The sequence below is a fragment of the Triturus cristatus genome, chromosome 1_1 (assembly GCF_964204655.1).
Source record: "Triturus cristatus chromosome 1_1, aTriCri1.1, whole genome shotgun sequence".
Lineage (NCBI taxonomy): Eukaryota > Metazoa > Chordata > Amphibia > Caudata > Salamandridae > Triturus > Triturus cristatus.
Window position 1 is genome coordinate 1285666375 of NC_140579.1, and position 144179 is coordinate 1285810553.

At 43.4% G+C, this 144179-nt stretch overlaps 1 protein-coding gene across 4 annotated transcripts; it reads left to right on the plus strand.

Annotated features, from left to right (window-relative positions):
* The first annotated feature begins 10138 nt into the window (after window positions 1–10138).
* On the plus strand, window positions 10139–81026 carry LOC146871971 (translational activator of cytochrome c oxidase 1-like). 4 transcript variants are annotated; one of them, XR_014981281.1, is made up of 7 exons: window positions 10142–10473; window positions 11155–11478; window positions 18723–18829; window positions 68936–69069; window positions 72186–72363; window positions 78336–78419; window positions 80504–80619. XR_014981281.1 is itself a non-coding variant. In XM_085652655.1 (6 exons), exons 2-6 carry the CDS (start codon window positions 11178–11180, stop codon window positions 80702–80704), a joined length of 921 nt encoding a protein of 306 aa, XP_085508781.1. In that variant the 5' UTR covers window positions 10139–10497; window positions 11155–11177; the 3' UTR covers window positions 80705–81026. The 4 variants fall into 4 exon arrangements, 3 of the variants coding, with proteins under 3 accessions (XP_085508781.1, XP_085508770.1, XP_085508760.1); XM_085652655.1 differs by lacking the exon at window positions 78336–78419 and having other exon boundaries at window positions 10139–10497; window positions 80504–81026; XM_085652644.1 differs by lacking the exon at window positions 78336–78419 and having other exon boundaries at window positions 10140–10469; window positions 80504–81025.
* Window positions 81027–144179: the final 63153 nt, after the last annotated feature.

Here is a 144179-nt window from a genome sequence, read left to right on the forward strand (position 1 = left end):
ATCGTGTCAAAAACTGACCCAGCAAGCCTTGGACCAATAAACCCTTCTACTCTGCATAACAAAGCAGCTCAAAACAAACTCCCAACGACAGTAAAAACTCAGCCATGATCCCTACACCACATATGTAAACTACAAAATAATTAATTGACTGGTATAAAGCCAATTGTATAATCCCTATGTCGTAATACATTCGCAAGCACTTAGAAATCCCCAAATTAACACAAGACATAACCATTTTACCTTCCCGCTAGAAAAATTGAAAAGGCTCATCGGTAACAAAACCCCAGAAATAAAGATTAAGTCATCTAAAGACCTTTGAAAAGCATTTCATATTACTTCAAAAATACTTTCACCATTTTAGCACAAAAAGCTTTTAACCACTAGATGGCACCGTTACACTTCTCAACAGTTTACCACCAAATTGAAAACTAAAATAAAACAAGCTCCAAAACGCCATTTATAACACAATTCATTTAAATAAACAGTCTCTGAGGCACAAAAACGGCTGCGCTGCCTCCTACCTTAACCTAGGACCCCCAACTGGCACTAATTAGAACGCGGCGTTTGAAACCGCCGCGTTCTAAAGCAGGCTCGGTCTGGGCACTACCATGCCCGAAGCCGCCCGGGGGTGGACATTCTTCGAATGCCACCCCCAAGCCCCCATAGTGGGATTTCAATTGGTGCTTACGGTATGGGCGATGCTCTTGATAAAGATGATAAAGAGTTTTTTAGCTGATAGGTTTCCTTGTGTGGATACTATTTTATCTTTAACAACTGTAACCATTTCACCAAAAAGAATCAGTCTATTATAATAGCTACATTTATATCATGAGATGTAATGGTAACGTTGAAACTCGCACTGCCTTTTGGGTAGAGGTGCTGGGAGCTCAGGCCACAACTGTTATTGAGTTAAATATCACACATACATGTCCCCCGCCACCGATTGTCAACATTTTCCTAGGAATAGGATTAATTTGGCCCTGGGTTAGATTGTGATTCTGCTCCATTGCCTCTAAATCCTACAGGTCAGGATGTGCCTGGTACTGAGCACGCTATCCGCCAATTTGGATAGTGTGATCTTCCCATAAATATGGCCTATTGCCAAGCACAGAATTAAACTGGCCTTTCTCAAATTGCCTTCCTAACAAGGGAGTCTAACACTCCTGGATATTGTGGCACTCCTGGATAATGCAGACCTGTGGGCATACGCGTAGTGGAGTAGCTGGCATCTGCTGAGACAGGTAAAAACTGAGGAGCTTTGACAGAGCTACATGAATAAACATATACTGAAATGACTGGGGCAGATTTTAGTGACATATCTTTGCTTGGGAGATGATGGAAATATTTGGGGTGCATTGGGAGAGCAGATGGAGGCGTTCCCTTGTGTAAACGGCTGGAATGGGGCGATTGAGTTAATGACTGGAGTGTGCTGAATGAGTCGTTGGATGGACAAGTGGTAAAATAGAAGACCACAGATGAGATGTGTAAGGTCTCAAGTATTTTGAGAGAGCTATAACAGCATAACCTTTCTGCGAAATCTGGCTTTAAGTTGTGGTATGTAAGGACTGAGGTGCACCCAGAGAGCTATAGGCAGGGAGCAGTGGTGAAATATGTGGTTTCAGTATGTGGTATACAAGGACAGAGGTGCATTTGACGAGCCATGCGAGTATACCTTACCGGCTATGCTGATAAGAGATGTAGTAACAAGTTGTTCTCACTTAGCTATTATTAATAGCACCGCTTTTGTTTTTTATGTATCGCAATAACAGGTATTAAGGTTATCTTATCAGAGAGTACTGAAGATATCACCCTTGAAAGATGAAAGTTTGAGATAGCCTTGTTTGGATTCTGATTTGTAACCAGCAGATCACAACACAGATGTATCCGTCCATCTTCCATGATGTCGGACTGTTGACTGGGTTCTGTGAAATTGACCACCTGATTACCAAAATTATATCATTGAGGTCTACGTAAGAGCCCACACTTAATACGGCTGAGATATGGGACAGGATGCCGAAAAACGTCTCAAAGTGAACACCTATTAAAGTTTGAATGCAGAGGTCTGGGGATTATATTTAGGTTGCAGCTTTGGATTGAGGAAGAGCTGTAGGGACAATTGGAGGCTGTCTGCCCAACGAAGACAGGTTTTTGACATTCAAAGAGGCAAAGGAAAGATTTGGGGTACACCCGGGACAGGTCCTGGTGTATGTCCAACTAGTGGGAGTACCACATTCCAATAGTGCGGATTCCCAGGTAGGCCCCCCAAACTAAACACACTAAGAGAGCTCTATATATTGAGTAAAAGTGGGAAGCCTGTCGCAGTATACTACACTTGGGGGTAACTTAAAATTTTGTCTGCTACAGGAATTTTTAAATATGAGAGAATGTTAATTTGCTTTGGCAAGTCATGCATTGTAGACTGCACTTAACCCACATGAAATGACACGTGGGAGGCCTGCTTTGGCAGTGAATTGGATCTGGATTTTCTGAGTTTGAGTTGCATGGTCAATATTTATGTGTCGCTTTCATAGTTATTTAGACTGTGTTCTGCCAATATGTAACCTTGAGCCACAGTTTTGGTTGATTTTGATTGCAGTGTCTCAGTTTATTTGGTGATTCACAATACCAATCATGGGTAAAACCTGGCTTGTTGAACATAGATGAGATGTACTTGCAAATTGTTGGATTGCGTATTGCATTTCAAGTTTTCAATTTGACCAATGTTTTGACTTCTTACCAACAAAATATGAGTGTCTTTGTAGTGCGGGTGTTCTGGGGTTGGAAGCACAGCCCATACACAATTTGATTGCAGGTAAGTATAGGTTTATTCATGTATAACATTAAACATTAGAGGGAGAGTGCCGGGGAACGTCCGACGCGTTCGCGGGCTCGGCGCCTACTATCGGCACCCAAAATGGCCGCCGCGCTCTACTTCATCACGTAGACGTGAAGATTAGAGCGCGACGCCACATATCTCCTTTCTTTACGGATAACATTTTTCTAAAAGATACTTCTACTTGCGTGCATACTTCCTTCCGTCTCCCATCTCAAAGTCTCTAAACTTCGACGGTCTCACCACTGTCCTTCCGGTACGGGTGCGTCTCACCGGGGTGCCTGGAGTGTGCTCGGTACCCTCTTGGGAGCTTCTCGCTTCTCCACCTTCAGTACTTGGGGGAACTCCCCTGTTGGGAGGTCCACTGTAGATTTCCGAGAGTTCCGAGGCACCCACTTCACTACCCCCTTCTGCTTCTGCATCTCTTCCCCCTTCTCCGGGGCTGCCTGTGGTTGCGTCCACCGGGTTGGTTTCAGTCCCTTGAGTCCGGGGAGGTATCACTTGTCCTCTTTCTCTTCCGTTCCATTGCATGATCTTATTGCACTTGTGACCACACCTTCCCATCGCTCAGTAGGGCTGACCGGTTATAAACTTCTTCCACCTGCAAGGGTGCGCTGAATTTGCTGTCCCCTTTCCTCCTAAACTGGGCTAGTTTGACTCGAACCCATTTTCCTCTCTCTAGCTCCGTCTCCTTGACATTTATTTTTTTGTCGTAGTGTTCCGTGTATATTCTCTGTGCTTTTTCTAGATTGTGGTGTACTACGGCGGGGGACCACTTGCTCGTGATGGTGCGCTCCTTCCAGGCTACATTGTCTTTCGTGAAGGGGTCTCTACCCCTTAGGATCTGGAAGGGGCTGTACCCCGTGCTGGTTGGTGTGATCCTATACGCCCACAACATGCTCTTCAATTCCTTCTCCCAGTCCTTTCCAGTCCCAATCGCTGACTGTACGGACCCCATAATGACTCGGTTAAACCTTTCGGCTAGTCCGTTTCCTGCCGGATGGTATATCGATGTGTGTTTAACGTTAATGCCATTCCTTCCCATGTAGGCGTTCCACTTCTCTGATACAAATTGGGGTCCATTGTCACTTAGGAGGGAGCGTGGAATACCTTCTCTAAGGAAAACGGCCGTTAGGAACTTCAATATTTTGTCCGTGTCCATGTCTTCTTGTACGTCCACCTCCGGCCACTTGGAGTACCGATCTACCAGTACTAACACATATTTCTGGACTCCCTGGCCATCCAATATCGGACCCACGATGTCTATTGATAGGTCCTCCCATGGGTTCTCTGGGTTGTCAAACTTCCCTAGGGGTGGTCGCATCAGGCTCTGAGACTTGTCCGCTCTTTGGCATTGGCCACACTCTCGCACGTGCCTTTCTATCTGGTTATCCATCGCCGGCCACCAGTACATCTGCTTCGCCCTCATCTTAGTCTTTACGATGCCCAGGTGGCCCTCGTGGATGAGAGCCAGAAGATGTGGGATCAACTTGTTGGGCGGAACTACTTTCTCTCCTCTCCTCAGGAAGATCCCTTGGTCGCAAACTGACAACTCTTCTCTCACTTCGAAGAATTTCCTGAGCGCTGCCTCCATATGCCTCTTTTCCGGCCATCCCCTTATTATGCATTGCTTGACTGCCTCTATGTCTGTGTTGGTTTCATACGGTTCTTTCCACTCTTGTTCACTGATCACGCGTTCGTGATCTTCCATGAACGCCACTTTAGTATCCTCCTCTTCGGACGTCCTTGGGGCTTCATCCATGGCTGACACTCGACTGAGGTAGTCGGCTACTTTGTTCCTTTGTCCCGGGATGTGTTCCACATCATATCTATAGTCTAATAATTTCAACGTCATCTTCGCGATGCGGGGTGTTGCCGTGGCATGTCCTGACGATGTGAGGACTTTGATCAGGGGCTTGTGGTCTGTTCGCAGCTTGAATCTCGTGCCCCATAGGAACTGGCGGAACTTTTCCATGGCCCAGACTACTGCCAACATTTCCTTTTCTATTACGCTGTACTTCTGTTCCGTGAGTGACACGATCGGGAAGTGAAGCTGAGGGTGGACAGTTCACCTCCTTTCAACTCCTGCATTAGGACTGCTCCCAGGCCCCGCTCGCTGGCGTCTGTCATCAATACCGATCTGGCTTGCGGATCGTATCCACACAGAGGTATGGCCGTGCTGATGTCCGTCTTTATCCTTTGGAACTCCTCTTGTGTTTCCTTAGTCCACTCGAATTTGGTCTTGTCTCTTAGAAGTTGTTGCAAGTGGTGTGTCTTCGTAGCGAAGTGCTGTACGAATTTACTATAGAACTCGGCCATGCCTAGGAATGACCTGACTTCCTCTTTGGACCTTGGCGGTGGTGCTTCACATATCGCCTTGACGTTGGACTGTCTGGGTGTGATGCCTTGGTCGCTGATCACATGCCCTAAGCACGTGACCGACGTCATACCAAACCGGCACTTGTCCCATTTTGCCGTGAGTCCGTTGCGTTCCAGGACTTGTAGAACTTTGGACAACTTGGCATCATGGTCCGCTTTGTCCATGCCCATCACCAGGATGTCGTCTTGAAAGTACTGTACACCTTCTACTTCGTGAAATAATTTATGCATTAGGTTTTGAAATACGGCTGCCGCCGAGGCGAGTCCAAATGGCATCCTGCGAAACTGATAGCACCTGAAGGGAGTTATGAAGGTGCGGTGTAGTGCGATCTGGTGGTAAGCTTTTGTGAGATCGATGGTCGAGAACCACTTCACTCCTTTGGTTTTTGCTAGCATCTAGCCTATTCTGGGCAGGGGAAACCGTTCTACTATGATGTTTTTGTTCAACTCCCTCAGGTCCACACATAGACGTATTTTTCCATTCGGTTTCATGGCGACTACCAATGGAGCCAACCACTCGGCACTCGTTATCGGTTCTATGATGCCGTTTTCTTCCAGTCTGTAAAGTTCTTGTTGCACCTGTTTTCTGATTGCCAGTGGGATGTTCCTCACTTTGTGGCACACTGGTTTGGCATCCGTTTTGAGCTCGATCCTGTGCGTGAATTTTGTTAGTTTGCCAACTTTGCCTCCAAACACGTTGGGAAACTCTACCTTCAGCTTTCCTGCTTCTGGCCGCTGTGCATCGCTAGTCATTAAGACTTGTGTGATACCACCAGAGTTCAACTGTATACCTAGATCTCCTTGGTCTATCCATCCTAGAACCGATGGGCCCTTTTCTGCCACATATAATTTGCACCTGGCATGTCGTTCCTTGAATTCAAATTTCAGACGGCGGTATCCCACCATGGGGATAGGGTCTCCTGTGAAAGTGACTGAGCGAATGTCTGGGGGCTCCAGATGGTCACCCAGGAGGTTCTTGAAGTGTTCATCCCACACATTGCATTGTATTATGGTGTAGGGGGATCCTGAAACAGCTACCATCTGTATTGGAACACCTCCAATCACTCGGTCACATTGTGGTTTCTTTGAGCGGTTGCAATTGATGCCCAGCACGTGTTCGTCTATGCACAGCACACTGTCGTCGTCTTCTTCATTTTCTCTTTCTTCCTCCTCTTCTTGTGCGACATATTTGACGGCTATTCTCTTTTGCTTGTGGCGACATACCTTCTCATAATGCCCCGTTATCCCACAAAACATGAATTTGGCTTTGAAGGCCGGACATCGCTTGTCGTACGCTGGGTGTGACAGACTGCCGCACCTGTAGCACATGTTCTTGCCCTCGGAGCCCGGTTTCCTTGCCGGAGCCGGTCTGGGCGTCCACTTGGTCTGTGTCCTTGTGTCCCCCGTTGCCCCCTTGCCTCTCTCCGGTGGTTCTGCTTCTGTGACTTGATTCACCATGGGCCTAGGGGCGCTTTGATGTTCTCAGTAAGCCGCGCGGCCACTGAGAACATCAAAGCGCCCGCGAAAGTGCAAACATTTGCCACCCCCTCCCTTATCCCACTTCCTGCTTGTTTCACAATGTTTTTTTTCTTTCTCAGTATTTTCTTTGGTTCTCTCTGTAGCGCTCTCTTCTTAGCTCTTAGTCTGCCTCTCCCTGTCTCTTTCTCTCTGCCTGGCTCTGTCTTTGTTTTGCTTTCTCTCTTTGTCTGCCTCCCGTTCTCTCCCTAACTTTCTCTCATCTTTCTCTAGCCATCTGTCACTCTCTCGCTCTCTTCTTGTCTCTCCACCTTTCTTTCTCTGCCACTTCCTGTCTGTCTTCTCTCTCCCTCTCTCTGTATCTCTGTCTATCCTTGTCTCGTGACTTTTTTTATCTTCCTATCTTTCATTTTTCTCTTGCTCTCTCTGTCTGTCTCTATCGTTATCTCTCCCCCCCCCCTTATCTGGATTTCCTAATTTCTGTCCCAGATTTTCTTTCTATCTACCTCTCTCTCTCCCCCATTTATTTCCCTCTCTTCCAGGCATCCAGTTCTGGGTGTTCTTAATGTCTTGGACAAACTAAGAATGTTCGGTAATAAGTATTGTTTTTGGGGTGCACGTGTAGTGAAAAACTTCTGACACAAACTGATGTCAGTGACATGGGCAGTAACTGCAGAGCGTTCAGTGCTTATTTTGTGTGCCTTTCACACTGGAAAGCTTTGCTTGTGAACAGTCACCCGGTTTTGATGTTTGTGTTGCATGCTTCTCAAGCATTCTGCTGGATCTGCAGGACAGGAGTGTTTTTCGGGGTGCCACTGTTTGCTCTCTGCTTGTTGTAGATACCAGCCGATGTGTGGCATTGGCCACTAAATAACATTAATTCAAAACTCTGCACCATCGTATAACGCGTCTGTCCTTCATGTACCAGACTGCTCACATTGGGTCTGAGGCCTTCTCCGTGCACTTGTATCAAATATCATTTTCTATGGGCTTCTAGAGAATGTTTGTCACTGGCTGGAGTTCTTTCCTTACTGACTCTCGGTGGCCATTGGTCAAGCTCTGGGATTAATACACGCAGTCACGTTCTTTATTTCAGGCCAGAAGGTCCCAGCAGCAGGTTCCTTTGAGAAGAGGCGGCATGAGATGGCACCAGCACAGAAGACATTTATTCGGAGCAGTGAACCATGTGCCATCCGCTGGATTAACGGACAGACAAACAATACAATGCATATCTACCCTGACCACAAAAGGGCTACCAAATATTGTGATCCAAGGATGTCCTGTGCAATCATTGCCACCACCTTAGAAGGGGGCGTCCCTGCTGCAGCAGTCTTTGTTTAAGGTGCAGCGTGTGGTCTGAGCACCACTCAGCAGGTCACGAGCCCTTTGCGCCACTAAAGGTTGATACGTATCTATCAGAAGGATGGCATCATATTAATGTCAACATTTCACTCCGTTTGCAGTCGGTTACTTTGGGCCAGACGAGAGCGACCAGTCTGATCCCAGGTACATAGCGCTCAAAGGCTGCTGGAAGGCTGTTAGGAGCTGTAGCTCATCGATGTTTGTCTGCATTTAAACAGCTTCTCTTGTCTCAAATACTTTCTGACCCTTGTTAAACTCAAAACGATGATACTTCGGACAGCAGCGAGGTGCCAAGTTTGCTCTTATCCTAATTTTACAAAGCAGGAGTTGTAGCATAACATTTTTAACTGCAGCTCTGACCGCAGCGCCACATCCTCTGCCTCTAAATATCACAGCACACGAGACCTGAAACACAGTGTGAGGTGAGGATTGTGACATAATGACCCCTCTGCCCCACATTTCTCAGGGCCTTACTTTATTCATTTCGGAAGTGGGAATCACCCCGATATCCCTCCCGCTCTCTCTATCTCTCTCTTCTCTCCCTCTCTCTCTCTTTCCCTTTCTCTCTCTTCCTCCCTCTTTCTTTCTCTTTCTCCCTCTATCTCTTTCTCTCCTCCCCCTCTCTCTCCTCTTTCTCTCTCTCTCTCTCTCTCTCAGTCTCTCCCACCCTCTCTTGCTCTCTCTCTCTCACTCTTTCACTCTCTCCTCTATTTCTCTTTCTATGTCTCTCTCTCCCTCCCTTTTTCTCTCTTTCCCTCCCGCTCTCTTTTTATCTCTCCTCTCTCCCCCCTGTTTCTATCTCTCTCCCTCTCTCTTTCTCTCTTTCTCTCCCCCTCTCTCTCTTTCTCTCTCTTTCACTCTTTCTAACCCTCTCGCTCTCCCTCTTTCTCTCTCTAGCTCTCTTTCTCTCTCCCTCCCTCTCTCTCTTTATCCCTCTTCCCTCTCACTCTCGCACTCCACTCTGTGGCACGTAATAACACGCCACAAAATTACACTCTATTAAATGCAACATACACTCCACATAATACCCCTCAGTGCCACATAATTACATACCACATATTTACACTCTACTCAATGCAACATAAATACACCCCGAAACCACTCAGTGCCACACAATTACAAGCCACATAATTACACTCTACTCAATGCAACATAAATACACTCCACAAAATACCACTCAGTACCACATAATTACACACCACATTACACTCTACTCAATGCAACATAAATACACTCAACATAATACCACTCAGTACCACATAATTACATGTCACATAATTACTGTATTCAATGCAACATACATGCACTCCACATACCACTCAATACTACATAATTCAACGTCACATAATTACTCTCTACTTAATGCAACATAAATACACTCCGCATAATACCACTCTGTGCCACATAATAACATACCACATAATTGCACTGAACTCAATACAACATAAATGCACGCCTTTGGGTCAAGTTGCGCTATACAAAAAAGCAACAAAAAAAACCTTTTCCAATGCAATAGGTCTCGCATTACTGAATGTTTGCGCTACTGGTGTTGCATTATTATTAGCAATGCCAATAGCTCAAACTTTTATAATGCGAGACCTATTGCATTGCAAATGCTTGTTCTCTTATCTGTCTTGTAGCAACTATGGGGTGAAAGAAAGCTTGAATAAGCAGCTACCTATGTTATATGACATCTCTTTATTAATGTAATAACTGCACTTTCACAATTGCTTTATTAACCTTCCTGCTTTCTCAAATTTGCTTGAAAATGCACCATTTGTCCACTCTCTTTTTCAAAAAGGCTGTTCGGGCTCGCACGCTGCGCTCGCTGGCTACGGTGCAGTATGCCAAACATTTAACACCTCACCACTTTCAAAAGTCACCAGCTGCCATTGCCTATAGTAAGAAGGCATGTCTACCGATCCAGCCCATCCGCCCTCCCCCTCGTCGATACACAGCCATGAGGACCTCCACTCATTCGCCCCTCCTGCCCTGGACGGTAACCCCGCCCCGGGGCCCCAAATCATCGTGCCCGTGAGCCCCAACCAACGTCTACCGTCGGGGCTAAAGGGCAGAGTGGACGCCATCTAAGCTTACACACCACACGAAGATCGTCGCATTGATCTTGTGATGTGCGTCGGCGCTAGGGGTGCAGACTGGATTATTCCTCTAATGAGAGTTAGACACTGTTGCACCGGAACATAAACGCCGATACACCGGAAGATAATGTCCTCCGAACTCTCCAGCACTCGGCTCATTTGCAAGACCGGGTGTGCATGTGATGAACGCCAGGATTGCTGTACCTTAGATCCAATTTGTATTTCTGTTGGGAGGAGACAAGGTTATTACAGACGGTGAATCTCCTCGCCTCCCAACTGCTGAGTTCCCACCGAGGATCCCTCTACGAGGGGATTAAAGAGTAGGTGAGGGCTGTATTAGAGGCGAAGGTCAGTTTCGTAGCCTAAGGTCATGAGTGGTCATACTTTGTGGTGCATAGTATTGTCGGAACAGAGAGCCGAGTGTGTGGCAGTCTCCTAAAGAGTAGCAGATTGTATGCGTGGCTGTCAACGAGAAAGTTTGGTTTGTGACTGAAAACCAGATAGCAATGCGTGGTGGCAGTGAAGTAGGCTGTGCGTAACAGCGCAGCCTGCTTCCTACGTGTCGTAGGAAGTCGACTGTTGCCACTTGATCCAATGCCATGTTTGGCTACCAATTTCAGCGTTATCTTTTTTTAACCGGCGTTTATCTACGTGTTGCAAATCGCAGCCCCATGTGTACAAAGGGGGAATGCAAACCTCAAAGTTAGTAATGGAAGTGCGGGAAAACGAGAGACACCTACATCTGTGCGACAGTGAGAGAACTCTAGTCGTGTGTCTGTAGCTGAAGAGAGGCCGGTGTGTGACAGAGGGCTAGCTGTGTGATGTGATTCAAGTGCTTGTTTTAGTCAGTGTATTATTAGACTAGGCAGTCACTGGCAATGCAATTTCTCTGCAAATCATGGCATGGTCTTCAGCTTTTATTAAAATAACTACGAAGTAGTGAAATAAAATGGCATCCTTCGACTTACTGTTGACTGCCTTGAATATTACTTGTTCTTTTCCCAGAAGGAACATAAAATCTGATCAATATGGCTGCTGCTGTTGGCATCGCAATGCTTCGCTCACAATATAGAAGAATATTATTGGCCCGCGTCCTGGGCGTGCAGGAACCTCTCAGTATTTATGGCTCTAAACCCCTGTTCTGCCATGTATCAACTATCATCGTGGGTTCTTCCGAGTTTTCACCTTGTGCTTCCATCCACACAACCCCTGCCTTCCCTGCAGGACACAATAAGTGGTTGAAGGTGAAACATGTCAAGGGGACGAAAGATGAAGCAAGAGCAACCATGTTCGCTAAGCTTTCCATGAAGATTAAGTTTGCAGTGAAAGGTAGGAATACATCACGTGCATGGGTTGAGTCTCGGTGTGGGCCAAGAACCTAGGTTGTGCCCTGGGAGTTTGTGTGCCCTGGGAAATAACAGTAACAGAAGTAAGTGAGGTGGGCTATGTGAGCTGAGATATTGGTTGCCTTTGCACAGCATGTCAATAGTGAAGTTGTATTAAAATTGGTAATTTTCACGAGGTTCTCCTTGGGTTGGGTGGAAAGTGACTTACAACCAATACAATACAATCCCCTATTTAAGGTTTGTCTGAAAGATGTGATTTTAAGGACTGAATCCAAGCAGTTCAATGATTCGAAAAGTCTGAAAAAGACTCGCAACATAGTTTTTTTTTTTTTAGACATTCTTAAAGCACAAGACAACTAATAGATGAGTAGAGTGTGATGAACTAGTGGAGAGAAATTATGTAGAAAATAGGCAAAAACACAAAGATTCTAATAAAGCAGTTTCGTAGATGTCCCATAAGTCGTGAGGCACTGTGTTCCAGAGAAATGTACCTCTTAACTGAACATTTTCGACCACCATTGGAAGAGGATTTGATGGGCAAAGGAGTTTAAGAATGTAATATTTGCTGAGTAAAATTTTCTCATGCTCTTGGGAGTGATGAAATCTGAAATATACACAGAAGCTTGGTGGTGTATTGCTTTTACTCTGCTAATTGGAACTCTTAGCGAGAAATTCCATCCTACTGACAATTAGGCAGAGCATGGTGTTATTTATTCAAAATTGGAATACAAGTCGTAGTTAAGTTCTGAAGCTTTGTTGAACGTTAGGCCAATGTTGCAGTGACCGTTGTGAATGCAGATATGGAAGCCAGCACCTGAGACTTGAAGGCTGTCCTCCAGGATGTTGCGTGTACATAGTAAGAGTGAAGGGGGAGCAGAAGCCTATGCTACAAAGCGTGTTCTTTAGTATAGACTTGTAAAACGTCGGAGACTAGACTTCTTGGATTGAAAAGAATAGATAGGGCACTGTTTTGACTTGTAGGGAAGGTTGATATTTGGGTTTTTGGGGGTATTTTATTTTCTCCATGTTTATTATCAGAGGCTTATCCGTGTGAGGATTAATCTGCCCAGCTAAATAAGTTGCAGATGAGGGAAATTCTTTTACAGCCCTTAAAAAGGATGGAGTAAGATTTCAGGAATGACAAGGGAAGGATTGTGTTTTTGCCTGGTGGATGGCGGATAGTGGCAAAATTGAGGCGAGGTGTTTTTAAGACGTGGTTTCTCAAGACTAGAAGATCTAATCAGCTATGAGTAGTGCCAGTGATGGCGTGGACGTGAATGGGATGATTTGATAAAATACTGCAAGGTCTGATCTAGATTAGTTTGTTCAGAGCAGAGTACAGGTTTAGTTATCATGAGGCGTTCAAGTTGGGGGCCAGAGGCATTAGCAAACACAAGGAGATGATGGATAGAGTGCTGAAACTTTTCAGACACTCACAGAACTGGGTTAAATCCAACATTGTTCTTTAGCTCACTTCGCCACCTCAGTTCGGACCCAACTATATGCAAATCAGTCTTGACCCTGTGCCTCATGGGAACAGTCCACCCCGAACTGCCAAGCCATACCCTGCCAACTTAGGGCAAACAAAGCAACACAAGGAGATGATGAACGGAGCGTTGGAACTGTCAAGTCAGGTCCTCCGGAAACAAACATCCTGGGACCGGTTTCAGGATAACACCGCTCATCAGCCAGGCTAGCTCGAATCCAGTGGCAGAGTGAGCAAGGTAACAGTCACATATCTGGGTTGAATCCATAATCGTTCTTTAGCTCACTTTGCCACCTCAGTTTGGACCCAACTATATGCAAATCAGTCTTGAGGTGGCGAAGTGAGCTAAAGAATGATGATGGATTCAACCCAGATCTGTGACTGGGGGTGAGTGTCTGAAAAGTTTCAGCACTCCGTCCATCATCTCCTTGTGTTGACCAGAGGCATTATCCAACCAGTTGTCAAGTAGGAACACTTCATCAGAGGCCTTTCAAATTATAGATTGTGGATAAGTGGCTTGTGCTTTTAGCTGATCTGTTGCTGAGGTAAGCTAAGGTGAATCGGTTTGTTTTGAACTTAGGGGAAAGGAATAGAGGGAAAGGTAGAATGTTGATGGAGTCCAGGGTGTTGGTCTCCTAAGTTATTGATTATTTGTTGCGGCGTAAATGGAGGTGTAAGATATATCCATATTTTTTGTGGACAAATCCCTGGACAAAGGATTGGTGGGCTGTGCACCAACCCCAGACAGGACCACCACTGCAAACAACATCCATGTCGGAACGCATCAGTAGACTATGTACCCGGCAAATAAGTTTTATTCAGAACATATTTTCCCAGAGCACAAACACAGCAAAGATTCCAAGGTCAAAGCCTTCTACTTCAAGACTACATTAAATTCAACCACCCCGTCCTCACGAAGCCACCATGAGGTGCTAAGCCCACTAGAGGTTCAAAACAAATTGACCACCTTGAGAGGCACTGGACCATACAGAGCCAAAATACTAGTGATATGTGGAGAACCTAAAAGAACAATTCATTGAAGGTCTCTGTATTACAAACATATACATTTGAGATCACCAGTGTTCATACCGCATGATGAAGAGAGTACAAATAACTTCACTACACTGATAGCAAAGTTCCTTGTTCCGTTAAAATCAGAAAAAACTTTTTTAGTTCTTTTCACAGAAACCAATTTATTCAGACCAAGTTTTGACAAAAGATTGTTTGACAGAACATAATGAGATATTAGAACATTGGAACTTTGGAAGCTCCATTGAAAACAATGGAGTGCTTCGGGTTTATAATGGCTGGTATAAGCCCGAAGATCCAACATTCCAATGCTTCTTTGTGGCTGTGAACAAAGGCTTCAGGCAACCTGAGGGGATTTCAATCCCCTCGCGCTCCCTGAAGCCTTTGTTTAATTTTTTAGAACATTCAGCCCTTTAGTGGCAGAATGTTCTAATAGCCTTATAGCCCTTCGTAGCAGGGCTATACCGGCTATTAAAGTCCCGCTGCCTTAACGCTGCAGTGGGCCTTTAATAGCCGGTATAGCCCGCTACGGCGGGGTATAAGGCTATAGTGTGACCTGGACGATAGATAGAATCTAATAGAAGTATGAACAGATTCCATACTAGATGCATTAATGACTGATTATTGACAATTTAACTAGCGAAATGTATAACAGGTGAATGAACCATACTAGTTTATATGCATACTGGATTTCCTTCCATGTTTTTAACGAGCCATTACTCTGATTGCTATAAGTGGACAAATAAAAAGCAGGTCATTTGCCAATTCCATCAGCTAGAAGAAATGCCAGAAGAGTGGGGCAATAGAATAGCTATCCCCAGTATATGAACATCTTCACAAGTGAATCACCTCATTGTTGCCATAAAAAATGAAGAATGCAGGTAAAAACTATGAGCACATATCTAAGCAGATAAACCAGACCCATCCACACCCTCCACAACGGGCTTAGTGTGCCACTTAATTCCACAGAAGTGTATATCTCCGAATATTGTGGGCAAAAATATTGATTTACCTAATTATGAAGTACCAAAATATCATGAACGTCCGAATATGTAGGTAAGTATAGATTTACTATTCTTAACTCCACATACCTCGACGATGTATGTATACGTATCATAGATATACACAATAGATATGTGGAGTTAAGTGAAGTAAACCTATACTACTTATATATACTTACCTTCATAATCTTTTGGAACTCGATATTTAGGTTACTATATTTTTGTATATCAATATTTTGCCTATGAAATTCTGGTAGTATACCTGAACAGAGCCTTCCAGCTCACCCGATTTCAGTATACCCATATTCCACACTAAACTTCTTGGCGACATTCCACTTAGGCCAGTCTGAGGATACGATTAACAACACTGTACATGTAGAAAATAAATATGTAATTAAAATAACCTATTTATTTCAACAAGGATCATCCGAGAAAGTATTGGTAACATTATTTACTGTTTTTCCATTTATTTAAACAAAATCAAACAGTCAGCTGCTAAGGGAACACACCATGTACAATTTAAAAAACAAATTGATCTTTTCAAGTCCTGGAGAGAAGGAGGATGCTCGTGCTTAATGATCTTTCATGGTGGTGATTGAAGGTGTTAAAAGGGAGTATAGGATATCTTTCTAGGAACTCTTTCTTTAAAAAATGTTTTATTACGTCCGTGAATATTGCAGCTGGGAGTAAAAGAAGCAGCAATAAGGGTCATCCCTCACAGTCTTACCTGAAACACTGAGGTCCTGATTGACAAACTGCATTTTGTAGTATGCAAAGTAGTACCACTTACACATACACATTGCAATTCACAAACCTACCACCACTCCTATCTTTTCTATGGAGAGATCCTCACACATGTATGTTTACTACTTAGTAGTAAATGTGGGAGGAACAGGGGGAGTGGTTGGAAAATGGGAAATACTTATTCCCATACACAAAACAGTAAGCCCATTGTAGTTCACAAACTGCACTTCTAAAGTTACTGCAGTCAAAAATGACACAGAGAATTATTTTCATTTAATGTTACATAAGTTATATATAAATAAAGATAAATATTATGATACTTTATCTTTATTTAAAATACATATACTTTATTTTTTTAAAATTATTACATTAACTTCATTACATTGTTCTGAAAAAAAGAAATTGAATGAGTTTGAAATTCCTGTGATATGGTACTAACCAAAAAGGATCGGCCTTGAGTAGTCTTCTATATTTGTAATTGTGCTTAATGGCCTAGATGCACAAATGCAGCGAGTTAAAGAAGACTGCCATTAAAACTGTAATGTCTGTCAAGGTTTATGGAAAAATGTCACTGAAAGCCCCAGGTTGCTTTCAGATCACAACTGGCACGTGGAACAATGATTTTTGTCTACATGTAGGGAAAGGTATTCCAGTTCGTTACTAGGTCTTGTGTGTGATGCATGTGGACTCAGGTTGACCCTCTTATCAACCTCAAGCCAGGGCGCTAAAACCCAAGGCAAAAGAGATGGACTAATGCTGTGGCGTCTATGGAATCAAATAGGCAGCTGCATTCTGTGCCTTTTGCATTCTAACAGCAGTCCCATGTCTAAATTGTACACATATTCAAGTCTTCGTGTCAACCAGTACAGCAAGATTGTTAACGTTAATGTACTGGAAGGCTACATTTTGGGACGTGTTTGAACTGCACCCTTAACTTGAGCTATCGTTCTGACTAAATAGTCAGAATATGTTCATTGTTTCACAATCCGTATCACAGATGGGATCATATCCCTCAATTTACCGTGATACAATTTTTGGCCGATCATAGCTCATCCGACAATCTACAGCCTTGGATGCACAATAGGAACAAGGACATCTGTGAGCCAATCCCCCAGTCATCCCAGCTTTACTATTGATAACTTTGATATAGCACAGGGGTGTGCACATAAGTGAGCTCTAAAATCTGCTCTGCTTACTTGAAACTGAACAAGTCACCATTTTACTTAGCACTGTGAGCGATATTCAGTGCTAAATAAATGTATAAACTGGTACCAAGCCATTATTGGAATGTGATTGTGAGCATGGTTAAGTACCTTTGATGCACGAAACGTAAATCTTTAGAATATACATTTAGTTTGCATCTTCCGAATTAGTTTAGAGCAAACCCAGATATTGCAGCCAGGGCACATTGACTTTCAGAGGCTCAAAGTGATTGATTTTTGGAATTGGATTTATATTATGCGTTATCTACTTCAGATCCCATCACAATTAAGCCATAGTCTAACCTCGGCTCCATTTTTTTTTATATATACCAGGTTTGTTTTTTGTTCACCATAAGAGGGACTGTAGTTTTTTGTAAATTTAATTAGTTGTGTGGAGCTGCCAGTAGTTTCATGGAGATCAGCTCTCCACCGACAGTTTGTATAAGAAAGGCAGTAGTGCCATTGTGACTTGCTAGTCTCCTACAGACCAGACCTTGAAAAATCATATCAATGTTACCAGACCTGCTGGTCGATTTGATCTGAATAATTTACTTGACCTAACGGTAATGCTCTTGACCCATAAACTAATCTCAGATTGTGAGATCCTGGGCAAATATTTAGTTTTATCAAGCCGCCTTTGTCTTCATTATCTCATATGAGAGCACCTTGGAATATGTGAGTTCAGTATGTCTTCTGTACATCAAACTCTTTTGTTTAATAGCCTAATTTATTTCTTCATGTATATTGTGAATCTAATTCACGTATAGGGTAGACATTACCCTTGACATTCTCTTCTTTCACTAACAGCATTGACATCAGGGCGAGGCAGAATGTTTCTCAGTTCTTGTTTAAAAACTCTCCCTTTTAATAAATGTATTACTATAGCATGATGAGGTAGCACACTGTCGTTTGCATTTAGCACATTTCCCATTGAAATGACCACAACATTTAACACTGACATTCAGTTTTACTATTAAAACGAAATAGTGTACAAATGATAATGTTTGGAAATCGGGTTTCTGAAAATATGTATCATTTGCACATCACCAAGTTAACTTCTGATTTGTTTTGATACTATTAAAATCTTTTCTTCCATCAGCCTTCTGAATTACAAAAAATATGCTTTCCTATTTGCTGATATATTTTGAAATATTTGTACTCTTCATTTACAAGCTATTTAACCCCTTCAGCACGGCGCGGATTACCGCGCCGTGCTGAAGGTTCGTTGCGCGGGCGGGGCCGTGACGGAGCGGTTCCGTCAGCCGCACAGCGCGACCGATGAGCGTGACGGAACCGCTCCGTCATGCGCATCGAAAGGGTTAAGCATGCTGTCTGTTAGAGAAACACTGACCTCCTACAGCCTTTCCTTTGGTGATGATTGGAAGACAGTTCCCTTTACAAAATCCTCTAACTTTGCAGTCAGAGTAATAAAAATAAACACCAATCTCCAGGATAAAATAAGCCGCCATTTGTAACAAGACAGAAGCTGATATTTGACCTCTGTCTTTGACTGCATAGCAAATGTGAGAAGATAAAAACAAGATTTAAAGGCATCTTTATTGCTCATTCCCCTTCTGAATGAACAGAACACCTGTTCGTTGCTAGCTCAAGCTCTCTAACCAAAACTGGCCAGTAGGCCCTAAAAATAGCTTACCCTCATAAAACTGACTTGCAAAAGTAAGTGGCCGAGTTGTTTTTTCGAGACCCAACATTGCATTTTTGTAAGAGTGACATTAGTTTGATTGAAGTATACTTTTTCTTGCAGAAGCCGGCTCAAACCCAGAATTTAATGCAAGTTTGTCACAACTTTTGGAACAATGTCGAGGCAAGAATATGCCAAAATCTTCAGTGGAGGCAGCGATTAAAGGAGCGGTGTGTAATGAGAATGATCATTTTCTTTTCTTACTCAGCTGTGATTTACCTATCCCTGAGTTTCTTCTCTTCCCTTTTAAGATTCACTATGTATGTATCCTTGTACTTTTTTATAACCTTGCGCACTGTCAAGTCTCCATAGATATTAAGGTATTTAATAGAAGCTCTTGATCTAATACTAGAGTGACCTATTTTACAGTATCACTTTCTAGTATACTTTACACATGTAGTCTTTTCAATAGCCTTCTTAAGCATATGTGGAAACCACTTTTAGAGTTCTTGGCTTGGTAAGAAGTATTTGGTTAAAAAAATAAAGGTGAAGTTTTGCAAACATTGGACCAGTAACATTAGTCAAACTAGAGCAAATGTAATGATCATTTGACAGTAGGTAGGTGAGAGATATTATCCCTTTTTATTTTTGTAAATTAGTTGCAAATGGCGAAATTCAAAGCACGTTGGATCAGTTGCCTGGGTCTAAAACAGATATGATTCATAATCGACTTTACAAGGGGTAAGATACTGACTCCAGAATGCTTGTTGTTCAATAAATTGTGTTTAGTCTTTTTTTCAGTTGTTAATGCATATCTTTTTATGCTAGTGCGCAGTAACCCTTTTGGTTTTGTTCACCATTTTGGAGTACAGCTCAGAGGGTACCATAGTGCTCTCATGAAAAGGGTTGGAATGGAGTTTGCGGAATGTCCATTCAGTGGCTATTGCTATGCTGATCAGAATAGGGTTATACTGCTTTAATTCTGTATTACTTATTGAACTTGTGGGATTTCTGTGTTGTATTCAGTTTTGGATGTAAAAATTCATCATTGTTTTAATCTGACTGTCAGCTGCGCTTCAATTTTCCCCTGGTATTTTCTGTTATAATAAACACATCTAGAAAGAAGTCATGCTTACTGTTTTGTGTATTTTATTAAACAGTAATTCCCTCAACTTTTCAAGCTTTAGCTGCCTTGCATATTCAATAATTGCCATGTTGGCAAGGTATCTTGTCAGAAAATGGGAAAGTGATAATAAAATCACCTCAAAAACTGGGAAACAGTGTAGTGTTGTCTAATCCAAAAACATCCAGTATGTAGGAGTGAAACGTAGCAACCACTATTATGTTACTGTTTAAGTGTCATATGTATGCACCTGTTCCCTTAGCCGGCATTGTATAGGAAATAAAAAACATAACCTAACTGTAGCCAACTTTTAAGTTAGCCATGGTCAACTGTTTCTCTGCTTGCGATCGCTGCTCTTGCGTATAACTACATTGGTCTTTTCCACTGCCTGTAACAGAGGCTATCTGCGAAGCTGTTGTGATGCCAGCTATCTTCTGCAATGCCTGTGATGCTGTCCATTTACTAACCAGGCCAGACGTCTACTCACCTTACTTGATCAGGGCATAAGTGTGTTCTCCCAAATCCACAAAGTAGATCTGAGTAGCAGTAAATGAAACAGGGGAGTTCTCCTCTTGCTCATGCTGAGTGGAGAAATTAGTGTTTCTGCTCACTATACATCTCCGGTGACATTTCACATCTGGTAGTCTTCTAAACACTTGTATTTCTGTGTGTTGAGCATACTAGAGTAGATGCATAGTTAGTTGGGGTCAGAACCATATTCCATAGTGCGATTGTTTGATACATTAGAAGAATACATAGCTTGCACATACATGTGTGTACTTTCAAGCAAATATTTTGTTAGACATGGATACTATACTACAAAGCATCAGTATCCAGAAGTACACAAAGAAGTGATAATCGGCAACCCACACAAGATAAATGCAAATAAATATCTACACATTAAATAAATGTGACTAAATATCTGCAACAGGTTCACACACACACTCGTTATATCAGTGTTTCTTTGAGAATATACACAAATAATTTGCAAACACAAACGCAACATCATTCCACATACACACACCTGCACACATTTCCGGTACTCCACATACATGCATAATTGTCAATAAACAGGAGCACACCGATCACAAACATAGCAAAAAGGATGAAAGAAGCAAGGCAGTTATAATACATCACTTCTTGCTTCTGTTCTACCAAACGTCCAAAAACAAAATAGATGAAATCCACTTAGGTATCTTCATTGACTCTAGCTGTTTAGGGAGCATGGAGAGTCATCCATACTTCCACCTAATCCACACCATCACTAGTCACAGTAGCAGATGACATCACACACTATGACTCGTTTTACCACTTCGAGTGCAATTGACCCATACAGGTACCACAGATACGTATAGTTAATATATTTTACTAGATCGATAATAAGACACCCTTGTTGTGTACAGTGGCAACGTTTGAAATCTCTGTGCTGGCATCTCTTAAGCATTGTCTGTATGTAAAAATAGAAACGTACTCGCTTCAAGCCACTTTACATAACTGTCTGAGTGGCTGATGTTTATTGGACTTTGAAGGTAAATTTTTACATGCACATCATTTTTTAAACAGCATGGGGAATCTTTGCCACAGCTCCACCCTGTTACTTGTACATAATGATTGGCCAAATTTTCTTAATTCCATACGGATTGTGAAATAATAACTTGTGTTGCATCTAAAAGCATCTCGCTTCATCAGTTTACTCCTTCCCCTCATGTTTCCATCACCCTGACTTCCATAAGTCTCCTCTTACCTCCCCCAGTCTTTCTACTACATCTTTCATAATCAAGAATCCCTCACATAGAACTCTATCTCGAACTCCTTTGACTCTACCTCCTCTCCTCAGCTACTGCAGCAGTCATCCTTGAGATCCTCCTTTCTTTTGAACCATTCCAGATAGCTTTCTCTTTCGTAGTGACGCATATCAAAGTTTTTGACCTATCTAACGAAATAACTGGTTTTGATAATCGCTGCATTTTGGCTACGATGGCTTCATATATTCTTTCTCCTGTTTAATTCACGCAGTATGTCCTGGCAACCACTACCCAATACAATTAGTGCGTTGTTAGACATCTTGATGATATTTCCCCTCTATAAAGGAAAACAAAAAGATCCAAAACTTTCTGTGTTGGCCTCCAAAACTATATTAGGAAAGAAACTCTCCCTTACTTGTTCAGTCAAATACCGAGATGCCATGACTGCGGAACTCAAGTTGAATTTCTAGGCTTTATTGCTGTAAGTGACCTTGATCCATTGGTCGCCTAAAGTAAGTAACCAGATTCCATATAAAATGTAGAATGTAAAGGTTTATTGTATCCTTCGGCGCCCATGACACAGCATAGCTATATACATCTTCTTCTCCTAACGTCCTGGCAGCAACTGACATACTGGTTACTGCTAGAACCTTAGGAACATTCTTGTGGCCCCTTCACATTCTACTTTGTGCACATTCTAACATTCCTATAGCAACATTTTATACGTTCCTTCCCCCTTACAACAAAACAAATAACATTTTTAGTATAATACATAATCTCTAAATTTGCTTGGTACTCTTGTCTCCTGTGAACGAGAAAATGCATTGCTGGAATCCGTATTGGCAGGTGTTACCGGCAGTTGAAGATCAGCACCACGACTATCCATTACTTCTTGTGGTTGCAACTAAGTTTGTCAGTCAGATTCGGTCTCTGCCTGTCTCCTATTTTTGATAATATCAGCCTGTGTGGGAGAAATATTTTTTACCAATTGTCTTCTATTCCACCAACCTTTCCCTTGTAATAAAATTGACCCTTTTGTGACTTTTACAATTTGGACTAGTACAGAAAACTTGGATTGCCTCTCTTGACTTTTCTATCATTTGTAACTAAAGCCCAATCTCCTATATTGAAATCCTTTCATAGGTATGAAGTTTCTGGTCAAAGTACTCTTTCATCTCAGCTTGTTTCAATGCAACTGAACGTGAAATGCTTTCAGTAATCTTTGACCAGTGCCTGCTTTACTATTCAACCAACTCGGAAATAGGCGCGTGTGAACCTTGTGACCTCTCAATAAAGTGAAAGGTACTTCATCTGTAGTGCTGTGAGGAGTAATATTATAATTCCACACATTGTCATTCAAAAAATGTCTCACATCTTTGCCTGAGGTGGGAGCTGTTTGTTTTCCCTCTTTCAGAATTATATTGGCTCTCTCTGCTAAACCATTAGAACTAGGTAAATACAAAGCAAAGTTGTGATGTCCAATGTAATAATATTTAAAAAAATGTTTTTTTACGCTCGGATACAAGGTGAGTCTCCTTATCAGTTACAATTTCTTTCATAGACCTCTCTAACTTAAACACATTTTTCAAGAATGTAATGGCAGCATTAGTACTGAGTGACTCAATAAACGAATGATAAATCCACTTTGGGTGATAATCTGTTATGAAAATGAGATATTTCATGTTGGAAGGAAATAGGTGGACCTGCGAAGTCTAAACCAATTGTATCCCATGCACAAGAAGAAAACAGAACCGGTTGTAAAGGAGCTTCCTCCGTTTTCCAGTGTTTGTCTCAGATAAAACAAGCATTTGCAATGCAATTGGTCTCGCAATTACGCAAGTTTAAGCTATTGGCATTGTAAATGATGCTGCCTTTTATTTATGTTTTAAAAACAAAAATAAAAGGCGTTGCTATTTGCAATGTTAATAGCTCAAACTCGCGTAAATGCGAGACCTATTGCATTGCAAATGCTTGTTAATATTTGTAACCTTAAATTGGAGCTTTATTTTCTTTTCATTTTTTAAATAGGAAGGCATATCACATGCCACGATAGGGCCCGATAAGTTGAGTGACAAAAGTGTGTTAGCAAATGGCATCTTTTTGAAGACATATAACATAAACCTAGATTTACGTGACAAAGGATTGTGCAGTGTTTTCCAAAAAGCTGCTCTCTAGGTTGTCTTCAATTGCCACTAATATGTCACTGCCTTTGAACAAACAACTTATACTGTGTGAAAAAATTATTGAAAGGCCACATTGTTTTCCACTCCGTTTCAGAACTGTGTCCAGGTCAGGGGTTGCTGTAGCACCTGCAACACCTTTAGTTCCAGTGCCCCTTTTGAAGCATGAGGCACAGGAACTCGGGTTGGGTCGATGTTTCTTGAAAAACAGCAAACGTGGTCATCTGTGCCATGCACAAACATATGAAATGGGGTCATACCTAGCTGCGATAGTGTTTTGTAATGTTGTAACAGTACAGCAGTGAGACTAGAGGACTGGTAGTTAGTTATTTAATGCCCGAGAAAAAGTTTTTTTTCTTTACAATATGAAAAGGTATAGTAGAGAACAGGTTCTCTCCAGATATGTCCAACAGCCAAAAACAACACTTTTAAAACCCGGTCAGATTGGGTCTCGGAGATGCAGAAAATTAGGTCACAGCACGTTAATATTATCACATCAAATCTCCTTCTTGACCTTAGGTGTTATTCACTTTCCCCCCTGGAATTTGTAAAGATAATCTGTTGTGACGTAAGTGTAAGTAAAAACCTAGGCCATAGTATAAGGGAAGTGCGTAAAGTATTTATGATAACACTGGGGGGGACCTGGAAGATCACTTCGGTAACTTCATTTTTGAAGCTGCATGAACAACAGTGCCCACGGGAAGCAACAACTCTGGAAACGCACGAGTCCCGATCAAGCCATCAGTCTGCCACAAGTCCCATTTCTGGTTGTGGACTGTATCCCTATACGTACTGTAAGCACAGTGTACCATTAATAACAAAACATGGCTCCTAGGTTGTAGGGTACAATTAATGGTTTCTATTCCATCTACTTGTCCAGAAGCACTCTCATTCAATGAAGTGAAATTTCAAAATAAGCACCAAAGAGCCGTGCAGTGAAGAGAGGCAGGCGAGCAGGGTACAGCCAAAGAGCCGTGCAGTGACGAGGTGCAGGCGGGCGTGCTGCAGCACCAAAGAGCCGTGCAGTGAAGAGTTGAAAGCAGGCATGTTACAGCACGGAAGAGTCCTGCAGTGAAGAGAGGCAGGCGAGCAGAGCCATAGAGCTGAGCAGTGAAATGGCGCATGCGAGCATGTTACAGCGCCAAAAAGCCCTGCAGTGAAGAGGTGCAGGCAAGCATTTCACAGCGCCAAAGAGCCTGACAGTGAAGTGGTGAAGACAAGCCTGTGACAGCGCCTAGGAGCCCCGCAGTGAAGAGTCACAAGGGAGTGTGTTACTGCTGAGAGACCTGTGCAGTGAAGAGGCACAGGCAAGGGTGTCAAAGCGCCAAAGAGCCCAGCAGTTAAGTGGTGAAGGCAAGCATGTTACAGTGCATAAGAGCCCTACAGTCAAGTGGTGAAGGCTGGCATGTTACAGTGCCAGAAAGCCATGCAGTGAAGAGGTGCAGGCGAGTATGTTACAGCACCAAAGAGCTGTGCAGTGAAGACGCGCAGGAGAGTGTGTTACAGCGCTAAAGAGCCCTGCAGTGAAATGGCGAAGTCAAGCGTGTTCCAGCGTTTAAGAACCCTGCAGTGAAGAGGTGAAGGTGAGCTTGAACAATCCCTCGGCATGCTGTGGCGGGGGAGCGCATTCCAGGCGGGGGAGCGGACCCTTTGAAGTATGATACCGAGGCTGTGGCTAAACATGCATGCGCCAGTGGGCTGAAGCGCTTCCCCAAACGGATTGCATGGCGGCACGATGCACGTGATTGTGCGCGTGCTCGCCATGCAATCCACTTTTGGGAGCACTTTGAAATGCCTCTCTTACTAGAGTCTCACATAGCGATTGCGTAAACGCAATAGCTAGGCGAGACCTAGAAATGTGGACATTTGTCAGTCACACACTTCCCATTACTCTCTAAAGATAGCCAGATTGGCCACCAAGAAAATTGTTTAATTCTTTTACGTTTTGGATATTCGTGGGTGTCCTTGATGAGCTAATATTATCAGCTCATGCCTCCAAATCTTCTGGTGGAAGGAATACCGCCCCTCGCATAACCATACTGCTCTTAAAGTATTGCGTGTGTTCACCGTATTGGAGGCAAGGACTAGTAATAATTACGTTTTACTCGCTGGCTTGCAGTGCGCCTGTTAATGTGAAGAACATTGTCTCAATAATAATATCAAATACTGAAGATATTTGTAAAAACATTTCGTGTGCCTGTCACCGGAAGTGCAGGCCGACATAACTTGATGCCTTCGAACGGAAGATTCAACCTGAAAACGAACTTTAAATCGCACGCTCCGACACTTGGGCCTGCTAGGATAGCAAGATGACCGCCGTGTGAAGTGTGGCTCGACTGCAAGAATGTCATGCCATACCTGAGTTTGCCATGGTTACGGAGAAATGCGGCTTGCAAGCAGAAGAGCCTATGACGTCAACGAAGGTACAGCGCAAAGCGTGAGCGTATGCCTAGAGGTAATCGCACGCCGTTAAGGTCGACGCGCGCAGTTAAATAAAAGCGACCCACCTTGTCCTCACTAGCGGTGAAAGAGTACTCACAAACGGCACAGGCACTGGTGCAGTCTCCAGCTCGATGTGTGCAGGCAAATACCAAGCTCAGCATGCCCAAACCTTGATTTGGCTCAGAAAACAGCTGGTCCTCACAATGTTACAAAATGCTTGCCAGGTCGGTGGGCATAACGACTACAGATTTAAATCATCACCAATATGAAGTAAGAAGCCGGACTCCATATACATTTTAGAATGTAAAGGTTTATTGTAACCTTCAGCAGCCACAGCACAGCCATATATGTCCTCCTAACGTCCTTGCAGCAACTGACATACTGGTTACTGCTAGAACCTTAGGAACGTTCCCATCTCCCGTCACATTCTACGTTCTATACTTTATACATTTTAAGTTAACTTTCATAACATCGTACCCCAACGCCTTATGATATTAAATGGCAAAAACATTTATAGGGACCGTAGACAATGATGCGAGGAGAGAGGCACCTGGTGTCTTGATGGTCTCGGCTTATCTCCATTACATCCAACTAAGTTACGAACACAAGGTCTATTTCATTCCGGAAAAGCTCTGGCGAAAGGGCAGGAGACCTGATCTGGGCTGCACTTGTTGTCCTGAGAGGAGGGGAATGTTTCTACATATGGTTTGTGTATGCCCAGTTATTAGTTGCTGCTGGGTACAGGTGGCGGGTGTTCTAAGGGAGACCCATTCAGCTTCACCCCAAGATGGTGCTACTGGGGTTGGTAGAGATAGAGGGAGGGCCTTGAAGCAGCTGCTTGTTTTTGGTATGGGGCTGGCTGCATTATGACTAAGTAGGACATAGCGCGCAAGTGGAGTGCCAGGGAATCCCTGTACCTACAAGAAGGACAGAGAGAATGGATCACTGTGCTCTCTTTGAGCAGACGGTCTACTCGGCCAGGAGGTACCCACACAAGCATGAGAAAGTCTAGGGTTTATGGTAGGCATACTTGAATAGTGCCTTATTTACGGGAGATTGGAGATACAATAATGAAGCTGCTTCAACATAAAGCTTGTTTACTCTACGCCCTATGCACCATCCTAAACGACTACAGCGATCTATGTTTGCTCGTAGGAGATCAAGACTGGATAGAGATTAATTATAAATTAATACAAATTAGTGTTAAAAAGATTCTTTTGCCAGATGTGAAGAATTTAGCAATTTCTTTAAAGAGAAAGTTAAATCCATTGAATGTTTTTGCCTCAGCTTACAAAATACTGAACAGCAACCAGAAATCCAGCAAGGCATTGCTTCAATTTAAATTAATTTCCAGAATGATTCATTGAAAACTATAGCTAAGGCTAGTCTCTCAAAAACGTCACAGGTCCTGCTCTGTATGATTTCACGAAAGATGTGAGTTACTACCGTTCACATCGTTTTACTAATCTTATGAACTCCTGTCTCGTGATCAGTTTTTGTCTGATTGCATTAAAATCGGTCACATCTCTCTCTCCTGTTGAGGAAAACCTTCAGATGATGCTGGAGACGGTAAGACACTTATGGTTTGTTTCATGGCTTCATTTCCTTGTCGAGGTCACTGAAAGTGGTGTAAACTCACTACTACTTAAACAACACATCTGTGAGAATGAATGTTTAGATGATTCCAGAATGGGTTATACTGTCAAGACTATCTTGCTTCCGATTTCTGATATGTTAGACATGCTTGAATGATAACCCACCACATGAAATTTAGATTTTTCACAGCCTGCTGGGCAGAAAATCTGGATTTTATTAAGGACACGGAGGCTAAGATTATGCAAATCTCCTTTATTGCGCAGATCACAGCAGCAACAATGAAGAGACCTAGAACTTAAAACATTCTAACAGAGTATATAGTCCATGTGTACACATCTCCCTTCTTTGTGCAGCGAACAAGATAACTTTAGAATTTCTCTGAAAGCACTTTACTGAGGACGTCCGAAAGATCTCTTGAAATATCTAATCTGAAAGACAAGAAAATAAAAAAAAGTTATATACCCAGGGTGGGATCAGTAGAGGAGGGATAATCTTAGCCTCCGTGTCCTTAATAAAATCCAGATTTTCTGCCCAGCAGGCTGTGAAAAATCAAAATTTTATGGCATGACACGGAGGCCAATATTATGCAAGTTTAAAGTGTGTTCAAAACATTATCAATAACATTTGAAACAGGTTCAAAGTAACATCTTTTGAAAATGCATTCATTTGACCAATCCGCAGTCTTAAGGATATCTTGAAGGCCACCACCCAGAATAAATGCTTTGGAAGCCGAGGCTCCTCTAAGAGAATGAGCACCAAAAACTGAAATATCAATTCCAGCTTCTTTCATAACATCCTTAACCCATCTAGCTAAGGTGGGGGAGGAAACTGCTCTATGGGGAAACCTGTGAGATATTAATAATTGATCGACAAGACCTCTTGACCTTAAGGTTCTCTTTTCGTACTCCAACCAACACTTCACCACACAAACTTTAGTTCTGAGGAAAAAAGGGGTAGAAAACAGAAGTTGACATAGTTTTAGTTAGTCTTTTAAGGAAAAAACAAACTCCCTCAGGTTGATAAGCCCTGGTAGAGATATCTAAGGCTTTAACATCCGACGTACGTCTGAAGGAGACAAGGCACAGTAAAACAGTCAGTTTATAGGACAGTTTCTTAAGTGAGAGAGGGGAGTTCTCACCCCAATCTGCAATTATTCTAAGGACATCCCTTACATCCCATAGTTTAGAATATTTGGGCAAAGGTGGATTTAAAACACGCATACTTCTCATAAGTTTTTAAGTTAATAAGTTCTGACCTACTGAGGTACCATCTACCAAGCAGTGTCCTGCTACGATGGCCGATCTATAGACATTAACGGTTCGGTAAGCCAGACCTGAGGCAAAGATTTCAGCCAAAAAGTTGAGAACTTGAGCTACATCAGTTGAAATGGAATCGTAATTCCGTCGAAGGCACCAACAAACCCATTTACGCCAAGCCAATCTATAGGCTTTCCTTGTTCCAGGTGCCCAGGATTCAGTCATGAGTCGGAAAGCGCTCTCCGAAAGTCCCGGGAGCTACCATTGTCTCCTGAAATCCTCCATGCCATCAATGACATGAGACCCTGAAGAACAAGGGGGTGACACTCTCCCTGAGGATCTGTGATTATTTCCTCGAAGGTAGGTAAGAGAATTGGAAAGTCCACACTCATCTCCAACAGGATGGGGAACCATGCCTGAAATCTCCAGAGGGGGGTTATTACTACCACTATTTCCTTGTTTCTCCGAATTTGAAGGAGAAGACGTGGAAGCATGGCAAAGGGCGGGAATGCATAAGGTCTCAAACCAAGCCAGTTCTGAAAGAACGCGTCTATCCCCAAGGCCAGAGGGTCCGGCCTCCAGCTGAAAAAGTTGGGGAATTGAGTGTTGACTCTGTCTGCAAACAGGTCTATTACAAAGGCACCCCATAGTGACTGGATGGTTAGAAAAACTTCCCTGTTCAGTTTCCAGTTGCTCGAATCTTTGAAATTCTTGAGAACCAGTCTTCTACCCCATTGTTCAATCCCGGAATATGTTCGGCAATGACTGAAATGCCCTTGTTGAGGCAGTACGCCCAGAAATTCTTGGCTAGGTCCGAGAGTCCTTTGGAATGAGGGCCTCCCATTTTGTTCACGTATCTCACAGCGGATACGTTGTCCATGCGAAGCATGACTGAACACTTCATCAAACCCTTGGTAAAGCTCTGGATTGCAAAGGATCCTGCCAGTAGTTCTAGGCAGTTGATGTGTAGTTCCTTCTCCTGGGGCGTCCAAAGTCCCCCTGTTGAAGAGTTGCCACATGTGGCACCCCATCCCTCTCGGCTCGCATCTGAGTCTATTACTAAGTCCGGTTCCTCCCCGAAGATTGCTCTGCCGTTCCAGGTCTCTGCATTTCTCAACCACCAGAGTATTTCTTTCCTGGAGTCTGGATCCAGGCAAACTATCTGAGAGTAGGATGGATTCTTCCTGAGGGCTTTGAGTCTCTGAAGGGCACGATAGTATAAGGGACCCGGATAAATGTCTTGGATAGTTGAGGACAACAGGCCCAGTACCCTTGCTAAAGTCCTTAGAGGAAAAGAGTGAATCTTTAGAATTCTCCTTAACTCCTTCCTGAGTTTTCTGAGTTTTTCCCCTGGCAATTTCAATTCTGCTTGGACTGCATTTACTGTAAAGCCCAGGAACTGTGTGTCTTGGCTTGGAGTTGTTAAGGATTTTGTGGTGTTTATAACGAAACCTAGATGTTCTATTAGTTTTATGGCAAGGTTTGTGTGTTGGGAAGCAACCTCCTTGGACTGAGCCATTATTAAAATGTCGTCCAGATATAGAATTAATCTTACTCCTTTTGCTTCTCAGCCAGCCTGCTACTGGACAAAGGACCTTGGTGAAGCACCAAGGGGCTGATGAAAGGCCGAAGGGGAGGCTGCAAATCTGCCATAGTTTGCCTTCCCAAAAGAATTGGAGAAATTTCTGAAGTGGGGGCCAGATAGGGATGGTTAGATAAGCATCCTTGAGACCTAGTCGAGTAAGCCAATCCCCTTTCCTTAAGACATCTCTGAGAAGGTGGATTCCTTCCTTTTTGAAATGGCCGTAAACCACCCATTGGTTTAAGTCTTTTAGATTTATGACGGGTCTCGTCTTTTAGTCCTTCTTTTCTACTAGAAAGACATTGCTGACAAAGCCAATCTCTTGTCCCTCCCGGATTGCACCTTTGGCAAATAGATCTCTTACTTCCTGAGTCACCAGTGCGGAATCTCTCTCCGAGAATCAAATTTCCCGTGGAAGTCTCTCCTGAATAGATAGGTCTATGAATTCTATCTTGAAGCCTTTGACGGTGTCTAGTACCCAAGGGTCTTGACTCACCATGTTCCAGTTTCCAGAGAAAAGGGCTAGTCTCCCTCCCACCTTTGTAGGGGTATCTGAAAGGTCTTTGGTTGGACTTACCTGTTGAGAAGCCTTTCTGCTTTCTTTCACCTCTGAAGCCTCTTCCGCGGAATCTTTGCCTTTGGGGAAAGAAGGATGACTGAGTTGCAAAGCCAAATTGGGGGAATCTTCCTCCTCGTCCCATGAAGGGTCTTGATGAAAAATGTCCACGGCCGGGGAATCGACCCCGCTTCCTCCCGGCCCGGGTAAAAATTCTGGTGTTAAAGACTTTTTTAATATCTTTTTGAGATTTTTGGATGGAGTTGAAGACTCCTACATATTTGGCCATTTCCTTGATAAATTCTTCTCGGAAAAGAAGGCCCTGTGAGGATGCTCCCCCTTCTTTATTAGCTAGCTCAACTAGCTTGGGATCTATTTTTAAGAGCACACTCTTACGCCTTTCGTTAGAAAGCGCAGTGTTTGCATTGCCCAATAGGTAAATCGCCCTTTGCGCCCATTGACGCAGCTCCTTTGGGTCTATGGGAGTATTATTAAGATAGGCTACTTCGGCTAATTCAAAGATTTTAGTGAGTGGACCCGTAATGTCTAAGAGTCTATCTTGGCAGGACTTCAGTCCTTTGTCAAGTCCTTTTCTCGGGTCTCTTCCGGTTTTGGCAATGAATGCAACTACCTTGCTGTCCAAATCGGGGGTCACAGCTATCTTATCTGGCAGGGAGGGGCGGGGACATTCAGATCTAAGACGAGATCTGACTTCTTTAGGTATTTCTTTGCGGAGCCAGAAGGAGAGAGATTCTCCAATGTGATGAGACGGGACCCATTCCGGAGAGAGGGGGTGTTTAATGAGGAGAGGGTCGAACATATATTCCCCAAAGGGGTCAAGGATTCCCATTTTAGACCCTGAGGCCCCTGATGCCTCACCTGAAGTATCTGTAATTTCGCCTTCCTCTTCAGAATTGAAGTCTGAGGAGTAGGAGAGGTCAATCTCATCCTCTAGTCCATCGTCACTATCGATGGGGATAGGAAGGTTCGGGCCTTTGAACTGCCCATCCATTGTGCCCGAGGCACTGTCATTGTCACCGCCAAAGCGTGAAGTAAGGAGGGTAGGGTTGGAGCTCCTGTGCTTTTTTGTACTTTTAGGAGGGTTGACGTTAAGTTGTCTTTTTCTTTGCGCCGTTATAGCTTTTGCAGGGTCCTCCTGAGGACTTGTGGATGGCCATCCTTTTTTAGATAAGTTTTCAAACTTTTTGTTAATGGTGTCATCCAGTGACCCCATAACCCTATCTATGACTTTATTAATGAGTTCTTCTAATTTATCTTCCATACTGCTCGATAAAGGATCTGAGGACATAGCGAAGGCTGAGGTCAGGGACAGTTGAGAGGTATTAACTGTCAAGCAATAAAATGGATGTTAGGTTGTTAAGGAAACGGTGATATAAAATGGATGTAATTATGTGCTAAGGTGCTTTCCTTTAATTGGTGCAATTGGGGAATATTATGTAAGGTAATCACTATGGAGGTACTGTTCCGAGGTGGATGTGGTCAAAGATCGACCGGTGTCCACCCAAAGGTTAACCTTTGGGTGGACACCGGTCGATCTTTGACCACATCCACCTCGGAACAGTACCTCCATAGTGATTACCTCATTGATTTTTCGGAGCATAGCTACTGGACCATTAATTAGCTCCTGGTCCCCCCCTCTTCCCCCTTTTTTTTTTTTGACGCAGAATATTATGTAAGTCCTCTCTCTATTTGTGTGAAGGATAAGCTGCTTGTCCTTCTTTTCTTTTCGTAACCTTGAGTTAACAGTGAGCTCTTTGTCCTTCCTTTCTGTCTTTTTTTTTTTTTCATTGAAAACTGCTTTCACTGACGGAAATCGGTGAGGGGAGTTAGGGCTATGCGGTAAGGTCGTGTCTTTAAATAAGTATTTTAATCATGCGGAGTCTCCGTGATCTCAAACAGAGACTCCGTCGTGTCCCGTCTCTATGGCAACCCTGCACGGCCTCCCCAAGCTTCGGGTGAGGTCGCAGATTCACCACGGAGACGAGAGCAGCAGCGCAACGCTCGGCACGGGATCGGCGTTTGAAGGACGCCGGTCCCGTGTGAGAAGAGCTTTCCTCGGCATGAAAGTGTAGTGAAGATCGTTATCTACCTATGTACAACGCTAAGTTAGCATAACCGCGTTAAATGTTAGAAAGCCATCTTGCCGCTTTTGCTGCTTTTGCACACGACACTGTAGTCACATGTTATTAAATTGAGAAATGCTTACTTGACTTTGCTTCACATGAGAACTGTCTGTTGTTAACATCCCAAAAAGTGAGCAGCGACCTTGGTCTGTACACAGTGTAAAAGAAACAGTCTGGGTCGGTAGACGGTGCATGTTGTTGAGTTCAGGTTGATCGGCCCACTAGTTTAGCCATAACACGCACGCAGCTGCAAATACCTGAAAGTCGAGTGCTTTTAATATTGCAGTGTTACATGTTTTTCATTACATTCGGAAGAAGAGCGTTCCTAGGAGCAGAGCATTGCTGATCCTGTAATGTGAACTCTCTGAGCTGATCTTTACGGTATGGGGTTCCCCATTCAAGCCTAGAGACCTTTTATTAGTCTAATAATACTATTAGTGTGTTAGAGAAAGGAAGGTGGCCTAGAGCCACTGTCATTTTAGTATGATTACTCCTTTAATTTTCTATGGTATTGTAACTATGCTGATGGTTTTGATTTTAATCGTTTGTCTGCTAATGTTAGCCAAACTGCTGCATCTTAGGACACAAGGTTTATAAAATAAACTCTTTAAACTTTTCCCGTGTCTCTGTTTATTCTGTTGTGGACTGGTACTAGAATAATTCCGAAAAGGTGTTTCTTATTCCCACCATTCCTGAGAAATTTACTAAGTCGCTTGTTCTGGGTTTTCTATACATTGGGACCGCCGAGTTAAACCTCGGATAACGAATGGGACACTGATGCTGGCCGGATGAGGGGTTCTGGGTTCTGAGGTGAGTTTTTGGTACACCGCAATTCACTGAGGGCCTGGGTTTCTGCGCATAGTTCTGCGCATAAGCAGAATCCCTGCAACATGGCGCACCTAACGTTTGGTCTATTGATTTGAGACGCCTTAGTAGTGCTTGTATTAGTCCACAACACCCTCACTCTGGTTTCCGGATAACGGGAGTGACGGTTTAACCTACCTGTGTTTCGACTAAATAGGTTCCTTCAAGCTTGATCATTAAAAAGGTTATTTAATCTGAACCCTAGTGCTACTGATATATTGTATATTTACTGTTAGTGTCCTAATGGCGGTCGATATTCCGGCTCATAGCCGGGCACCCCTGAAACGGCATTTGGCGCAGTATGGGGTGCCAGACGATGGTATGGATGAGATTTTTGTGGTAAGTGCCGATGCGTTGTTTCCGTTTGAGTTGTTCTACTCTTGGGTTACTTTGCCGGCAGTGAGTGAAGACGATGATACGTTCCACACCTATACTGCCACCCAGCTACCAGCCAACTATACGCCATATAGGACTCAGGAAATTCCTATTTCTGCCTGGCAGCATAGCATTTGGTTTAATGGCGCCCTTCCCCATGCGGTTATACCGGCGAGAATGGGCCCTTTGTCGATTGCAGGGGCCAAATGGCCGGTGTTAGCCGGATATACGCCTCATCCCCGCTACCTACAGGTGACGGTGGCTGAGTTGCGTGTACTGCACACTGCCCTTATTACAGTACATAGGGCTTTAGTGCAGTACGTGTCACGCAACGTGCAGGTGGTCGCTACTGCTGTTGCGGGACAACCGACGGACTACCACGCGGTGGTTATTAGTCCTGTTATGGTCAATTCGGTTGTAGGCAAGCGACCCCAAAATAGGGATGATTTCCCTTATTGGCTTGCTGAAAAATTTGACCAGATAGAAGTGGTTTATCCGCGTACGACTCCTGTGGAGAAACACCGGATCCTTACCATCGCTTTGCCTAAAGACTTAGTCCCAGATATGGCCGATTGTGAAAACTGGGGTAAGGTCTTTGCAGCGACATACTCGAAGTGCTGTCGGTACTGCCCTCCGTGATTAAACGTGTTCAAGAGAATCATGGTGCGGAGGCTGCTATTGAATTGGGAATGCGGCTTGTCGGTGTGTTCGATGTGGTTGCTACCATGATAATGGGCAACCTCAAAGGAGATGCTATGCAATTCCAAGTGCTTAATAAATTAGAGACAGTGAACGAAGACGACAAGCCGAGGGAATTCGTGAAAATTATCGCGAACGCCTATAGACAAGTTGGTTGTAGCGCCTTAGGTGTTAAACCAACTGTGAAGAATCCTGATTTGATACAGCAGACGAAGGCAAACTCGTCTGGTAAGGACGAACGCCCTAATTTTCCAAAACAAAGTTGTTGGGCGAAAAAACAGGAGAAGCAGCAACAGAAACAGGGGTCTCGTCCTGCCTCTCCAGTACAGTCAAGTAGTGAACGCACTTATGATCTGCGTGATCGTGCTACTATTAAGTCACCTGATCGATTTCAGGTTTCTGACCAACGTTCTCCTCGTTCTTCACAGGAAACATCGGCTTCACAGTCCGGTGGCGGAGGCGGTGGCAAAAGTCGGGGTGCCCCACAAGCACGTGAGCAATCCCGACAGGCTGACGGCAAAGGCAAGCAAGAAGACTCTGCACGTCAACGACCCCCGTTTCAGAAGAAGAAAGTTGCTGCACTGACTGCGAGGTATGCCTCAGATGGTACGGACGCAGCTTCAGAACCTCACATGGGCGCTAACGCTGCTAGACAGCGCGGCGGAAGTTACAGTAGTGCGACAAGCACTGCGTTCATATCTGGTGGCGACAGCAACTGATATATTTGAGAATATTGAAACTGCTGACACTCGGGTGTCTCCCCCTGATAGACTGTATAATATAGTAATTCAAATTTGAAGGTGACATACAACGTACAATTCAAGGTTTTTTTTGGGGATAATCTGACCACTACCTATGACATTCTGTTGGCGGAGGCAGATTGGCCCCCGGCTTTCGTTTTAGATGGTCCTAGAGGGGAGGAAGTAATCCTCCCGTCCTTTGCGCACACAGTGCCTAAGGTCCTAGCTAAAAAGTACGCCGGGGAATGGGCTCAGGTGCAAGCGCCTGCGTTATATCGAAATCAGGTTGGCTGGGATAAATTGTCTCCCGGCCATGAGATTCCGTTGCGGACTACGCCCCAACCTCAACCCCAATACCCCATGCGTCGTGAAGCTAGACCTCACGTCGCGTCAATCCTTGAACAATTGGAATATAAGGGAGTAATCGAAACGTGTGTCACCTATGAATAATCCCTTGTTTACTGTGACGAAGCCTGACGGGTCGTACCGCCTAGTTTTGGATTACCGGCACCTTAACTCTCATTGCCGGACCTGTGCAGTACAGAACACCCACAGTTCGGCTTGCGTCGATAGTCCCGTGAGAAAAAGGTTTAAAACCACACTTGACGTTTCCAATGGCTTTTATAGCCATAACCTGTCCTCTGTTAGTGGTGAGTGGACGGCGTTCACCTCTGGTGGCAAACAAAAACAATTCAAAAGATTACCAATGGGCTATAAGAACAGCCCAGGAGTCTTTGCCGCTCGCGTGGTCTCCCTCTTGGAGGGTATAGACCCTGATGCGTACTCGTACGTGGATGACATTTATCTCACGGATGACGAGTTAGACCCGCATCTCCGTCGCGTTGATCGCATTATTGTTTTGTTTGCAGACTTCGATTACAAATTCAATTTTGCGAAGTCACATATTGCTGAATATACAGTGTTCTTGGGGTACGAACTCAACAATGAAGGTCGAGGATTGGCACCGCACTTTCTAGAGAAGTGCGCATGCCTCCGTGCTCCTACTTCACTGAAGATATTACAATCCCTGCTGGGTTTTCTGAATTTCGGTCGAACTTACATCCCGGATTATGCCCGGCGTATCAAGCCGCTTTATGCCTTGGTACAACCTACTTTTTCCAAATCTTGTTGGCTGCCAGAGCATTCAGCTATATTGCAGTTATTGCAAGCTGATCTTCTTGCTTCTAAGTACTTACTGACACGTGATAACCACACTAACCTGGTCATAAGAATTGTGCCCGGTGCGGTTGGTTTCACATACTTAACGTTCAATGAGGGCGACACCGTCCCCATTGCTTACAAATCTCACTTGTACACTTCAGCTGAACTGCGCTTTTCTGCTGTCGAGAAGGTTCTGACAGCAGTGCAGATGGCGATTCTGAAAGAACGAGCGCTGTCGCAAGGAAAACGCATGTTGGTGGTAACACCATATCCTGCCTTGAGGCGGTGACAAAAGCAAGTGGACCGAATTCTAAAGCTTTGCATCCAAGGTGGATACAATGGGCCACTTCCTTGACCTCGCCGGACGTCACTTTTATCTTTGACGCGGCACTTCAGACTCAGGAGTTTTTGCAGTATGAATTCGTTCATCCGGCTCCTCTGTCCTTGCGCCCGCTCGAGGATTACCATTGTGTCATATACACTGACGGTTCTGCGCAACCCGCAACTGGATCAAAGCACGCCTATTCAGCGGCTTGCGCAATTGTAGTCGGTACTTTCGTAAATGGTGAATTCCAGTCCGATGTCGTGCATACGCAGTCATTGGGTGATTGTACCGCTCAGTTGGCGGAGCTTCGTGCTCTGGTGCTTGCACTGGAGTTTGCTGATCCCCCGAGTCACTACACTTATAGTGAGTGACTCCTTTTATTGTGTTCAATCTTACAACGACAATCTACATTTTTGGTCTCAGAATGACTACCATGATTCCAAAGGTAGCACAATTAAGCATAAACTGCTTTGGGTTCGAGTGGCAGACCTTAAAGACCGTCTGCCTCTCTTGAATGTAATTCACGCTCTTGGTCACCCACGCGTTGGTGTCCATGCTGTCGGCAACAGCTTGGCTGACGAGGCAGCAAAAACAGCAGTGGCAACATACTTAGTAGCAGCAGTTACAAGATCCAAAAGTAAGATCGATGATGACATCTTGGCAGCTATTGCTGCTACAGAACAGGGAACGAAGCCACCAAGAGGTTTCCCTGCTCGTTACCATTATCGCTTAAGTTCTGATAAAGTCCCATTAGTGAGGATTAATGACGTTGGTGACAGATTGATTCCCAACGCGGACTGCAGACCTTCTTTGATATTAGTGGCCCACGAGGGCATGGCGTCCGCGCATGCCGGCGTTGCAGCTACTGTATCTCTGCTACAACAACGTTACTGGTGGTGCGGTTTGTACAAACAGGCCAGAGCTTATGTTCTTAATTGCGATATCTGCCAGCAGATTAAACCTTCAACTGCGGCGCGCCCACCACAAACTCAGTTGTATATATCTAATAAACCATTGGGTTGTGTTTATTTAGATCACTGCGGTCCTTTTACCTCTGATACTGCGTACAAATACATCTTGGTTGCAGTTGATTCGTGCACACGTTTTCTGTGGGTATGGCCACAAAGGAGTGCTGATTCTCGCACTGTCATAAAAGATTTGCGTGTCTTTGTTGGGAGTTTTGCATGTGGTACCTTTCATTCTGATCAGGGCCCGGCGTTCGCCTCTAAGGCGTACAAAGAGGCCATGAGAAATTTGGGGGTCCAAGTCAAATTTTCGTCTCCATACCGGCCTGAGGGTAATAGTGTAGTGGAGTGAATGAACCGTGACTTAAAGCAATCTTTGACAGCCAGAGTTTTGGGTACTGGCCGGAACTGGCTTGCCCACTTGTATGACGTGCAGCGTGCACTTAATAATCTCCCTTGAAGGTCTCTGGGTGGGCGGACCCCATACATGATGCTCTTTGGTGTTCGAATGTTTGTTCCAGACCTTGATGGTCTAGACATGGTGGCGTCAGCCGCACCCTTTGACGTAGATGAACACTGTGCTGTATTGCAGACTCTTCAAGAAGCCAGAAACAGTCTAGCGAAGGAACACGTACCCTCCTCGTCTGAAGCTGAACTTCAGATTCCGATAGTCGGCTGGCTACCTCGTGTTGGTGATCTGGTCCGTGAGAAGGTGGAGAACAAGAAGGAGTTCGGCCCCTCTTATCGTGCACCGGTTCCAGTGCTTTGAGTGCAGGGTACTAGAACAGTCATTTTACCTCCACTTCCTGGTCGAAAGGATAACAGGTACATTTCGATTGACAATGTCAAACTACAACGAGTGGCCGATTCTTCTTAGTATGACTCCGGCGGTTTCCTGCCCTTCGATGCCGAGAAATTCTGTTGTGGCCCGAGCTTCTGACACAGTGCCTGATGTTGCCGTCGAGATGCATGCCGTTACTGGTCCCTTGTTGCCACAAACGCCTAGTGGTGTGCTTGAAGATGTTGAGTATGCTTATCCTGCGGATGTTACCTTGCCTGTTTTACAATCCACCACAGTTGCCCTCTCACAAGACTCTTTTGATTCTCGTTCAATGACTTCCATGGCCCCTTCCAAGGTTTCGATTTTTGTGGGTTGGTTCAAAAGACATTTTTTAATACCCCCTTGGACTTACATTTGGCTGGTGCTCATATGTTTTTTAGGTCTCGCGAGCCAAAGGCTCGAAGAGACATTTTGTATGTGGGATTTTCAAAGTGCTACCCACAGTTTTGGCTGGCCTAAACCTTGAGTGCACGATCACATGCACGTGCACAGCTGCTCCCACTCCCCCCTCCCTTCTCTATAGCTTTCTTTCACTTTAGCCGCTTTGACCCTTGCATTCCCCCCTCCCTTCTCACCCAGCCCTTTGATGCTCTGCTCGATTACTTTCACTTTCGCCGCTACAAACTTTCCACTCCCTTCTCTATAGCTTTCTTTCACTTTAGCCGCTTTGACCCTTGCATTCCCCCCTCCCTTCTCACCCAGCCCTTTGATGCTCTGCTCGATTACTTTCACTTTTGCCGCTACAAACTTTTCAAGCCTTTTACCGCCTTTGATTTTCTTTTATTTTGCTGAGCCTTGATTCATACGCGCTTGTGATTTCAAGGGAAGTCTTACCCATCTTCAACTAACAGCATGCAGCCAAGCGTGAAGGATTATCGCTTGTACTTTCATTTCATATCATCTACAGCGAGTGTCCTCTAACGCATGTAAATAAATGTAAAGGCACGATCAGACAAACGGTAAGGATAATCACTCGTGCTTCCATTCAACTTTGTCTTCAGCACGTGTGTTTGTCAGCGCGCAGCAGATTTTCATGTTTCCTCGCTCATGACTATACATCGACCCTTGCATCATGTTTCTCTATCTCTCCCTTCCTCCTATGTTGTCCTTAGTTAACTCTACATCACTCTCTGCTCCTTTGCCACACACTCATTTATCCTCAGTGTATCGCCTTCACGCTTTGCTTCCACTGATAGCATAACATAACATAGTATAGCATAACAAAACAAAGCATAGCATAACAAAACATAGCATAGCATCACAAAACATAGCATAGCATAACCAAACAAAGCCTAGCATAGCAAAACACAACAAAACATAGCATAGCATAACAAAAAATAGTATAGCATAAAAAACACAACAAAAAATAGCATAGCATAACAAAAAATATCAAAAAGCATAGCATAACAAAGCATAGCATAACAAAACAAAGCATAGCATAGCATAACAAAACATAGCATATCATAACAAAACAGCATAGCATAAGAAAAAATAGCACAGCATTACAAAACTCAACAACACATAGCATAACAAAACATAGCAAAGCAAAGCATTGCATACCAAAACACAACAAAACGTAGCATAGCATAACAAAACATAGCATAGCATAACAAAACATAGCATAGCAAAACAAAACATAGCATAACAAAAAACAAAACATAGCATAGCATCACAAAACATAGCATAACAAAACATAGCATAACAAAGCATAGCATAACAAAACACAACAAAACAGCATAGCATAAAACATAGCATAGCATAACACAACATAGCATAGCATAACAAAATATAGCATAACAAAACATAGCATAACATAACAAAACACAACAAAACGTAGCATAACTAAACACAGACACAGGGCAAAATGCAAAGTACTGTGGTGGGGGAGGGAGGGGAGCGCGCACAAGCCCAAAGACGTGCAAGCCCGCTCCATTCATCAGCTTTTGGATGTTATAAAATCCACAGTAGTTTAATACACCATAACATAGCATAACATAACAAAACATAGCCTAGCCTAACATAAAATAACAGCATAACATAACAGAACATAGCCTAACATAACAAAACATACCATTACATAACATAATAAAACATAGCCTAGCGTTGCATACTATTGCATAGCATACCATAACTTAACAAAACATAACATAACAAAACATAGCCTCGCCTAACATAACATAACAAATCATAACATAGCATAACAAACCATAACATAGTATAGCATAACATAGTATAGCATAACATAACATAGTATAGCATAACAAAACAAAGCATAGCATAACAAAACATAACAAAACATAGCATAGCATCACAAAACATAGCATAGCATAACAAAACAAAGCCTAGCATAGCAAAACACAACCATTGCATAGCATACCATAACTTAACAAAACATAACATAACATAAAAAACATAGCCTCGCCTAACATAACATAACAAATCATAACATAGCATAACATAGTATAGCATAACATAACATAGTATAACATAGTATAGCATAACATAACCTAGTATAGCATAACAAAACATAACAAAACATAGCATAGCATCACAAAACATAGCATAGCATCACAAAACAAAGCCTAGCATAGCAAAACACAACAATTGCATAGCATACCATAACTTAACAAAACACAACATAACATAAAATACATAGCCTCGCCTAACATAACACTTCATAACATAGCATAACAAAACATAACATAGTATAGCATAACATAACATAGTATAGCATAACATAGTATAGCATAACATAGTATAGCATAACATAACATAGTATAGCATAACAAAACATAACAAAACATAGCATAGCATCACAAAACATAGCATAACAAAACAAAGCCTAGCATAGCAAAACACAACAAAACATAGCATAGCATAACAAAACAGTATGCATAAAAAACACAACAAACAATAGCATAACATAACAAAAGTATCAAAGCAAAACATAGCATAGCATAACAAAGCATAGCATAACAAAACAAAGCATAGCATAGCATAACAACATAGCATAGCATAACAAAACAGCATAGCATAACAAAACAGCATAGCATAAGAAAAAATAGCATAGCATAACAAAACTCAACAACACATAGCATAACAAAACATAGCAAAACAAAGCAAAGCATTGCATAACAAAACACAACAAAACGTAGCGTAGCATAACAAAACATAGCATAGCAAAACAAAACATAGCATAACAAAACACAACAAAACATAGCATAACAAAACAAAGCATAGCATAACAAAACACAACAAAACATAGCATAGCATAACTAAACATAGCATAGCATAAAACATAGCAAAACAAAACATAGCATAACAACGCATAGCACAACAAAACATAGCATAGCATAGCAAAACAAAACATAGCATAACAAAACACAACAAAACATAGCATAGCATCACAAAACATACCATAGCATACCAAAACATAGCAAAACAAAACAAAGCATAGCATAACAAAACACAACAAAACAGCATAGCATAACAAAACATAGCATAGCATAACAAAACACAACATAGCATAGCATAACTAAATATAGTATAGCATAACAAAACATAGCATAGCATAAGAAAAAATAGCACAGTATTACAAAACTCAACAACACATAGCATAACAAAACATAGCAAAACAAAGCAAAGCATTGCATACCAAAACACAACAAAACGTAGCATAGCATAACAAAACATAGCATAGCATAACAAAACATAGCATAGCATAGCAAAACAAAACATAGCATAACAAAAAACAAAACATAGCATAGCATAAAAAAACATAGCATAACAAACAACAAAGCATAGCATAACAAAACACAACAAAACAGCATAGCATAACAAAAAATGGCATAACAAAACAATACATAGCATAGCATAACAAAGCATAGCACAACAAAACACAACAAAACAGCATAGCATAACAAAAAATGGCATAACAAAACAATACATAGCATAGCATAACAAAGCATAACATAACATAGCATAGCATAAAAAACAGCATAACAAACAACAAAGCATAGCATAACAAAACACAACAAAACAGCATAACATAAAACATAGCATAGCATAACACAACATAGCATAGCATAACAAAACAAAACATAACAGCATAACAAAACATAGCATAACAAAATACAACAAAACATAGCATAGCATAACTAAACAAAACATAGCATAGAATAAAACATAGCATAACAAAACATAGCATAACAACGCATAGCATAACAAAACATAGCTTAGTATAGCAAAACAAAACATAGCATCACAAAACACAACATAGCATAGCATCACAAAACATAGCATAGCATACCAAAACATAGCATAACAAAACAAAGCATAGCATAACAAAACACAGCATAGCATAACAAAACACAAAATAGCATAGCATAACAAAAAATAGTATAGCATAAAAAACACAACAAAAAATAGCATAGCATAACAAAAAATATCAAAACAAAACATAGCATAGCATAACAAAGCATAGCATAACAAAACAAAGCATAGCATAGCATAACAAAACATAGCATAACAAAACAAAACGTAGCATAACTAAACACAAAATAGCATAGCGTAACAAAACACAACAAAACAGCACAGCATAACAAAAAATGGCATAACAAAACAATACATAGCATAGCAGAACAAAGCATAGCATAACAAAACATAACATAGCATAACAAAACATAGCATAGCATAACAAAAAACAACAAAACACAACAAAGCATAGCATAAAAACATAGAATAGCATATCAAAACAAAACATAGCATAACAAAGCATAGCATAGCATAACAAAACATAGCATAGCAAAACAAAGCATAGCATAACAAAACACAACAAAACAGCATAGCATAAAACATAGCATAGCATAACACAACATAGCATAACAAAACAAAACATAACATAGCATAACAAAACAGCATAACAAAATACAACAAAACATAGCATAGCATAGCTAAACAAAACATAGCATATCATAAAACATAGCATAACAAAACAAAACATAGCATAACAACGCATAGCATAACAAAACATAGCATAGCAAAACAAAACATAGCATCACAAAACACAACAAAACATAGCATCACAAAACACAACAAAACATAACAAAACAAAGCATAGCATAACAAAACACAACAAAACAGCATAGCATAACAAAACACAACATAGCATAGCATAACAAAAAATAGTATAGCATAAAAACACAACAAAAAATAGCATAGCATAACAAAAAATATCAAAACAAAACATAGCATAGCATAACAAAGCATAGCAAAACAAAGCATAGCATAGCATAACAAAACCTAGCATAACATAACAAAACAAAACAAAACGTAGCATAACTAAACACAAAATAGCATAGCATAACAAAACACAACAAAATAGCATAGCATAACAAAACACAACAAAACAGCATAGCATAACAAAAAATGGCATAACAAAACAATACATAGCATAGCATAACAAAGCATAGCATAACAAAACATAACATGGCATAACAAAACATAGCATAGCATAACAAAAAACAACAAAACACAACAAAACATAGCATAGCATAACTAAACAAAACACAGCATAGCATAAAAAAACAGAATAGCATATCAAAACAAAACATAGCATAACAAAGCATAGCATAACAAAACATAGCATAGCAAAACATAGCATAGCATTACAAAGCATAGCATAGCAAAACACAACAAAGCATAGCATAACACAACACAACAAATCACAGCATAACAAAACATAGCATAGCAAAACAAAACATAGCATAACAAAACAAAGCATAGTATAACAAAACACAACAAAACATAGCATAGCATCGCAAAACATAGCATAGCATAACAAAACAAAGCATAGCATAGCGAAACACAACAAAACATAGCATAACAAAGCATAGTATAACAAAACATAGCATAGCTAAACATAGCATAGCATAACAAAACACAACAAAACATAGCATAGCATAACAAAACACAACAAAACATAGCATAGCTAAACAAAACATAGCTTAGCATAAAAAACATAGAATAGCATAGCATATCAAAACAAAACATAGCATAAAAAAGCATAGCATAGCATAACAAAACATAGCATAGCAAAACATAGCATAGCATAACAAAACATAGCACAGCATAGCAAAACATAGCACAACAAAACACAACAAAACATAGCATAGCATAGTATAACAAAACACAACAAAACATAGCATAGCATAACTAAACAAAACATAGCATAGCATAAAAAACATGGAATAGCATATCAAAACAAAACATAGCATAAAAAAGCATAGCATAGCATAACAAAACATAGCATAGCATAACAAAACATAGCATAGCATAGCAAAACACAACACAACATACTTTCACTTTCGCCGCTACAAACTTTCCACTCCCCCCTCCCTTCTCTATAGCTTTCTTTCACTTTAGCCGCTTTGACCCTTGCATTCCCCCCTCCCTTTTCACCCAGCCCTTTGATGCTCTGCTCGATTACTTTCGCTTTCGCCGCTACAAACTTTTCAAGCCTTTTACCGCCTTTGATTTTCTTTTATTTTGCTGAGCCTTGATTCATACGCGCTTGTTCCGATTTCAAGAGAAGTCTTACCCATCTTCAACTAACAGCATGCAGCCAAGCGTGAAGGATTATCGCTTGTACTTTCATTTCGTATCATCTACAGCGCGTGTCCTCTAACGCATGTAAATAAATGTAAAGGCACGATCAGACAAACGGTAAGGATAATCGCTTGTGCTTCCATTCAACTTTGTCTTCAGCACGTGTGTTTGTCAGCGCGCAGCAGATTTTCATGTTTCCTCGCTCATGACTATACATCGACGCTTGCATCATGTTTCTCCATCTCTCCCTTCCTCCTATGTTGTCCTTAGTTAACTTTACATTACTCTCTGCTCCTTTGCCACACACTCATTTGTCCTCAGTGTATCGCCTTCACGCTTTGCTTCCACTGATAGCATAACATAACATAGTATAGCATAACAAAACAAAGCATAGCATAACAAAACATAGCATAGCATCACAAAACATAGCATAGCACAACAAAACATAGCATAGCATAACAAAAAATAGTATAGCATAAAAAACACAACAAAAAATAGCATAGCATAACAAAAACTATCAAAACATAGCATAGCATAACAAAGCATAGCATAACAAAACAAAGCATAGCATAGCATAACAAAACATAGAATAGCATAGTATATCAAAACAAAACATAGCATAAAAAAGCATAGCATAACAAAGCATAGCATAGCAAAACACAGCATAGCATAAGACAACACAACAAATCACAGCATAGCATAACAAAACATAGCATAGCAAAACAAAACATAGCATAACAAAACAAAGCATAGCATAACAAAAAACAACAAAACATAGCATAGCATCGCAAAACATACCATAGCATAACAAAACATAGCATAGCATAGCAAAACATAGCATAGCAAAACATAGCATAGCATAGCAAAACACAACAAAACATAGCATAGCATAGCATAACAAAACACAACAAAACATAGCATAGCATAACTAAACAAAACATAGCATAGCATAAAAAACATGGAATAGCATAGCATATCAAAACAAAACAGCATAAAAAAGAATAGCATAACAAAACATAGCATAGCATAACAAAACATAGCATAGCATAGCAAAACACAACACAACATAGCATAGCTTAACACAACACAACAAATCACAGCATAGCATAACAAAGCATGGCATAACAAAACACAACAAAACATAGCATAGCAAAACAAAACATAGTAAAACAAAGCATAGCATAACAAAACACAACAAAACATAGCATAGCATCACAAAACATAGCATAGCATAACAAAACATAGCATAGCATAACAAAAAATAACATAACAAAACATAGCATAGCATAACAAAACATAGAATAGCATAGCATATCAAAACAAAACATAGCATAAAAAAGCATAGCATAACAAATCATAGCATAACAAAACACAACAAAACATAGCATAGCAAAACAAAGCATAGTATAACAAAACACAACAAAACATAGCATAGCATCACAAAACATAGCATAGCATACCAAAACACAACATAGCATAGCATAACAAAAAATAACATAACAAAACAAAACAGCGTAACAAAGCATAGCATAACAAAACACAACAAAACGTAGCATAGCATAACTAAACAAAACATAGCATAACAAAACAAAACATAGCATAGCATACCAAAACATAGCATAACGACACATAGCATAACAAAACATAGCATAACAAAACATAGCATAACAAAACACAACAAAACATAGCATAGCATAACAAAGCATAGCATAACAAAACATAGCATAACAAAACATAGCATAACAAAACACAACAAAACAGCATAGCATAACAGAACATAACAAAACATAGCAAAGCATAGCATAGCAAATCAAAACATAGCATAACAAAGCATAGCATAAAAAAACACAACAAAACATAGCATAGCAGACATAACAAAACATAGCAAAGCATAGCAAAACAACACATAGCATAACAAAGCATAACAAAAAACAACAAAACATAGCATAGCATAACATAACAAAACATAGCATAGCCTAACAAAACATAGCATAGCCTAACAAAACATAGCATAGCCTAACAAAACAACACATAGCATAGCAAAACACAACAAAACTTAGCATAACAAAACAAAACATAGCATAACAAAACATAGCATAGCATAACAAAACAAAGCATAGCATAGCATAACAAAACATAGCATAGCATCCACAAAACATAGCATAGCATAACAAAACATAGCATAGCATAGCATAGCATAACATAACATAAGAAAGCATAGCATTAAGTTTGATAAACTCATAGCGGCGGGCTAGCTAGCTTTAACGCGCAGTGAGTGTAAGCAACTCCGTAAACCCAGAAGCAGTCACTCGGTCACCTTTGCTCTTGTATTGCAGTGGCTTCGTTTATTAAACAGTGCCCATATTTATACTGTTAGAACTTTACTTGTGCAAATTTCAGGGCTCACAAAACTTTGATGAATCGAAATTCACAACAGAGGCTGTTAAGTTCGTGCTATATAGAACCCTAAGGATAAATAAAAAACCTTGCCATTTACAATGTGAATAGCTCCAACAAACACAAGACCTTTTTCAAAGTACAAAACATTGCCATTTACAATACCAATAGCTCCAACAAATGCGAGACCTATTGCATTTCCAATGCTTGTTTTTTTGTTTATGTCCATTGGCTTTGTGGTAGTGTTTTTTAGACTTATCAATGGACACTACCTGAATGAACGGTCTACAATTCGACTAATTAATGGAACTTTGGCCCCCCACTCCTCATCACACATTATGAAGAGGGACCAGACTTTTGTGAACATTACTGCCTGGCCTGTACGTGATGGGATCGCTTGGGATGCCGTTAAATTTCAAATTCATGGCCCCACTGAAGAGATTAATGTGCCAAATGTATTTCTATGGGTGATGTCGTTAAGCAGAATATTCACTCAGATGATTGGGATGTTCAAGCCATAGAAGCACTGTTTTCTGATTTGAAATATTATGCTGCATTTGATGCTGAGGATTTGTATTTAGATACTGCTAATTATGATGAGCAATTTTGTTATCAACATTATGGCACGCATTTCCTACACAAAGAAAATACGTTTAGAAACTTTGTAAATTATACACAATGGGAACACTGCCCCGCCCCTAGTATGGGCAGCTCTGCCACGTTAGTGGAAAAGTTCACTTATTTTTCTGATTTTAGTGTGTCCAATCCGGCCTCCTTTTATTTTAAAGTTGCGCCTGAGTCTGCTTCTAAAGTTAGACTGACACACACTAAATTGTTGTATTCCAAGTCCTTTATGGACGAGTTGGCAATTGGCGGGTATGATCTGTGGAAAGCTACAGTCGATCTTAAATCCCTCCATGCCGGGTCTGGGTGCTTATCCCAATTGGGGTAATCATACGGATCTATCCCTTGCTATGTTGCAGACACAGGTTTCCAACATGTCCTTAAATATTTCTGAATTGAATCCAGAAGGGTGGTTGGTGTGGCAAACGAGTTCGGACTCCTGTCAACATAGGTTTCTGGTTTTAAAGCAGGGGTATACACAGGTTCGTGTGGACCCCCGTTTTGAATCTTCTCACACTGTAACTACCTACTCAGTAGGAAAGTTATGCCAGTCTTGGCTGCAACATTCCACTTTAGCGTCTGTTAAACTCCATTTAGCACGATTGAATGACAAAATAGATTTGAATGATTTTGTTAAGGGTCCTGCAGTTGGCAGGCCCAAACGATGGGTGTATGCTGTTTATAACGAAGTTTGAAAGTTGTCACAAATTGAGGCTGCATCCAGATTACGTGCTATTGATCAAGCCAATATGGAAAAAGTGTTGGCTGTAATAGATAATAGTATTAACACCCTATCTTCTAGAATTTATACCGTAGATAATATTGTATCATCTGTGGTAGACATTGTGCAGGATGATTTGTCTGTATTGTATCATGGTCAAAATCAGTTGCGTTCTATTATGTAGTTTGCATGGACGTTGCAAACTTTAAAGGCAGGGAAAGTCCCTTGGGATTATATGAATACTTCATCTTTGTTCCTTCCTTTTAATTTAACTGCGAAACAGCAATTCATGTCCATGAAAGATGCTACATATTCATTGCTACACATTGAAAAATGAGAACCTTTGCCTTTCTCTGTTGCCGAATTGAATTCTGCTGTGTGGCTTGTACATGGGTTGATCACATTACCGTTTCCCCTGTTTAAGTTTAGTTCGTGCATGAAACATTATGCTCTAGGCAGATACGAACAATTGGCTACTGCCTTCCTGCATGAAGTCTGGTCGCTCCCTTTCACATACAGATGTGTGAGGGACGGCAAGGAGGTTTATTTGAAAGGTGAAGAGTGCACTTCCACTCCGGATCAATCTGTTGTGTGTAGGCACATTCAATTGTATGGTGCATGTAATGTGCATGCCCCTAATTTAGCTTGCGCCCTGAAAGGGATTCCTGTGCCAGTTATTACTCCATCTTTTACGCTGCTTGCTAACGGTAGTTATTTGCTGTTAAATAATGAAGCTTGCTGTGGGATGTTAGTGGGAATTCCCTACATAGTGACTGTATCACAGAGAGTAGTTTGCTGTAATAACGTCCTGTTCCCACCCCTGCATGGCCGGCTGGATGTATCCATCTGGCCTTCCATTCCAACCTTGATAGCAGAGTTCAACAAGATGAGCAGAATAAGGGCTCTATTGTCTCAAAAAGAAGTCGCGTTGACTTCGTCCCGGGAAACATTTGTCCTTCACATAGCAAACACGCGCACTGAGGTGCAAGCTCTTTTAAATACTGATCTGCCGCTTCATTTTGGGACTCTGATACAGACTATCTTTAATGCCTCATCCACAAGTGGCATAGCTCATTTTTTTTAAATTGTGGGCTCTGGCCTCGTGACCTCTTTTCAAACTATTTTTGGTGTGATCCCGGTCTTTCATTCTATTTTTTTCAGTGTCTTCGGAGGTCTCCCTTTACTTCTCGCCCTCATAGCTGGAATACTGTTGTTGATCTGCGCCCTGCGCTATGGATGCACAACTTGCGTCACACGACAACATGTCCCTGCTGCTCCATCTTCGTAACCGGATGCTTGAATTCTATGGCGCTTTACCGCTGGCGACTCTGAGCATAGCCTATGGATTGTCCTTCCGGTTTGCCTACTTTACTTGTGTGCATCCAGTCTTTCATTGCCTAGATTGTCCGTTCCAATGGGCTCTGGATTTGTGTCTGTCAAACTCGGTGTCTCCTGATCCGGATTATGATTGGCTTATGAGCCCCTTAGTGGCTCACGAGTTGGACTGTTCTGGTGTCTGGATTATGGCCTGTGCAGCAGCGCATGGAGTTCTTGGGAATTGGGATATCGGAACGGCTGCGATTGACTTCTTAGCGAACAGTTATCTTGAGGAACACCCCAGTTGTCCTCGCCAGGTGCTGGAGGCTCCGGTGGTTGAGGAGCATGCATGTTCCTTCCTCGTTCTGAACTGGATGGCAGATAATTTTGCGGAACGTTCCAATGATTTTCTCTTGGAAGCTGTTGCAACTTATTGTGCCTATACATTGATGGATTGATTTTTTACTTTCATTTCGTCCTACGTCCGTCGATGATGTTTTTTTTTATCCAAATCTACTTGTTTTTTTTTTACTCCGTTTTAACTTTTTTCTTTGTCTTGTTTTTTTTCTCTCTTTTTCGAACTTTTTTCACTTCCCTTATATGGACTTATAGTTCATGCCCTTGGTTCCGTTCTATCAAACTTGAACTCTGCGTTCTTGCAAGTGCGCCCCTACTGGTTAGTGGTCCGATCATGGGGGGGTGTAGTGAAGATCGTTATCTACCTATGTACAACGCTAAGTTAGCATAACCGCGTTAAATGTTAGAAAGCCATCTTGCCGCTTTTGCTGCTTTTGCACACGACACTGTAGTCACATGTTATTAAATTGAGAAATGCTTACTCGACTTTGCTTCACATGAGAACTGTCTGTTGTTAACATCCCAAACAGTGAGCAGCGACCTTGGTCTGTACACAGTGTAAAAGAAACAGTCTGGGTCGCTAGACGGTGCATGTTGTTGAGTTCAGGTTGATCGGCCCACTAGTTTAGCCATAACACGCTCGCAGCTGCAAATACCTGAAAGTCGAGTGCTTTTAATATTGCAGTGTTACATGTTTTTCATTACATTCGGAAGAAGAGCGTTCCTAGGAGCAGAGCATAGCTGATCCTGTGATGTGAACTCTCTGAGCTGATCTTTACGGTATGGGGTTCCCCATTCAAGTCTAGAGACCTTTTATTAGTCTAATAATACTATTAGTGTGTTAGAGAAAGGAAGGTAGCCTAGAGCCACTGTCATTTTAGTATGATTACTCCTTTCATTTTCTATGGTATTGTAACTATGCTGAAGGTTTTGATTTTAATCGTTTGTCTGCTAATGTTAGCCAAACTGCTGCATCTTAGGACACAAGGTTTATAAAATAAACTCTTTAAACTTTTCCCGTGTCTCTGTTTATTCTGTTGTGGACTGGTACTAGAATAATTACGAAAAGGTGTTTCTTATTCCCACCATTCCTGAGAAATATACTAAGTCGCTTGTTCTGGGTTGTCTATACATTGGGACCGCCGAGTTAAACCTCGGATACGAATGGGACACTGATGCTGGCCGGATGAGGGGTTCTGGGTTCTGAGGTGAGTTTTTGGTACACCGCAATTCACTGAGGGCCTGGGTTTCTGCGCATAGCTCTGCGCAGAAGCAGAAACCCTGCAACAAAAGAGCAGAGGAAAGTTGAGAAAAAGGGGGGGGGGAAGGTCGGAGGGAGGTGGGAACGCCTCCGGGTTGCTCAACTGGAAATATCAGGGTCCGCAGACGTAGAGAGAGACGGCGCGAGTGCAATGTGACCAAAAAGGGGTTAAATCGGCAAAACCCCTGAGAGATGAGGGGCAAAATGAACACGAGTCCCCACAGAGGGGGTGGAAGCGCTCGGGGGGGGGGGGACACGAAATGAGCTAAGAACGCAAAGTAAAACAAGAGCATGAGTAAAGAAAATATGAAAAAAACAGGCAAATTCAGTGTCGCATAGAGGGTGGGGAGGGGGAAAGGGGGGGCACATTCAGCCAGTCATTAACCACCCATATCATCAATAAACGCGATCCAAAGAGTATAGATCAAGGACAAATAAAATAAAAGTACTTATCTTGTGAGCAGCAGCAACAAAGAAGGGAGATGTCTACGTGCACATGGACTATATACTCTGTTAGAATGTTTTGAAGTTCTAGATCTCTTCATTGTTGCTGCTGTGAGCTGCGCAATAAAAGAGATTTGCATAATATTGGCCTCCGTGTCATGCCATAAAATTAAACCTACTATAAACTCAAATTGACTATTTTTTTTCTATGCACTCCAACATGCCAAATCATCTTGGATTGCCTCTTGCATCATTGTTGATTGGTGAATGGTAATCGGTGATAGTGCAAAGTGCCAGGCATTGCTAGAAACAATGGCTTTGCCTCCAATCTCAAATTTACAGTATGGCAAATAGTGTCTGTTTCTGGTTGAGAGTACTTTTGAGGATTAGACAATTCATCCCACAACATGACCACAAGAAGTACAATCCATTGTTCGGTCAAGAAGGGACTATGGCCATTCCCCCTTAAATGGCTGACCTAAAGTACACCTCGGAAGACAGTTCTGCATCCGCAGCACGCGTTGTTGCTGGTAGCAAAAGGTTTGATCACATCACCCCTACTCTACAAAGGTTCTGATTGCTTCCCATTGAATGATATGGGTTTCATCATAAATTTCATTAACAACCCTCTTTGCAGGTGTAAAACATGAAAAGATTGGTGGCCAGCAATATCTACAAAGTGCTGAAATACAGCTATTGGAACTTCCAGCATTAAAAAAAAAAAAAAATGAACAATGGCCCAATCTTAGTCTCTCTATACCATTAGAATGTGGATGTCACTCCCTTCTCCCTGTGTAGTACCTCTTTTCAAGAAACATTCACGGAATATCTTAAACTGTATCTTTTCGACAGACATTTCTAAACTTGATCCAATTAATCGCTTCTGAATACTGCCATTGTCTTGTGATTTACAACTACTTTTGCTGCTGCATTTGCCTTTTTTCTGACCGCTTCAGCTTTTCATTTACCTTCTCTCCATTCATTCACCTCCTAATTTGTTTCCACTTTGCTGCTATTCTACTTCCCCCTGTTGTTACTTTAGTAGCTTATCTTGTGTTGGCCCTTCTGTTCGAAAACAGCACTCTTGCTTTTCTGTTTTTCTCTCATGTTGCCCGTATTTACGTCTTGCTCAGATATTGCTGCATTACTTACCTGTTTCTGCTCTTATTTAATTGCTCTCACAGTAACATTTTGACAACCATGCTTTTATCCAGTCTCTCTCCTGTATTTCCTTCTATTAGTATCACCCCTTTTGTTTTTGTTCTTTATATTTGTAAGTAGGATATATTGGGTGCAGTACCCTCATTTAAATATATTGGAATACCTTATCACTGTATACCACAACTGTGTTTTCCATTATACAGCACTGTGACATCTTTGGTCCATGTTCTCCCTGTAGAAAACGCCAAAAATAAATATATCAGTGATGTGTAGCCAGACTCAATACATAGTAAACCACTTTAGCTACAGCTGCGTCTCTCATGTAGCATGTTACTTTTTCTCATCAAATGCTCCGCCCATTGGGACCAGTTGACAAAGAGGCATTTTTGAGTACATTGAGTAGAGCTCCTCTAGTACTCACCAGTGCAGTTCTCAGACGTATAGGTAGAGACCTCTGCCTACGCCCGTCCGATTTCTTATGTGCAAGTTCTTTGCCACAATTAGGGAGAACTCCACACAAGTAGGTATACTTTTTGTGTAAACGTATGAACATCCGGGAGAAGTGACTGGAAAATGGGTAATGTCTACTTAAAAGCGGTAGGAGTTAGGGGAAAATAAAAGGATGCAAGGAGGGACATATACATACAAAACGAGACATACAAAACAGTAAGTCATATGCAGTTCACAATTACCCATGTTTATTCGAGCAGTGCTGCAGCCTATATAATCTAAACCTACTCCAGCCAAGCCTTGGTGTAAGTCACGCTCCACCTAGGACCACTCACAAGTACTGCAGACAAAGTACTTGAAGATTAATATGCGCCAGGGACACTGCCAACACATAAGCAAACGTACAAAAACAATAAATATGAAATGCACCTAGAAATCCTAGAAAAAATTCAACATCGCCCTAAAAAACTGACACAAACATGAACCACAATGTATAAGAAGAAAATTAAACGTATAACATTGAAATCATTCAAACTAAGTAGACTTCCAACATGCACACGTTATGACATACAGGAATAAAAAAATAACGGACCTACAATTTCAAATGCATCCTCAGAATGAAACATCATGTGACATGGGCCATTGCTGAACACGTCAATTCGTACAGCATAACAACACACGTCTTAAGGACATGCTCACAGCCACTCATTGACACTCACTTAGCACACATCACTAGAGCATTTAAAGCCATACTCGTGTATAAACTTACCTTAGTAGGCAACACATCTACAATTACATAGCACATACTGCCCACCTTCATATATCACGCCAATCCCATAGTTAAAGTTTGAAAAACTATACTGTCTACACGTAGAAATACCCCTATGTAAGATAAGTTACATCCACACCATGAAACCGTTACACGTGTAAGTGATGTGGGATTACCAATAGTGTGTCACCCATCACTGCAGGCATGTTTTCTCCTACGGCCTCATCCTTTTTTACAATTTTTCCTGCCCCACTCCATAGAACTATGTGCTGGTGTGAAGTTCTATGGAAGCTACATAACGGAAAAAAATGTATGGCCTTTTCTGAGCTGACCGATGCAACATGCCTGCGGTTCTAGGCACCGTTTGTCAAGCTAGGAAATGCTGGAAGCGGATCTCCTTTTTTATTTAGCTGGAGGCTCCTCAGCTGCAGCATGGTTGTAAGTCAATGCATATACAAAGTCCACATTTTCATCTGTGGATTGCAAGTGTCATGTCTACTGCTCACTGGGTCTTCTCATGTGGTTCTATGGTGTCGTGTGCAAAGTATAATTACGAGGATGTAGTTGTAACCTTTGTCTGAATCTGTCTCTTAACTAAGTACATGCATTAAATATTGTTGTATCATGTTGGTACACAGGAGCTTGATCATGATAGATCATTGTAGATTCCGAGACTGTCCATGTCACTTTCCACGTGTCCAAATGATAGCTTTCTAGCACGTTGTATTGCTAAATACAAGAGACCTAAGGCCATGTCTACTTGACTCATGACAGACACAAATCAGAGACGGTATGAATAGAACATATCAGTTATTGTGACATTGAAATACAAAAGTGCCATTGTTAACGGCTGTCTGCATCGGTCCGTATCTGAAGGACCCTGGGCAGAGGAGCTGGACTGTTGGGCGCTTGTGGTCTGCCCTGTCATTTCCCTCCCGCCGCCGCTGCTGCAATTGCCGATCGCAGCGGTCGCTGAGCGGAGGTTTCTGCCTACAGCACCCAGAATTCCCGGCTGTGGTCCCGCCCCGAAACAAACTCACTTCCGCGCCCGGAGGCGCTAAAAACGGACGAGCTCCCTCGGTGGAGCGGGAGCCTCACTTTCTGACTTACTTTTTGTGCATTCTTACCTGCAGACCCTGGGCAGAGGAGCTGGACTGTTGGGCGCTTGTGGTCTGCCCTGTCATTTCCCTCCCGCCGCCGCTGCTGCAATTGCCGATCGCAGCGGTCGCTGAGCGGAGGTTTCTGCCTACAGCACCCAGAATTCCCGGCTGTGGTCCCGCCCCGAAACAAACTCACTTCCGCGCCCGGAGGCGCTAAAAACGGACGAGCTCCCTCGGTGGAGCGGGAGCCTCACTTTCTGACTTACTTTTTGTGCATTCTTACCTGCAGACCCTGGGCAGAGGAGCTGGACTGTTGGGCGCTTGTGGTCTGCCCTGTCATTTCCCTCCCGCCGCCGCTGCTGCAATTGCCGATCGCAGCGGTCGCTGAGCGGAGGTTTCTGCCTACAGCACCCAGAATTCCCGGCTGTGGTCCCGCCCCGAAACAAACTCACTTCCACGCCCGGAGGCGCTAAAAACGGACGAGCTCCCTCGGTGGAGCGGGAGCCTCACTTTCTGACTTACTTTTTGTGCATTCTTACCTGTAGACCCTGGGCAGAGGAGCTGGACTGTTGGGCGCTTGTGGTCTGCCCTGTCATTTCCCTCCCGCCGCCGCTGCTGCAATTGCCGATCGCAGCGGTCGCTGAGCGGAGGTTTCTGCCTACAGCACCCAGAATTCCCGGCTGTGGTCCCGCCCCGAAACAAACTCACTTCCGCGCCCGGAGGCGCTAAAAACGGACGAGCTCCCTCGGTGGAGCGGGAGCCTCACTTTCTGACTTACTTTTTGTGCATTCTTACCTGCAGACCCTGGGCAGAGGAGCTGGACTGTTGGGTGCTTGTGGTCTGCCCTTTCATTTCCCTCCCGCCGCCGCTGCTGCAATTGCCGATCGCAGCGGTCGCTGAGCGGAGGGAATTCCCGGCTGTGGTCTCGCCCCGAAACGAACTCACTTCCGTGCCCGGAGGCGCTAAAAACGGACGAGCTCCCTTGGTGGAGCGGGAGCCTCACTTTCTGACTTACTTTTTGTGCATTCTTACCTGCAGACCCTGGGCAGAGGAGCTGGACTGTTGGGCGCTTGTGGTCTGCCCTGTCATTTCCCTCCCGCCGCCGCTGCTGCAATTGCCGATCGCAGCGGTCGCTGAGCGGAGGTTTCTGCCTACAGCACCCAGAATTCCCGGCTGTGGTCCCGCCCCGAAACGAACTCACTTCCGCGCCCGGAGGCGCTAAAAACGGACGAGCATCCTCCGCGTCGCGGGACGCGCGTGGGTGGTGCCGGGCCAAGCCCGGGCAAAGGGCGGGCCGTCTGTGGCCGTCCGGGGCTGACCAAGGCTGGGCTGGCCACCCCCTTGATAAGTTATCTGTGGCTGTATGTCCAGTTAGCGACTATTTGGTTTGTTGCTTTTTTGTTAGGAAGTTTGTACTATAGGCTCATTCCACACTCACTGTATAGAGAGGCAAAGTTGATGTCTACCCGTTCGGGCAAGAGTTTGAGAGGGAGTGGTGGGGGAGGCCCTGGTTGTGTAACGGGTACCATGGACCAGTTTATTACCCGCGTTGTCACAGTTATCGAGAAGGAAATCGCCATTACAGAGCGGCGTCTTTCTCGGGAACATCTTGCTGACAAACGGTCATCGCTGGGTTCGTTGGCCCTAGTGCCATCCCCATTACGTCCACTTGATCCCTTGGTGGCTGCCTCACCCCCTTTAGATCACCCACGGGTAGCAGCTCTAAGGGCCAGTTTGGACAGGTTGGAGAATTTAACAGCTATAGTACAGCTTAACGATGATAATGCTGTACCAGTCCCACTTCTTAGTGAGTCCCCAGTTCCCATGCTCCCTCTTGTTACTCCTTCCAGCAATGGGGTCTCCCTTCCTCAGCCAGTATTGGCTACGCTGGCAGTAAACTATCCAGCCCCTAGTAAAAGAAAAAGAACTGCTAGCCCACGCAAAGGAAGCCATGCTAAATCCCATAAGAAGCTTAGGAGGTCAGGTGCTAGGGGAGGCGGGACCCAGAGAGTGGGGCTGGGCGTTAGTTGCCCTCAGGGGGAGAAGGGGGAGGTATCCCAAGGTATCAGAGTAGAGAACACCTGTGTCGACTTGACGGCTGGTTCTGTTGAGGCTCCATCCTACGAATTTCTCTCCATTGCCAACTTAGAGAAAATGATGAATTCATTATTGATTCCGGTTCTGGAGAGTGTTAAGGGGCTCTCAGAGCGGCTGGATAGGTTTGAACCCTGGACAATTTTTTCTCTATAAAATCCCTCATTAAATTACATTCAAGAACTAGGGAAGATGACCTAGGGGGGGAATTTGTACCCCGGGTAACACCTATATCCCTACAGGGCAACACCACTGTAGCTGCATCAGCACCCGGGGTGGTCGTGGAAAATGTCCCGTTGCACATCCTGTGGCTTCTTCCGGGGCCGCCTGGAAGTCAGGGTTGGACAAAATAGATGGCATAGTGCGACCCAAGATACCTAAGGCTAGTACCATCCCAACCAAAAGGACTGCTCGGACAAAGGATGTTGGTAGTAGTTGTCCAGCTAACTTAAAGAGTTCTGGAAATAGTACTGGCCCTGAGACGATTAACAATATGATGACAATCCCCACCCCACAGCCAGAAATGGATTCGGACGTAGGGCCGGTCCTTACTGTTAATTTACCCCCTGACTGCCAGCCTTATGTGGCAGTTCTTACCGGGGTGCCAGTCCTTAAACCAAGAGGTAATATGCCAACAAGAGATTTTATTTGAAAAAATTCTATCGTTGTTGATTTTAAGAAATTAATTTGGTGGGTGAGTTCTAGACAAATACCAACCCATATGTCAATTGACTGAACCAATCATCAAAAATATGAAATACACACACGGGAAATCTTTTTGTGAAATAATAACAAGTCTTTTTATATATCAATTCAATTTAAAAGGAGTACAAATGAACAATTGAATGCGCAATGAATCATGAAAAAGGAGAAAATAAATATTATCCACATTTCATGACAAAACATCTATTCCAAAAGGAAAAACCAGAGATCTATCTCATTCTCAGAGAATAGTAATCAACTGTACAAAATTAAGGGTCTTCACCGGGGCAGGCTGTAGATGGCAACAGGACTTTGAAGGTTGTCAACTGGAACATAGCTGGTCTGGCACGTAACATCGACATACCCGAATGGTACTCATTTATTGAATCATTCGGGATATGTATGTTCCAGGAAACTTGGTGCTTGGAGCCCCGACATAAAGTGGGCTATACCAGTTATTTTGTACCAGCTATCCCATCGCCCGGAGGGAGAGGCCTCCCTTCCGGCGGCCTACTAATCTGGGTAAACATCTCCTTGGGTTACTCTATCCGGTGCATAGATACTAAGTCCCTCGACCTACAGAGACTGTTAGAGGGCCACGTGGGGGGAGGACGCTTGAGATTCTTAACATTTATGTTAGAGGTTCTAGGGGTGGTATGTCGACATTGTCCCTTACGGGCGTCGATGACGAGCTTAGGTCTTGTGGTGTCGATTTGTTCATCTTGCTTGCTGGGGACTTTAATTGTACTTTTGAACCCCTAGCAGCGGAAGATATACTGGGTATCCAGGAGGACGACGCTAGGAGAGGCATCCCCCATCTCTCAGTACCACCGATTAAGAGATGGACTCAAAGTGTCATTGATCTTAATGCTCTCTCCTTGGAACACGGTGTAAAGGCTGTAAATGGCAGGACAAAGTCAGATTCTTGTGGGGCACACACATTCAACAGGGTTGGCCAATCCTCCAGAATTGATTATATCCTGTTGAACTATAAACTTTGGGGCCACTTGATGGATATGGTGGTTCTTCCTTCTACTGATAGCGACCACAATCCCCTGTCCTTGTCTTTGTCCCCTTTGTGGACTGTAGGGTCTAATGAACAAACTCCACATGATTGGAGGTCAACACGTGAAGTATGTCCTTCAAATTGTGGGAGGCGGCTAAGATGGAGGAACATTGTTGGCAATGAGGATAAGATGCTGGAAGCAAGATCAATTATGGTAAATGTCTTGTCCAGCTTGGACCTTGCCACAACTAGTGCCCATGAGATCTCCACATTGTTTGTGCAAACCACTAAAGCCTTGGGCGACCTTTTTTTAGTTCGTAATGCAAGCACTAGGGCCAATAATAGATGTCGCCCAAAGGGCAATCCTGGCTTGTATTCGCCTGCTTGTCGTAACGCCAAAAGGGATCTAATCAATGCAGTTAAACTTAAGGACGGTGGTCTGATTTGCACTGCTAGGAAAAGTTATAGAGGTGCCATCTCTAGGGCAAAGCTAGAGTGGGAGAACCAGTTTTGGTGTGATCTGAAACTGGCAAGCTCCGCTAGGGACTCGAAGGGCTTTTGGGAATTGATTAGAGCCAGAGATAAACCTGTGGACTCGCTTATAACATGTAATATCCCTGAGGCCTCGTGGTTCGACCACTTCTCCCATTTATATAATGTAGTAACGGACAATGGGGAAGTTCCCATTGATGCCCCTCCATTGGACCTCCGTGAGCCGAGCTTAGACTCTATGTTTACGGCCAAGGAAGTGGTGGATGCAATTAAGTGTCTTGTCCCTAACAAAGCTGCGGGGCCGGATGGCCTACCAGGGGACCTGTTACGCATCAACCCGATAGAATGGGGTAAACTTATTGCCTCACTATTAAATGCTAGTTTTTTAGATGCAGCTTTCCCAGAATCCTGGAGGGGCGCTGAGGTCGTCCCGATCTTCAAGAAAGGGTGTCGGGACGACCCAGCAAATTATCGCCCCATAAGTTTATTAGAATCCACGCAGAAGGTGGCAGGAAAGGTGGTTCTGGGGAGGGTTTTACAGTGGGTAGAGGAGAAGGGTATTCTGTCCGATTTCCAGGCAGGCTTTAGAACAGGTACTGGGACTATTGAGCAAACATTCCGGTTGTTGATGCTCTTCTGGAAAGTGGTTGTCCTGGGCAAAGGCAGTCTGTACCTGGCATTTATAGATCTGCGGACTGCCTTGACCTGGTTCCTCGTAGCCATCTCTGGAGGGTGCTATCTCGGCTGGGTTTGCCCCCATATTTATTGTCCCTGTTAATTAAGATGCACGCTGAAAATTTTGCGCAGATTAGGTGGGGAAACAAGGGTCAAAAGACATCACGAATACCTGTAAACAGAGATGTCCGTCAGGGATGCGTTCTTGCTCCCACTCTGTTTTCATTGTATGTTAACGGAGTGGTGGACCACCTTTTACAAATCCCTTCAGATGCCCCATCGTTGGCAGGCAGGAGGGTACCTACCCTCCTGTTTGCAGACGATACCTTACTGATTTCTAAGACCCCGGTAGGGCTACAGAACCTTTTAACTAGTTTTCAGTCTTTCTGTGATTTGAGGGGATTGGAAATCAATACTGGTAAGACCAAGTACCTGGTCTTGAATCCTCCAAAGAAGATTGGCAGGCCACCCACAGTAAAATCAGTTTCCCTAGAAAGGGTTAAAGAATTTGACTATTTAGGAATTCGCCTCTGTGACACTATGAGATGGAATTGCCACCTCCATAAGATGTTGTTGAAACATAAGAGGGTGGCGGGGGCATTACTTAAAGAACAACGGGCCTCCTCCCTCAAGCCAATTGCTCCGGTACTTGACATCTATAGGGCAAGAGGTGTGAGGGCGGCGCTCTATGGGGCGGAACTTTGGGGTGTGCAAAACGTGGACCAGCTGTCCTGCTCTGAAAATAAATTTCTCAAGGACCTAATGGGGCTCCCATACAGCACCCCAACCTTACCTTTATTGCTTGACATGGGTAGTTGTCCCATTAGCGATCAGGCAAGGATGCGTCCTCTTCTTCTTTGGGCTCGCATTTAGAGAGTCCCCGAACTGGCCAGCTACGCAGACGGTTTAAAAGAGATCTTATCGATGCCTGGCTGGCCCAAAATTAGTTGGTTGAGGGAAGTTAAGCGACTACTGATAGAATTGGGTCTAGAAGAAGCTTGGCAGTCAAGAACTGCTCCCCCTAAGTCTGTCTTGAAGAAACTGTATTGGAGATGGGTGATAGACGGGCGAAACACTAATCCTAAGCAATGCAGGTCCACTGCTGAATTCCTATTAGTGAAGGAGGTCCCATTCCGCGAGCCCTATCTCGATATTATATCAAAACCCAGAGATAGGGCATTGTATTTTAAATTTAGAGTAGGAATACTTCCTGTGGGTGAACTAACTGCTAGGTGGAAGGCCCCAGCCCAGACTACTCCTTTGTGTCCGCATTGTATGTCAAGGATAGAGTCAGTTCCCCACTTCCTATTCGAATGCCCTGCCTATGAAACTCCTCGTCGCAGGTGGTTGAAACCTCTTTGTAGAGAGTTAGGCACTAGACACCATAGGGAGGCCTTGCGAATTTTGAAAACGGACTCGCGGCCCCTTTTTGCCTGTGGCCGGGTGAAGTTTCTAAGCTGGGCATAGTCGATTAGATTAAATAGGCTTTTGTATCTTGTTTAATCCTGGTTTTACAATGTATTCCTTTTATGTAATTTATTGGTGCCTTCGTATTATGAATTGTATGTATCTTTTGATATGAATTGGCTCCTTTTATCGTTTTTATAAAATTGTGTGTGTATATGTATTGTTTTTTAAGACATGCTATTTGTCGAAATAAAGCCTTTCAAATCGTTAACTTATGAACAAACAATGTACACTTCAAAGCAGCAGCCCTTACATGTTCAGAAATAGCCATGCTTGCTGCACCCATCTGTCTTCCCTTGTTGCTCTCTGAATCATGCCTACGTTCCAGTGTGCCATCATGAGTGAATGTGTGGATGATACGGTTTGTGTAACTAAAGCCATGACATGTCCAAAGGCTACTTTGTTTTTGTAGATCCATGACAAATGTATTTGTTCGAGGGGTTAGTGTCATGTGCAGTTGCTGCTCTTTCGTTACTCCTTAGACAAACAGACAATACAATGCTTGGGACAGGGGAGTGGGGTATTTGATAAGAGTGGCTGTTGCAATTATGATATTTTCTCCTGTTATGCGCATGAAGCAGTGGATAAATGTACCATGAGGCTTCTGTTCTCTCAGTATTCATTTTCATCTGGCGGCAGGATATCAGTGCCCACAGGACAGGGCCGCAAGACATATTGTATGTTAACTTAAAGATACAAATGACAACTCAACAGAGACAATTTGAATAAAATGTTGGCATATATGGAACCTTTTACGCCCTATTTGCCCGTGAACATGTGTTGGAATAGTGTTTTACCTGGGAGTTCTACAAACCATTGGTGCTGGATGGACCCTCTGACGTCAGCTGCTGACCAATGCTGCCTAAAGGTGGCTGTGGACAAACCACCTCAGCCACTGAGCAGGCACCAAACTGGAGTATCACCACAGAGGAGGAGGGAGAGGATACAAATAGGGGGGAGTGTCTCTGCCTGGATAGTGTCATGCTCATAAGCCAAGTGACTATGTGGAGACATGGACACCACATGCCTGTCATCTTGGCCTGAATCCGCCCCACCCTTAATAACCAGGACTCCTTGCCACCACTCCTCCTTCTGAGAGAGCCTGCCAGAAAGAATAGTGGCTGGTGCTGGGACTTGCCTTGGATAACTCCGAGTCCTTTTGTATCTCTCCACGTCTGATATCACAGTTCGTCATGCTGTCTAATTTTCAGTAAGTCAAGAGGCTGGTCAGTAGGCACTCGAGGTCTTACAGAGGTCATGGAGACAACACAGGCTCATCGAGAGGTGTAGACTGCCCATCGTCAAAGTCTGCTGCCTACTGTGCTCATTGGCAATTCCATCCACCTTCAAACCCACCCTACCCTCTGCTGCTGTTTGAGCTCCTGCACGTCTTTCCACTCTGCACACTAAACTTCCAGAGTGTTTGCAGTGCCTTAGGAGGTATCTGGATCTGCCCTTGACTCCACAATGCCTGTGCCAGAGGAGGAGATGCACCTGGTCCAGGTCTTGGACATTAACGATGGCCAGAAACTCTTACCCTCAATCCAAGACTGCATTGATAAAACCCTACCTGGGTTGGGAGAGTGACTTGCAGATTTATGTGGCCAATTTGGATTTTTTGTTGCCATTTGGATCTTAGGGATTTTTGGCCATTCACTTGAATATTTTGATTGATTTATTTCATTTTGCCAATTGGCCTGCATACATAGACGTACCCCATGACTTTCCTGAAATGTTTTTATATGTTACACTCCCGCTTCGAAATGACTGTCTCTCCCTGGACTGCAACTCTATTTTGGTTATTTCTCACACCATCCCACCTGTGAACAGTTCACATACAACCTCTTAATATAATCATAAAACCCATAGCTATTTTATTTGTGTAAATAGAAAATGTAGATATATCTTTATTTTGTAAAACGTAGTATCTAGGGGTGTGATGTGTGATGATGGGGTAGTGACTGGTGGATAAACATGTCGGTTTTAGTTCCTTTCCACACTTCCAGGAGGGTCATTAGTATCCTCTCTCTTGCAACAACGGGAGTACATTGGAATCAGGAGATGGGAACTGGCCAGTTGGTGGACCCTGAAGATGGTTGTTGTCAACTAGTAAACTGCCCTGCTGGTTGTGATGGGGCCCTGCGAGGAAGATCCTATATGAGATGCATAACCTTCTCATGACATCTTGCCTTCCTTTCCCTTAAAACATAGATATGTTCCTGGTGAAACTCACAAAAGTGGTGAAGCCTGTTGTCAAGGTTGTCCAAGACCCACGTCTGTCTCTTTAGAATCCTTGGGAGGACTTGCTAGTGGGTCGCAGTCTACCTCAGTTGGGTAGACATATACTTTATATATCCTTGTTTGCAAATTCCACACTGAGTACTGTTATATATCTGTCTGAGATGACCACCCTGTTGTTCTCTATGTTGAGGATTGACATCAGAGGGGTTGTGGGATGAAAAGTGATAGACCTGGCTCACATGGGGGTTCTTCCTGTGAGAAGGTGGAGAGAAGATATCAGTCACACCTGGTTGAAAGAGTGATACAGGGGAGGCAAATGTGGTACCTGCAGGCTCAGGAGTGGTTGCCGATGAGTACTGCTAAGCTGGAACTCACATCTGTGGCTTTTTTGTCGATTCCTGGTGTGATAAATTGGGTTGTTGGTTGAGGGGGGTAAAATACTACTCGATCAACAGCCATAATCCTTGTCAGGGTGTACCACAAGAATATCACTAAATTAACCAGTGCTTAATCCTCTGATAGCTTGACACAAAAGCAGTCTTAACTTGGAAGCAATGTGTAAACTATTTATGATGCACACACACAGTAATACAATGAAAACAATGCAAGAAAACCCCCCACATCAATTTAGTAAAATATAATAAATTATTTGATACCAAAACTACAAAAATCCAATCAATAGAGAAGGAGATATGCAGTTTTAAAGGTTTTAGATAATTAAAGCACAAAGTTCCACTCATGGCTATCTGGTCGTGCATACCACATGAAAGTCACAAGTAGCAGAGACAGCATCGCTGATGGTCGTTGCTGTATCACGAGGGGCAGGCCGGGCATCGCAGACTGTCATAGCTGTAGCACGAAGATCCTGTTGTATGTTGCAGGGGGGTTAATTGTTTGGTGATTCGCATTGGCGGTCACTGTCATCTGTCAATGCTGTAGTACAGAGTGCCTATCGCCTGTTGCTGGTCATCGTTGGTGGTCTCTGTAGCGCGTGGAGTAGAACTCACCAGAGCACGTAATGATGGTTGCCACAGGCAGTAATATAATTATGCGAACTGGCCCGTTTGTGGTCCTCTAGTGCCTAAAACCTCAGGATTGCACCTTTTCCCTTAAGTGAAGGTCAACTGATGCAACACCAAGGGTCTGGAACCTGTGAGGCACAACTTGGGGATCAGTAACTCACTCCAGCAGTCCAGGTGCAGCTGGGCAGTTGCTGAGAGGCCTCTGGAACTTGTTGTGGCCCTGAATCTCAAAACGGGGTCAGCCAGCTGAGCCCTGGAGTCACTTCAGCCTGATATAAAGAATGCAGGGGCAGTCCAGTACTGACCAATGCTGTATCAAGGTGGCTTTCCATGTCCCCTTTGATACAGAAGCTGAAAAAAAAAATAATGAAAAGCTTCAGAATTCTGAGAGTGTGACTGAGGATAATTATGTGACTTGTCTCACGGCTAATACATTTCAAAGGGGGGTGCGTCTTTTTCCTTTCATATGGACAAATTGATAAATGAAGCAAGATATTTTTGAGCTTAGAAAGGAGATTAGTAAGATGGGAATGCATGTACTTGGTAGTAAATGTACTAGGGGCAGACCTGCCATACGAACCCAATGGTAGAGGGCCAAATTGTTGCTTGCAGGTTGCCCACTTTTCTGGTATGATGGGTGGGCAGAAATTTGGACACCAGGGGACGTTGTGTCACTGCAGCTGTGAAGAGAGGCGCGTACAAAGTAAGTTACTCATTGATTAAACATCTATAGAGTTTTATCCTGGGTGATAGCTACAGGGAGAATGGTGTCAGAGGCAAACATTGATGAGAAAGTGGTAGGTTCTGGGACGACAAAAGACATATTATTCGATGATTGGCTGCAGTGGGGGTATTGAGTAGGTGACCAGAGACCTTTCTTTATATTTACAGTGAAGTAGAAAAAAGGAAGGATATATGCCCTAATTACACAGACACCAAAAATGGCCACACAGGCAGTGCAGCAGCAGCAGCGGTGGTGGAGGTATGTGGCCAAAGGGTTGGCAAGAAAAGACCTGCAGAGGAAAAAATGACTTAAGGGGGATAGGCAGATGTGATCCCTAGTCACATAACTGTGTGAAGAGGATACATTTATGGTAGTATTGAGCTATGAAAAACAAAGACTGACAAGAGGTTGGTTGTAACTGCAATGTAGAGGTGATCACGATAGTAGGGATGCATTGTGAAGGCGGTCCTGGTTGAGCCCTTGCTACAGGAGGGGTTTTTGCGGCTGCAGCTGTTGACTGTAATGCAACTAACATGAAGACTGTAGAAAGGAAAGTTAGAAGATATCAAGGGTAGTATGTTCACTCTTAAATGTACCAAGCGAGTAGGGGTTGTGGTGGGGATGAGTGAGTGAATTGTGATTAGTGCTTACATGTCAAGGGAGATGGAGATTTGCATAGAGATGTTTTTTGTTTCTTTCCTCACTTGACAGGATTCCCTGGGGTAGTTCGAGGTGCATGGTGGAGAGGACACTCTCGTCAAGGGGGTTGAGATGGAATGGAATTTGTGTCCACCGCTAGAAAGAGATTTTGCCACCTGTATTCTGGCATATGTTTCCTTCACCCAAGTCTTGCTATTTCGTGATAGGATTTCCCCAGTGCTTATATGGATTCCCAATATATTCGTCCTGCCTGTGAGGTCCTACCATAAGGCCACATCCTCCGCTCCACTGAGGGTGTACTGAAGCAGACTATGTAGTCGCCTGTAGTGGTCCTCTACAAAGTTAACTACAAGTTATGATTCCTCCTCAGTTCCTCTTCCTCTTGACTAGGGTGGTGTGGACTATGGTGGCTGTATGGTGTGTTTAGCACCATTTTGCATGGCAGCACAGAGGGAAGAGGGCAGAGGCCAGGGTGTGGCTTCTATGTATGCTCTTTAAAGACATTCTGGCGTGTTTGGGTTTCAAAATCTAGGTAAAGCATAGCTGGTTTTTTTCTTATCTCGCTTGACAGGATTCCTTGCGGCAGGTCGAGGTGCATGGTGGAGAGGACACTCTCCTCAAGGGGGTTGAGATGGAATGGAATTTGTTTCCACCGCTAGACAGAGACTTTGCCAACTGTATTCTGGCATACGTTTCCTTCACCAAAGTCCTGCTATTTCTTCTTAGGATTTCCCCAGTCCTTAAATACATTCCCAATACATACACCCTGCCTGGGAGCTCCTGCCACAAGGCCACACCTTCTGCTCCAATGAGGGTGTACTGAAGCAGACCATGTAGTCCACTGTCGTGGTCCTCTACAAATTTAACTACAATTTCTAATTCCTCCTTAGTTCCTCTTTCTCTGCCTAGTGTCGTCTGGACCATGGTGGCTGTATGTTGTGTTTAGCATCATGTTGTATGGCAGCACAATGGGAAGAGGCAGAGGCCAGGGTGTGGATTCTCCGTCTGAGCTTCCATATTAGTATTTGTCAGTTGTGTGATTATTTTTGTTTTCCTCAGGTGGTTACTGATTTCCTATTCATTTAATTTCGTAGTCTTGAATAGCAATGGTGGAGATCTCCACCTACACCACGTGGGACTAGGTTAATCAGCATATGCCTAATAAATGCCTGTACAATTACTAGTATTGATTGTGATTCATACATATCCCATGCACTCGTACTACTTTATACTCTTGGAAGGCAAATGTGGGGTAGTTTTATTAAAATTATTTAAAACTGGGCTGGCCTGTCTTCTGCAGGATAGGAGTTTTCCATTTGGCATATGTAGCTTTTTCTCTTGGTGATTAGCATTTTATAATCCACCAATGTCTCAATGACCCCATTTAAATTCTGTACCCAGTTTGGCCATCCTTGAGATCTAAACGTTAGCTAATGCTGGCTTCACTTTCAGGAAAAGGGGAAAAGCTCCTCCTATGTATTGTATGAGGGGCGAGGCCCTGGAGGCTCTGTCCTGCTTATCGAGGCGATCACTGACAACAGTAAGAGAGCCCACCAGGAAATCAAGTACATCATGAACAGGAATGGGTAAGTTGTTTGTGTGTGGTATTGTTTTCTATAGGGTTGTCGAAGTTAAAATGAATACCTGTCTCTAGAAATGGGACTGGTAAGCACCTTGCTTGTTGTGGAGATAAATAGAAAGCGAGAGACATAGCAAAAATAATGCAGAGAACTGGATGATGAGGACATTTGTGTCTTATTCTGTCAGCATCTTACTCAATCCTTGCTCAATTTACTGAACATATTTTTCAGACCTCTGCAAATAATGAGACTTATCCTGTTTGACTGTAAGTGAATCCACATTGATCATGTAGATAGACAGCCGGCGCATGAATTAAATATGCATATTTGTGATCTTCTTGTACAAAAATAAATACTAATTCAGATTGTTCACCATAGCGATGCATTGGTATGCAACTGTAGCCTGGTTTCATGGTCAAGAACAACCGAAGCTCAACTGATTGTTTTTTTTGCCCACGCGGGTTGGAATTATCACTGGTTGAGCGATGACCAAAATTATCAATCTTCTATATACAGCCCTGAGGAAGTCGCAGAAATATTGTTCCACATGCGAAGAAACGCGTGTCGGCTGGTTTTTCTCTGGTCTTTGGCTCTCAAGTACTGAATATTTCTTTACGCTTCAGAATATATTTTTCTTATCTGTCGGCTTCTATATTGTAGTTCATGTTTATACTGACATACTGCTTACTTACTATTATGTGTGCCTAGGTCAGTGTATTTTGGTTTTGCACTATGTTGTTTTCATGTTGGAGGCTCATTAATCTGGCATCACTGGGGGACAATCCTTGTGTTGCATGCTCTAATATATTGTGTGCAATAAAAGCAAATTAAAATAAAATGTCACAACGATCAAACGATCAAGTGTTTACTCAGCCAAAATTAGTTATGTTTGTCTTTTTAACAATAAATATGAAAGAATGTTCTTACATTTTATTTGTCATGTAAACATTATAAGCCAATTGTGTTCAGGCCAATAAGTACAAGGTTATGAGCATGCATCAACAATGAAAGGTGCTTATGCCCCTCATTGGGAGGAAAGCAAATAATCAGATGCAGTGTATTAGGCATCTCTGTCATGTATAGATTGAATAACTTTATTGGTCACTAATTATTCTGTGACAAATTCACATCCAACTGCTAGGCCTGATAATTGTTACTAACCAATATAAGGCCTAGTGGAATTTGACAGTGAATAAACACGTGACAATGGCAACATGTTTGTACATTGTTGGAAAATAATATAATTAAAGAATCAGATGAGAAACTAAAAAGCGCCAAGGAGAAACGTATATTCAAAGCATGTGATCTATTCTTTTGTGGGGCGTTGCATGGCTCTTTATGGACGACCCGGAAATGCAATCCTACTTTTTGAGTTCTGATGTAATGTGTTCACAGGAAACTAAGTTAAATGAGCTGACCGACTTAAAAAGTTTTTAATCTTCTGAAGAGCAGCCCAAAAAAATCCTCAAGAAAACTCCAAATTGAGCACATTATTGATCTATAATTTGTATCTACCACCACTGAAAGCTAGAAAAGATGAGTTAGCAGTCAAACAAATAGATGATATAGTGATCATAATGGAATGCTTCAATTGGTGGCATGTGTATCATAAAAGGAGACTGGGCACAGTGAGAATTAATTGAAAGATAGTGCAGATTACTTGCTAAAACACAAAAACCTAATAATTATAGGCTGTTTGGTTGAGAAACTAAACACACTTCAATTTCTAGGGCTCAGCAGGAGATTTAGAATGGATCCCCAATTAAATAAACTTCCATCTCTCTAGTAGGCATAAGAAATTATTAGACTATATATTTGTGATTTTAGCAATTTTCAACACGTATGGAGTTTTCAAAATTGATCGACGGGATGAAAAGGACCACTTCAAATCCATGAAAAGATTTTTCAACTGAATTTGAAGTAAACAAAGTAAATTCCTCGAGTCAAGTTAACTTAAATGTGAAAGTTGATGTAAAGTCTAGTTATACTATTTGGACACTGAATAGTCTAACCTTAATGGAAAGTTATAGATTCTTTTAATTATAGGTATGCGTGTGAAGGCAATTAAAATAGTCCTAGCTTCAGCTATAGTCTCCAAGGTCCAAATCCATATGTACCACTTTTCCGAGAATTGCAATAACGCTGATATTTCGTAAGGTAAAGTTCTTCTGAATGGTCATTTTAAAGCTTATTGCTGCTTTGCTGAGTTGGCTTAACCAGATATTTGAAAGGAAAACTGATAATATAAGTGATGAACAAACTACTGAGTAAAAACATCTGGTTGAGGATTAACCTAGGCTTGGTGGTGCTCATCAAGAAGTTAAAATGTAAATTGACCTAAAGTTGGTTAATGGCTTGCCCCAAAATGATTGTCTAAACATTCTTTAGATTCTGAAACTTTTAATGGTTAAATGCAGGTTTCAGTCTAAAATATGGTGACCAAAATATAGAAAACCAAAATATCGAGGAGGTAATAGCACAGAGAGAGCTATAGTTTACTGTTAACTCAAACATCTATGTACCTTAAACAAATATATATACTTAATTGAGGTATGTAGATGTGAAGTTAGGTATAAAAAATCTATACATTCTTACCAGTCGATATTTAAGTTCTTGATATTCTGGTCACAATATTTTGACCTCTCAATATTCATTCCTTCTGCGATACTCCAGATCCACTCTTTGAAGATGTAATATTTGTTAAGTTCTAATACAAATGCACATTTTAGCAGCTACATATTTCTAATTCATAAGACAATTATTCTAAAAATTGTAAAGTTTTTTCCCCTAAATGCAAGCCACCGAGTGACTCTTTAAAGGAAGGAACGAAAATATTTACTTTCATTTTAATAATTTCCCTCCAAGTGCATCCTAAGCAATTTTTTAGTTACTTGTCATTTCTTTACCTTGATTTATATGGTGCACAACTCTTTGTTGTGATGATTTAGAACGTATAGTTAGGATATCTTATTCTGTAGGCTTCATTAGATTGTTCAAGAAGAAGCCTTAACACTAATGTTTTTCAGGTTGCTGCAAGTGAATTTTGAATTGTAGAAGAGTAGTACAGGTCTAGGTTATATATATATATATATATATATATATATATATATGTTTTCTTTTAGGGGGATGCTGTGCGATGGGGCACGGCACTGCTTCAGTAAAAAGGGTGCGATTATGGCCAGAGGTGAGAATAGAACAAACCAAGCCATTGAGCTGGACCGAGCACTGGAGCTGGCAATAGAAGCTGGAGCTGAAGACGTCACAGAGGTGGAGGATGAAGACGAGAAAACTGTGCTGAAAGTGAGAGTTCCAATCATATTTCATCTTCATGACTTCTGAAAGCAACATATTTGACTCTCTGTGATTCTTTGCTGTTTTTCTCATTACTTACAAGAAAAGGATTTTGTCTCTGTGACTGATGGATACTTTGTTTGTATGTATGTGCGTATGTAAATGCATATGTGTGTTCTTTTTGGGTATGTCAGCTTGCTTTTGATTTATTCTGTGCTATATAGTGGGCTGCCCCTCAGATCTAGATATGTCTCTAAGACGATCTGTTTTTCTCTGCTGTTTTGTTTGCCTTTGCTTGTATGTCTCCTCGTCTCTTCCACTTGTGCATTGCCCATATAGCCAGGGTTATTCCACTGGGCTGTCTCAGGAATCTTTGGAAACGCTCTGGTCTCTCTTCTTTTGCAAGAGTTTTACGTCCTGCAAGGGATTCATGTTTATGCAAGAGATATACATGTTGGCATTCTGCACCCAAATCTGGTACTGATATAACTTTGGGTGTAAGCCTCATTGCTGTATTTTCAGTTAGCCAATAAAAATTAAAGAGCCATAAAACAGCCATATTCCCAAAACCCCCTATCCAAACAACAAGCACCACATTCAGCTGATTTTGCAGGAACTTCAAAAAATCCAGTGATGAAAACATTGGTGACCAGGAGTCGGTCACCAGAGTCTTGTCAGGGACACCGATGACAACAGTTACTTGAGTTCAGAATCTGGTTGGCTCAATTGATTGTGATATTGTTCGATGGGACATGCATATGTGAGCCAGCACCAATCTTAGAATCCTAAGGGTACATAGTTGTGGTCAAGATTTCCTGTTGACACAAGCACCCATGGACTATGTGCTCCAACTGCAGTAACTGGTTTCATCAGTTATTTCTGTGAACTGGACTTTAACATTATGGCTTTTCCATAAACGCAAAAGTCAGTATGTCTGGAATGGTATGGGCTAGTATGGTTGAAACTGTTCTGGAATTTAGATGACCAAACCAGATCCCCAAAGGGGTGTGAAGTGGACTGCCTCCTAGTTTTTCTGGGACTTGGGAGCCGTGATACAGGCACCTTAGAGGAACAAAGCGAGTAAGCGACTGTTATACAATCTTCTGTCTCCACTCTACTCAGTGCTGGTGTGAAAGTAGTCCGCTTGTTGAATAGGATTTGATAGAAGCAAATGACCTCTTCTAAGGATCAAGATCTAAGTGCCTACTAAAGGGAATAATTCTCTGCAGATTTTAACAAGCATTTGCAATGCAATAGGTCTCGCAGTAGCGAGAGTTTCAGCTATTGGCATTGTAAATGACAAGGCTGTTTATGTGTTTGAAAACCTGCAAGCTGTGCGTAAACAAGCACTTTGTACTTATAGTCCTTGCTTACGATAAGCAAGGCTGGCAGTCTCTTTTACTGCCAGCATTGCTTCTCATAAGCAATGACTATACGTACAAAGTGCGTGTTTTTGCACTGCTTGCAGGTTTTTAAAACAAATGAATAAATACGGTTCACCAGAGCATACATTTATTGGTCAAATGCTGCGTATGAAACACCCAGGCAGGAAAATGTATTGACTGTCATACAGGATACTCCCTCTTGCCAGAGTAGGGCAGTGAACTGAGGGAAGAAAAGAGCGCGAAAGTTAAGAAAGGAAGAACGGAATATTGTGTAGAAATTGAAGAAATTACAGAGAAAGGGTATTGAAGAGGAGGGAGAACAGAAGTGGGATTGTGAAAGGTGGACCAAAGAGAAAAGAAGCAGAGGGAGGCTAAAAAGAATGACAATGTGAAGTGGAAGAGGACTGAGGAGCGAAAGGAGGTAGAGTTGGAAAGATGTGGAGAGCAGAAGATATTAGGGCAGAGAGGGACGGAGGGAAAGAGTATCATAGAGGACAGATGTAAAGGTCCGAATTCAAATGGACAGGGAGCCAGTAAGAAGCAAAAGGAAAAGACCGTGAGCGAAAGAAGAGAGGATGTTAAACTAAGCAAGAGGAAGGAAATGGAGCGAGAAAGAAAGGGAGAACAACAGGTGAGTGAGATAGCCGCGGGCGATATTTAGTACAAAAACAGTCCGGACGAAGTTTGTCCTCAGTACGGTTTAATGGACAGAGAACGTTTAGGCAGTAGTAGTGATTGTCTTGGTTCCCTGCTTCACCCTGTTTCACCACCTGCCCCCTCCAATCTGCACTGATTGAGCTACACTGCTGCTCCCACCCCTCTCCTCTGCACTCACTCCTGCCAGCAGAGGAAACATGTGTTCCCTATTTCTGCAGGCCGTGCCAGCTCTAGGGCGCGAGCCTGTTTGCCAGATGAGAGTGTTTAACCTCTCTCTAAATACTTATAAGGTCCCAAAGGCGAGACTGATTGCATTGTTGACATCTGTAAAACATAGAGAGGGGGTGAAGGGACTCATTCTAGGACAAGTGAGGCGGTGGAGGGACTGATTCACTTACATGTTATGTTATGTTAATTTAGATTTGTTGAGCGCTTAATACCCAAAAGGTCTCTAAGCGCTGTAAGAAGAGTAGCGTTGAATCCAAGCAATACAGTTACAGTTACGCCCAGGCTTCTGTGAACAGGATGGTTTTTAGTTGTTTTCTAAAGGGGAGAAGGCGGTTTTCCGCGCAGAGTTGTCTAGGCAGCCTGTTCCATAGAGTGGGGAGGAGGGAGGAGAAGGCCCTTCCTCCTTTGGTGACGTAGTTGAACCTTGGGCAGTATAGGAGGCTCCCTGTGGAGGACCTAAGTGTGCGCCCTGGCACGTAATTTGTGAGTCTTTGCTTGATGTAGATGGGGGCTTGGCCATAGATAGCTTTGTGGGCGATACACAGGCCCTTAAATTTAGCTCTTTGTTTTACGGGCAACCAGTGGAGGCGTTGTAGAAGGGCTGATGCTCGCGTGTGCCTCGGTAGTTTAAAAATGAGCCTAGCGGCATCATTCATAATTATCTGTAGTTTTCTCACTAAGGAGTCCGGGAGTCCAATATACAAGGAATTGGCGTAGTCAAGGCGAGCCAAGATAATGGCAGACACAATAGTTCTCATGGCGGACAATGAGAGAATGGGGGAGAGCCTCCTGAGTAGCCGGAGAAGGCCCACACAGGTGCCAAATACCGTGGAAACTTGATTGGCTAGGGTGAGTTTGTCATCCACTTTAATTCCCAGGCTTTTAACCACTGGGATCGGGACTGGGGCCTCGCCCAACTCCTGGGGCCAGTACAAGGCGTTCCAGGGGTTGCGGTCATCCGTCATGGCAAGGACTTCGGTTTTGTCAGGGTTGATTTTAAGAGAGTTAGCCGTCATCCAGTTGACTGTACAGCGTAGGATCTCTTTTGCCCGGGATTGTGCTTGAGGGAAGTTATCAATGTGAAGGATGATTTGGGTGTCGTCTGCATAGTTGAAGATCTGACACTCCATAGCCGCCAGAGCCTTGATAAGTGGACTGAGGTAGATATTAAAGAGAAGGGGTGAGAGTGCGGACCCTTGCGGGACTCCACAGGGTAAAGAGCCTCTCTCCGAGACCCAGTCTCCCATCTGGATTCTTTGGGCGCGGTTTGTCAGGAAAGAGGTGATCCATTGTAAGACAGATCCCTCGATTCCTATAGATCCTAATCTTTCCAGGAGAGTGGCATGGTTGACTGTGTTGAACGCTGCCGATAGGTCTAGAAGGACCAGCACACAGGGCTTTTTAATGTCGGCAGTCCGTCTAATATCATCCAGTACTGATAGCATCACTAATTCTGTGCTATGGTGAACTCGGAAGCCGGCTTGCCTGTCCCCCAGGAGGTGATGATCCTCAAGGAATCTGGAAAGATTTTGCAGGACATGCTGTTCTAGTATTTTAGCAAGAAAGGGGAGTTGGGAGATAGGGCGGTAATTTTTCATGTTCGAAATATCCGCACTGGGTTTTTTGAGAAGGGGGATGATTCTGGCTTCCTTGAAGCAGCATGGAACCTCCCCCATCCATAGAGAGGAGTTTAGGAGTGCGAGGATGTCCTGCTCAATTTCTGGAAGTGCTAGATTGAATATTATAGGAGGGCAAGGATCGGCTGGCGAGCCTGATTTGATCTTTTTGGCCAGGCATCGGAGGGTTTCTATGTCAAGGGGTTGGAAAGAGGAAAGGGTATCTGTACTAGAGCCCTGTGAGGCAAACTCTAACCCCTGCATCGTGCCTAACAGAAATGAATGTGTACTTATGTAACGCAACTGGTGCTATGTAAAGTGCTTTGATACCCGATACCTTCGGATCAAGTTCGCACTATATATACATCTGTAAAAAAAAAAAAAAAATTAAGCTAGCAAGCAAATGTGAGTTACAAAACATAAAGCCAATGGTAAGCAATGGGAGGAATGCATTCCTAGGGAAGTTTTCAGCATGCCCCCAATATGTCTTTGCAACCTGTCAGCTGCACTCTCTGTTAGGCTTCGATATAAAACAGTAATGGTACATATTTATCATCCACTTTCAATTATATCACTCTGGAATGTGTTTCTCAAATCTTTTACATTTTCTGAGTGGCACTTGTGAGGTACAACTGTTATTGGAAAACGGCACCAACATAAACGTGAAATTTCAGTAAATCTGACCATATAACTAACACTTATCTTCTCCTTCCTAAATGATATGCAATTGAAGCACGATACATCTGTAACAATGTCTATTTAACTTACAAGTATACCTAAATACCTTTCTTAAAAACGCCCATCTCCGGGGTCCCCAATATGGTTACAACTATGGAAATGTATTGCAGGCCGAAAGATACAAGAAAATAACCTCAATTTCATAAGCCGGCCAAGACTATGCAGTTCTATACCACTTATATTAGATTAACTTCCTCTTTCCATCAAGGTATTTTCTGAATTCTGAAATTATACATTCTAGGAACACCTTGAGCACTCATCTTACACTCTTACTCGGCTCCCTTAACCTGAAAACGTTACTTCATTTTTTTTTTAAACTGACACTGTTGACATTTAATGAGCCATCTTAGCACAGGTTTTCAAGATTCAAGTATGGATTTTAGAAAAATGGAAGCTCCTTTAATCTTTTAGAAAAGTGGTGAAAGGAATTGAACATATACATTGATGAAGCTCTACATTTTGTACCCCAACCTCTCAATAATCTCCAGTTAAAACTAATTTAATACTATTTGATACAAGATTGCCACATCCAAATCCAGTTGACTAAATCATTTCAAATGCCTGTAAGTATAGTAAAGTGGCCAGACCGCCTCTAACCGTTGAATTATTTGGGCTAGTAGAATAAATATATACATAGTGGTCTCTGAAGACCAAGTGTACACAAAGTTAGAGGAAACTCTGCAATGGGCCACATCCATAACAGTCTTTGCAAAGACGAGAAGAAAATGTGGCATTCTCATTCTAACAGATCACCGTATAGTTGTACTAAACATTGGCCCCCATTCTCAGCTATAAATCTAAAGTTTCTCTTCTCTTGACAAACCTAGTTTACAAGTGCTTGTGCCATAGCCAGCCAGGACGTTCAAACTGAATTTAAAAATGACCAATCACTACTCTCCAACAGGCTCCACTGCCTGGGCTATGCTTTAACATGACGCTTAGGAACTGGCTGCAGAACATAGAGTTTGGAGAAACTATGGACTCTTGCTTGCTCATTGATCCTAACCCCCATGCGTTGTTTGCCCTACAGGACAGGCACTTAATTACATTACGGATGCAGTTGCCAGTTTGGGACTTTAACTTATAAATCCCGGCTATGATTTTGATAGTTTAATTAGCCTAAAGGGAGCAAACAATGATCAAGACACCCAGATAGCATTTGGTTCTCAATCTAATTATGGAAATAGTGTCTATGATAAGATACTGCAGTGTTTCGAAAAGGGAGGGTCGCGAGCGGATTTATAGTGGGTCATTGCAGTCTGAGCTATAAGTGTTTATCTTATCATATTTGCCAAAGACAGGTGTCAAATGTCAGGCTGTGACTTCTGATAATGTGCTGCTTATTCTTTTCACATAGGATTGGTGTTTACTTTTCTTTCTCTGACTGCAAAGTGAGAGGAGTTTCTAAAGTGAATAATGTGAAAATCTGGATGGAGTACAGGTGTGTCTAATGAAAAGGCTGTATGTAGGATATTGTTTTTATGCAATATACCAAATGTAAATACCTGTAAATGTACTGTACACAGTCAGCCTTTAGGAAAGCAAAAATAAAGCACAGTTTTTGTAATTCTGAAGTGTGATGAAAACAGAGATTTTAATAAGATCTCAACAAATCAAGGCACTTTAGTTGGTAATGCTCAAATGGGTACATTTTCACAGAAACCTAATTTCCACACATTTGTGTGGTATATAGTTTTATCAGTGCAGCTGTATGTCTGCGCAAAATTAATGGCCAATTCAATGCAAACTGTGCTGTCTGTAAATGACAATGCCCCCCCGCCGCAAGATCCTTTTAGTTGCATTCAAAAATTGTCCCTACTCATGTCCATTAAAGGTTGGTGGGTCGCATAAAGTTTGTCGTTCAACAAAAGTGGGTAGTGGCTCTAAATTTTTTAGAACAACTGAGGCAGAGATAGCCCCCTACTCTGATAGACTGGCACACTCAATCTGATCGATGCTAGGTCGCTAACATGATCCATGTCCTCAGCTGACATGCCATTCGCCTTCAATCGTGGCAAGGGCTCCTGAGGGACCTCGCAGTTTGTTCCCCATGTCCTGAGCCTTACATGTTAACACTGACTTTATCACTGTGGCGAGTCTTGCCAACTTGCTTTTGCAGCAGCCATACATTTGTCCACTCATTGTCCTACCCTAAACTGCTATACTAGGCTTAAACAATCTCGATTCACCTCCCTGGAGCTACCAGACTGATGCTGGGACCCTTTCGTGGCTATGTCTTAGACTTGACCCTAAATTATTATCCCTTTTATGACACCAACCCATTGATAGGGCACTGCCACGCCCCTGCTTTGCTGCCCTTACCTTTCTGCCGCAACCAGGTCTCCAAGCGTACATTTTTCCAAACGCCATCTTCGCAACACACGACTGTATGGATGGGCACACAACTCCTATTGCCGGCTCAAGTGCGGCTGGGCCACATATTCCTGCAGCACAGACGATCTCTTCCGGTGCATCTTAAAGGCTGGCGTTTATTTTAAGTTTCTTTAGGAAAAACAGGGGTATTGTGAGCTGCAGTTTTGAGCATCATGGGTGGAACTGACAAAATAAAGATATTTCATCTCTCACAGTTTAGTATTTTAATGTGTGCAGGTATGATAAAAAGAGCGCGTAAGCTTTCAAAATTATTGGTGGGAATTTCTTCAATTACATCGTAGGACGCGATGCCTATGAGGGAGACTTAAATAGCCTGTGAGTTTGGGCAAATACCTAATCTCCCCGTGCCTAAAAATGAATGTGTTCAACTGAAATGCAACGGGTGCTCATGGAAAGCGGTCTGATCGGATCAAGTTCCTGCTATGTAAAACTGTAAAGCGGTCTGATCGGATCAAGTTCCTGCTATGTAAAACTGCAAAAAACCATGCACGTGCACATCACCTGTCCGTGCGCGCACATGAGTCTCCCTTCGCGCACCAAACCGACAACAATAGTCTCGCCAAGGCGAAACTGCCCATGTGCTGCATTCGCTAGGCAAGACCTAAAAGACCTAAAAATGGGACAACTAAGTTGAAGCTCAGGGCCACTACTTCTCCAGTAAAGTTGGAGCATGCAACGTGCTCCAGACTAAAAGAATTCAGTGTTGTATTAAACATTCCACTCTTAACATGTGGAATGTATTTTTGTTGAATGAAAGGTAATATACAGACAGTTTGTGGAATGTTTTAGGAACACAACAGTGCATGATCATTTTCGTGTACCACTGGGAAATGCAAATCTGTTTTGCGCCTTGAAGCTAGGGACTCCTATTTATGGTCGACCTTAGAGTCCCATGTATCATGCTAGTGGTTGGTTGGGTAGGTAGATGCACACTTGGCCTCAGCCTCAAATATATATCGTATTTTATTTACCACTTTCTGCCCCTTCATGAAAGGAACCAATTGAACTCATACATTTACAAAATAGAAGCACCAAAAATGTTCTAGTTTAGTATGTTTAGTTGATCTGATATGTTTTCTTTCATAATATTTAACTCTTGTATATTTCCTCTGTTTCTTCTTATATCTCCAGTTTATTTGTGATGTTCCTTTTCTGCGGGAGGTGAGAGAAAAGTTGGACTTGCTTGGCTTAGTCTCAGTCTCGACAGAGTTTGAATTCATCCCAAACACGAAGGTGTCTTTGTCGGACACCGATATGGAAAACGCCTCCAACCTTCTCGGACTTCTCAGTGCCCATCAGGATGTCGTCCGTGTCTATGATAATATTGAGTGAGACGCAGGTCATATGAATGACCTACCAGTGTCCTTCTGCAAGAGAAAAGACAGAAACATCTGAAGCATGTGTACATTGCAGTTACAGTTGCTTGGATACATTTCTAGAGCTAAAGTTGGATTTATTACTGATTGAACTTAAAAGGAGTACTTTGTGCACACCTATGGTAGTCATGCATAAATAATGTGGTAAAACATTCTATGTATTATTTTATTGCTGTATTCCTCACTGAACTGAGTCTATAGATACTAAAATACATATTTGTTTCTTAATTCGTATGTGAGGTGCTGGATGAATAAAATCCTTCTTGCTAAAGTTATTCATGCCTTAATTCTGAGAATCCATTGACTGTATTTTCTCCATCCTTACAGCAGGTGAGGCTGATGTTACCTCAAGTGTGTACAAAAAGCTGCTTTGTGAAAAGCTGCTAATAGATCCAGGGAGTGTCCGTAATGTATTCCGAATCCCACTGAGGGAAAAATGTATTGAAGGGGATGTATGTTGACACCGGTGGTCCTGAGATCTAGAGCAGAGGTCTTCAAACTGTGGGGCGCACCCCCCTGGGGGGCCGTGGCAGTGTTTTCAGGGGGGCGCGAATGCCTCAGTAAGAAGTTGTAAATGAAAGTAGCCTGGAAGCACGAATTTGTTAATTTACTGTGTTTCCAAGTTGTCTTCATTTACAAACAGCAGCTGAAGAGCAAGGCAGGGTCAAAGACACGATTAAAAAGAACAATATTTCTTTAACTATTTTGTTCTGTTTTTTCACTTTCTGGTAACTGCAGATAAAATAACACGCATCGGAAATGAAAAATAATCAATATTTATGAGACCTCAATTTGTTAATGCAATCATTGCAGAGGTCTGTGTGAGGTCAAACAGTCAGAATTGAATCCTGGTGAGCGCAGTGGGGAAAAGGGAATGTATGTGCATATATAGTGTTACAGGTCCCATCCTTTAACATACAGCACTGAGAATGTGAATATGTAAATAATTATTTTAAAACTGTATACACAGTATAAGATAGGGTGCTGCAGAATGGTTTAGTCAGAGCCACAGGAATTATGTGACAGGGGAGCACCAGATTATGCAGCTGTGTTAACACAACTATGCAAGAAGGAAATGCACATAATGCGGCATATTTTCTGACACTATTACTTCATTATTTTGTACTTTTTATACCTAATACTATTTGGGCAAATATTTTACCTCCTTAGTACCAGTTTACCAAATACAGAAATAAGCAGGTGAAAGGTGGCCAGTTAACCTTCGTGAAGGGCCTTCCACTGTGTGGGAACACGGCACCACATTTTAGTAACTTTTGATCCTTTTGTGCTAGAAATATTTTTTTCTAAAATCTGCAGCTTAAGCACCAGGTGATGGTTTATGTGGCAAATGTGGAAGATCCATAATTATGTGAAACAAGCCACAGAATCGTACAATTCCAGTGGCTCTGGGATTAGTGTTTATGATAAAACAAGGGCTTTCAAAGTATGTCTTTAGTAATAGGTAATTAGACTGTACCCAGTGCAAGCATTTCTAAAGGTATCCATTAAAATTATACTTTTCAGAATTCAACACCCTTACGTCACTTGTCATCATGAAACTTCCAGTGACTCCAACAATTAAGGCTTACACTGGGTCTCAAGCAGGCCTTGAATTTGGTGATTAACCAATTGCACCCAATTACATTTCTTTCAGGTAGCAGGCACCTTGGTCACTGTCACACCCTCAGCTTCACAACACATGAGAGCCCCACACTCAGCTTTGCTCAGCTTTACCACTTCCGCTCGCCCAAGTCTTGCCATGAAGTTTTGGAGGGGGGCCCGACTTCAAAATATTTTCCTTAGGGGGGCTCAGAGCAAAAAAGTTTGAAGACCTCTGATCTAGAGAATGTCTCTGTGCTGCTTGCAACCTAGTATATCTGGTAATCATATTGAGAATGCAATCTCGGCTAAGATAATTATCTATGATAACCAAGTGAGCCAACATCTGGGAACTTAAGTCATGGATTAAAAGGAAAAGTTCTAATTACAAAATATAATTTTTATCAAATACGTTTCTTAACTGGAGAATCTGCCTTAGCAGTCAGCCTTGCTTAATGGAGGGGGCTTTTCATGTCATACGAGTGATACACAAGCAGCCGTGCCTACTGTCTAAACAGCATACCAAAGTAACTTTGTTCAACTATTGGACAAAAACCACTGGAAATTCTTTGAACAGACCTTCTAATCACTGTTCTTAACAGGAGAAATTCTAAAAACGAATTTTGCTTGCATATGTGTTTTTATATGTGAGGCATGTAGCTAGCTGACTTCTACAGCATATACATTTGGGTGTCATATAGAAATCCGTCATATAACTGTGCTGACATGGGAACGTTTTGTAAAATTCAACATACAATATGTTTTAACACCATTACAATTAAAAAGTATCACATTTTTATATTGAAAAGAGACTAACCATATTAAACAGGTTCAAAAAGTCCTACTGCATGACAGAAGGTTTCATTCTTGTCTTGAAACGACAATATATTTTGCTACAGCTTGGTTCATAATTCATATTGCCAGCCTATGTGTGTTTCATCCAAAACAATAAATGGGCTTTTCTAGGCTTCATTCACGTATGTAAAACATGTAGGCCAGAAACCCAGTATACATTTATCTAGTTTGAAACACCTTCCTAGGGTAACTACCAACATCTGTATACAACCTAGAACTGCATGACCCAGTGAGCCCTCCAAGTCAAACTGCAGGCAGGACAAAGGGAAATGGATCTAAGCAGGGTTGCATTTTCAATCTCTGTAACTGTTACTCAATAAATGCTATTCATTTTATGTACTGCATCACACTCAGTACGGCAGATCTGGTGAAATGAAGGTACCATCAATTATTTAAGCAACACTATCTGGATCATTTTCAACTTGGAGGGCTCACTGAGTGCTGGCAATTCTAAGTTGTATACTGATGTTCCTTTTAAAGTGGCAAGAGACTAATTTATGGTTGGTAAGAGCAGGTAGAGCTAAAAAAAAAGTGTTAGAATGTTCTTCATAGGGCATAGCCACACTACCATACAATACAAGGTTGCAAGCACCCCTTCCACACCTTTTGGTACTGGTTCGTACAATTTGGCTATTTTTGCTAGTCAGTAACGAAGTGGAACATTTCTGCGTTCTGCACCAGAAAAGTCTTATTCATTAAAGGAACCTATAAACTGGGTACAAGTATGTCCCAATCTATGCTCCTGCCCCAACTGTCCACCTGACTGCTGGCTTCCAGAGCTCTGTCCTTATAGCTGCCACGATGATGCTACATGCTTTTCAAGGGTGCATGCATTTTTTTTGGAAAGCTTTGCTCCTTTTCTGCCATTGGTATGATTCTAGAAAGTGGTTTTTGAAGTTGTATATTAACACAAGGCTGCCAAGTTGTACCTCCCTGGGTGCATCATTAACATTTACCTTTTGTAAGACACTTTTAGCAAGAGTGTAGGAAGCTGACTCTGTATATACTATACCAAAGTAAGGTATAGTGTGCACAGAGTCCGATGGAACCCCAAAGGCTTACAGAGATAAAAGTAGATAATACCTTACTCTCTATTTGTGGTAGTGAGGGCGAGCAGTACGGCTGTATCAGAGGTTAGTGTTAAGCATTTATTGTACACACTCGGGTAAGAAACAATGTCACACACTCAAAGACTGAACTCAAACCAATTGTTTGTATCAAAAATAGTTCTTTAGTTGTATTTTATTTTCTAGAACCAAGCGGGGCTTGATACAGGTAAGTAAAGTTGTGTTTTTCAAAACAGGTTGATAAAGAAATGCAAGCTGAATGAAGTCGGCTTTGCTACAGGTTGGTAAGATGTTTCAAAACAGTTGTAATTACTTTGTGATTACTTTTAAATACTTGGTGATTACTTTTTAAATTACTTTTCTACTCAGTGTGATATGGGCATTTTCTAGACAAAAGTAAGTTAAATAATTTTACATTAAACAGTTACTTAGGTTTCCACACAAACACAACTCAACATAGAACGTTTTCAGAGGAAAACAGTCAATGTAGTCATCTGGAGAAAAATTAGGTTATCGGTTTGCAGGTAAGTAAACGGTCTTGAGGGTTGAGTTTCTGGGGTTAGAACAAGGGTTCCCCCAGGTTCAAGGTTGCACTGAAAGAGCACCCTGAGCAGCACTAGGGTGTCTGGGTGCCAAGTGCTAATCCCCAATGTTAGCTTATGGAGCTACGGGGCCGTCAGTTGGTGGCTGCTCTTGGGCACTGGGTTGAGGGAGCAAAGCTCTTAGGGTTAAGCTCAGGGCAAAGGAGGATCCAAGTTGGCACACAAGGTGCACCCACAGCGGCACAGGGGCCGCCGGATGCAGGGTCCTGGATCGGCGTCGGGTGCCCTGTTGTTTTCAACAGGAGATCTCCGGTTGGAACAAAGACTGCAGGTTCCCGCAAGGAGGCTTCCTGGAGGAGACCACTGGTTGGAGAGGTAATTTGGGATGCTGGGGGATGCCTGGACACTGTCGGTTGGGCCACGCAAGGCCATGGGGCGTCGGATGCAGGGGTATCTTTAGGTGTCGGGTTTCCTTACCAGCTCTAGTCGCGGTTGAGGGGACTCCCAGATAGAGGCTGCGGGTGTCTTTGGGAGGCTTAAGGTAGGTCAGGGATCATAGGTCCCAGGTCAAGATTACTGGGGGACCTCCTTGTGGTGTTGAGCCACTCGGGCCGTCGGAGTCGGGTGCAAAGTGGTGCAGACTCACAGATTTGGCCAGAGCCAAAGTCTGGTTCTTGAGCAAATCCAGTACTCACCCGAGACAGTCTTTGCAGGGAAGGCAGGGTAGGTCCTCCGGGTTCTGGGAAGCTGCTGGCTGCACGACACGCCGGGATTCCGCTGGAGTAGATCGAGGTAGGGACAGGCTGGTAGGGATGAGGCCAAGGCAGTTGGTGTCCTCCACTTCTTCCTCCATGGCTCTTTGGTCCTTCTTCTTTTTCTTGTTTGTCTGAGGATGCAAGGTTCAGGGCTGGCCCTAAATAATACATTTAGAGGCGTTTCAAGTAGGTACAGGTGAGGAGGGCCAGTGGGTCCCTTCCTTGGGGTGGGTACACCCCCTATTATGCCACCCTCCAGTGGGAAGGCGGCATAAGCCTCACTCTGGCTGGCTGGGTCCTCCCATTTTCAAGATGCCGGGGACTGAGATTTGTGCTTCGCCTCGCCTCCCCCATCTGAGGGGTGGGGTTGGCAAAGGTGGGCACACCTCTCTTATCCTGGTTTTCCCGCAGATTCTCCCTCTGAAAGTGAGTGTTGGAACCGATGGGAGCCAGTTGCTGGGAGCATCAAATGGCTGGGTCAGCTCACAAAGGTGGCAAGCCTTTGACGCTTCCCCTTTGTGGACCCTGCCTATCCTGAGGGAGGAGGCGTGGCATCTCTGCCCAGGAAGTGCTTCGTTTCAGGACCCCGAGAGCAGGCTCTCAACCCAGGGGTCCAGAAACATGTCTGGGGGTGGCAGCTGGTGAGCAGCCACTCATCCAGGACAATAGAGTTAGGACGTTTCTCAGGGGGCATCTCTAAGATGCCTTCTGAGAGCATTTGGTATTAAATCCCACACTGGCATCAGTGTGGGTTTAATGGGCTTAGAAGTTTGATAGCAAACTTACCAGAATTCAGTAAAGCCATTATGGTGCTGTGGAGTTCGTAATGACAATCTCTCGGACCATATACTCTTTATGGCTTTACTACACTCACAATGTCTAAGACTGGACTTAGACACTGTAGGGGTACAGGGCTCATGCGCCTGTAAACTCACTCGCTAGAGGGATGTCTTACCCATACCATAGGCACTGGGTTGTAGGTATGGCACATAGGTATGTGTGCCATGTCGACCCAAAACACGCAGCCTGCAAGGGCAGTGTGTGTGTGTTAAGGTACAGTACCTCTAAGGGTGGCACAGTATGTGCTGCAGTCCTTAGAGGCCTTTCGTGGTCACAGTGCCCTTGGTACCCAAGAGAACCCATGGTACCCTTTACAAGGGACTTACATGTGGCCAGCGAGGTGCCAATTGGTGGTGCAAAGATACAGTTTTAGGAAAAGAACACAGGCTCTGGGTACCTGATTAGCAGGACTCAAGGGCACACTTAGTCAAAGAGCATCAGGCAAAATGTGGGAGGGGCAACTATGCAAAAAAGGGCACTTTCCTACAAAGAGTTATCCATAATAGTATGCTCATATTTAGACATCTTCTCAGTATTTATCCTCATGGGAGTAATGAGATTTCCACACAAGAAAAAAAAATCCTATGTTATTGTGTCCCAGTGGAGGAAGGGTAGGTCCTAGTGGTCCACTTTTCTACTGAGATGTTCTTCACTGACATTTACCATAAGGTGAATAAGGGTAAGGGCCATTGATAGGGATTTATGTTCCATTGTGTAAGGAGAAATTGTAGTTAAAGAATATTCATTCAAGTCAATTTAATTTCCAGATGTTATTTTCAAATTTCTGGATATTTACTTTTTTATTTATTTATTTTTACCAAAAAGCTTTTATACTTCAAGCCCATTAGCTGGAGATTTTTATGGTAGATAGGCTGTAAATAATAAACATGTGTAGTGGTATCTGCTCATGGTTACAAATAATATGGAAAAAAACAGAAGTGGATACATAGCATAGATACAAATATAAAAAAAACACTATCTGAGTCATGTTTAGCACACATGAGAACTGTATAAGTGGTAACGGGACTGGCAGATTGTACTAAAGGATGTTGTGACTCATTTGTTCTCTGATTTGTAGAAGGATCCATGTTCGCATTGAGTTAACACAGGATTCCTACCAGTAAGAGTGGTCTAAAGGCTTATTTGAATATGCTGGTTAGAAGAAACAGAATCGAGATAGATGGAAGCATTGTTCAACCTGTTTTAGGACAAGTTATCTTACAGTAAGAAATGTAAAGGGAAGGCTCTTAACTGATGCGGTCTGCTGAGAAATCTGATGTCTTGTGTTTTTTCTGAAAAAAGAGGAAGTAAGCTTGGACTAGCTTTTCAATGTAATCCTGCTTCCACCTTGTCAGCGCATGGTTGCCTTTCAATGCGTGAAATATGTGACTCGGAACTTCTAGACCAGTATACATGATGGTGCACTGCAGTCCTTGGGGGGCATATTGGATTTCCCTGAAGTTTTTGGTTCAAAGAAATAAAGACGTGAAGATCTTCCAGATGCGGCACGCTTCTCCGATGTTGCGAGAAGACTCGACGCGTCAGCTACAGCGGTGACATCCCTTTACGCGATGCGACGACAGCGGCCTTGGCGGCGACACTCTTCTCCGACGTTGCGAGACGCTTCCCCTCGATGTGATGCTGCAGCGGCGACAGCCCTTTACGTGATGCGACAGCAGCACGCTTCTCCGTGGATGTAAGGTGCTTTCCTAATGCGGTGCAATGCGACAAATACGATGGCGACACGCTTCTTCCTCGATGCGAGAGACTTCTCTTGATGCGGTGCAATGCGTCAGCTACGATGGCTGCGATGGCGACACGCTTCTTCGGCGTTGCGAGACACTTCTTTGATGATGTGAGATGCTTCCGCTCGATGCGATGCTGCAGCGGCGACACACTTTACGCGATGCGACATCAGCTCCGATGGCGGCACGCTTCTCCTTCTTGAGTCGCGCTTCCAGCTCTTTGCGACACACAGTCCCTCAGAAGGCCCAAACAGCAGCAGCAGGCACTTCCAAAGGACTCTGGGGAGCTGGGGGGTGAAGTCTGTTGTTCCTGAGACTTCAGCAGGAGGCAAGCTCTTTTCCAAGCCCTTGGAGATTCTTCACAAGTTGAGCAAAAGTACACACAAAGTTCCTTTCTCCTCTCTTTGGAAGTAGGCAAACCCTGCAGGCCAATCCCCCAGTTTCAGGGATAGTCTCTCCTCAGTTTCTTCTTGGTTCCTCTCCTCAGCAGAGTTTCTTCTTGTTTCCCAAAATGATCTAAATTCTTGGGATCAGGGTCCCAATACTTATACCCCAAAATCCTTTGTCCTCTGAGGGCAGAGGGACCTTTGCCTTGTTCAAACCGGTTCTGGTCAGCCCTGGAGCACTTTGTTTACCTGACTCCTTCTTTCCTTTCAGAGTGCAGGGCAGAGACATCAGACGCACCAGAGGAGGTAGAGCCAGCATTGTGGAGGGAAGGCACAGCCCTATTCAGGTCCCAGGTGCAACTCCTCCCACCCATCTAGATGCAGATCTCTCTATTCACCACTGGGACACCTCACCCTGTCTCCTGGAATTCCCCAGCCCTGTCACTCAAAACTCCAGACAGGGAATACACAGCCTAGCAGAGGCAGGTTTGAATGGTTAGACAAGAAAATGCCTACTTTCTAAAAGATTATTTTAACATTCTGAGTTCAGGCATACTAAATTCGAATTTCTACCATGTTCCCTGAGTCAGTTAGGATTATAAGATGTAATAATCAAACTGCCCATTCTGGCCTATGGAGAACAGTTAGCCTTGCAATTATAAAAAACGAAAATGGCTGTAATTCAATATTAGAACATGCCACACACACCGGGCATGTCCTACCTTATCCTTACAATGCATCATGCCCTTGGGCCTACCATAGGGGTGTCTGATATGAAGAAAAGGGAAGGTTTAGGGATTGGCAAGTGGGTGCACTTGCCCAGTCAGCATGACAGTACCAGACTGCACGCAGGCTCGGTAATGGCAGACCTTAGACACACTTTTACAGGCTGCTTCTCTGGGTGGCGAAAACAGTGCTGCAAGCCCACCAGCAGCATTTGGATTTACAAGCCCTGGGCACTCCTGGTGCACTGTATTAGGGTCTGACAGGTAAACCAAATCAACCAATCATGAATCACAAATCATACATTAATTTACAATAGGGAGCACTTGCACTGTGGCACTGAACAGCAGTGGCAACAGTGCCCTGAGCAACTAACACCAACAAAAATACATGAGGCAACAGCAAAACAAGCATTTACAATGCAATGGTCTCGGCAATATTATAGGTAGAGCTATTGGTATTGCTCATTATTTTTTTTATCATTTTTGTATCCCTAAATAAATGGCATTGTCATTTCTATTGGCATTAGCTTTTTTTTTGCATATGTGATACCTATTGCATTTGCAGTGAGGTAGTGAGAGAGTGAGGTAGTGATCTTTTTAGAGAGAGAAGTAGTGAGATAGTGAGGTAGTGACATAGATAGAGGGGAGTAGTGATGTATAGAGAGTTATGTAGTGAGAGAGAGTGAGGTAGATAGAGTGTGGTCTTTTTTGTACTTATGCTGTATGATGGTCTCTTAATCAAATTTTGTATTACAAATGGCTCATTTTAAATTATGTATTTTATGTTCACTTTGTGCTTTTATGATTCTCTGTATGAATCGAATAAAGATATTGATTGATTGATTGATTGAAAGAGGTAGTGAAAGAGTGAGTTAGTGAGTGAGAGGTATTTTCTGACGTAGTGAGATAGAAACAGTGAGTGATGTTGTGAGGTAGTGAGAGAGAAAGATTGAGGTAGTGAAAGAGAGAGTGAGGTAGTGAGGGATGTTGTGAGGTATTAAGATAGAAACAGAGTGTGATGTAGTGAAGTAGTGAGATAGAGTGAGGTAGTGAAAGAGTGAGTGTAAGTGACTTAGTGTATTTGAGAGAGAGAGTGAGGTAGTGAGATAGAGAGAGTGAATTAGTGATTTAGGAATGTTTGCGAACATTAGATATGGCAAACTGCATGGAAGGTAATCACAAACATGCTGCACGCGCTGAGCACCTTGGCAGCTCTAAAGTCATGACTCACACTGGCATACGGGCAACAACTTATTTTGGATGCAAACATCCGCCTACTTTAGTGCCCGCCAACACCAAACTCAAAAGACATCAGCAAATGTAACCTGGGCAAAGCCCTCACCACAGTGGGCTCTAGTTAGACAGATATACTAACAAAACAGAGGAAACGACTTATGTTTGGTCCTAAAATTAGACTTTGTCCAGTGCTAGTGAAAATCACACTGGGCACATCAACAAACTAAGCATGTCACCCCCTTGCAGGCCCAGGTATTGCATTTACCATCTAAAAATGTAGGTCACAGATTATGACGTGATTCAAAATCAAATTTACTCCATGGAACACAAAAGACAACGAAAATCGATCCACAAACCCAGATTAAAAGTTGTGCTATCTTCTTAGACACACCGCAATCTTAAAATATATACCCCTCAATTACATGTACACCCACAATACAGCCCCAACATTGCATGTGGTTGAAAAGGGGGTGGTCAATGGTAGTGAAAGATGAAAAACTTCAAAAGAAGAAATGTACAAGTTGAGTTTCTACCCTAACCTTATAGCCCCCCTGCTCAACTCCCACACATACTCCCATGACTATACTGTCGTAAATACAATATCATACTAGGCAATGTATAACATTGGCGATTAAACCTACAATGCTGTAATCCCCCTTTCAGAGCACAAAAATGCGTAACAAAATACGACCCAAAGTACGCCCGCTAATTTTTATATCCCCTTTGACTTCAGTTTTCTCAGTGAATAAATGCACGTTTGAGAACACTTGAGTTGTAAAAACACACACATATACGCTTAACTATACTGGAAATTACAGGACAGCCCGTGTCGTAGTGTGGCCTGCAACACCACACACAGCTTCTATGACGCTACTTATATATATGTTTGTATACAGTACACCAACCTCAGGTATACACATAAAAGAAGCAGAGCGGAGAGCTTTGATATGTTAAATCCCTCTCCCGCCGCAAACTGGGAGAGGACGGTGGGCCTCGACACAATCTGAGCACCCATCATACAGAATGCACAAGTTCTTGGCAGGATGCATAAATCGTGTACAATATCCAGACATATATATGGGAGTGCATATTTCTCGGAGACAAACATCACTTCAGAATTTAAGACGGTGAAGCTATGCCAAGGCGCTGCTGGCGTGTATTTATGAGACGACAGCGTATGTAAATTGGATTTCTACTCGAAAGACGGTAGCTGGGAGAAGGCGAGGGGGTGGGGGTGTAATTTGAGCATGGCGACCCTACAAACGGGATTCCTCTCCTAAGGACCGGTTGTTGTGACGTCGAGGAATGGTATGTAAATACGGGTTATTACGTGTCGCGATACACTTAAATAAAGGATTTTTGCTTAAAAGCAGAGAGGAACCCATTGCTTAAGAAGCCACAGCGCCTTTGTGCTCCTCCGTCACCGCGCTCAGAGGGCTGAACCCCCCTCCCCTCCTCCCCCCGTGCTGACCTACACAAGCTTCTGTAATCAGCCTGTAGCTATTGATACTCTCGGGGAGGCTAATACATCGAAGTACACGCAATAATGCCCTCGGTGTGAAGTCACCACATGCTACTTGATTTATTAAAGCACAAGAACTAAGGGCTGTACTCCGTGGCCTTCGGTGTCCTTGATCATACGAGATTCTTCTCCCGAACCATCGGCTGCTGCCTGCCTGCCTTAGTGGTTACACATATGCATCTGGTTTGTGTCAGCTTTCCATGCGAGACCTGTTGTGACCCTTCGAACTGGAGCCTGCCCCGGCAGCGCCGCCACCAGCACAACAACACGGTGCCGGACGGATGGATCCTCACGGCAAGACGACAGCAAAAAAATGGCGGATGTAAGCTTCGAAATTTTTTTGGATTCGGGGGCGTGTTCCTGCTGTTCTAAAAGGGCGTGGCTAAAAAGTGGAAAGAACAGCATGGAACACACCCCCGAATCTGAAAAAGACGGAGCCTATTTGGAGGGACGGCTCTCTCCTCCAATGGCTGGCCTCCGTTTAGGAAGCCAGCCAATGGAGGAGAGGCAAAAAGAGAGGCGGGCTAAAGAGCCACTCTCAGAAACATTAAATCTCCGACTTCCGGTTCTGCCTTCGGCAGACCGGACGGTCCTCGACCTAAAAAGATCTGTAGTGAGTCCAGCGCCCCACGTGGCCATCCACCGACACTGCAGCTCCCTCCCACAAAGCATAATGGAGGGAGGGACTTCAAATTTCATCCCATAGGAAAACATGTTACATTAAATATTTTATTTTGACTTCCTAAATATATATACAAAATAAACTGAAGGTTAAAAAATATACATACATGAGAAAGAATGTTATGATAAAAAATTTCAAAACTCTTTAATTTAAAAAGAAATTCAATTTTAAGTTTTAAAGAAAAACATTTAAATGAATGTCAGTTAGTTCTATACATAGCTTTTTGTAATTGTTGATACATATTAAGTAAATACAAACATTATACTGTAGGTGGGATTTTTTAATGAATCTAAAATTATTTTCATTTAATATATTTAAATTAATTTAATAATGTAATAGTTTAAATGTACTTTTCACATGTAGGTGGAGAGTGTGTGTCTGAGGCAGCCGTGACCATGTTGGCTTGTTAGGGGCCACATTGCCCCTTTAACCCCTTGAGTGCCCATGACGAGATGGTCTCGTCATGGGCCGCGGTTGCGCTGTGCCCATGACGAGACTATCTCGTCATGAACCCCGCCCGCTAATTCAACGCCCGGCACAGGGCGGGGAAAGGGCGGGGCACACAAGGGGTTAAATCCGTCTAGCTGTGAGGTGCTGATCCAGGCACTCGTTACAAGTGACCTGGTTTTAAATTCCAACACTGAGGTGTTTTGAAGCAATAATTATCACTTATCCGGAGTTTTGCCCTTGGAATTGGGCCATAAAATGCATATTTTGATGCACAAAAATCTGTATGTCCCGGTAAATACCAGGCTTGTTTCCTTTTAAATTAAAACAGGTAGGACCTGCTCACATTCAAAGGGGAATGTGTTTTTTATTTCACTGTCGCGCTTATCACGAGGAGTGTGATAGTAATGGCCCCTGATATAGTCCAACGACGCCGAGTCAGAATTTATCAGGTGCAGTAAATCCGACCTAAAATAAGAAGTTCAAGTTTAGAGGAAGATCTTGCGGATTCTGGTGCTGGCATCAAAATCCACGCGTTCCGGTCAATTCTGGGTATTTAACTCCCGATCGATGTCGGCAAGTTTGACCAGCTAACATTTATCACAAAGAGCATAATGCGATATGTGCGACAACAGCGGGTACCAATTGTCGACACACTCATTGAGAGGGCCCTAGTGTTATGAAGGAGATGGTACACTCAGGAGCTGATTACAATGCGGTTGGAAAGGGCTCTGACAGTTGGTCTGAGCCGTTCTGACCGCATCGTAATCAGCCTGTCCGATTCCTTTCGGACCGTCCCATTATGATGCAGTCGGTCAGAAAGGAATGCGACCGGTCATTCCGACTGGCTTCCAACGGGCTAGGAGAGCCCGTCCAACAGTCAGCACAGTATACACAAGTCCCACACATCCAGCTCAGCACAGTATACAAAGTCCCACACATCCAGCTCAGCACAGTATACACAACTTCCACTCATCCAACACAGTGCACTATACATAAAAAGCCTGCCCACACATCCCACGCAGCACAGCATACACGAGTCCCACACATCCAGCTCAGCACAGCATACACAACTTCCACTCATCCAGCTCAGCACAGTATACACAAGTCCCACACATCCAGCTCAGCACAGTATACACAGTCCCACACATCCAGCTCAGCACAGTACACACAACTTCCACTCATCCAACACAGTGCACTATACATAAAAAGCCTGCCCACACATCCCACGCAGCACAGCATACACGAGTCCCACACATCCAGCTCAGCACAGTATACACAACTTCCACGCATCCAGCTCAGCACAGTATACACAAGTCCCACACATCCAGCTCAGCACAGCCTTCAAAGTCCCACACATCCAGCTCAGCACAGTATATCCAAGTCCCACACATCCAGCTCAGCACAGTATACACAAGTCCCCTCCACCGAGGGCATCTGTAGCTTTCAAGATGGCTCAGCGAAATAAATGCTTGCTACTGAAGTGTTCTGTGATCTCGGGTAAGAAGCCTGAATACTAGCAGGGCCAACTAGCCTTTCATTCTTATTAGGTTGGTAATTATTAGCAGTGTGAGAAATCTGTGTAATTTGTTTTGGAAAATCAGGTGAACATTTACAAAAATGCTGTAAAATGATGCAAAATGCAAACACAGCACAACAACGTAAGTGATGGAAAGAGCAGCCTCTCGTGTTTTCTTGCATTTGCCTGTGAGCTGATGTTATATTTTTGCTGGGAATGGTGTGTAATAAAGCAAGGTGGCGTAATATAATTTCAGAAGTTTTGCGTAACAAGTTTAACATGAAGTTACCAAAAATATAGTCTCTTATGCAGCCTAGAGGAAGGTTCCCAGGAGCCTACTATCAATTGTGAGTTTCAGGGCGTGATAAAGGCTGAAGTGTGGTATAAAGCACTACCTAAGACCAATTTATCGCTCCACAGAGACTCTCCGGACAGGTATCCGTGTCCAAGGGCAGTGAGAGGTGATGGGGCAGTGCTGCAGCAGGGACCAGGTACTCTGAAGGCAGGGAGATGCCAATAGCTTCTTGGGCTCCCAGAAGTCGGCAATGTTGAGGTGTCGAGGATCACTCATGACGGGTTCGGAAGTCAGTTAGAGCTAGGATTAAGGATGACCTGCACTTCCCTTCTTTCCTACCAGTTTAAGCAGGTTCAGCCCTACCAGGTTTTACCCAGTGCCCATGTTTTGTGGAAGTAACGCTGCACCGGTAATTGCCGATCTCACAGCAACATGTGGTGTTAACCGGGCGGTATTATCGCGCATCCGAATCAATAATGCCCAACGCGTGCATGGTGCAGCCTGCACGGAGCCTATAGGAATGAGAGAGGACTTTTATTCTCTTTACATCCGAAGGCTTGTCAAGGCTCGATGCTAGACAACGTCTCCAGCTGAATCCAGGGGAAACTGAGATTTTTGTTTTTTGGGAAAGCCCGAGATCTGCGGAGTCTGGATTGGTGGCCCCGGAGCTACGCAAGGCCCCCGCTCCCAATGAGGAGGTAAACATCCTCGCAGTTACGATAGACAAGGGAATCACTATGAAGGAGCAGATTCTCTCTACCACAGGTTCTTGCTTTCGCATGTTACGCCTACTAAAGAAAGCCCCGCCAGCGCCGCCACCAGCACAACAACACGGCGCCCGACGGATGGATCCTCACGGCCAGACGACAGCAAAAAAATGGCGGATGGAAGCTTTGAAATTTTTTCGGATTCGGGGGCGTGTTCCTGTTGTTCTAAAAGGGCGTGGCTAAAAAGTGGAAAGAACAGCACGGAACACCCCCAATCTGAAAAAGACGGAGCCTATTTGGAGGGACGGCTCTCTCCTCCAATGGCTGGCCTCCGTTTAGCAAGCCAGCCAATGGAGGAGAGGCAAAAAGAGAGGCGGGCTAAAGAGCCAATCTCAGACTCCCTTTGGCAGACCGATGGTCCTCGACCTAAAAAGGAAGAGAGACCCACGCCAAGGTGCCAGGTCTAACACATGGTAATGCCGTCATCCTTCCCACAATTGACATAAATCATTGGTGTTTTGCTTTTTCATTTTATTGTAGACAGGAAGGCTAAGAGCAGAATCTGAAGTGCGAAATTAAACACAAAGAGCTAATAGTAATTTATGCAAAATTATATTAGAATCGGTTTAGTGTAAGCCGGATAAAAAAATGCTGTACCACAATGTGTGTAAACATGCATAGAGTCTTATCTTTCTCGTAAAGACTTAAAGTGTGGAAAAAATTAACGTTGCCATAAATATCTTTTTTTCTACTACTCGCGTTTTCTTTTTAGAAAAAAAGATTAGAAGAAGGAAAACCCAGTTCCCATTTTTTTCGTTTAAACTGCAGGTAAATTATGCTCCATAACCTGCCCTTCACACTCATTGGTGGCTCTGGCAAACGGAACTTTGACTTCAGAAGTCAACTGTTATAACTTATGATAGTTCAGGAGTTACATTGTTTCTTTATTACATGCTACCAAGGATGTCACAAGTCGTCTGTAACAAGGAAATTAGAGACACCTTTTATACAGGGATTGCTGTCTTTTATGTATTTAAAAGTGCTTTCGGCAGTGTAATGTATCTAGAGAAGTGAGTAGTGTACTGTTGGGGTGTTGAGATAAGAGGTAGTGCCATAGTTACCAATTGCACATCAAGAGTTTGCCTTTCTCGCTATGGCGGAATAATATATAGTGTAATTCCCAGGTGCCCAGTTAGACTACTCGCTGTGTTGAACAACAGCCCTACAGTTTATTTGAGATCATGTTTAGATGGCTAAATTGTCCCCAATTAAATAGGCAACTAAATGGTCTAATCAGACATGCCCTGCACTGTTTTCTCAAAATGCTGAGGTCACTGCAGAGTTACATTAAATGGGAGGCTTGCGTAGCTCGCTGTTACTTGATATTGTAATTTGAAGCTTTGGCAATTTCTTTTAACCAATCTTTTTTGTTTTACTTTCAACCTAAATGTTAAACAAAGCCTTTCTTCAAATAACCACAAGCATTATTTATATATTTTTTATATTCTTCATGTCATTAGAGCTTGCATCTAGAAATGTAAACAATAGGATGTTTTGCCATTTTACATTTATATTTTGGCAGATAGGAATCTTAATTAAAGTTATTTTGATTGTCACAAGGCCTGAGAAAGCCTAGTAATTGTCTTCAGGGAATTAGATCTTCATCCAGTTTGTGGTCAGTGTGGATGGGGAATTCTGCTGTAATCATCCATTTTGTCATATCCCTCTTCCTTAGTATGTTTAGTATCCTCTGCTATTTCCAGTGTATCACAATGCATCTGCATGCTAATACCAATACCGGTATTGGATCCATTTTCCCTCTGCTGTGCATCAAGGACAATTTGTGTTTGTTTCCTGGTATATTTTACTGAGAATTGCTGGTGTAAGATACATTTTGTCTCTATTGAATAAGCTGTAATCTTGGGTTACTAAATACTCTGCAAGTGCATGCTAGTAAATAGCCAATTTTTAGTGAAGTGCTAGTGGAATCTTGGTGAAGTGCACAGCTGGTCCAAATGCAGTTCTATTGGTGACAGGGTCTTTGAAGTCTGTAAACTACATCTGTGACCTATATCAAAACACAGAAGAGGATACAGAGAATGAATCTTAGGAAGATGTTGGAAGGGATTCCCTGAATATGTCCAATCTTTTCATGCAGTCATGAGTGATGCTATGGTGTTCCTGGTGCTTACACCACTCGAACTGCCCCAGTAACGAATGGTGCTCTAGATCCTATCCTGCACATAGGAGATGCCCAAACCATTTCTAGTATCAAGTGCTGGCTTTCTGATTTCTGCCATGGTAATCTCTAAAATTCTGAAGAGCAAATATATATCTCAAGTCACAGACCCTTGGTGCCTTTTTCATCTCTCTGGCGTAAGTCTGTGGTGTTGTCGGTTGTGACCATGAGAGAGATTGGTAACTTAGTCTGAAGATAAGATAAGGAGTCCAAGTTTATCCAAGTTTTAGTTCTGAAGCCACAGATGTCAATAGCATCTAGCCCCATCCCTGGCAAAATGCTGGCCCTTACATATTGGTGGTAATAGTTAGCCTACTAGTGGCATTCATGTCTTTGCAGTGCGCAAGCCTGACAAAATGTGTATTATGGCATATTGTAAGTATCCATTTTATGGTAGTGCCAAACACTGCTAGCCCTTAAAAATCTCATAATGGGCGTGGTAATGGTTAGCATAAGATGAGTTTCCATATCCATTGCTCTTCTTTGATATAATGCTGGCCCTTGCATAATGCTGGCCATTATTGTCATATTAGGTACATCAGTGACCTACAGAAAGTAGGTATCTCAACTGTAATCACTATTACTGTTTGAAACACTAATCTGTAAGAATGGTGCAGTGCCCATGAAATTACATCTTTAAATAAGTCATAAATAAATGATTTACAACTGTATGTATATAAAAGTTTGCATAGGGTGTGCTACTGATTTAGTACAGGTGTTAACATATTTTATAATTTACTAACATTTTGTTAGAATGTGTTTTGGTAATGTAGACAATTCTGACATTGTTAAGTAATAAGTATGTGAAATGTACAACTGGCATTCTGTATTACATGCCACAGGCTCATTCCATTACATTTTAAAGACTTAGCAGTAGAAATTGATTTAGTAGAGGACACTGGCACAGATATAATTCATGGGATTCTATGTGATGCAAATTTTCATTCGTTACCCAAAGAACAATTGTAGAACCCTGTGTTTGGATCCAAAGGACTAGCCGGTTACAGATGAAGTTGCACAGAGAAAGTGATGCTGAGAGAAGCAGTTGACAGAACTCCGTTCAGACTGTTTATGAATCAATTATGATAAAGGTTCTGAGCGGAAAGGAAATAATGTCATGTGCTGCATGAAGAAGTTTTTGTGTTTTTTGGCTAGACTCAAGCTGAATCAAGGTTAGAAAGTTAACACTTATGTAAGTTTCAAAGGGAATCTCAAAAACAAGAGGAATGTAAGTTCATTTTTATAATGCTCTATAATGAAAATAATTGCATTTCTGCAAACCACCACACTAATCTGTACAGTGAATACCATATGTTTTTCCACATAAATGCAAGTGATGGTGGATTAGGGCAACACAAGAAAGACCAGTCGTTTGTCAGCCCAGGAAAGAACTATCAGGCACATGCATCAACCTTTTTTTGTGAGCGCAAACGGTGCGATTTGCAAAAATCGGCCTTTTGCGCCCGCAAAAAGGGCCTCTGCTATGCATGAAATTGAAAGGCTCTCACAATTTAAGAAATCGCAATTTAATGCGATTTCTTAAATTGTGATCGCATTTAAGGAATCGAAATGCAATGCATGATGAAATTGCAACTAGCGATTTTGCTAATAGGGGGCGCAAATTACCATCAATTTGAACTTGACGGTAATTTGCAAAAACTTTGAAAAATGCTCTAAAGTGCATTTTTCAAAGTTGTAGGTTACTCACACACACATGCCCTTGGGGCATGTGTGTGCGCAACATGTGTGCACAGTTCAATTTCAGGGGTTTAACAGGGTGTCCTTTTGACACCCTTGCACCCTTGAAATTGCATGCACAATTTGCGAGTACCTATTGGTACTCGCAAATTGAGCATGCAATCTCCCATTCATTCCTATGGGCCTGTATGCCCATAGGAATTAATGGGAAGGCATTCCTTAATTGCGACTCGCAATTAAGGAATTTTTGGGAATCGCTAATTTTATAGCGATTCCTACATGCATAGGCTTTTGCAATTCCTTAATAATCACAATTAAGGAATCGCAAAAGCCTACATTGATGCATGTGCCCCCATGAGACCTATAAACAGAGATTACCAGCACTGAAATAGTCAATAACTGTTCCACACTTCCATGGAGCTATGTTTACAGTAAGAACTGACACCAATGCATTAACCAATGAGCTCAATAAAGCTAAGCTGGATGCATCTGGGTAAAAAAGGCTTACTGCTAAATCCTTGTACAATTTCCAAATCCACTGTCAGGATTTCACTGGATATTAATGCAAAAACAACAGTTGATGGACAGAATGCAGAACAATGTCATACATTCACCCCAGTACAGAGATCTGGGCCTAAATCCATCGTTTTTTTGCTCACCGTGCCGTTCCAGTTTGAACCCAGCCATATGCAAATCAGTCTTGACACTGTGCCTCATGGGTACAGTCCAGCCCAAACTGCCAAGCCAGGTCCTCCCTGGACTGGAAACAAGCATCCGGGGTTTCACCCCTCTTCAGCCAGGATGGCTTGACTCCAGTGGCATGAAGAGCACGGAACCCACGTCTGGGCATACCCTTCCCACTCGGGGTGACAAATGCAAAAACAACAGTTGATGGACAGAATGCAGAACAATGTCATACATTCACCCCAGTACAGGGATCTGGCCCTAAATCCATCGTTTTTTTCTCACCATGCCGTTCCAGTTTGAACCCAGCCATATGCAAATCAGTCTTGACCCTATGCCTCATGGGTACAGTCCAGCCCGAACTGCCAAGCCACGTCCTCCCTGGACTGGAAACAAGCATCCTAGGACCGGTTTCAGGGTTTCACCCCTCTTCAGCCAGGATAGCTTGTCTCAAGTGGCATGGAGAGCACGGAACCCACGTCTTGGCATACTCTTCCTGGCTGATGTTATCATATGTTATGTTATGTTACTGCCATTTGTATAGCGCAACAGCTGCCCCAGCAAAGGGGCGTACCGGTGCTGTCAGCAGAGTGACTAACACGGAAGAAGACAGGAGCTACACACAGGGAAATAGGTATGTTTTTATGGCCTTCCTAAAGATCAGATAGTTGGTGTGGCTACGTATGTGAATGGGCAGTAAGTTCCAGAGGAGGGCTGCCCTATTCCGGAAAGAACGACCTCCTGCCTGTACTTTCTGGAACCTAGGGACCCTCACCAGGTGTTGTCCAAGTGACCGTAGCTGGCGTGTAGGAACATAGGGGATGACCAGGTTTGCCAGAATACCCAGAGTGTTGCACTTCAGGGCCTTAAAAGTAATACACAGGGCCTTGAATTCAATTCTCCTGGCCACCGGCAACCAGTGAAGCCTGTGGATTGTGGATGACACCGGGCAGGACCTGCGCAGGCCAATCAGTAATCTGGCTGCTGCATTCTGAACCTGTTGAAGCCGCGCAATCTCGGCCTTATTAGCCCCTAAGTACAGGGAGCAGGCATAGTCCAGTCTGGACATTATAGCTGCCTGAATAATAATCTGGCAAGTCGGGGGGGGGGTCAAAAAACCCCAATAGGGGTCTAAGCCCCCGCAGGAGCCCAAAACACGTCCCTGCTACCTTTTTAGTTTGAACTTGATAGTTGAGTGATGAGTCTAACCATACCCCCAGGTTTTTGACAGCTTGCTTAGGGGGAGGGGGACTCCCCAAGTTTTCTGGCCACCAAAGCTCACTCCACAACCCATGGTCCTTTCCCACCAACAACACCTCAGATTTACTGCCATTCAGCTGGAGGCAGTTAGCTATCATCCATTCCGCGACCACCGCCAGGTCTCCCTGGAACTTCAGGGCGTCCCTCTTGGTGTCGTTCGAGAGTGCTACCACCAGCTGAGTGTCGTCGGCGTAGGAGACCATGGTCAGTCCCTTATGTCTAGCTACCGCTGCCAGCGGTTGGACATAGAGATTGAATAACAGGGGACTGAGGGAGGAGCCATGTGGGACACCTTGTTTGATGGGGTGAATGCCTGAGGCAAAAGGGGAGACAAAACCCCTAAAAGACCTCTCACTAAGGAATGAGGTGAACCACTTCAGGGCCGAGCCAATGATCCCCAACTCCTCCAAACGTTGTAACAGAATGGCATGAGACACTGTGTCGAACACGGCGCTGAGATCCAGCAGGATCAGCGCCGACGTTTGCCCAGCGTCTAAAGCAGACCAGAAATGTTCTGTCACAGCCAAGAGAGCAGACTCTGTGCTGTAACCAGGTCGAAAACCATTCTGGGAGGGGTCCAGCGTACCATTCTCTGTCAGAAAAATTGAGAGGAGAGAATTAACATGTGCTTCCATAATTTTAGCAGCCCTAGGGAGTAAAGAGATGGGGCGATAATTTTCAGGCTTGGCCGGGTCCAACACAGGTTTTTTTAATAGAGGTAGCACTTTAGCATGTTTCCATGCTTTGGGCACAGTAGCGGTGGAAAGTGACATATTAATTACCTGTTTCAGGGAGGGCAAGATTGTAGACAGCACCCTTCTAAATTGTTCCAGTTTAAGGGGATCAGCCGGTGAGCCAGACTTAATTTTCCTACAGAGAGCTTGCAGTTGGTCTGTGGAAATGGGTGTAAGAGACTCCAAGGTATTAGCAGATTGATCGTGCCCTACCATTGGCAAGGTGATAGCTGTAACAGGAAAGGACCTATAGATGTTGTCTACCTTCTTAATAAAAAAGGAGGCAAGGTCCTCACATTGCTCATTGGACTGTATTTTCTGCCCTACATTGGACTGCTGTAAGTTAAAGCTGGAAAGTATCGTGAATACACTCTTTGCTGGGTTATCGCTGTTGCGGATTAGGTCGGCATAGAACGTTGCGTGCGCCGATTGAATGGCCTTATGATAGCTTTTAACTGCCACCCGATAGCTGTCCTTCACCTTGATGTTAAAATCTCCAAATGCGTTCCAGCCTTTTGCGCTCTCTACTCAGATCGACCAAATCGCTGTTATACCATGGCTTAGATCGAGTTTTGCGGTTCAGGGATAATTTCTCAGGAATGAGACTATCCAGTGGCCGACTGATCCAGTCTGTAAGGACGCCATAAGCCTCTTCAGGATCGTTAGGGAGGCTGGGGCATGTAATAGACAGTTGGGCCTGGAAAGAATCCCAGTTGAGCTTATGCCAGGGGCGTTTGAGCGAGGAAGTCTGGTCGGAGCTCTGTAAAGGAGATATCTCCTGAAGGGACATAGGGACCAAGTAATGGTCAGACCATCCCATAGGCGTAGGGGTAAGGGCTGTGAGTGAGGGTATATTAGTAAAAACAGGGTCCAGCAAATGGCCAGCCACATGTATAGGGCCTGACACAAGTTGTAGTAGTTGGCAAGCTGCCATATCTGCTACAAAATTTGCCACATCAGGGTCATCAGATTTCTCTAAATGGATATTCAAATCCCCGGTGACTGTAAAGTTGGCATTGTTAATAACTAGCGTGCTAACTGCCTCTACAAGAGCAGCCTTAAAAGCAGTGGCTGGCCCAGGGGGTCTGTAGATCAGAAACCCTGACATGGTATAATTGGGGCTGAGTGTAACCTTGAAGAGGGCACATTCACTACCAGATATAATATGCTTGCTAAACATGCATGGGTAGACTGATTTAAAAATCACCGCAATGCCCCCTCCTCTGGTCAACCTATTAAGGGTAAGAATGCTATATCCTGCAGGAAGCGCCAGGACAGGTTCTGTTGTTATCTCATCCTTAAGCCACGTTTCGGTGGGAAAGAGTACATCTGGGTAGGAGTCCTCCAATAGGTCATAAATGTCAGCATAATGTTTAGCCAAAGAACGCCAATTAAGGTTGAAAATCTTAACGGCCTTCTTGGATCGTGGGAGAGGAGCACATAACAACAGCGTATAAGTAGCGCTGAAGCCACAGCTCAAACATCAGAAAGGTACCTCAATCATATTCCCACAAGACAAGTCTACATTTGCCCACCTCTTTTCTAATAGCTATCAGCTCCTTTTTTGTATAAATCGGCCCGACTTTGGTAAAAAGGGCAGCATGTCCGGCGTCTAGCGTCGGACAAGCACGGACGGGCGCAGACAGGCTTGCCTTTGGCGCGATGCATTGGGGATTTAAAGGAGAATTGTGATCAGCTGGAGGCAGCTGATTGGAGCGAGGCCGGAAATGGGAAAACCCTCCCTCTAGCACCTAACCGTCCCTCCACACAAACCGAAGAATCGGTGGTGGACCGGGGACGTAGTGCAGGTAGGCAATTCAACAGTATGTTTTTAAAAAAACATTAACATTTTAAAAGCAGCAATCAAACGAACAATATGTGTGATAAAATGGGCAGATTTGCGTAGCCTAGAGAGACCGGGAGCCCTTATCCAGGCGCTCCTCTCAACAACGGTAACAGTGTCTGCTTCCGTCATGCACATGATGACGGTTGAAAACCCGAAACCGGTCCTAGGATGCTTGTTACCAGTCCAGGGAGGACCTGGCTTGGCAGTTCGGGCTGGACTGTTCCCATGAGGCACAGGGTCAAGACTGATTTGCATATGGCTGGGTTCAAACTGGAACGGCATCGTGAGCAAAAAAGCGATGGATTTAGGCCCAGATCTCTGTACTGGGGTGAATGTATGCCATTGTTCTGCATTCTGTCCATCAACTGTTTCTTTTGCATTTGTCACCCCGAGTGGGAAGGGTATACCCAGACGTGGGTCCCATGCTCTCCATTCCACTGGAAGTCAAGCTATCCTGGCTGATGAGGGTTGAAAACCCGAAACCGTTCCTAGGATGCTTGTTTCCAGTCCAGGGTGGACCTGGCTTGGCAGTTCGGGCTGGACTGTTCCCATAAGGCACAGGGCCAAGACTGATTTGCATATGGCTGGGTTCAAACTGGAATGGCATGGTGAGCAAAAACACGATGGATTTAGGCCCAGATCTCTGTACTGGGGTGAATGTATGAGATAGTTCTGTATTCTGTCCCTCAACTGTTGTTTTTGCATTTGTCACCCCGAGTGGGACGGGTATGCCGAGATATGGGTCCCGTGCTCTCCATGCCACTGGAATCAAGCTATCCTGGCTGAAGAGGGGTGAAACCCCGAAACCGGTCTTAGGATGCTTGTTTCCAGTCCAGGGAGGACCTGGCTTGGCAGTTCGGGCTGGACTGTTCCCATGAGGCACACAGTCAAGACTGATTTGCATATGGCTGGGTTCAAACTTGGATGGCATGGTGAGCAAAAAAACGATGGATTTAGGCCGAGATCTCTGTACTGTGGTGAATGTATGACATAGTTCTACATTCTGTCCCTCAACTGTTGTTTTTGCATTTGTCACCCTTAGTGGGACGGGTATGCCCAGACGTGGGTCCCGTACTCTCCATGCCACTGGAATCAAGCTATCCTAGCTGAAGAGGGGTGAAACCCCGAAACCGGTCTTAGGATGCTTGTTTCCAGTCCAGGGAGGACCTGGCTTGGCAGTTCGGGCTGGACTGTTCCCATGAGGCACAGGGTCAAGGCTGATTTGCATATGGCTGGGTTCAAACTGGAATGGCATGGTGAGCAAAACAAACGATGGTTTTGGGCCCAGATCTCTGTACTGTGGTGAATGTATGACATAGTTCTGCATTCTGTCCATCAATTGTTGTTTTTGCATTCGTTCACTCGATATTAGGCCAGGGTCTCCAGTGCTAACCTCACTCCTTTCCTTTTCAGTCAAATAAGATCTGTAATTAAATCCACATTCTTAAGTGACTGTACATAGGGGAAAAGGGGAAGAGTAGTAGAAGAAGAAACATTTCATAAACGTCTCAGCCCATTGATCCCTGGAGCAGGGGCTGGAGGTAAGGCATGCAGTAAGGATACTCAGTCTAAAATGGAATGTCTAATAAACCCAATAATCCTATACGATAAGATACTACTAATCTAAATATACTTTTAGTTAATATGATACAATGTCTTGTGAGTATTACTGGAATATCTTACAAGGGGATGGAGGTAAAGAGGCTGTGACAAGTCCCCAGACCACCAGTATCCAGTCCAGGGACCGAATATCAAGGTCCATCTCCAATAAAAGAGACGCCGGGAGCCAGGATGACTTTGAGTGCTTACAGTTGGAGCAGGAATTCCAGAATGGCAAAAAGCAGAGCTCAGTATCTGTGGAGGAAAGGGTTAACCTGAGCTGCACTAAAAGGTTCAGGGAAACCAAACACTGCAAGCTATGCAACCAGAGTAGAGGGCCCATCAACCACTGATTCCAGACAAATATAGTACTGTGACTGGTGCATAAATCTTCCCAGCGCTAAATGAACTAGAAGTGTTAAGAACTTTCCAATTTTCCACACAGTAGGTGTTAATTTAGCACAGGCCTCTGGCACACATAATATTCAAAGAATATGATGCGATATATGGTGTCAATTTTTACCTCTGGAACAGTGGTTAGGAGCCTTCTTGTGTGGACAGAAAGGAGGAATCCGTCAGAGCAAAGATTAGTGCATCCCGCCTGCTGCTGAACATGTAATTTGTCTGCAACCTTAGAGTCAGTACTGCAGTATGATTCTGTAAGATGTGTCTAGCTTTGCTATACTGACTGAAATTGTACAATTTGAACACTTTTAAACATTTTCTGTCCAGCTTCTTCCAAGGAGATGCTCAGTTCTAACATATGATTAGTAATCTACTGGGAAATGGCAAAATGGAAAAATGAAAAGAAGTGCCGTGAAATGGAGAAGTGTAAATAGACCCAATGGTAAATTAGAAGATATTTCACATTTCATTTTCTGAACTGCATATATTATCTATGGCTTTTTAGACTTTTTGTGTGAATGTGTGCTGAAAATGAACCATACTGCTTTTTAACTCCTGGTAAAGGCCAGGGTTCCTTGGCATACCACATATGTAATGAAATATTTAAGGACTGCCCTTTCATACACTGACTGGACTTAGCAAATCAAAGCAAACTTGTGCTGGAAAATGCACTACATAACCCAATGTTTTTCAAAACTATTCAAAATATTCTCAGGATAGAACCGCTCCACCTCAACACCCTTTGCCCACACCCTTTGCTCACTTACTGCCACTCCATTCAGGTAATAGTGCCTCCACCAAACTAGCATGCTGTCAGGATTGGAGTTCTGCATTGAAGGTCTAGAATGGCAGTCTCTACCTTCCATACTCATATAGCTCAGAAATAGAAATGGAAACCAGTTTCCAAATTTATACACAGAGGGGTAGGGTGGAAAACAGAATATCCGGTCTGGACTCATGTGGACCTGGAGTCTTGCATTCACAGCTGTGGATGTATGGTGTGCAGTCTGAGTGTTGGATTAAAGGGCTAGATTGGGTAACCTCTGTAAGTCGTATACTGCAAAGCATATCATGCCAAACACATATTTCTGAATTGAACCATTACCCTACATTAATATGTATTGACTAGTTGTTTAAGGTCTCACCTGCTTCTCCAAAAATAAAGGTGTTGACAAGCCCAAGGGTAACCAGGACACAACTCTCAAACAAGGTAGAAGCTGGGTGAAATACTGCAGTACAAAAAAATATTAGAGATAACACAAATGTTACAAACATGAACATAACTTTAGAGATGGCAACTGAGTTCCTAAAAAAAAAAATCAAGGTCAGCAATCTGTTGTAGAAAAACAAAGAGCTATTCAATAGTAATTGGAGAGTACTTAACTACTCAAAGCCATTTCTTCCATCCCCGCAATAAAGCCCTTAGGCCAAATAGATACCCAATGGTCTTTTACAATATATTCTCGAAGATGCTCTTAGACATTCTTGAAACACTGCTGCAACACTTTGCCAAAGGAAGCAATGTTTCAGGATCAGCAACTGAAGCATCTATAATACCCAAAGAGGGATTTCAATCTTACATAGACAAAAACATCATGCCCATATTGCTGATTAACGTAGAAACCAAATCTATGTGAGAGTCTTGGCAAATAGGTTAGAGTAAGTTATCGCTAAGTAAATACACCCATTACAGTCAAGTTTTGTAAAGGGGGCGAAGGCTAATGATAACACCTACATAGTTAGTCAATAATCAAATTGGCCAAATCTGTCCTGGCGTCCACAGTAGCCATGGTCTTTGACACAGAGAAGTCTTTTTATAAGGTCTCACCACACGCCAACATTTCTAATTAGGTTAGGGGAGCATCTTACAAAAATGGTTATAGTACTCTACAACAACCTGACAGCAGGAGTTTGTCCTCTCTGAAATGTCCCTACTAGGCCAAGGGACCCACCAAGGATGCCCCCTTTTACATTTACTATTCCTGCTTACAATAGATGCTCTTTTACAAGATAACAACCATTCTGGTACTACCCAAATTCATTTTAGATCATGTTTTAATTAAGACTGCAGCTTATGTTGATGTCATCCTGGTTTCTCAGTGGATGCAGATAAATCCATCTTGGTTCTCCTAGATATAATTGGCATGTATTCAGAAGCCTCAGGCTATTGTTAGAACCAACACAAGAAAGAAGTACTTCCTGTTAATGTATTGTATGTCTCAGATTCAATTAGAAAAGTTGGCCTTTAATGGCAACCTAAATTAATTACCTTGCAGAATGGTTCAATAGTAATCTATTTGAATCAGTGAAACAATGAGGAAAAGATGCTAGCTAAAAGACCTTTTAGAAAAATGGTCATCTAAAAACCTCTCACGGTAAGGAAGACTTTAAACATTGAAAATTATGGTTACAGAGAGCATGGTTGCCAAGACTACTGCAAGAATGGGAACTGTTATGGCTCTGCCGAGGCTTAAATTTAATCTAGGACAATCTGAAGTTCAGAGATTCATCCAAATGTAAACAAAAAAGGAAAGAATCACGGCTTAAAAGAAGTCCCCAAACAATTCAAACTGTTTCATCTGGTAGCCTGCAGAGCAATCACACAGGTTACTGAAATTGCCAGCCCTGTAGTGCAGCTGGAGGCATAAATGGTGACATGTAGCTGACCTTTACAATGTGTTGTAATAGCACACAGTGCTTTATAAAGCATGCCTTTTCCCTGCACTGCTGATAAGTTATATATATTTTCTTTCCTTTTCAGGTCTCACCTAGCGTTGCAGCGCGCATGCGGTGCTCGCTCTGTGAGGCCTCTTGTAATCGGGGAGATTTCAGAAGTGGTAATCAAGCCCCGCCCCTTCTTTTAATTGGTTTGCGTCATTGTGCATACTAAATGCTGTCTTTCTATTGTAAAGGAGGCTTCTTAGGTCCTCCTTGTTACCGCCCTGTCTCCTTTTGACCCCGCCCACCTGGACTGGATCTTTTACTTGCGGCGTTAGACGGTGTCTTTTAATTCCTGGGTGAGAACTTTTTTTTTACCATTTGTGTCTAGTTGTTTAACATAGCGGTAGCTTCAATAGTTGTAATAGCTATGATGTTATTTTGTAACTTGGTATTGTTGTGTTTTTTATTGCTATCTGTTTTTTTAACGGCCCGTCCCCATACGGAGCGGTAAGCTTTGTTAAAATAACACGTAAATTTGCTTTTGTATAATATGTAGCCATCTTCTAATTTCTAAGCATATGTTTGTTAATTTGTAAGCATGCTTATTTGTGCGGCCCGTAAACATACTTATTTGTGCGGTCTGATAGCAACTCAACGGAGCTAGGGATACATATGGTAGGCTTTTTTTTTGTATTGTATGAAAGTGTGTTTTTTTTGTGTGAGGTCGGGTTTTTATGTTTGAAAACATGTGTTTATTTGTGTGAGCTTTTCTGACGACCCAGTACGAACTATAGGCATTCGCTTGTGATGTTATTTCTGGCGGTCTGGGAACAAGTTGTTCTCTCAAGGTGGTACCGCTAGGCTCTGTATGCTGAGGATTAATCTTGGACTGTGCACATCTACATGTGAGCACACGCCATTCATCCAGGCATTCAACGGTACACCGTGACAATGCTGCCACGCCAGTCCAGAGCGGAAATTGAATGAAGGTCTTCCGAAGAGGGAGGCCGGCCGGCCGGATGGCTGTACACTGGTCCAGATGAAAAGCACTTCAGCATCGCGCAGCCAGGCCCCAACACGCCCGGGCTGCTAGGAGTCGATCCCCTCTCGGCCTTTTGCTTCCTTCTGCAGGAAGTTATTAATACAGAGTGGCTTTTCATGTGGAGCAGCTGCCAGGGCTCGGTGTGTCCGGAAGATTCCAGGCAGCCCCTGGGGTGCTCCATTCACGTCTGTCCCTCACAGCTGGTGCTGGGGGGCCTACGGCTCGGATCCCTCAGGTGGTGCAGATCTCAGGCATGTAGCAATAAAGAGAATAATAGCACCAAACGTTTGTATTGTCCGCACATAAACATGGCTGACTCTGCTTAACCATATACACTTATCTGCTTCGGAATTATGAAAGTCCGAGACAATCCTGCCGAGAATCAAACTTATGGTACCCACTCCACAGTCGCACACCGTCGCTGCTGATCGATTTTGTTTTCTTGTTCACTGTGGAGGTGCCACCCAACAATAAAGCATATTGCACGTGGAGGCCTTTGGGCTATAATGTTCCTCATTGAAAGACTCAAAAACTCAGTCTGCACTTGGATGCGTTGAAAACATTGATATTTTTACCTCAATCGAATGTATGTAGTACGTTCTCACAAAAAGACCATTTGTTCAAAAGCAAGTATATGGCTTTACATCGAAACATACCTTTTTTTTTTTTTTTTTTTTACAAAGGTTTATATAGCGCAAACTTGACCCAAAAGTATTGGATATCAGAGCGCTTTACAGAGCACCAGTTGCGTTACATGAGGACACATTTTTTTTTTTTTTGGTAGGCACGGTGAGATTGAGTGATTTTCCCAGAATCACAGGATGTTCAGCGTCATTGCCGAGACTCTAACCTGGTTCCCCAGATTCGAGGTTGACCGCCTTAGCCGTTACGCCAACTCCTATCCCCTTTCACCTTAGGATTGTATACAAACACCCAGGAAAATAGGCTTCCATCTGTCCACTGCAACCGTGAGGAGTACTTGCACATGTCTGACTACCAAACTGACTTGGCACCCTTTCAGTTTTTACACAATGGATGACGAAACTACTGCAGTCCTATCAGAAGAACAACAGGCCCTGGGCATGCTGTGGCAACCCGCATTACAAATCATTGCCTCACTTAATGTCCATTGCAAGAGTTCTTCCATTGTTGCACGCTATGTCATGGAACACGGTGTACGTTTGGTGCAGTGATCCTCGTTATGGAAATTCATGGTTTGCTGTGTTCAGAGGCGCAACTAGAGTGAAATTTCAGGGGGGCTAATAAAAATTTCGGGGGGTGGGCTAATTCTTCCAGCAATCAGCAGAGTGAAGATGCAGGGGCTCTAAAAAGGGGTGAAAGAACAACAAAGCCTCGTTAACAAGTAAATGGTCTTTTAAAGACCTGTGAAGTACTCGGGTGCGGCTGTGTGTGTACCCGGGAAGCTGTCTCAGCCTGCGCTGACACACACGACGGGGGGAGAGGGGGCTGAAGCCCTTTGAGCCCAATGGGCATTGCGCGCCTGGCTGGGTTGGAACACCAGCAAACCCCCGCCCCCTCCCGTAATGAGAATTGAAGGGATTCTTTCGTCTCCTGATTCTCGTGACACTAGCAGAGGCTTTTGTCCGGTTTTAATCTCTCTTCTGTTTCATTGACTTTTTTGAAAAGGTGGAGTATCTAGGAAAGAAGGAAGAACAAGTATGTGCAATGCAATAGGTCTCGCATTTACAAGAGTTGATGCTATTGGCATTGTAAATAACAATGCCTTTTATCTATGTTTTAAAAACTAAAACAAAAATAAAAGGCATTGTCATTTACAATGTCAATAGCTCAAACTCGCGTATATGCGAGACTTATTGCATTGCAAATGCTTGTTCTTTTTTTGGGGGGTTACACCCCAACCCCGCCTTTTCTAATCCCCTAATCTCCACTATCCTCCCCTCAACCCTAAGAAACCCTTACCTCCCTTTACTTTACCCACCCCATAACCCTAAAAACACTTACCCTTTACCTCTATGCTCCCCTGAACCCTAAATACCCTTAACTCCCTTTATCACTACCTGCCCCAAACCCTAAAAAACACTTACATCCCTTTACCTGTACCCGCCCCTGAACCCTAAAAAACTAACCCTCCTTTAAAGTTCTTACCTTATTTTAACTCTACCCTCCCCTATCCCCTAAAAATCTCATACCTACCTTTGCCTCTAACCACTCCTAAATCCTAACAACTTAACTTTCCTTTACTTCTGCCTCTGCTATCCATAACCCTTACCTATCCCTTAACCCTCAATTTCCTTTTTTTTTTTTAAATGACATAATATTCGTATTGCCTAAAAGGAATTACTTGCTGGTGTAGTAAAGTACCGAAGTGGAAAGTACTGAAAAAGGGGCCTGTGTGGTAACGTCCTGTGGGCTGAAGACCCCCGGGTAAAGACTGCATACCAGCTGTGAGTCCAGAGGAAGCAAACCACTGCAGAAACATGCGGCAGGAGTTCCATGTGGCCTATAATGGAAGGGATCACAGGGACTGATAAAGAAGTCCAGTACTTGGAGAGAGAAACATGAGTGAGAGGAAGAGCTGGGAGGAAGCAGGGGTGCCTTGATCTGCCATCAAGCTGATAGGCAGGTTAGCAGACCCTGATCTGCTAACTGGAGGAGGCAGGAAAGTATTAGCAAGGGAGAAGTGATTTGGCACCCAGAGGGGAGCGAAGAAGACGAGCACCATAAATGCCTGGAGGTGGGCTGAATGAGAAGAGTGAGACATTGGTGGGGAGAAGTGGCATAATAAAGGTGTCTTGGTCGCTCGTGAATGAAATACCAGCATTTGCAAAGCACACAGCTACCTCCGGAGAGGTGTCCCGGCGCTGGGGGCCGTCGGGAAGATTAAGCAAGCTATTGCCCAGAGTGACAAGGTGCTGGGCTAACCTGCCACCGGGGATCGAACCGTGATCCCCCATGTTCCGGAGTCAGCTGCCCTGGCCTCTGCACTACACCTCTTCGCTTGAATCAGGCAAAGTGCACTGCAGTTGAGAGGCTCCTTATTTGTAGCTGGAACACCCACTGGTATCATCTATAAGCACGGAGGCCAGGGTGAAATACCATATTAACAAAAATACTTTTACCTTCTGGGGGTGGGGGGTGTGACTGTCCTCTATCCCCCGTTGCTGAAGTAGCACTGCCAGCTGCTGTCTGCTGCATGACAGGTGCTGCAAAGACAAGTGTGTAGCAAGTGACTCTTTCTCCGTGAGTGGCCATCTGCTAAAATGTGTGACCTGAAGAAGAGCCCCACAGAAAGAGTAAGTTAAGGCTTGAGCCCTGGCTATGAAAAGGAATACTTACCTTGGGCAAGTGCAGGGGCCTCAGTCTGTCCTTGCCTCCATAAGGGTCATTACAGACCCACAAGGGAAGAAACCAGAAACAGGTTAGAAAAAAAGAAAGATTTATGGAAATAGAAAGGATATAGAAAAGAATAAAAACTAAGAGAACAGAAACAAAGAAAGGACTGTGAAAGTTCCTACCCTCCCAAGCAAACGCAGTCCTGCCAAGTACCACACATCGAGCGTTAGACTGACACATTTTAGTGTGGTGGTCCACATCACCCCAATAAAATGCGATGTCACACATTTATAGTGCCTCCTTGACACCACCGACAAGGAGGCAGACAGACATAAGCGGGATGAGCACTCATAACTGAGGAAGCAGCACGTACCATGCTCTGTTCTGGAGTGTGACAGTATGTTTTCATCAAGAATACCAGGTCAAGGGGGTCAGTGCTGTCGGCCTGGGGAGGTCAGCTGCTGCATTCCTTATCACAGCTTTGCTGCTTAGACTCATCCCTGGCTGGCCGCGGCAGCATTCACGTGACAAGGCGTGATATGACTGCAACTGTCGGTGTGTTTCCATTTGCTGGCAAGTGAAGTTGACTGTCTGAGTGCAGCATGGCCGTTATAGTTCTTGTGTTATTGTCACTGCCTGCCGTGATACAGTAATTTGCTGCCTCAACATGCGCGACAGCATGCATTGGCCGGGGGAAGGTCACACAGCTGATGCAAACTATCAGTCTAATATTGATTAATTGGCAGCTGAGAGAATCCGCTGGAGCCTCTCAGCCTGGTTGATCTTCTTAGAGTTTCTGATCCCGGCATGGCACCTTGCCTGTTGTTTTCTGGCAAAGGCACCACCTCCATTGGTGACAGGCCACAACACACCACATGTAGATTGGCCCAGGCTGGCAGACATTCTTAAAAGATTACTGTGTCTTGATTTTATTGCAACTGTCACATTTTATGTTTAAATGTGCAATATATTTGAAGTATTGTGATGCAATTGATGTCTTTTAAAGAAAAATAAATCTCTGTTGTATAATTCTTTTAAATTTATTAGAATTATTTGTAGTATATTGTTATGGTTTTAATTAACTAAAAATAAAAAGTATTGGACCACATTCCTAGCAGTAGCCAAACCAAAACATGTAGTTTGTTGCACTGTCTGATTCAAGAATAACAGCTGTGACGGTATCAAACACACACGATGCAATGATTCAGTTCTGATCACCTGACAATCTTTGGTACCCCATATTGATTTTCAAATCAATCGTGTCTTTCCAATAATCATAACCTTTTAAGGATAAATCGGTTATGAAAGTTGAAGAATATACCAATTTAGTATGGGTCAGCATCAATTTTGTGTGTGTTTGTGCACTCAATTTATAATAATAGGATCTCGGGTCAGATAGATTATAGCCTGAAGAATAGACAAATTTATTATTCTGTGTTTGCAAACTACCTTGAACTGGGGCAGCACAAGATTCCCATTGCGTATAATTAAACTAATTACGGACTGTGTTTGACTTATGTAAAAAATTATGACCAGAAAAAATCAGCAGAATTGGCAGAATTCAAATACAAATCCTCAGTTTCAAAAGCAGTGTAATATTTTAAATCTGAAAACAACAAATGTACAGCATTAACATCCCAGTCGTCGGAATGCATCCCAGGTGTGATGACGTCACCCAATGAGACACGAAAGACGTATGGCATCCAAATTGTTTCCGTCAGGCCGTGTATTTCGTATGGAACTTTCTCCCAAACAATACCATCTACTACTGGCACAGCTGAAATGTTAACAGGGGATTGATCCCTTTTCATAATATGAGCTGATGTGTGTGAGGCCAAAACACCATCAACCAAAAGTACATCAGAGCGTTCAGGCAAAAAAGGACCATAAATTAAAAGAAAAAATACAGTCACAAATCCAACCCACATGAAGAGAAACACCATTATAAGTACCATCCAAATGTAGGTCCAAGGAGGAACCAAATAAACCCTAGGAAACTAGGAAAAGAAAATGAAAAAACTACTGGGGGGTTCCTCCATAGTAGAATTTGATGAAGATGATGATGAAGTTAAAGAAAAGTTGTTTCTGTCCATGTAATAACCAACAGTTCCCAGCCGATATAACAGTGGTCATCAACATTAAAAGATTGGAGCGCACGTGCAGGAGTGTCCACAGTAAGCTCCATAGGCGTTGAGAAATGATTTTGAGGTGTAGTCATTGAAGATGATGACAAAATAGGCAGCCGATCAATTGAGGTTTCCACTTCATGCCCCTGTTTACAGTAGTCGCCGTCGAAGACATTACAGGAAGTGAAACATCTCTCCGCGTGATGGTTTTAGGCATACTATTCAGTATCGGCCAAATGGTGCAACTTGACATGTTCAATGGAAATGTAGCGATTCTCCTTGCGTCCAGGCAGTGGAGGCAAAATCACAGTTTGAGTGCCTTTTAATCCAAGAACTAGGACTGGCGCACGGTAGGAGGGACCAAACTCTTTTTTGTTCTCTGTCTTCTCCCGGACCAGATCACCGACTTTAGGAAGCCACCCTGTGACTGGGATCAGCACCGCTGTGTCTTTGGACGAGTGCAACTCAGTTTTAGCAAGAGTGTCTTGTGTCTTTTGTAGATCCTGTAACTTAGCACAATGGTTATCTACGTCAAATGTTGCGGCAGCTGCCACAATGTCTAGACCATCAAGGTCTGGCACAAACATTTTGATTCTCAATCAATATGGAGCTGTAAAGGGGAAGAAATAAACAGGTCGCCCTCCTCTCAACTTGCTATATAAATACATAGACCTGTTCATCCGTAGCTCCTCATCTTGAGGATACTTGTATAAGTGGAGGCGGGGATTCCATCACTCTTTTTTCCTAGCACTCCTCACTTACACCAGAGGTAGTGTCCTCCCACTTTACAACCTGAATTTTCTTTAAAAGAGACTTTTACATATGACAATCATTACCCACGTACACCCTATACATATAGGGATGTGTATCAAACAAAAGGTACATCAATATATGTGTTACCCTTACAAAAAATGTGTGGAAGGACAAGATGGCACCTATAAAATAAATTCAGCCGGTTTTAAATTTTGAATAGGTGCACAAGTGAAGAATAAAGTTGGTAATTGTGCTACTTATTGCAATTTTATTTTCACGGGTCTTGTTCTTGTGGTAGTCATGATTTACACATCACAGTGTTATTATAATTTTTGGCACTAATTCTTGGGACACATCTTTATTATTTAAGGCAAGATGGTTACCAATGATGAGATAAGTGAGCATAGCTGGTGAGTACCAATCAGCAAGCTCGACTGGTGGTGCGCACGTGAGGTGCCATCTTGTCCTTCTACACATTTTTTGTAAGGGTAACACATAGATTGATGTACCTTTTGTTTGATACACATCCATATATGTATAGGGTGTATGTGGGTAATGACTGTCATATGCAAAAGTCTTTTTTAAAGAAAATTCAGGCAGTAAAGTGGGAGGACACTATATCTGGTGCTATGGAAAAAGAGTGATGGAATCCCCGCCTCCACTTATAAAAGTATCCTCAAGATGAGGAGCCTCGGATGAACAGGTCTTTGTACAAACATTTTGATGCCAAAGAGCATTTTGTATGGGGTCAGCCTAACCAGAGATCTTCTCGGGAGATTATTTAGTATATGGTGAACCCCATATAAATGAGTCAGATAACCCCTGCCAGTACCTAAGACTCTAGCTGTCAAAGATTGCTTTAAGTCACAGTTCATTCGCTCCGCTATCGAATTTCCCTCAGGCCTATATGGAGACGAAAAATTGCAATAGCACACCCAGCGACCTCATTGCATCCTTGTAAACCTTAGAGGCGAATGCAGGACCTTGGTCAGAATGTTAGGTACCACAAGCAAATGTTCGGATAAAGACACGCAAATCTCTAATGACATTTCGAGCGTCAGGACTGCGTTGCGGCCAAACCCAAAGGATTCTAGTGCACAAATCTGCTGCAACCAGAATATGTTTATAGGCAGTGTCAGACATCAAAGGACCGCAGTGATCAAGATAAATACATCCAAATGGTTGATTTGAGATGTATAGCTGCGTGTTAGGTGGACGTTCAACCGTAGATGTTTTAATCTGTTGACAAACGTCACAAGAAAGTACACAATTACGGGTCTGTCTATACAGCCCACACCACCAAAAACGCTGCTGCAAAAGAGACACTGATGCTGAAACTCCAGAATGTGCAGATGCCATGCCCTCATGCGCTGCAGCAATTAAAGGAAGCCTGCGGTCCTTGTTAGGAATCAGTTGATCCCCAACAGACGGAAAAGAAGCGAAGGGAACTTGTTCCGGTGATAAATGATAAGAATACTTAGAAGGGAAGCCTTGTGGGAGCGTCGTCCCATCCCTTGTAGCAGCCATAGCTGCGAGAATGTCATTATCAATTTTAGTCATGGACCTTGTAACTGCTGCTACTGAACACGTGGCAACTGCAGATTTAGCTGCCTCATCAGCCAAAGAATTACCAGCAGCATGTGCTACCACATGCTGATGGCCAAGAGTATGTATAACATGTGTGAGTGGCAAGCTTTCCTTAAGAGCCACCACTCGAACCGAAAGCATCTTATGCTTGATTGCGCTACCTTTAGAGTCCCGATAATCATTTTGAGACCAAAAGAATAGATTGTTATTAAAGGACTGTACACAATAGAAAGAATTGCATACTATCAGTAGGTACATTTGAATCAGCGAATTTGAGAGCCAATACTAAAGCCCACAGCTCAGCCATCCAAGCTATGCAGTCACCAAGAGACTGTGTCTGGACTAAGGAAGACTTAAACTCACCGTCAACCATAGAACCTGCTACAATAGCACAGTCGGCCGAGTATGCATGTTTGGAACCAACGGTTGGCTACACAGAACCGTCTGTATAAACTATAAACGTGTACTGGTCAAAAGGAAGTAAAAATTGTGGCACAGGATGAACTTGTTCATACTGTAAAAACTCCTACGTCTGCAAAGACAGGTCAAAGATAAAAGTGACATCAGCGAATGTCAAAGAACTCGCCCACTGAATCCAACGCAGGTGTAAAGCCTTAGAATTCGGTTCGCTTGCCTTTGTGCCAGCCTCTAGAGTAGGCACTGGAAATACCATAAGAATGCGTTTCCCTGAGCCAGAGAGCGTTCTTTTGGGATCGCCATCTGTACTGCTGTAAGAATTTTCTCCATGGGTGAAAAACGCATCTCAGCTGATGTGTACAAATGCAATTTGTATGCAATGGGGACCGTATCTCCCTCATTGAATGTCAGGTAAGTGAAACCCACTGTACCAGGTACAATCCGTATGACTAAGTTAGTCGTGTTATCACGAGTTAACAAGAGGTTGGTCGCAAGCAGATCAGACTGCAAAGACCAAAGAATTTCTGTATGTTCCAGAAGCTAGCTGGAAGACAAAAAAGAGGGTTGTATCAACGCGTAAGTCCTCTTGAACTTCAAAAAACCCAGCAAAGATTGTAACTTTATAAGAGTAGAAGGAGGCTGTAACTGAGCACATTTCTCCAGAAAGTAAGGGGCTAAGCCCCTCCCTTCAATATTGACTTCGTAACCCAAAAATAGAACCGCCAAATAGGCGATGTGAGACTTAGCAAAATTACATTTGTACCATAAGTCAGCAAAGGACAATATGATGCGTTCAACACGCACCAGATGTGGTATCAATTCGGCATAAGTCAAATAAATGTCATCAACGTAAGAGAAAGCATCAGGATCAATGTTGTGTAAAAGTGACACAACACGTGCAGCAAACGCACCAGGGCTATTCTTATAGCCCATGGGCAATCATGTAAATCTTTTCTGATTGCCGACCGCAGTAAATGCAGTCCAGTCACGGATCTCAGGAGCCAAATTTGGACTGTAAAGTCCACTGGAAATATCCAAAGTGGTTTTATACTTCTTGTGGCCTATGTTATTTATTAACAAAGAACTGTGGGTCTTCTGTATGGCAAACGTACGAACATAACTGTTCACATTTCTATAATCCAAAACTATGCGATATGAACCGTCTGTTTTGATTTTGGAAAAAGAGGATTATTCATTGATGAAACCCAGAGTTCAATTACACCCTGATATTCCAACTGGGCCAAAATGTCACTAACGAACGCTTTCACCTCCCATTTGATCGGATATTGTGCCTGTGGCATTGTTCGCAAAGGGATCTCATGTGCCGGTGAATCTCTATCCCAGCCTACCATATCATAAAATTCAGTCGGCGCAAGGGCTAAAGCCCATTCTGATGCGTAAGCCTGTTTAGCCTCTTCAGAGACGGAACGTGAAAAACTCGGAAGAATCACATCCTCACCTCGGAAAGAAGAACAAAGCGAGGAGGCCAATCCGCCTCCGCCAACAAAATGTCATATGACGAGGTAAGGTTATCCCAAAAGATACCCTTAATTGTACGTTGTATATCACCTTCAATTTAGAGGACTATCTCATAAAGTCTATCAGGGGGTGCAACTCTTGTACCAGCTGTTTCCACTATAATAAATGTGTCAGTTGCTCTTGCCTCCAGACAAGGACGGAGGACCTCCCGTACTATGGTAACTTCCGCCGCACTGTCAAGTACTGTCACAGCCCATCTCCAATCAAGGAGCAGGGTTCACACCGTCTTAGGCATACTATGCTGTTAAAGCTGCAACTTTTTTTCTTTTGAAGCTGGGCACAGTTTATCAGTTGTCCCTCTGGTTTGGCTTTTACGTCAAACTGGCATCGTGGATCACGTAGTCGTTCTGTGGTCTCGCCTTGTCAACGATCTTGTCGCTCCCCTCCACCAAACATTTGATCCGATGAGTCCTGTAAGGAACAAGGAGAGCGAGAATCAGGAACCTGAAACCTCTCAGGTGTCTTAATCTTAGAGCGGTCACGTAAATCATACCTACGCTCAGAAGCATCAGGTGTCGGAGAACCAGCACGCAAACACTTCTTCTGCTGTTGTTTATTTTTGTTCCAATTCTTTTTAGGAAAGAATGAATGCCCCTTCTTTTCAGGAGGGGTTTATTTGGCGGTAGAGTAAAAGGTTTAATCCCCAAATTATTACGCCCTAATGACTTATACACTTTAGCTATAATCTTAGACAATTTGTGTTGTTTATCCACATCAGCCACTGCCTCAAGGCGCTGACTCACCTGCAAACTAAATGCTTCCCCCTTGATGTTAGCCAGAATCATGTTGGAGACTATAGGGAATACCCCTACCAGTCTCATCCCCAACTCCAGGGCGGTCCATCGCCCCGTGTTTCTCCTCAACCTTCTTAAGAACCGCCGAAAGCACGGTCATGGAGGGAGTGCCATAGCATAGTGAATACGGCGACGCAAACACCTTCCCCCAAGTGATGCAGTCTGCTAAATTGGGAATAATACCTTTTGGTAAACTCATTGTAAGTATCCTGTGTTTATCCACAGGCGTAGTATTTGGAAATACAGCTTCCAGTTGCTCAAATTTCTCCGCTGACCAGAACGGTAAATCATACCTATTTTGAGGACGCCTTCCCATCACTGAATTAATCATGATTGGACTAAATTACCATGCCTCCATGTCCTGGTTGCTTAGGAGGAAACAGCGAAAAAGGGGGTGTTATTTTTCACAGGGAATGGAGTGGCGCTTGTCAAATAGTGTGAAATTAGCTCATACGTGAATTGTAAATGCGGTGCTACAGGTGAGGGAGAAACCCCTAAACCCTAAAATCAGGACCAAGGTCCGTCTACAATCAACAACAGATCCTGTGCACATGCATATGAGTGGACAGACAATATACAGCGTAATAGTTATTACAGATGAAAACAAATGTTCTTTCTTGAAGTGTTGATTTTTATTGGTGTGCTACTTCACAGGCCAGCCAACGCGTGTTTTCGTCAATGGGGTGTAAAACCCTTGACTTCTTCAGGGCTGTACTAGAGTAAAGTAAATCTTTGGACCTTGCAACTGGTGATACTTCCGACCCAGTGGGTCCTAAATCAATTTTGCTCTCAGCGAAAGGATTCCCTTTGATTTTGGGTATCTCAAATATAAGGTAATGCAAAAATGAGTCCTCAAGACAAGATCTTATTTCTAGCAATATGAGCCGCGTTTCTTATCCCTTAACGCAGTGCCTGTACGCCTCGTAAAGGCAAGACCAAATCAATTTGTTGCCAACCGCCGTAAACGAACAGCTCAGGCGAGTACGTCCTGAAAAACAAATCCTTTTAAAATCCAAGCTTGAAAAACCTATAATCTCTAATATAGGAGGTAAATCCCTCGCACCACAGATGTCTCTGGTAATTGGTGATAGGGTATTGTGAACAAGCACAAGCGCTACTCGGGGGTCTCATAAATAAATACCAGACCAAACATTGGTGGCGCCATGTTGCAGGGATTCTGCACATTCACAGAACTGTGTGCAGGATTATGGGGCCTCGGTGTATAGGGGCTAAGCCTTTCTACCACCTTAGTGCCCACGAGCCCAGGACCGACTAGCTATAGTGTCTCACTCGCTCTCCTACTCACAAACGGAGAAACCAATGATTAGATACCCCAGAACACAACACTCCCGGATCTCTCAGGAATCGCGGTAACAAGACACACCTTGTCACTCACACTCTCGTACTTGTCCACAATAAGATCTAACAGTGACACGAAGATAGTTTAAAATATTTATTTTGACTAACATGCTCTAAAATGCAGTATACGAGCCACAACCAGCAGCAAAATGCATAATAACAATACAGTTAGCATTGCAGCAAGGCCATATATCATCAAGGGAGATGTCATCTTATAAAGACAGTGGATAAAAGACTATAAGGCCTAACCACCGTCCCCTTGGCAAAAAGAAGTATTATTATATAATAGAAGATCTCTGGGCTTTGTCAGAAGACCCCATACCTCAAGCTATAGATTGTATTTCTACATTACAGGTGCGTGTTGCTGTGCACCCTCGAAAGGTCCCTCTCCAAGTGTCTTTCCTAAGCATGCATCCCCATAATATCAAAGCACGAGTCTCCAGCAAAAAAAGCTACATTGGTATGTTTTGTCAAGGTGCTAGGGCCTGACCAGAACAAAATAAAAAGATGCAGTGTTTATTAACCTTGCTCACAATGTTCAGACTAAACTCCAGGAACAGGCAGAGAATGAGCACAGCAGAGAGTTTTAATGTGAAAGGCATAAACAGAGTCTTGCAAAAATAAAGACATGTAGTATCGTGCGCAAAAGCAGCATCATGTCTACCGGGCTCATGCTAACTTAAAGATGTAGACAATGTACCTAGCAACCACGTGACAGATATCGGGCGGCAGCTTTGTGTTTTTCCTTCCCGCGCTGCCATCAGGAAACAAGTAGCAACTCTCATGCTGCATGACCCCTCGTTGTGCTCTCTACTGTGCTGAAGAGGTCATTGTGGCATTGTAGGACATTGATGGTTTCCCCAGCCAGCCGGTCCTCAGGGGTCCTCCTCAGCCCCTAGCCAGTGGCCTGGCCAGGCATTGCAGGGGCCCATCGGAGATCATGGTTGTAGGCAAAAATGTCTACTACTTACCTCCTGTCCTCCAGTCACATGTGTTTGTTTGGGAGCCCGGGCACAGTGTTTGTCAGGTCGGACCCTGGCACAAAGGACGGCGGAGTGCACACATTTTTAAGTGCGACCACCAGCCAGCTGGAGCCCTGTCAACCACTTCTGAGCTGCTCTGCCAGAGGTGTGACTCCTGTGGATAACTGGGTCCTTGTAAGAACAAGATTGGCTGTAGGGATGAGACAGAAACAGCAGCTTGCCCCACAACTGAGTGTGACAGCAGCAAAGCAGCAATTTATGAAGCACCTGAGAGTGTCTGCAGCATTTTAAAGGCTAGCCCAGTGTTAAGTCAAGTGGCCATTCAGAGCTTGTAGTTTGTTATGGTGGTGGGGAGGACTGTGGTTGTGACACTGTTTGTAAGGATTGGCAATGCCGATAGGCCTGGCTTGTATTTGATGCAAGTTAAGTCTGTTTATCTTGTCAATAAATGCCCTTCCATTTCTGGTGCTTTGCAGCAGTTTTAAGATCTTTTTAGACTTTCTCATTGCTCAAAGGGGTGTGATTTCTGATATTTATATGTTTCCCTCATCTTCTTTGCTTCATTTTTGCCCGCAACAAAGTGTCATTCATAGTCGTTGAATGTTACTCATAATTATACAGAAATGATGAAAATGTCACACATAAGCAATCTGAAACCTTGGCAGCTATGCAAACGTTTTTCTCTTCAGGACTCCAGGAAAACCTCCCAGCTGCTGCTGCAACTGTCTGCCAAGGTGGAACCCGGAGCAGGAGTCGAAGGGAGTCTGTCATGCTCTTTAAGGTAAGCAGGAGGACCCGACAGAAGGAGGAGGTTCAGTATTCCTGGGAGGCAACTACAACGAAGGAAGGGAAGACGCTGACAGCAACCAGCCTTTACCAGGAGCGGGCGGCATACTGCAATGATTCAGAGGGGAATATATATGAATTGGGACCACACTAGGTAGATTTCCTCCCCCATAAAAAAAAGTACAAGTATCTTACTCTGGACCAGATAATGCCCAATATTAAGGACTCGTTTTGCCCAAATATACTGGCAACAGATCAAGAGTACACTTGCAGGTTCTTCAGAAAGGAGTAATTTCCAATAATACATTAATGGGAAACCAGAATGAAAAAAAACCGAAAGGTACGTTTTTTACATTTTCTTTTATTATTTTCTTTTTTTTCCCCTGAAGTGTTGCCATTTAACTTTGTTTACCCCAAGGGATCTTGGCGTGGAGGGCACAGGTGTACAAGTAATGAAGGAGCCCACAGATGACAGCGAAAGAACCAACAAAGGGAAATAGAATAAAAGTGGGTCAGAGACTATATTGAATGAAAAGGACACTCACAAATGTATGACCAAGACTTTGACATGCAAAGGTCTGAAAAGCATAATAAATACCTTAGACCCTCTAAACAAATTACCCTTTGACTCTTTCCTGAACCAAATCCAAACCCAAACAAAAGCTTACTGGGGGATGGACCCCGAAGATTCAGATTGAGAGGCTTCATAGAGTGGGCATGAAACAAAAGGGAGAGACCAGACGATTAAAGTATATTCTGGGGAAGCTACACACCTTCAAAATGAAATAAGATGTCCTCCAGGTGGCAAGGAATAGGGAAGCGATATCCTTTCACAATGCTGCTTGCTTTCTATTTTAAGACATAACACTGGCCACACTTCTGCACCACCAGCAATTATTTTCAGTAGCAGAAAGTCTGTGGGCAGAACAAATCCAATACTGCTGGACATATCACTTTGGAATAGCTTTTGACAACTGGTAAAGATCACATCACTTTCCAGGTGTCGACATATCCGCCTAATGATTGGTTACAGGTACTTGAGATATATGTTTAGCTAACCCCCTCTACATTGACTTGCTGGGGAATTAGGCAAAGGATGATAGAAAGAAAGAAGCAGGAGAGAAAGGGGTGAAAGGAGGAAACAAGAGAGGTTCTGAAGCAATGAGTCTAATTGGGTTTATATATATCAAAAAGAAGGGGGAAAGAGAGGTTTTTTTAACGGTTAGGTTCACCCTCCCATTGTGTACATGACTAAATAAATAACCCGAATCTTCAGATTATGAGAACCTAACCTAAGGGTGTAAGGAAAGCACTTGTTTCCCGAAAGAACACCCAAGCAAAAGAAAGAAAGGGCAATTCCTTTCTTGAGTCCCCTCACTCACCAGGGTTTCCCCACGGTGACATGCTTCATCATTGGGGTCCTCTCAGTCCTCTACGGGCTGAGGCGTGCTGCGACTTGCGGATTTACGTAGGAGCACTGAACAAGACTATGTGTTGTGCAAGTGTTGTGGTGTGGAGTGGTTTAAAGTGAGTTAAAATAATCAACTAGTGGGCCAAATACATTTTATTCTTGCTCCTAGCTAATTGGTTAAAAAATGGGTGATATGCTAGAATAAACTACTTTAATGGGTAGGTGTACCTAGCATACGGTCGACTAGTTTCGAGCTTCCCAAGCTCTTCATCAGGACTACACTGGGACCAGCCCAGTGTAAGTACCACTCCTAGAAGACCTGATTTGGTGCAAAAATAAGTGAAAAAACACACAAACGCTGCGCAAAATTTGCATGCGTTAATCAAAATACATACGTAATGTACGTCTAATAAGAATATTTTAAAAGGCAAAACTGTGCCTCATGGTCGACTGAGGGGGGGTTGGACACTCGTACACTTGTACTCTTCAAGCCACCCACCGGAAACACCTACTAGTTGATTATTTTAACTCACTTTAAACCACTCCACACCACAACACTTGCACAACACATAGTCTTGTTCAGTGCTCCTACGTAAATCCGCAAGTCGCAGCACGCCTCAGCCCGTAGAGGACTGAGAGGACCCCAATGATGAAGCATGTCACCGTGGGGAAACCCTGGTGAGTGAGGGGACTCAAGAAAGGAATTGCCCTTTCTTTCTTTTGCTTGGGTGTTCTTTCGGGAAACAAGTGCTTTCCTTACACCCTTAGGTTAGGTTCTTATAATCTGAAGATTCGGGTTATTTATTTAGTCATCTAATTGGGTTTATAGCCATGTGACAAGGCCGAAACCTCACTGGTTAACCTGTGGCAGGGTTGGTAGTCCAACAAGGCCCCCCGATGCCTCTTCGGCCCATGGTGGCAACGCTCCTACTCGCTCGGGCCCACCCCCCCCCCCCCCCCCGGAGGGGGAGGGAAGGAGGGAGACGGAATGGATTCAAGGGGGTTCGTAAGAATCTAGGTACGTGTCGAGTGACTTCCACATCCCCCTGGTTGCTGGCCTCCAGGGTGAGTTTTGTAGGGCTATGTTATCTGTGCCTCTGAGGTGTGTCACCCAGTTGAACCAGCCTTTGTATGAGGTCTTGGTTGTGTCCTTCCAGTTGGTCAGGACCATTTTTACTGCCGTGGTCAGCAGCAGGTCTAGTAGGTCTTTGTCATGCTCTGATCTTAGTCCTGAGGTCATGAATGCGGTGGTGAGGGTGAAGAATTCAGCTGTTAGTGTGCAGCCCAGTACTTTATTTATGAAGCCAAAGACTTTCTCCCAGAACGTTTTGAGTGATGGGCAGTAGTAGATAAGATGTGCTAGGTCCCCCTTTTCCTTGCCACAGTTCCAGCATAGATCATCTTCCCTGAGGCCTAGTGAGAATAAAAGAGCGCGGGTCCAGAAGGCCTTGTGGAGTAGCCAGAATTTTGTTTGTGATAGTACCGGGGAGATTTTATTACGTGAGGCAGAGGACCATAATGTAGCCAGTTCCTGCTCATTAAGTGAAATATTGCCTTGTTTTACCCAGTAGTTAGTTGGCTTGTCATTGAGTTTGGTGGAGTTTGGGCGTGGAAGTTTATAGAGGTGTGATACCTGATGACCTAGTCTGTTGATCTTTGCCATATATTGTGGGATTGAGCCAGCGATAGTTTGGCTTTGGATAGGGCTGTTTTGATTTTCAGGAAGTTGTAGAACTCAATGTCTGTTAGGTTAAATCTAGATGTTAGTACGCAAACGTGGTGGGGTATCCCCCTTCCTATAGTTGGGCTGGGTGGGTGATACCTTTCTCTATCCATGTGTCGAGGGCTAAGCATTTTCCCTTGTATCTGATCTTGCTATTGGCCCAGAGTGACTCCAACTTTGAGTCCTTTATGCTGTTCTCCATTTTCTTGTCTATTCCTAGAAGGGCAATTTTAGTGTTTTTAAAAATGGAGCTGGAGGCGTGAAGATGCTTGTTAGCTGTTAGCAGCGCCATTGGGTTTAAATTGTTCAATATGGCTCTTTCGACTTGTAGCCAAACCGGTGTGTATCCTTGAGGAGGTGATATCCAGTAGGCCCCTTGTTTTGCCAGAAATGCTGTTTGTAAGATTCTAAAGTTTGCTAGATTTACCCCTCCCAGTTTTTTCTCCAGTCTAAGTTTTTTGATGCTTATCCGTGCCTTCTTTCCACGCCATAGGAATTTAGTAATCAGGTTATCTACTTTACGGTGGAAGTCATCTGTGAGCAGAAGTGGGAGCATGCTGATCAGATAGTTGATCATTGGGGAGATCATCATTTTGATCGTTTCGATTCAGCCCCACCTAGTTATAAATTTCTTTATTTTCTCTAGCAGTAGTTTCTCATTGTGGCCTAGTGTGCTCATGAGGTCGTTACCAAAGTGTATACCCAGATATTTGATAAACCCTGTTTGCCAGGCCAGGCTTAAACCCCCTAGTGTGTCCCTATTGCAGTGGATGTTCAGGGGTTTGCATTCTGATTTGTCCCTGTTGAGCTTATGTCCTGAGTGTCCTGAGTATATCTCTATGGTGTCTATCAGGGCCTCAATTGAGGTCTTTGGTTGCTCCGTTACAATTAGAATGTCATCCGCGTATGCGGCCAATTTTATTTCAGCACCATTAATATTGACCCCTTTTATTTTCGCATTTGCCTTTATGTCGCTGATCAGGGGTTCCAAAGCTAGCAGAAAGAGTGAGGGTGACAGTGGGCAGCCCTGTCTAGTGCCGCGTTGTAGCGTAAGTGGTTCTGAGAGTGACCCATTAATGACTATACATGCTCTCGGGTCTCCGTATAGCGCCATCACCTTCAGTATATAACCTTCCCCTAAATTGAAGGATTTCATGCACTGCTCCAGGAAGGTCCATGATACTTTATCGAAGGCCTTCTCGGCATCAAGGGTGATAGCTACCGCTGCCTCTGTTTTTTTTTGCTGTGTGTTCTAGTATGTGGTAGAGGAGTCTGGTATTGTCGTTAGACATATGGGTTGTCAGGAAACCTACCTGGGAGTTGCTTATTAAGTTGGGTAGGACGGGATTTAGTCTTGTTGCTAGGATTTTTACATATATTTTGCAGTCTACATTAATTAGGGATATGGGCCTGTAGTTCTTGGGTAATAGCTGATCCTTACCCTCCTTTGGGATGACTATTATATTGGCTTCGGACATGGATTGTGATACCAGCCCATTCTCCGCACAGTAATTGAACACCCTCTTCATGGTAGGTTTTAGCTGCTCTAGAAAAGACTTGTAAAAGGCAGCTGTGTACCCATCCGGGCCTGGGGCTTTGTTATCCTTCATAGACTTTCAATCTCGGCGATGCTAACTTCTTGCCCTAATCTCTGTGCTTCTACACTGGTTAACTCTGGGAGGCCAAGTCTGTCAAGGTATCTTTGCACGCCTCCAGATCCAAGATCTGGTCGTTTTTATAAAGTTCGAGGTAAAACTCCTGAACAGTTTTGAGGACGTCTTTGTGTCTTGTATGGGTTTTGTTGTGTGGGTCTGTGATGGATGACATGGTAAATTGGTTACGCTTATGTTTCAGGTAGGAGGCTAGTAGCTTACCCGCTTTGTTTGCTTCGCAGAGGTTAATGGCCTTGTATTTGTTAAACCACAGTCCGGCTCTCTCGCTCAGGATCTTATTGTATTCGTACTTTTTTCTAGTTAGGTCCGTTAGAGGTTTGGTATCGTGATTGGTCCTGGCATGGGCCGTTTCTAGGCTTTTGATGTCCTGCTCGAGCTGGGTCAGCTGTAAGTTTGCCTTTTTGTTTATTTTCGCTTTAATTTCGATTATTGTGCCCCTGTCGGTAGCCTTCAGTGCGTCCCATAGGGTAGTGGCGCTAATCCCGTTGAATCTTTGTATCTAAGGTATTCCCTTATGCCTCCTCAATTTTTCTTTTGTTCTCGGGGGTAGCTAGGACGTCGCTGTTAAACCGCCACCTCCGGGGGATGTCTTCGTTGTGGCATCCGCTCAGCTTTAGGCTTATACAAGAATGGTCTGACACTAACCTAGGCGCTATGTCAGAATGTTCTATTAGGTGTGTGTGTGGGCCTGTGATTAATATGTAATCTATCCTGCTGTACAAGTTGTGTGGGTTAGAGTAGAATGTGAAGTCTCTAGTGTCCGGATGCTGGAGCCGCCATGGATCCTTGAGGTTGAATTTGGAGCATTTATTCTTTAGTGTAGTGTGTGCACTTGTGGGCTGGTATTGGCAGGGTGACTGCCTATCCAATATATGGTCCAGAGGCATATTAAAGTCCCTCGCCACCACCGTGAGGTCGTTATGTGGGAGGCTAACAAGCTTGTGCGACACCCCTTCCCAGAAGGAGGGGTCGTCTATGTTTGGACCGTATATGTTAGCTACGTTTATAAGCTCCTCCCCCCTTCTCAGGTGTGTTATCAAGAGTCTACCTGCTTCGTCATGGAACTGTGATTCTAGGGTTAGGTTGGAAATTTTAGATACTAGTGTGATTACCCCTCACTTCTTCCCCTCTGCCGGTGAGCATGCCACCTGTGAGACCCATTTACCTTTCACTAGTCTGACATCTCCCAGGGATAGTTTTGTTTCTTGTAGCAGGACCACGTCTCCTTTAGTTTTAGCTAGGTAGTCTAGGATCTTCTTGCGTTTAATGTGGTGGTTGAGCCCTTTGACATTGAGGGATACTATCTTTAGGGCAGCAGTCAGATTGAGATTGTTGGTGGGGGCCATTATCTAGGGTGAGTCATGTCTGGTAAACCTAACCTGCGCCCCCAGCTCTCGTTTGTTTTAACTCCTCCCCTCCCGCATGACCCGGTCACATGCTGTAGGACGGGTGTCTGCCTTGTGCTAGCCACAGATTTAGGTCTCTCTCTTCTAGCGGTTACGGGTGTCTGGCCGAACTTACTCGTTGAGAAACGTGAGAGTAAAGAGGTGAAAATAGAAAGGAAGACAGAGAAAAAAGAAAGCAAAGAGATCACTGACCCCCCTCACCCACTCCCCTCCCTCTCCCCATCACAAAAACATTGTATGCTGAGCGTGCGACGACAGGGTCGCCGTCCCGTCTCACTGGGAGTTGTGTAGTAGTTCTGTGTTTCTATGATCCCAAGATAGTCTACATTTACAGTTTCTTTGCCATGTAATGTCTGTGTTAGTGTCCCCCCGCCATTATCACCCGCCATTGTGTCTTTATAGTAAAATGATATGATGATTGTCTTGTTTTCCGTGCATTACAGCAAGTATGTGGGTTGTGCTGCCTGCCCTTCTACAGTTCCCAGAGTCTGTTGTCGAGGTCGCGGTAAGGTAGTTTGCAGCGGTCTCCAGCGAGGTAGATGATGTTGATGTAGAAGATTCTGGGTGTAGGCACTTGCACAGGGTTGAGTCTTTGTTCACCCCGCTTGGCGCAGAGGAAGTGCTCTCTTCTTCGTTAACCCAAGGGCCGGGAGCCTCCATCATCTGTCGGTTGTTGACTGTCTGGGCCGAGGCGCCGGTCCGGATGTGCCCGGTTATGCATGGTCTGCATGGCCCTCGGTGAGGCTACATGATTATTTTGTGGTACTTGTGAAACCTTGAGGAATCTTTGAGGAAGTTAGAACGTGTTTGTTGAAGTTGAGGTAGCTAATGAGGAAGATCGTGTTGTTACAGTTTTCTTTAAAAGTCTTTGTGTAGGCTTTGCTTCAGTAGAAGATGATTGTTGAAGTTTGAGATAGCTAATGAGGTAGATCAAGTTGTTTCAATAGTTCATTATGCAACTTTGTATAGGTTTCTCTTCATTCCCCCTCAGCACCGGTGAGGCTCTCCTTTTGCTGGTACCTGCTTGAGAGGTCACCATTTCTTGGGTAGTTGGGCCGTCTAGGTATCTGGCAAGCTCTTTCGGGTCGTCGAAGAGTTGGGATCGTCCTCTGTCATTTATCCAGAATTTTGTGGGGCCGACAAACGAGAACTGAATGTTATTCTTCCTCATTTTATCCCGTAAGGACAGGAAGCCTTTTCTAGTATCCACCGTGGGCTTGGAGTAGTCCTGCGTGAAGATAATCTTCTGCCCATTCCATGTGATCTGGTGGTTTTTCCGTGCGAAGTTGAAGATGGCTTCCGTGTGTTGTGTTCTCGGGGGTTTGCAGATGACTAGAACTCCAAGGAGATGTGACTGAGAAGTGAAACACCATTGGTGCTCTAGGAGTAAAGGAGGAAAACGCAGTTATTACAGTGGTGGTACACCAGAGTCTATAGATGAAGGGAAAGCAGGATCCAACAAAAAGGAATCAGAGAGGGCAATTGAGTGGGGTTTACTTAACTATACAATCTGAACCTCCACTAAAAAATAGTACAGGGGAGAACTGTAATCTTCCCAGTAGAATGAATGATCATATATGCATGAAATGAACAGGAAAACAAAGACATTTTGAAATGGATGTGAGGAGCTACATGAATCTGCCTAGTTAATTGTTAGCAATACTATCCTAACTTGATCATATAGCCAGAACCGGCGGAGACGATCTTCTTTCATAAAGCACTACGTTTCCAACCCACAGAGTGTAAGTCAGACTGTGAGGCTAAGTATACTATGGTAAAGGGGGAATGGATATTAATTGCCATGGTACACATCCTGAATGGTGGTCAAAACGGCTTTCTTATGACTTTTCCCAATACACTGGGTATTTTGCTGTTGGAGACAAAGTGATTACTGGGAATTTCAGTGAGGTTTGGGATGCTGGTAAAGACAGACCACCAGAGACAAACTAGCAACAAGGTGTTGGATTGAAGGTTTGGCATAGAACGTAGAATGTTTGGGAACAGGAATTCTAGGCAGACGGTTGGGCAATGACATTATTGGAATTGCTGGGCGATGCAATGTAGCTGTGGCGCTTATGAGGATATTTGTATAATAAATACATTTATCAGATTTAATGTGGACACTATCCTCTTTTCATTGGCAACGAGCAGAAGCTCTGCTCACCACCAGCTTTCCACATCGGCCAGCGAGTACGTTTATGGCCGCCATATGCCGTTTCTTGACACCTGTGCAGCTCCAAGTCTCCTGTTTCTGTGTGCGAAGCCTAATGTTGTGGGTGGACCCTGGCATCATGCTGGATTTTGCCATGCAGTCCGGGGTATGTCTGCGCTCTGTCGAAGCCCGAGGTGTTGCTGCTATCGCATGGAGGTAGGAAGCCCAAGCCACTCCTGGCAGAGCGATCCAGCTGCCAACTTTGTTAAGGGCAGGGTTTACTCTGCGCACTGTATCGCTAACCGATTTTCTCCCTAGAGTTTCTCTTGCCTCTGCCCATGTGCAAAGGTTTGGAGGAATAGAGTGGCAATCCTACTGACATTGCAACCGCCATATTGGAAGTTCAGATATTTGCTGACCTAGGGCTGGTAAAGACTTTTGCAGCAATTCGACTCTGCGACCGTCGTGATATATTTGCTAGTTTTGCCCTACCAGTATTTGACTTTAGTTGTTTAGTCATTGAAATTGGACGTATTGTGAGTGTGGGCATCCTGGCATATTTATAATTGTTAGCAATATTGTGAAAATCCAGAATAACTGAGCTAATCAAAGTGACTCTCCACCTGCAGTAATGTGTATTACACCTGGTACACCCATTGTAAGGAACAGTGGAACTATTTGCCTGTACAACTATTTTCAGTCTGGGATTTATGAAGAGTGGTTGAGTTGGGCAGGGCTACATCTAATTTAAGGAATTTGGTTGTACTTATGTAAGTTGTTTAAGTACAACCAAATTCCTTTAATTCGACAGCCTCTTTTGTTAGGTGCTTTATCTAAAAAATTAAGAACAATACTTATAGATTTGGGATTGAGAAATACATGGTGGGAACAACATCAAGGTTAGATAGACTTTATACTCCTCTCCCATTCTCATAAGACCTAATAGATTGCATATTGGGAAACAATGTGTTGATATCATATGTTACACCCGCTACAATACCCCCAAATACTTGCTCGGACCATGCCCAACTGAGATTAAATTAGCCTGGGGTAACAAACTGGCAACTCAGGGGAGCTGGATCTTCCATACAGCACTGTTAAGAGATATAGTGCAGAGAGAGGAACAACAATCCCATATTCTAGATTTTTTTTTTAAAGAAATTTCACAGAAGACACTGCATGAGGGATACGTTCAAATCAGTATTTTGAGGGAAATGCACAGGCATTATGGCAACATTAAGGGGCTTGAAACTTAAAGAGCACGTTCTTCTGGAGCCCAAGCTCCAATAAGAAAGTGATCATAAAGCCAATTCCGCACAAATGCTCCTAAGGAAGGTCATGCCCATTAGAGATAAATTGAATGGATTGTTGCCCAAGAAAAAAGAAACTGCCCTGCTGCACCTTAAAAGAAATGCACATGAAAGGACGATAATGGAGGAACCCACTTGGCTAAGCAAATTAGACAAAATATGAAAAATAATTACCTCTGAGGATCATCAAAAATCTGAGGCCTTCAGCAGCATTTACCAGTATTTTTACACGCAAGATCTTTTATTGGACTGAGCAAAATCAACAAAATCACTACTTAGAGACTGTGGACTTGCCGAGAATAATGGATGATATCCAAGAATCCTTAGACTCTCCCAGAACTGAGGAGGAAGTTGGGACAGCGAACAAAACATTAAAACTACACAAAGCCTCAGATCATGGCTTTACTGCAAATTTTTGTAAATCATTCCCAAAAGTATTTTTTTTATGACCACATGTTTATGGATTTTATGAGTTAGAACGAACCTTACAGCGCAAGTAGTCAAGTACAGCACCAGTGAGAAACACACATTGCATGATAAAATACAAATTATTCCAACCTTTAATATCCTCACCATTTGCCCCAGATGTTCTTGTGTTTGTGGTGGCATCTTCGTACCACATAAATAGATTCCTCCAGTTTCACCCGCCAGTCCATCACCCTGCCCCAATCCATCAGGGAAGGCAGGTTAGCAGAGTTCCAAAGATAGACAATGCCCCTTTTGGTGATCATCAACATACCAAATGCAACTAAGGATCGCTTCCCCTGGTCCCTGCCAAGTCTCCAGTAGACCTAGAATGGCAATAAGCATTCAAGGGTCAATAGGTCCCTTCAAAATACGAGAGAGGAGCGAAAGATGCCAGGCCAGTACTTTGCAATCACTGGACATGCCCAGACTACTTGGAAAAGATTGTGCTCTACTTGTTGCATCCGTAGCTGTGTCATGTGCAGGAATTTTCAGTTGAATCGGTCAGAGTCTTGAGGATATCACTAATTCCTGTGGAATGAGGGCATCCCTCCACTCACTATCTTCCAAGGGTCCACACATGACTCCCATTTGGCCATGGGAACTCAGGAGTCTCTCTGAGGTAGCCCCCTTAAAACATCAAGGCCTGGTGAAGTTGTAGGAACTTACAAAATTGAGAATGCTGAAAATTACACTTTGACTTCAGCCTCTAAAAAGACAGCATGTAGACCCCTGCTACACATTGGCCAGCTTGGAAGTTCAAATTACTCCAGCATTGGAACTTTCATAGATTCACATGCTTGAATCATTCCCAGTCGTTGAGATGGGAGTCCCCGGTGTAGTGTCCTGGACAAGGAACACACGGACGCAGGGCCAGGATTCTTCTTCTGCACTTTATTGTCGACCTTCTTTTACCGTTCCCAAGTTACTACTGCCCATTCCCAGGCATGACCCCGCCTCCTCCCGCATCCCGCCCTCAACCAGCCTCCTCAGCCGAGGAGGTCCTAGCACCCCATACTGGAATGCAAATACTACATCTCCCCCTTTCTTAACAAATGAGTTAGTTCCATCTCGCTAAGAGATAGCCAAAAATAAATGTCACATAGTTACAGTTCTTCGACTCGGTCTCTTGATGGTTTGGCGAGAACGGACATAGACGTCTGAACAGTCGGGCTCTCCTCCAGTAGGGGTCACTCTCGACGGCTGGTCACTGGTTTCAGTTACCCTAGGTCTCGTTTCTCCAGTGACAGGACCATCAAGCAGTTCTTTGACTTTAGGGCTGCACTCTGGAAGGGCGCCACATTTCAGGTGATTCTCTTCTCATCAGATTCAGCAGTAATCATGGTTCCTTTTTGTTGGGTGACTACTAGTGGAGCTTTATGATAGCGACAATCAGTTTTCTTTTGCTGTTCTTGCTTCACTAGCACCCAGTCACCTTCAGGGATCGAAGACGGTGCCGCTCTTCTACGACGATCTGCATGCGTCTTCATTTTCTCCTTCTTGAGTCGGTCAGTGACAGCTATGTCATCGGAGTCAGAGTCGTGGGATACTGTTCTCTCATCCCAGTCAACCATGGGTATTCTGGTGCGCACTGGCTGGCCCAGCATTAAAGTCGCAGGGCACTTACCAGTAGTGGAGTGAGGCGTGTTTCTGTACGCTCGCAGAACTTCAGTTAGGACCATTTGAGTGTCTTGCCGCCACACTTCAGCCTGTTGAACGGCTTTCTTTAAGGTAGACATGAACCTCTCAACCATTCCGTTGGCCTGTGGCCACAGAGGTGTAATTTTGCGATGCTTGAAGTTGAGATGCTTGGCAAAGTCCGCAAAATCTTGACTGTTGAACGGAGGTCCATTGTCCGTTTTCACTATTTTGGGAATGCCCCAGGCGGCGAACACTTCATCCAAGACTGGTATTGAGCTGGACGCTTTGGTTGAAGAAATGAGTTGGGTAATCGGGAAACGTGAATGCTCATCCATGATAACTAGGATATATTGTCCAGATTTAAATGGCCCAAAGAAGTCTACAGCAATATGCTGCCACACACCCTCCGGCAGTCGTGACATTTGCAGTGGTGCGGGAGGATCAGGTCGACTGAAAAGTTGACATTGAGGACAGTCCTTCAGTGTGAGCTCTACCATTTGATCCAGCGCTGGGAACCATACTCACTCCCTCAGAGCTCTCTTGGTGGCCACAATGCCTCTGTGACCTTCATGTGCCAGATTGATAATGCCTTGCCGTAAATTTTTCGGGATGACTATTCGATTGTTTCGTAGGAGCAGGCCATTCGTGGCTACGGACAGTTCCCCCTTCACGTGCTTGAAAGCGGCAAGTTCATGTCTGTCAACTACGCTGTTTGAGGTGTTGACGTCTAAGTGTCTCCATTCATTGTTTTGTATGCGGCACTTTACGTCTTGCAGAGTGACATCTTCAAGAGTGGCATCCAAGATGGCTTCCAGCGGGACTGCGAGCGGTCGACCCTGATCCACCACAAAACATATGTATTCCTCGGCTACAGACGATCTGCACTGGGTTGTCTCCTTGGGGTGCCTTGACATGTAATCAGCAGGGTTTTCTGCTTTTTCAGGCTTGTGCACAATGGTGTAGGTGTATTCTTGGAGGCGAAGGCCCCAGCGTTCTCTTCGCGCTGGCATCTTAGCTCGAGGATTGCCAAAGATAGTGATGAGGGCCTGATGATCGGTGATTAGTGTGAAATGTTTTCCGTATATGAAGATATAAAAATGTTCACAGGCCCAAACGACAGCCAAGCTTTCTTTCTCAGGCTGTGAATATGCTTTCTCCATCTCAGTCAGGCTTCTGCTGGCATAGGCAATGATGTATCGCTGGTCACTTTCAGAGTCGTATTGAGCTAGAATGGCTCCCAGCCCCACGGGACTAGCGTCTACGGTGATTTCTGTCTTTTTCTTCGGATCGAAATAAGCCATGTTGTTGGCTGACTCCACAGCCGCTTTAATTTCGTTGAAGGCTTGTTCACATCCATCCGACCACTGGAACAGACAACCTTGTTTTGTAAGTTGCCTCCGGGGATAGCTGATGGTGGCATAGTCTTGGATATACCGGGCACAGTAGCTGGCCATCCCTAAGAAAGAACGAACATCTCCTGCATCCCGAGGGCTGGGGGTGTCATTCAACGCAGCCACTTTGTCGGGATCTGTTCTCATTCCCGCCTGGGAGAAGATATGACCAAAGAACTTCAGCGTGGACTTATGGTACTCACACTTGCCTTTATTTAACGTGAGGTTGGCTTCCATTAGTGCATGACAGACTCATTCTAGGGCGGTGTCGTGTTCTTGCGTTGTGGACCCTTAAACCAGGATGTCATCACTGTAGTTTAGGGTATTGGGGATGTGATGAATCATTTTTCTAATGGCTTCTTGAAAGATCTCAGCAGCAGAAGACACTCCAAAACTGAGTCGCTTGTACCTGAAGAGACCAATGTGTGTTGAGAAAGTTGTTATGTAGCATGACTGCTCGTGTAACTCCAATTGGTGGTAACCTTTGTTGAGATCCAGTTTGCAGAATATCTTTGCTCCGTTGAGTGAAGCAATCATGTCACTGATGTGTGGCCCGGGGTGTTTTTCTCATTCAATGGCGGTGTTGGGCGCCCTCATATCAACACACAGACAGACTTTGTCAGGTTCACCTTTTTTTGGTACAACAACTACTGGAGAAACCCAGGGTGTAGGTCCACCGGTCCTTTCAATGATGTCGGCTCTAAGCAGATCCTGTAGTTCCTGTTCGACTGCTTGTTGGAGATGAAAGGGGATCCGCCAATAGTGCTGAGATACCGGAGTTATTTGTTCATTAATGTGTAGTCGAATTTTGCAATGCGCCATCTTTCCCAGGCCAGCAAAAAGCTTTGGAAATTTCTGAGCCACATCAAGTTCGTCATCAACGTGTACAAAATGTCCACTAGTCTTAGCCGCTCAGCAGTCGGAAGACTCAGAAGGCAGTCTGCCTCTGGCCCCTTAATGACATGGATGTAGGCAGGAATTGTGCGATCTTGATACGTGAGGTGCGTTGAAAACTTTCCCAAGCAAGGGAGTGGCTTTTTGGACATCCAAGTGTAAACTCTCACATGAGCAGGGCTTAGTTGCGGTGGTGACTTCATCCTCTGATATTCCGCCACTGGTATATAATTGAGAGAAGCTCCGCTGTCCATCACAAATTTGGTCCAGTGCTTGCCGATTTGGATGCTGAGCCGAGGATACTTCTTCAATCGGTCGGGGTCAGCAACCATGCACACGTATTCATCACTGTCCTGCGAGATGGGAGACAGTGACCTTGATTCTGGAGAAGACGTGCGTCGGGATCGATAGCTTCGGTGAGACTGACAGCTGGAGCGGGACGATCCTGTTGACGAGTCTCTGTGATCACGTACTGCTTTGGCCTGGTGATGCATGCTCGAAGGTCGAGATGACCTTTCTTGATCTCCCTGCTTGTCTTTTCCGTAGGTTCCACATACCTTTTCGAAATGGTTTTCCCCACCACACTTCCTGCATTTCTGACCCATAGCGGGGCATCCGTCCGTGTGAGGAAAATCATAGCCACATCGATAACATTTGAGATGACGCTCCCGCCTTCTGTTATTTCGACTGGAGCTACGACGTCGTCGGTTCGCTGGTTGCTGCTGTATCTTGGGCTGGGATGACCTCGGCTTCGCTGGAGAATATCTGCGTGTGTTGCGAGATTGAAGCCTGAAGGCTTGTTCCCGCTTTTCATTTCTCCCTGCCTCCATCTTTTTGGCATGCTCTTCCGCCTGATCATGCACCCTTGTCATCTCCTCAATTTCGTCCAGCGAATAGCTTTTCTTTAACAGTTTCCGTCTTAGCGATTCGGACTGGCAGCCTTCAATAACCCTCAAGCGAAGGGCATCTTCGGTTGAGAAAGAGACAAACTCGCAATAGCGTGCCAGACATCTAAGGCGTGTGATGAAAACGCACATGGGCTCTTCCTTTTCTTGAGCCACCAGGTTAAACGTGTATCTCTTATAATCAATGTTCTTTTTGTGCAAGAATTTCCGGACCAGGGCTGCACGCACATCAGTGTAGGATGTCACATCAGCTGCAGGTAGTTCCTTTATAATTTGGCTAACGTCTTTTCCTATTAAATTACGTAGTGCTATCAGCTGTTGGCCGGCGTCCCTCACGTGCGAACCTTTCATGAAATCTTCAAAATCCTCAATCCACTCCTTCCACCGAAGACCCATACCTCCTCCCGTTTCGAGGACCCAAGGTTCAGGTGGATGCAAAAACGACACTCCAAGCACCCCCATATGCCCAGCATTGACTTGCGCCGGACCTGCTTGAGGAAGTGGTGAAGGAGCCATGGTGATGAAGCGGCTTTTCAGTTGACGTTACCAATGCTTGATGAGTTTTCAAAAATTTCAGTTGACTTTATCAATGCTTGATGACGTTCAGGTCATTCAGGTATATTCGCCAATGCTTGATGTCTTTTGGGCTCTTTGTGGTTGAATTTACCAGTGCTTGAGGAATTTCATATTATTCAGTTACATTTACCAACGCTTGATGTCGTTTAGGCACTTTCAAGTTGCATTTGCCAGTGCTTGATGCTTTTTCGAACTTCGCCTGACCTCAAAATGGCCGCCGGGACTTCCTAGCAGGCATTGGTGCAGGCGCCTGACTTCAAAATGGCCTCCTCGAACTCTCGCGCCCCACGAGATTTGTCCTTTCACACACCGGCAGCAGCTCCTTGATCAACCGGACCTCACTCGGTGGCGGAGACACGAAGGAAAGCACTCACCCTCAGGTACCTGGGCTCGGCAACACGCGACTGGGGTGGGCACCCAGATCGCATCTGCATGCAGCACGCGTGGGACCTCCGTGCTGCTCCAACGTCGGGGGGGGGCTCGCAGGTGTCGTTCACTCCGTCTGCGCCACTTCCCACGTCGGGGGGGGCTCTCCACTACCCCTCAGTTCTTCAACGAAGCAGATGCGATCGGGGTGGGCACCCGGATCGTAGCACGCCGAAACGAGCGCGGTCGGAGTAGGCTCCCGAACCACGCTGCAGGAATCCTCAAAACAGCGCTCCACGCGCTTGCACAGCTCCTCCTTGCAGCCGCACTCGCAGGGCACACACCCACACCGCGTGGACCGTGTCCACCGTCGTCGCCAGCTGTAGTGTCCTGGACAAGGAACACACGGACGCAGGGCCAGGTATCTTCTTCTGCACTTTATTGTCGACCTTCTTTTACCGTTCCCAAGTTACTACTGCCCATTCCCGGGCATGACCCCGCCTCCTCCCTTATCCCGCCCTCAACCAGCCTCCTCAGCCAAGGAGGTCCCAGCACCCCATACTGGAATGCAAATACTACACCCGGTATCTTTAAATCTTTAAAAGTAATGTCCTAGTAGACATAGAACATAGGGCTTAAGGCCTCATTATTTAGTAACACATCCCTGTCCTTATTTAAAGAAAGGACCAAATTTAGAAAACAGCCAATCAGATGACGACACCCTGTAGAACCTTCCTGAGAGAAGCTCCAGTCTTTCAGATTTTCTACCGCACGTAATGCTAGGGAGTCTCCACTGAGCTCTGCTCAGTTTTTTCCTCACAGCTTTTGAGAGAAGATTTCGTCCGGTTTTTCCTTCTTTTAATTTCACAGATATACAATCCAGACCTGTACATCTGTGTTTAGGTGAAGTAAACTGATGCCCACCATGTCAGACACACCTAAAAAAGTCCTTTTCAGACCCTGGGACACCTGCAGGAAAGGGACATTGCACATCGACAACCCTCACAAAGACTGTCTTTATTGTCTTTAATCTGACCACAAACCCAAGGATGGTAAAGTTATGCCACACGTTTTCAATGAAAACTTCGAAAGATCCTGATGGGAGGCTTCTCTTGTGGCAGCAGAGGCTTAAGAACGGAGAAACTCTGGTCTCTGATGAGGTGGTGCAGATCGGAGCTTCCGAATCCCCTCTACTTCCACGAACGGAGTGATTTCACAGTCACACGCACACACACACATCACACGCTGGTGGGGCCCATTACACCAACATTCATCCTACCACTCTATCCGTGCCATGTATAAGGGGAAACACTTTCTTGATACCTAACCAATCTGCATGTACCTTGAGGTCAATGGCATCAACTAGTTGCTATAGATCTGGTGAAAACATTTTAGACATGCAAATAAATTCAATAACATGACAATAAAATAACCACCCGACACAGTAATTCAAACAGAATATTCGTTTATCTAAGATTGTATGAAAAGCCAATTAAAATGCAAGTTCATTTCTCTCATATTTACCTATTCTGGCTAAAAGTCAGATCCTAAGTCAGAACCGGTCCTCTGCAAAATAATCAAAGTTTCTAGCTGTCATGTAGAGTCACCGTCCTGTCTCCGTCAGCATCGGGACCTCTGATCATCAGTTCGGGAAGAAGTGGCCCTAGACCTCTCTAGTCTACTAATATTTATACGAAAATTACATTCCAAAATGTTGCAATCATATCGTACAAAACGGATGAATGGCGGAAATAATATCGTCTTGGTACACTGGGCTACATTAGAAAATTTTCACACACATTGATCGTCTCAAATAATGAATAGAAATAAAGAGTCCATAACTAATTCGTTACTTCTACGGATGTCTCTTTTGGATAATTTGTATCCCATTCATGGGATCATTACAAGTTCATAAAGTCAGTGTTTTGTTTTGCAACAAATTTCAGGTTCAGCGGCTTTTGGCATCCATCCTGGATTTGTCGTCATGGTCATGGCTTTTCAGTTCGTCAAGAAGGCAAGGTCACAGGCAGCGCGAAGCCTCCTTGCAAAATTTTCCATCAACTCGAATGCAGGCTGCGGGTGGTAGCCATGTTTTAGTAGGCCACATTGGTCACCTTAAGTAAAATGAAACACAAAGCATAATTACTGCACGGTAATGATTATACAGTGTTATTCCCCTACTAATACCCTTATGTGTATGTATTTATCTAGCCATTTGCGACATCAAAATCCATTAATGCATATTAATTATAAGCGCAAAACAAATAACATCACATAAGCAACATCTATTTCTGTCAGTTTGCTCACCAACTTAGTTCACTTATTATTTTAGCCATGCAATAGCATTCCCACGTGTAATTCTTCTGTTAATAAGGTTGATTAAACTAGACGCGACACATCTTTAATAGTTATTAATTAATCAGTAGTACTTTTAATTATAACATGCGAAAATGAAACAGGTATTTGGTTTTAAAGTAAAAACCCTGCTCCATCAATCCCCCCTTTGGTGATATCTTATCACCACAAAAATCAAAACCCCAAAAATCAATTTAATTCCCCTTTTATAGAATTCAAAATGTCTTCTTGTTTATTTTTTTAAACCCTTGTTTCCATCTCATCTTCTCTCTTAGTTTCTATATACATGCTTTCTCTTAGCTCTTCTAATTCTATTTCTTGTGGATCTCTTTCTAGTTTCTTTTGTCTCTTTTTAACATTTTCTTGTTTTGTCATTTTCTTTTTATTTCTTCTATATCTACAACACATACACCCTAGTCTAAGAATCAATAATGCAACGATTACACATGTTAATGGAAATAATATCTTACCAAAAATGGTACTACCTATTTTAGCTACAAAGTTCTTAATAGCAATCATCTTATTAGCCATTTTAGTCCAGATACTTTCAGCTTCCAGTGGTACTAATTCTTCATGCAAATCAGTAATATTTTTGATATAAACTTTTAGATCTCTGCTTTCGTCAGGAATGTAAGTGTAACAATGTTGAACTTTCAGCATTCCACAGACTCCACCCTCTTTTGCCAAAAGAATGTCAAGGGCAAGTCTATTTTGCATCGCCATAGCGCGGAAAGCAACCATTTCAGTATTTACCAAAAGAAAGCCTCCAGCGGTGCTGGTTGACAAGCGATCCACCACTGTTGACAGCTTCCGAATGCCAAAGGCATTCAAAGAAATTCCCACTGCTGGTATCAAAGCTCCAAAAATATCTCCTACAATTTCTGTCCATGTTTCTCTTCTATAGCGTGTTAATGGATTAGTTTGTTCAGCATTGTCTACTCTATCCTTGTGAAAATTTTTGGAAAGACCAGGCCAACATAACATGTGCCAAACCAATGGTCAGGCAAACGGTAATAAGCCTTGTTCCCACAAATATAATACACTCCCGGAAAAACGGGATCTTCTCCTCCTCTAAAACCCCATCCGGTTGCAATAAAGTATGTATCATGGCACACACTAGTCCCTATGAAATAATAATCATACTGGGATCTCTTCCTGGTAATGCATAATTTGCCTTTCTGTGGTGCATCTATAGCCATAGTTGGACTGGCTTTATCTTTCAATTATTTTTCTTTCTCAATGTCCCATATTGTTTCACTCATTTTATGCCCTTCTGCTTTCTTGTGCATGTTCAACCTTCTTCTCTCAACCATGTCTAGAAAATTCTTCTCTTCTCCTTTCAAACTGCAAGTTAAATTGTTTCTAAAACATATTCTAAGGTTAATTCTCTAGTTTCTAAAAAAATCTCACCTAAAGTGTTAGCTTCTTTTGCAGGATTCAGTTCTTTATTCATAGGCAATTGCCCAAGAATATTATCTACATTAGACATATTATAATCTAATTTCCCTAACTGATAAAATATACTAATCAACACACTACATGAAATTCCATACGTAGCCGGAAGATGATGATAAGTCACTCCTTCCGAAACAGAGGCAGGTAATTGCATGCAAACGTAGCAATCCCTTACTTCCATTGTCTTTACGTATCCATACAACAATTTTGAAAAAACATTGCTAGAAAAATCATTAATTGACCTATCCTTATGTATATGTACATTGCTAGTTCTAGTTGGTACTATCTTTTGTGAACTTTTCCCTATATTAGTCTTGTTCTCAGTATGTCCTTCTAAAGTGTCTATAGTTACTCTAAAATAAATCAGTAGAGCAAGCACGCTCCAAAGCAGCATTAATAAACCTGTACAGCAGCAGCACATCTTGCACCATCTTTTCAGAAAAGTACATCTACTTTGATTTTTGTTAGTGTCAGCCATCTTGCTAATTTGACCGTGTCTTTTGACTTAGCCTCTTCTACTCCACTACCGAACTTTAGGGTAGCAAGTACCCAACAGATTATTACAATCTACTAGTTTTAGTATTACTTTCTTTCTTTTCTTCTCCAATGATTCCTTTGGATTTATTCAATTTGGATTTTCATCACTTTTCACTGTTTCTTCATCATCATCAAACTGTATTAGGTCCTGAACATCCGTCTCTTCCCCAATGTCGGACAAGATAACTCTCAGGATTCCCACAGCTTCTTCTTCAGCAACCACTTTCAGTAAAGCCTCCTCTGGACTTCCTTGACTGTCTGCCTCTTCTCCTTGTTCAGGCAGTGCCACATACGTCCATTCTGGTGACTTATACCTCTAGTTTGGTTTTCTTATTCTTTTAGTTCTCTCAGGTATCTTTGTTTCTTCTTCTTTAGTTGGATTTTGACTTGACACTTCGTTCACTTGTTCAGCTTTCGAAGAG

Coding starts and splice junctions, on each gene's coding strand:
- LOC146871971 (XM_085652655.1), top strand. CDS start 11,178: ATGGCTGCTGCTGTTGGCATCGCAATGCTTCGCTCACAATATAGAAGA. Junction 18,830..68,935: donor AGGCAGCGATTAAAGGAGCG/GTGTGTAATGAG, acceptor CTTCACTTTCAG/GAAAAGGGGAAAAGCTCCTC. Junction 69,070..72,185: donor TACATCATGAACAGGAATGG/GTAAGTTGTTTG, acceptor GTTTTCTTTTAG/GGGGATGCTGTGCGATGGGG.